The sequence below is a fragment of the Salvelinus alpinus genome, chromosome 13, assembly GCF_045679555.1.
Source record: "Salvelinus alpinus chromosome 13, SLU_Salpinus.1, whole genome shotgun sequence".
In the NCBI taxonomy this organism is placed as follows: domain Eukaryota; kingdom Metazoa; phylum Chordata; class Actinopteri; order Salmoniformes; family Salmonidae; genus Salvelinus; species Salvelinus alpinus.
In genome coordinates this window covers 343674-487852 of record NC_092098.1, presented here as the reverse complement: position 1 = coordinate 487852, position 144179 = coordinate 343674, and the positions used below count along the sequence as shown (strand labels likewise).

Here is a 144179-nt window from a genome sequence, read left to right as displayed (position 1 = left end):
TTAGCAAGTTGGGACAACCCTTCAGTTAACTACCTATCAATTATCCAGTAGTAGTGATTATGGTTCCTAAATATATATTTAACATATTACAACGTAGGTTGTGTTACAACACTACTTTTGGTGTCCCTCTCAGGAATTGATATTGAGAAAATGTCATGTAATTGTCCCTTCCAAAGTTGATATCAGATTTCCGCCCCTGTTTTTGTAGAAATATTGCAACTCCTCTTTTGCTGTGAACATCTTTTTTGGGCTAATTTTCAGGCCTTTGGGCTGGGTTTTGAGTCAAAATTTTTCTGGAAAGTTTAGCTAGACCTGGAAACCCTGGTTCAGGGAACAGAACCGAAACCTGAAAATAACTGAATTTTTCAAGGAACAGAATCAAAACCAGGAACGAAAGTCTTCTATACAGTTCCGGAACAGAAGCATTATTTTAAAAGCAATGGAACTGTTTTTATTGATTTATTTTTATTTAACTAGGCAAATCAGTTAAGAAGAAATTCTTATTTACAATGATGGCCAAACCTTCCCCTAACCCGGACGACGCTGGGCCAATTGTGCGCCGCCCTATGGGACTCCCGATCACGGCCAGTTGTGATACAGCCCGTGATCGAACCCAGGTCTGTAGTGACGCCTCGAGCACTGCGATGCAGTGCCTTAGACCGCTACGCCACTCGGTCCCCAAATAACGGTTAATAACATTATTTTACCTTCCAGCAATTTTTTTCCAGTCCTCCCAAAAAACGCGACAAAAAAGCACTTATGCAAAGCCCTCACTCTGTCACTCAGAAACGTATTCCAGTGTCTTGCTGCCTGCAAGCTGAAAACCTGCCAGTGTGAATGCATGTGTTGGTTACCTGCCCCTCCCCCTCCAAAGCATAGTCTACTGTAGCCTATTGTCAGGTATACTCCCTCTCTATCCTCTAAGTCATCAGGCTGCTGATTATCCCGCACAGCTGTCACCATCGCGCACCTGCGCCTCATGACACTCACCTGGACTCCATCACCTCCTTGATTATCTTCCCTAAATCTGTCACTCCCCTTGGTTCTTTCCTCAGGTGTTATTGACTCTGTTTTCATGTCGGTGCGTTTGTGGTTTGTTGTTTTATGTATTAAAACTCTCACTCCCTGAACTTGCTTCCCAACTCTCAGTGCACTCGTTACACCTATTGATGTTTCAAGCGTGATTCAGAAATTAGGGAGAGAGATTTTTTATTAGAGAAGATTGGATTAGTTAAGGATGCTATAGTTGGAATTATTAATTTAAAAAAGGTAAAGTATGTTTGTTTTTTATTATTTAGAGGTTTAAAAAAGTAACAGAAAAGAACGATATAAACCATAACTTTTCAGAACTTTCTTTTGCTGATCAGAACAATGGAACGGAAAATGGAAAGAAAAAAATAATGGTTGTGTTCAGAGCGAAACGTTTAGGAAATCATTTCGGTTTCAACCCCTACTTAAAATTCCTATCGAGGCGTTGTAAGATCTGGCATGCTTCAGCAATGCCTGGGCAGAGTAATGTGACCACTATCTAAACACGATTGTGTTTACTTTTATCAAGGCAACCAAAGGCACAGTATCTTGCTTTATCAAAGAGAACAGAGTGACGGAAAAGCAGCAAACAAGTGCTCAGCATACACTACCGTTCAAAAGTTTGGGGTCACTTAGAAATGTCCTTGTTTTTTTTAAGAAAAGCAATTTTTTTTGTCCATTAAAATAACATCAAATTGATCAGAAATACAGTGTTGACATTGTTAACGTTGTAAATGACTATTGTAGCTGGAAACGGCAGATTTCTTTTTAATGGAATGTCTATATAGGCGTACAGAGGCCCATTATCAGCATCCATCGCTCCTGTGTTCCAATGGCATGTTGTGTTAGCTAATACAAGTTTATAATTGATCATTAGAAAACCCTTTAGTTGAGTATCTGGAGCATCAGCATTTGTGGGTTCGATTACAGGCTCAAAATGACCAGAAACAAAGTACTTTCTTCTGAAACTCATCAGTCTATTCTTGTTCTAAGAAATGAAGGCAATTCCATGTGAGAAATTGCCAAAAACTGAAGAGGTACAACGCTGTGTACTACTCCCTTCACAGAACAGCACAAACTGGCCCTAACCAGAATAGAAAGAGGAGTGGGAGGCCCTGGTGCACAACTGAGCAAGAGGACAAGTACATTAGAGTGTCTGGTTTGAGAAACAGACGCCTCACAAGTCCTCAACTGGCAGCTTCATTAAATAGTACCCGCAACTCCAGGATGCTGGCCTTCTAGCTTAAAATCTTGCACCCTGCTTTCCTTGTTGCCGGCAATTTTAAGACACGTGATGCCCAACTTCCATTAACACGTCTCCTTCGCAACTAGATGCGATGAAGACCACTGTTACTTTACCCATAAGAAAGCATACAAGGCCCTCCCTCGTCCCCCATTCAGCAAATCAGATCATGACTTCGTACTCCTGCTTCCTGTTTGAGCTTCTGCTTGTAAACAGGAAGTACCCATGACTCGCTCCATTGAGAAATGGTCATCAGAATCAGAGATTATGCTACAGGACTGCTTTGCTAGCACTGATTGGAAAATGTTCAGAGACTCTGCTGATAACATCGACGAGCTAGCCACCTCCGTCACCGGCTTCATTGGGAAATACATAGGCAATGTTGTCCCCACAGGGAAGGTTTGCTGCTTCCACAATCAGTGCTAGCAAAGCAGTCCTGTAGCATAATCTCTGATTCTGATTCTTGGATTAACACAGAGGTTGGCGCTGAACTAAAGGACAGGGCTACCGCAGAGAGGGCTATAACAGACAACCCTGCGGCTACGGCTGAGGACAGGAATAAATACATGAAGTCCCGCTACGGCATAGACATCAAATGAGCAAAAGGACAGTCTAGGAATAAGGTGGAATCATATTACACAGGCTCCGACGCAGGGGCCATAGTCCATTAAGGATTACAAAGGAAGACCCAGCTGTGATCTGGTGAATGATGCCTCTCTGTCAGATTAACTCAATGCATTTTATGCACGCCTCGAAAATAACAACACTGTGCCGTGCGTGAGGGCCCCCACCACCCCGGAGGACTGGGTGATCTCGCTCTCCGAGGTCGACGTGAGTAAGGTCTTTAATCAGGTCAACACTCACAAGACCGGGGGCCAGACGGTATTCCAAGGCACATTCTCAGAGCATGCGCATAACAGCTTGCAGGTATATTCAAGGTCATTTTCAACCTCTCCTTGTCCCAGTCTGTAATCCCCACATGTCTTAAACTGACCGTCATTCCTGTTCCCAAGAACTCTAAGGCTTCATGCCACAATGACTACCGCCCGTTAGCACTCACTTCTGTAATCATGAAGTGCTTTGAAAGCCTGGTTATGGCACATACCAACTCCATCATCTTAGACCCACTCCAATTTGCATACCGCCCCAACAGATCCAATCTCAATTGCACTCCATACTGCCTGCAACCACCTAGAAAAGAGGAATACCTATGTGAGAATAATGTTCATTGACTACAGCTCGGCGTTCAACACCATTGTCCCCTCCAAGCTCGTCACAAAACTTAGGACCCTGGGACTGAACACCTCCCTCTTTAACTGGATCCTGGATTTTCTGACGGGCCGACCCCAGGTGGTGAGGGTAGGCAACATCACCTCTGCCATGCTGACCCTTAACACAGGGGTGTGTGCTTAGTCCCCTCCTGTACTCCCTGTTCACCCATGACTGTGAGGCGACGCACGACTCCAACATCATCATCAAGTTTGCTGACAACACAACAGTGCTAGTCCTGATCACTGACAATGATGAGACAGCCTACAGAGAGGAGGTTAGTGACCTAGCAGTGTGGTGCCAGTACAAAAACCTCTCCCTCAACTCAGTAAGACCAAGGAGCTGATCGTGGACTACAGGAAACAGGGGGCGAGCACACCCCATCCACATTGACGGGATTGCAGTGGAGCGGGTTGAGAGCTTCAAGTTCCTCGGTTTCCAAATCACTAAGGATTTAAAATGGTCCACACACACAAGCACAGTTGTGAAGAAGACGCGACAGTGCCTCTTCTCCCTCAGGAGGTTAAAAAGGTTTGGCATGGGCCCTCAAATCCTCAAAAAGTTCTACAGCTGCACCATTGATAAAATCTTGACTGGTTGCATCACTACTTGGTATGGCAACAGCACCACCCTCGATCGCATTGTGCTACAAAGGGTGGTGCGTACAGCTCAGTACATCACTGGGGCCGAGCTCTCTGCCATCCAGGACCTCTATATCAGGAGGTGTGAAAGGAAGGCCCGGAAAATCGTTAGACTCCAGCCACCCAAGCCATAGACTGTTCTCTCTGCTTCCGCATGGCAAGTGGTACCAGTGCATCAAGTCTGACAGCAACAGGCTACTGAACAGCTTCTATCTACTTATTTTGTTATTCAAATTTTTTTTATGTGTTTTTGTTCTACCTTATTTTTAGTACTACATTTTTATTGATTACTGCATTGTTGGCTGAGAAGCAACCCCACACATGAATGGTCTCAGGATGCTTTACTGTTGGCATGATTTTTATTTCACCTTTATTTAACCAGGTAGGCAAGTTCTCATTTACAATTGATACAGGACTGATGGTAGCGCTCACCTTGTCTTCTCCGGACAAGCTTTTTTCCGGATGCCCCAAACAATCGGAAAGGGGATTCATCAGAGAAAATGACTTTACCCCAGTCCTCAGCAGTCCAACCCCTGTACCCATTGCAGAATATCAGTCTGTTCCTGATGTTTTTCCTGGAGAGAATTGGCTTCTTTGCTGCCCTTCTTGACACCAGGCCATCCTCCAAAAGTCTTCGCCTCACTGTGCATGCAGATGCACTCACACCTGCCTGCTGTCATTCCTGAGCAAGCTCTATACTGGTGGTGCCCCGATCCCGCAGCTGAATCAACTTTAGGAGACGGTCCTGGCGCTTTCTGGACTTTCTTGGGCGCCCTGAAGCCTTCTTCACAACAATTGAACCGCTCTCCTTGAAGTTCTTGATGATCCGATAAATGGTTTATTTAGGTGCAATCTTACTGGCAGCAATATCCTTGCCTGTGAAGCCCTTTTTGTGATGACGGCACGTGTTTCCTCGCAGGTAACCATGTTTGACAGAGGAAGAACAATGATTCCAAGCACCACCCTCCTTTTGAAGCTTCCAGTCTGTTATTCGAACTCGATAACAGAGTGATCTCCAGCCTTGTCCTCGTCAACCCTCACACCTGTGTTAACGAGAGAATCACTGACATGATGTCAGCTGGTCCTTTTGTGGCAGGGCTGAACTGCAGTGGAAATGTTTTTTGGGGATTCAGTTAATTTGCATGGCAAAGAGGGACTTTGCAATTAATTGCAATTCATCTGATCACTCTTCATAGCATTCTGGAGTATATGCAAATTGCCATCATACAAACTGAGGCAGCAGACTTTGTGAAAATTAATATTTGTGTCATTCTCAAAACTTTTGGCCACGACTGTACTTGGGCACGTGATTAAAACTTGAAACTGAAACATAGAACATTTGGCACAGATTCCACTACAGGCTGAAGTTGATTTATTCCAATGATTTATATATTCACTAGATGACTCATCGGGCACTGTTTTGATGCCACCGTGCCTCCCACTTGGCACTCCCCCACCGTTGTAAAAAATATTTTAGAAACTATAGAAATGCATTTGTTAATGTCCACACTTTGTTTTTGCCACATTTATTCCACTACAGACAGCTTAATGCATACGTTTTAATTATATTATGTGAGCTAAACCAAAAAAATTATTAAAACATTTTCCTTTCATTTTTTTATTTCACCTTTATTTTACCAGGGAAGACTTCTGATTTAAATTCAATTTTCACAGAACTGCTTGTTGCAATTTCGATGAGGCTCTCTTTTTCATATATCGGTAAGTTTACTTGAGGCAGGGCATGAAAAGGATAACAAATCCAGTTGTTTGTGTCATCCGTTTTGGAAAAGTACCTGCGTAATTACTCACCCAACTCACTCAGGTGCTTCGCTATATCACATTTGACATTGTCCGTAAGCTTGTGTTAATTTACACACAAAAAATTATACAATGATGGAAAGACCTGTGTGTTGTCCTTGTTAATGCAGACAGAGAAGAGCTCCAACTTCTTAACCTCTCTAGGGTATGTGGGACGGTAGCGTCTCACCTCGTCAACAGCCAGTGAAACTGCAGGGCGCCAAATTCAAAACAACAGAAATCCCATAATTAAAATTCCTCAAACATACATGTATTTTACACCATTTTAAAGATACACTTGTTGTAACTCCAGCCACAGAGTCCGAATTCAAAAAGTCACAGAAAAACACAGCCATTTTTCCAGCCAAAGAGAGGAGTCACAAAAAACAGAATTTAGATAAAATGAATCTGAATCTTCATCAGATGACACTCCTAGGACTTCATGTTACACAATACATGTATGTTTTGTTCGGTAAAGTTCATATTTATATCCAAAAATCGGAGTTTCCATTGGCGCGTTATGTTCAGTAGTTCCAAAACATCCGGTGATTTTGCAGAGAGCCACATCAATTTACAGAAATACTCATCATAAATGTTGATGAAAATACAAGTGTTATACATGGAATTTTAGATCCACTTCTCCTTAATGCAACCGCTGTGTCAGATTTCAAAAAAACTTTACGGAAAAATAAACCATGCAATAATCTGAGTACGGCGCTCAGACGACAAATCAACCCAAAGAGATATCCGCCATGTTGGAGTCAACAGAAGTCAGAAATAGCATTATAAATATTCACTTACCTTTGATGATCTTCATCAGAATGCACTCCCAGGAATCCCAGTTCCACAATAAATGTTTGTTTTGTTCGATAATGTCCATCATTTATGTCCAAATTCCTCCTTGTTGATCGCGCGTTCAGTACACAATCTAAACTCACAACGCGCGGGCAGGTCCAGGCAAAAGTTCAGACGAAAATCATATTACAGTCCGTAGAAACATGTCAAACGAAGTATAGAATCAATCTTTAGGATGTTTTTAACATAAATCTTCAATAATGTTCCAACCGGAGAGTTCCTTTTTCTTCAGAAATGCAATGGAACTCAAGCTAACTCGCACATGAACGCGCATGATCAGCGCATGGTCAGCTCATGGCAGACCTTTCTCAATCCCCTCTTATTCGCCCCCACTTCACAGTAGAAGTATCATACAAGGTTCTAAAGAATGTTGACATCTAGTGGAAGCCTTAGGAAGTGCAACATGACCTCATTTCCACTGTATCTTGGATAAGCAAAGAGTTGAAAAACTAAAAACCTCAGATTTCACACTTCCTGGTTGGATTTTTTCTCACGTTTTTGCCTGCCATATGAGTTCTGTTATACTCACAGCATCATTCAAACAGTTTTAGAAACTTCAGAGTGTTTTCTATCCAAATCTACTCATAATATGCATACCTTAGCTTCTGGGCCTGAGTAGCAGGCAGTTTACACTGGGCACGCTTTTCATCCGGACGTGAAAATACTGCCCCCTACCCCAAAGAAGTTAATCATAGCCTCAATTTTGTCCAGCACATTGAATTGCGGCGAGTCCCTGTAATCCTAGATTCAGATCATTCAGACGAGAAAAAACATCACCCATATAGGCCAGTCGTGTGAGAAACTCGTCATCATGCAAGCAGTCAGACAAGTGAAAATGATGGTCAGTAAAGAAAACTTTTAGCTCGTCTCTCAATTTAAAAATACGTGTCAATAGTTTGCCCCTTGATAACCGGGCGCACTTCTGTATGTTGTAAAAGCGTTACATGGTCACTGCCCATATCATTGCATTGTGCAGAAAATACACGATAGTTCAGGGGCCTTGTTTTGACAAAGTTAACCATTTTCACTGTAGTGTCCAAAACATCTTTCAAGTCAGGCATTCCCTTGGCAGCAAGAGCCTCTCGGTGGATGCTGCAGTGTACCCAAGTGGCGTCGGGAGCAACTGTTTGCATGCACGTTACCACTCCACTATGTCTCCCTGTCATGGTTTTTGCGCCATCAGTACAGATACCAACATGAGCAGCAGCTACGTTTGGCTACATTACGGCCCATTAGTGGAATTCCCACGAGAGAGTAATGGTTAATGTGATTGGATGTTAATTATTTGACTACGCTACCTGTATTTGACATTGTGTTGTTATTTCGCTGAATATTAGATGGTTTAATTTTATTTTTGGCAGTGTAACGAGGCTACTCAGGCGAGAAAAAAACTCATCCAAAATTATAGCCCTGTTGGAAAATGTGAAGAAAAAAATGTGAATCACATTATTATTTGCCGTACCCCCGATGGCATTGCGCGTACCCCAGTTGGGAATACCTGGCTTAGATCATTGGAATGACTGTGCTGACATATTTATAGACCTATCCAAGGCCTTTGATACTGTTGACTATTCCCTTACTCATTCAAAGGTTGTCTGAAATGGGCCTCGACCAGCGGTGTAAAGTACTTAAGTAAAAATACTTTCAAGTACTACTTAAGTAGATTTTTGGGGTATCTGTACTTTACTATTTCTATTTTTGACAACTTTTACTTTTACTCCAATACATTCCTAAAAGATAATGTACTTTTTACTCCATAAGTTTTCCCTGACACGAAAAAAAACTTGGCCGAACTCGCAAGGATATTGCTGCCTATCCAATTCACACACTTATCAAGAGAACATCCCTGGTCATCCCTACTGCCACAAATGCTTTGTTTGTCAATTATGTCATCAATGTGTCCTTGGCTATCCATAAAATAATAAAACAAGAAAATCATGCCGTCTGGTTTGCTTAATATAAGGAATGTTAAATTATTTATACTTTTAACTTTTGATACTTAAGTATATTGTATTTAATCAATTACATTTGTTTTGATACTTAACTATATTTAACACCAAATACTTTTAGACTTTTACTCAAGTAATATTTTACAGGTTGACTAACTTTTATTTTATTCATTTTCTATTAAGGTATCTTTACTTTTACTCAAGTATGACAATTAGGTACTTTTTCCACCACTGGCCTCGACCAGGCATCTTGCAACTGGTTTGGGAACTATCTGTGAGACAGGACACAATGTGTGCTTTCTGATGGTGTCAAGTTACTACAATATTACTAAAAGTGTAGGGGTCAATTTTGGGACCTGTCCTCTTTACTATTTCTATAAGTTATATTGGTCTATCTGCAAAAACCTGTAACATTCATCTGTATGCAGGTGACACTGTTATGTACACTATTGCCCTTATGGCTGACCATGCTATGGTGGAGCTGCAATCAGATTGTGTTGCCTTGCAGAAAGTCCTTGTTGATGTAAAATTGGTACTTAATGCAGGAATAACTAAATGTATGCTATTTTCTAATTCTCTTCGAGCATGTTCCCGCCTATAAATATCGGGGCTTTTGTATTGACAATAGTTTGACATTTAAAAAACATATGGTTGAGCTAGTTAGGAAGCTGATATTTAAAGTAGGCTTATTTTATAGAAATAGATCATGCCTCTCCTTTAACAGCAGGAAGCAGATTGCAAAGTCAATCAACTTTCCTGCCAGTTCTTGACTATGGTGACACCATTTATCGGAATGCAGCAGCCATTACTCTTAAACCTTTGGATGCTGTCTACCATAGCGCCCTTCGCTTTATCAAAGTGACCGTTTTAATATGCATCATTGCATCCTATATTGCCTGGTCCTCATTAATCCCGTAGGTCACTTCATTACTCCCTTTTTGTTTACAAAGCTTTATTACACAAGCTTCTGACCTACCTCACTTCACTGTTAAACATTTTACATATGAGACAACAAACCTCTTCACAGGGATGGTTAACTCTTGAGGTTCCACTAGTACATTCCAATCTAGGTAAATCTGCCTTCTGTTTTAATGCCCCCCATTTTTGGAATAGCCTACAAAACTCCCTACATCTTGAAGTTTAGGACTTTCATGTTGAATGAATTTAATGAGAATTGCAACTGTTTGGATTGAATAATAATTGTATTTGTGGCGTTTGAAGCTGTAGTGTTGATTCTGTCATTTGTAGTTTATTTTAATTTTATTGATCATTTTGATTTTGTTGTATTGTTGTCCTCAGGGCACCATTGTAAATGAGACCCTGGTCATAATGGGTTCCCCTGAATAAATAGAAGTAAAATAATAATAATAATTTGGTCCAAGGGTACCAGTGAAAACAAAGTACCTGTTTTTACTTTTTTATTATCATGATTTATTCAAACAGTAATGTACAATTGACCAAAAATAAACCAACCCCTGTCTATGTGTGTGCAGTGCAGGTAGGGCCTATACACTGAGTATACCCAACATTAGGAACTAATATTGAGTTGAACTAATATTGAAAGCGTTCCACAGGGGTGCTGGCCCATGTTGACTCCAATGCTTCCCACAGTTGTGTCAAGTTGGCTGGATGTCGTTTGGGTGGTGCACCATTCTTGATACACACGGGAAACTGTTGAGTGTGAAAACCCAGCAGCGTTGCAGTTCTTGACACAAACCGGTGCGCCTGGCACCTACTTCCCCTAAAGCCAAAATGATATCACCTAATTAGCCTACTCCTGTCTATACAGAAAGAAATAAACTCATTCAACATAGGCTACTACACCAGAAAGCATGATTTGGCCAATAATAATGATAATGATGATAATTAGCTTATTTAAAAAAAATAAGCTGTGGATTGTTTTAAATCACATTGCCTACAGTCGGAAGGGCCCGCAATTTGGGCAGCATGCACAGAAAATACCACGTCTGGGCTGCCTTAGGCAGTATTACTTATGGCTAGGATGTGGGGATTGAGCTCAGGACGATTCAAGTGTGAATTATCTGGCCCAAATATATTACTTGGGTCTCGGGCCGATTGGGCCTACTCTCTGGCAGATGATTACATGGGCTGCTTTATATAATTACCATTTCATTATTTATATATTTTTCCATATTCCCTTCTCTCATTGTTTCTGTGATCAAAAAATACAACTAGCATTTAAATTAAATTCTCTAAGAGTCCTGTTTAAGTTGTATTTTAGTATTTTTATACTTTGTGCAGGGCAATTGATAGGCATTAAAAACTTTGGATGGAGCCTCCCGAGTGGCGCAGTGGTCTAAAACAGATGCTGGTTCATGACTTGTCCCGGCCGCGACAGGGAGACCCATGAAGCGACACACAATTGGCCAGCGTCGTCCGAGTAATGGGAGGGTTTGGCCGGCCGGGATGTCCTTATCCCATCGCACTGCAGCAATTCTTGTGGCGGGCCAGGCGCATGCACGCTGACACGTTCACCAGGTGTTTCCTTCGACATACATATTTTTTTTGGTGGATGGGTAGAATTTGTATGCATAACATGTATAATAGTAATATTTAAAATGACTAAATCGGGTAATTTTGTATATATTTATTTAAATTTGCATCGGGCCGCTTCTGGGGGGATTCTGGTAAGATGCCGGCAAAGTCGGGTGAATTCCGGTAGACGGAAACGGCCCGATGTACTTGGGCTGATTCTGGGCAGTCATTCATTTTGATTCCGGGCTGAGTCCGACAACCGATTCCTGCCAGATTCAATCAGTTCCGGAACCCCAGAAGAGGGCTGCTTCTGGCCGATTCCTCATTGCTAGCTGGGATGTTTCAATCAAATGGACTTGTTGCAAATAAAAATCAGTGCTGATGATGTAGTGTACACAAAATGTACTTTTTCGCTTAAGTTTTCATGCACCGAATAAAAATCTAAAGTTTGATGTGTTTCCATCGCATTTTCAACTCTATTGATAGTTTTGTCACAGAAACTGTTGTGTTGAATAGCTAATGTGCCTACTCTGGTCTTGGCACCTGCTCTCTAGCCAACAGCTCGCAGATACAGTGCTGGTAGGATGTGCGGGTTGTCGAGTATACAGTACATGAAGAGATTATTATGGATAAGAGAGAGGATATTTTTTTTTGTCAAACTGCAGTCAATCATCGATCATCATGTCACCAGAATAATTTATGGAGGGGGAAATTATATTTTAGATGGTGTCAGCACCATTTTATTTTCATTCATTTTTAAGTAGAAAAGTAACTGACTTTCTCACAGTTATGGTAAAGGGTACAAAAATAAGAATAAAGGGTTTTGACATTTAAACGTAGTTAAAGCAGGGGTTCGGTGGTGACTTTCTGAACTGTTTGAGTTAGACCAACAGTTGAAAGTATGTTATTTATAATCAAGTCAAATGTTATTAGTCACATGCGCCGAATACAACAGTGAAATGCTTACTTACAAGCCCCTAACCAACAATGCAGTTTAAAAAATATGAATAAGAATAAGAAATACAAGTTTCAAGTAAAATAACAATAGTGAGACTATATACAGGGTGCACCGGCACAGATGAGGGATACCCTGTGAAAATCGGACCTCTCTGAAATTTAAATGGGCGGCCCTCCATTCAGTAAAGCATATTTTTAGCCGACCCTCCCTGAACACTTGAAAAAAAACAAGTTACCCTCCCCTATACACAAAATAATAATGAAAACATAAAGTGGATAACAGAGAACATGCCTACCATGCACTCTCACTCCTAGGACAGACCAGAGCAGATTTAGGAACTGTTCTTGGTTTTGTAAGCATTAGATTGCAAAGTAGACAAAAGGTTGTGGATTCGCAGACCACCGTGGCCAAGGGTAGAGGTTAAAAAGATATCCATTATAATAAAGGCACTGCAGGAATCTGTCATCTTATTTGCAGTCCGAGCAAAAATAGCCTTTTATAAATGCATTTCATGCGATTCTACTTTATTTTACATGACTGGAGACAAGCAGAATATGTTTTAATACCACAATAGAGCATAACAACGAATGAGCGCATGCTGCAGCACCGTGTAACGATCGTCCTGGGAAGAATGAGACCAAGGCGCAGCGTTCTTTGAGTTCCACATAATTTTAATCAGGAAGTGAAACTACGACACAAGAAAACAATTAAGATTACGACGACCGACCAGCTACGGCGTGCAACCTAGCGGCACACAAACAAAGAACAAGATCCCACACAGAATGAGGGGAAAGGGCAGCCTAAGTATGGTTCTCAATCAGAGACAACGATAGACAGCTGCCTCTGATTGAGAACCACACCCGGCCAAACACATAGAAATAGACCACATAGAACCAAGACATAGAATGCCCACCCCAACTCACGCCCTGATCAAACCAAAATAGAGACATAAAAAGGATCTCTAAGGTCAGGGTGTGACACACCGGAGATGTTTTGATTTCTATACAGGCTAATGTCACAAAAAGAGGATAGTCTAAGTTTGGAGCAGTGCTTAAGTTGTCTATCTACTGTACAAAAATGTGCGCAACATTACAGAACCAGTTACAGTGGAAGTATCTGATCATCAATTCATTCTAGAAAAAGCCATTTGTTGTTTAACACAGAAGTTGCATATCATCAGATAGGCCTATATGCACTGGTAACTTTTTTGTCATTTGGGAAACTATAATTTCCTAATGTATTCTATTTTATTACATGATATTGTTGTTCCTAAATAGATTTGTGTTGACTGTGATAAGAGCATCTGCTAAGCTATATTAACAAACTAGGCATGCATACTCCACTGCATGATCCTCAAACTAAAGACTGAATTCAGTCACAAGGTGTGAGGATCCAAATAGGTCAGATCAGGTATTCAATGAATAACTTCAACCAGGACTGGTGGGGATTAACAACTCACGCCCTGTTGTAAATCAAGGAGAGAAGATTCAGATCTCCCTCTCCAAATCCACCAAATCCACCAAAGGAATGTACCTTTGTTTCAAGAGACTTTTCCCGCCAAAACTCTAACAGGTTACAATTGGCAAATTCATCCCCCCTCCTCTCCCCTGTAACTATTCCCCAGGTCGTTGCTGTAAATGAGAATGTGTTCTCAGTCAATTTACCTGGTAAAATAAGGGTAAAATAAATGAAATAAAAACGCTCAAAAGCGAATACTGGAACAATATTTTTAGCATAGAACATGGGGAATGGTCAGAGGCGATCTATAGAACACTAATGTAATTTTGTTTGTTATTTTGTGATGTCATTAAGAATGTTGTAAAGGAAATACTGTAACTTGGAAAGTATACCCACTACATGTCTGAAGTGTCCATCCTATGCGTTGTGCATGTAATGTGAAAAATTATGAAAGTGTTTTGTTAAGAGAGGGGTGTGATTTTAGGAGCCATAAGTGATTTTACATATTTGTATTATTAACCCCCTCCTACATAAACTTTGCACAGTGACAAGTCATGCCCCTAAGTGAGGTCAGAGAGCGTGTCAGCCTGATGGAACCACCCTTTCAAACAAACTGCATAAAGAAATTAACATACCAGATCAGAGAAACGTAGAGCTGCAGCTTATGTTTAAAGTGGTCTGAACTCTGAATCTCAACACGAGGTAGAGACGATAAACTCACCACCCGGACAATCACTGGTACAGCTGATTAGCTGTCCTAAGTAAAGTATATTCGAAAGTGAATTTAAGTGGAACCATTCGACTACTCTGTTCAAACCATCGTATTACGCTACTCTCATTACCCCACAAGGAACCATCGACACGGCTGGCTAGCCTATCTTCAAAGAAGCATCTTCCAGAGCGAATGGAAGGAAAATAAACTGTAGTTGTGTTTAGGACTACATGACAAGTCACCGGATACCGGACAACTGCAGAGGAGAACAACAGTAGAAGACTTGTTGAAAACCTTTTGGACAATCAGAGCCTCACAAGCGTGCTGCGAAAAGGCCCAACCCCCTTTCCAAGGCAGCCCGGTTCCGAGGGAAATACACGGTGAACCAAGCCATTTCACATCAATACATTCATGATTTCTTAGTCCAAGCGGGCGACGGTTCATGGGTATAGGATTACTATAAGTGAGAGTAGTTTCTAAATGTACCAACGTTAAGTGACTGTCCCTCTCTCTCTCGCCCTCTCCATCTTTTGTAACAAGCAGCCATATTGTTGTCAGTCCGTTAGGGACCTGTTTTTTAAGTGTGTGTATTTATCCTGTGTTACCATTTAATTAGCTAGTAAATAAATAATAAAACCAATTTGTGTAGTAAGGTTCTGGTTTTTGCAGATACAAGGAGGTTACAATTGTTGATACGAGGTTATGATTAATAAATTGACTGTTTATAGATGTGATAGTCAAAGACCTTTTAGAGTTTAATTCGGGAGATGGTAACTCTTTAAAGAACTGCTCTCATGGTGCCCCAGATCCTAATGAGTTAATTGTTACATGATTAATTTAATCGGGTAACAATTAAACATATTTAGGTAATTAGATAAATAACAGTTTTCAGATGAATGTTAAAGTCAAGATAACATTTTACCTTTATTTAACTAGGCAAGTCAGTTAAGAACAAATTCTTATTTTCAATGACAGACTAGGAACAGTGGGTTAACTGCCTTGTTCAGGGACAGAACGACAGATTTTTACCTTGTCAGCTCGGGGATTCAATCTTGCAACCTTTCAGTTACTAGTCCAATGCTCTAACCACTAGGCTACCTGTCACCCCATTAGGAGGGATCTTAGACCATTCCTCCATACAGAATATTTCCAAGAAACCACATTTGTTTAAGCAAGTCAGCCATATCAGCTATGTTTTTTTAAAGTCAGTAAATGAGGCTGAATGAACTGTTTCGCTGCCAGACAAGGCTCCGCTGATAGCCAGGTGTAGCAGTGGTAAGCTGTTGGGACTGCTGTTGGGACTCTGCTGTTGGGACAGCTTTAAGTAGGTCCTAACAGTTTGTGGGCACGGTTTGTCACAATTATAGTGCAATTAATGTATAGTTTAGTGTTGTGTTGTGTAGTGGCTTTGCTGGCATGTATCCCACTTTACATTTTTTTGGCCCCACCAAGATTTACATGATAAAATTGCCACTGCTCACACTGCCAGAGAGTGAGAGAGGGTATGAGTGAGTGACATAGTGTGAATGAGAGAGAATGAGAGAAAGTGAGTGAGTGAGAGATTGAGTGAGAGTGGAAGTCTCTATCACTCATGTTCACTCACTTATCCACTCACTCTCCCCCTCTCTCTGTCACTCCTTCACATGCACTCTCTCTCACTTTCTTGTTATGACCTGCTGTTCTCTCTCTCTCATCATATGTTTTTATTGCACTGTTTATCAATGATAAAACATAATGCAAGTTCTTAAGTCTACTATAAATACAATATCATTACACTTATTAAAAGTGTACTTTATATTTATAATTTTTCCAGTCTTTTAATATACTATAAATAAACTATCATCAACCTTCAGTATACTTCTTAAAAGTGTACTTTAAATTCATTAAAGTATACTATATGCTCACTATCATTCAACTTAAACACACTCATTAAAACTATACTTCAATTTCAATCGCTTTAATTGTAATTTATTATATTCATTCAAATGACACAGTTTTGTTTTTATGAAACTGCTTGTGAGTGATCAAGTACACTATAAGTATACAGTGCCTTGCAAAGGTATTCATACCCTTTGTATTTCTTCAAATGTTATTGTGTTAAAAAGGGGGGTTAAAATGGATTTAATTGTAATTTGTTGTCAACAATGAACTCAAAGTACTCTGTAATGTCAAAGTAAAAAATTAATAATACAAATTAGATAACTAAAATATAGCCATTGCATACGAATTCAGCCCCTTTGTTACGGCAAACCTAAATTAGTAAAATGTGGCTTAACAAATGACATAATATGCTACATGGACTATGTGGGAAGTAATAGGGGTTGACATGATTTTTTAAATGATTAACACTTCCTCTGTCCCCCATACAACATTTGTAAGGTCCCTCAGTCAAGTATTGATTTTCAAGCACAGATTCAACGACAAAGAGCAGAGAGCCTTTTGAATGCCTCATAAAAGGTGATGGTAACAATATCAAATCAGACATTGAAAATCTCTGTAAGCATGGTCAAGTGAATAATTATGCTGTGGGTTATGTATTACACCACCCAGACATATCAAAGATACAGTCATCCTTCTGAAATGAGCTGCAGGACAGGAATGAAACTGCATAGGGATGTTACCATGAAGCCATTGGTGATTGTAAAACAGTTACAGAGTTAAATGGCTGTGATAGGAGAAAACTGAGGTTGGATCAACAACATTGTAGTGACTCCACATAAATTATTTAAATGACTGAGTGAAAATAATAATACAAAGTTAACATCGTCTGAGAAGATTATTATTACAATAGCTAATGTGGTTAATGAGAAGAAGTGTATTAGTCTTGTAGTGAGGAGACTATAAATACAATTTTAGTATATTTCTAATTTATAACAAATATACATACAATGTATTTCAGGTGTATTCAAAGTATATTTGTTTGCTCTTTGTTTAATATACTAAGAAAATATAAAAGTACAAAAAAAGTTCAAATTCCAATAATTTTAAATGTATTTAATATACTTTAAAATGCCAATAAAATACTAATAAAATGTACGTTAAATATATTTAAATTCTTCAAATTTAGATAATTTTAAATATAATTAAAATATGTTAATGAAGCATGATTTAAGTATATTTAAATATATTTTTTCCTCCCATGGGTTTATACTGCAAAACTTTGTTTATGCATTGTTTAATGTACTAATGGTAAGCAAATTGACTTGTCCCAGTAGTGATGTATTGAGTTGTAGTGACATGTTTTGGGGATTTAGACAAAGATACAGTGGCTGCGTTTCAAACTCAAAATAGACATCCCTCGGCCCTAAACCCTCAGCCTTTGAATGACGTTTTACATCGTCACATCCGAGTGTACCTTAATATGTCCCTTTCCAAGGCGAGGGGGAGTGATGATTGGAGAGGCAATGTCCTGAAGTTGAGCTTAAAAAAATGTGTCTACTAAGTTAACATATCTAGCTAGCACTCCTGTCAGGTAGCTAGCTACAGTTACCCATACATAGCTGGCTAGCTAGTTTTATAGTTTAGTCATTTATTCCAATAAATTTCAGAATTCCCAAAAATATGTTTATGAATCTAGCTATGTTTTATAGGCTTCTCACTATAAGACTAAGCCAATTTGCCAACGCTAAAATCAATGTGTATATATATTTTCTAGCAAGCTAGCTTCATATTTTTTCCTGACATGCCGAAAATGCCGCCTTGTTGATTAAATTTGACACTTCGCGGCCACAGTTTGCATTGAATTGTGTGTCATAACCCTGCAAATGACCAAAGTTGTTCACCCGCTCCCTCAAGCTAAATTGAGGGCCGAGGTGGCAACGTTAGTGAATTGGACTTCTACTTAAGATGGCAATCAAACTGCATCCGGTTTAGACGGGGATTCCCCAGAGGGAAAGTGGCTAGCGCAAGGACTGAGGGGGTAAAAATGACGTGTTTGGACTGCAGCCAGTATCTATTATTTTGAATGCGAGAAAGTGAACAAAAGTATGTAATATATTAGACCAATAAAAACAAAGGCAATTAAAATACCTATTTTTATTTCTCGCTTTGTGACGGACAGGCGCCTGTCCTATCACTAGAAGATGCATATCGTTCATTTTAGCGGAAGAATGCTATACTGACTATCGAATTGAAACTTAAATGAACAGTTATATGAAGCGGAAAAAGTAGCCGGTTTACAGTGAGTCGGCTATTTCACCAATGGCCGGCCCTTATGGAAAACATTGTATATAAAGACCTTTCTTCCAGGTCTTCCATTATGGCAGTAAGGGTCATCCTAGCTTTACAGTGCCTATTACAATTATTCCAAATCAATTATTGGGTTGAATGCACACGCGACAGAAATACTATATTAATATAAAATAAACTTGTATTACACATTCCAGTTTCTCTGTGTGATACATTTATATACAACTTCAGGTGTATTTTATTCATCTGATCCATAGAGTATATTTGTTTATCAAATATATTAGTTGACACATCAGTCTGTTCTAAAGTAGATCCTTCATGATTATGAAAACATTATAGATATCATGTTTATTCCTTTACTCACCAAACCCAAATTGGTCAGAGATATCTATCTCTATTTGATGATTTATATACAGTATAAAACATTCATTCAAACCTCAATAGAACAAAGTAAAACATCATTGCCAATTTAAATAGTACAATTTGAAAAAAGGGGATACTAAACGAGTCAAATTACAAGTGCAGTTATATTACTTGAATCACAATACGTATGATGATCGATACATCATTTAATCATAGGTAATATAATATTATCACAGCTGACGGATGGTGACCGCTGACTCATACCAGACCCAAAAGCCTGGGTAGACAGGCTCAGCAAAGGAGGCCTTGAAGCGGTGTATGAGAGACATGGTGTCCCCTACAGTGTAGAATGAGAGGGTGCCTGCTGAGTGGTCCAGGAAGACCCCTATCCTGGAGGAGTAGGGTGCATTGATTTCCACCTGGTCTTTACCATATCGGGCGGAATAGCTGGAATCGGAGCAGAAGAGGCTCCAGGACTTGCGGTTGTAGCCGATGCGGCTGCTGTCCCCATAGCCTACTCTCTTGATGCCCTTGTAGGTGACGCCCACGGAGGCCCCCTCTCCACTCCACTCCACCTCCCAGTAGTAGGCCCCTCCAGACAGGGGCTCTTTGCAGAGGACCTGGGGCAGGCAGTCGAACCTGGAGGCACTGTCAGCGTAGTCCTGTGGTTCTCTCTTCAGGGCTGCCTTCCTGTTGCCTCTAGACAGGTATAGCTGGCGGTAGGCTGTGTTGGGGTCCAGGGTGAGAACGCAGGCATCTGAGAGAGGAGAGAGAGAAAGCAAGTCATGAGTGATGGCCACTGTGTGAACTGAGTGCTCTTCTTTCCTATGGGCTTGATCATTTAACCCTTATACCCATACAATACTAGAAATTACAAGGTTAGTTATGGAATGTAAAAGGTTGTTTAAAACCAATTTTTATACACAATTATACAAAACAATGGCTGCATTTAGACAGGCAGCCCAATTCTGATATGTTTTTCAGTAACTGGTCTTTTGACCAATCAGATCAGCTCAAAAAAATATTTGATGTGATTGGTCAAAAGACCAATTAGTGAGATTTTTTTAATAGATTTGGGCTGCCTGTCTAAACACAGCCCAAGTCCCAGATTTAAGTACCCTATCGCCTAGCACATCCCCAATCTGAAATGTCAAAAAGGTCAGACGTAGTTAGTTGAATTACCACAAACATAATATTGCAAATGCTACCAGTCATTCAAGTCAGCAAAGTGACCTTGAGTTTCACCAGGCAAACTAAGGGCGAGTAACGTAGCCTGGTCCCAGATCAGTCTGTGCTGTTTTGCCAACTCCTCTGGTAATTATCATGCATTGGCAAGGCTGGACAAACAGATCTGGGACCAGGACACCAGGCTATGATTAATGTGACCCTGCAAGATTGTAGTTGGTCTTATTAGATTTGTCCTGCATGTCCAGAATGGGATTCATGCCTGTCCCAATAACCATTTGGAATTCAGTGAATTCAGACAATATGCTGTTCAGAGAATAAATAAATCAATATTTGGATCATAGACATTGATAAAAGCAATATTCTTTCAATGGATGTAATAAAAGTAATTTTCTTTCAATTATGAATACATTTAAGGAAAGTGATTCTGCCTTCTTGATCTTTGCCTTTACCAAGAATGGTAATTGAGGTTCTTATAAATCATTATGATTACACATTAGTTTTGTTTGGGGCTTTGTACAAGTGGTTCTCTGTTTTATGTGCGTCCTTTTGAACAGGTGTGTTTCTTGGAGCATTGCTATATAAATATGGTTTCTTGCTAGGATACAACACAGCTGGAACATTTGATAGGACTATTAAGGCTTTTCAAATCCCCCCCCCCCCCCCCCCACACACAGCACTGGTCGCTCCCCACCCAGAAGACCCTCTGTAAAACCATTCCCCCTTCCCTGACCCCCCTCCTCCCTAGCCCCCCTCACTATAATTACAGAGTTGTAGCCGCAGCCTTTTATATGGAATCTCTTCAGCAGCATATTTTGTCTTAAGGTATAAAAAAAATAAGTTAACAATTCTGACCATTACAATTAAGTTAGCAGACTTGATGAATAAGGGTGGGTAATGAAGAAAATGGTTTAATGAAAACAAGATATGACATACAGTGCATTCGGAAAGTATTCAGACCCCTTGACTTTTCCCACATTTTGTTACGTTACAGCCTTATTCTAAAATGGATTAAATTGTTTCCCCCCCTCAAGCTACACACAATACCCCATGTTTGCAAATGTATTTAAAATTAATACTGAAATATCACATTAACATAAATATTCAGACCCTTTACTCAGTACTTTGTTGAAGCACCTTTGGCAGCGATTACAGCCTTGAGTCTTCTTGGGTATGGCGCTACAAGCTTGACACACCTGTATTTGGGGAGTTTCTCCCACTCTTCTCTGTAGATCCTCTCAAACTCTGTCAGGTTGGATAGGGAGCGTCGCTGCACAGCTATTTTCAGGTCTCTCAGAGATGTTCAATCAGGTTCAAGTCCAGGCTCTGGCTGGGCCACTCAAGGACATTCAGAGACTTGTCCCGAAGCCACTTCTGCGTTGTCATGACTGTGTGATTAGGGGCGTTGTCCTGTTGGAAGTTGAACCTTTGCCCAAGTCTGAGGTTCTGAGCGCTCGGAAGGAGGGTTTCATCAAGGATCTCTCTGTACTTTGCTGCATTCATCTTTCCATTGATCCTGACTAGTCTCTCAGTTCCTGCTGCTGAAAAACAGCCACAGCATGATGCTCCCAACACCATGCTTCACCGTAGGGATGGTGCCAGGTATCCTCCAGACGTGACACTTGGCATTCAGGCCAAAAAGTTCAATCGTGGTTTGATCAGACCAGAGAATCTTGTTTGTTATCGTCTGAAAGTCCTTTAGGTTCCTTTTGACAAACTCCAAGCGAGCTGTCATGTGCCTTTTACTGAGGAGTGGCTTCCGTCTGGCTACTACCATAAAGGCCTGATTGGTGGAGTGCTGCAGAGATGGTTGTCCTTCTGGAAGGTTCTTCTATCTCCACAGAGGAACTCTGGAGCTCTGTCAGAGTGACCATCGGGTTCTTGGTCCCCTCCCTGAACAAGGCCCTTCTCCCCCGATTGCTCAGTTTGGCCGGGCGTCCAGCTCTAGGAAGAGTCTTGGTGGTTCCAAACTTCTTCCATTTAAGAATGATGGAGGCCACTGTGTTCTTGGGGACCTTCAATGCTGCAGACATTTTTTGGTACCCTTTCCCAGATCTGTGCTTCAACAAAACCCTGTCTCGGAGCTCTACGGACAATTCCTTTGACCTCATGGCTTGGTTTGTGCCTTTCAAAGTCATGTCCAATCAATTGAATTTACCAAAGGTGGACTCCAATCAGGATGTAGAAACATCTCAAGGATGATCAATGGAAACAGGATGCACCTGAGCTCAATTTAGAATCTCATATCAAAGCGTCTGAATACTTATGTAAATAAGGTTTCTTTTTTTTTTTTTTGTAATACATTTGCAAACATTTCTAAAAACCTGTTTTCGCTTTGTTATTGTGGGGTATTGTGTGTAGATAGATGAGGAACAAATTGTATTTAATACATTTTAGAATAAGACTGTAACGTAACAAAATGTGGAAAAAGAGAAGAGGTCTGGACACTTTCTGAATACACTGCATATAAACAACTTTTAGAAAGCTCATGTTCTGAGCTAGCCATTAAAAGTATGGTCCACAGATCTAAGTGAATCTGAACAACCCTTTAACTGGAACAGAGTATGGAAAAATATGACCTTGACATCCCATAATCTGAGCCATCAATTTATACTTTATTTGAACTGTATTTAACACCAAGGAAAGTTATATGATGAAATTGGCCCCATGCCAAACTGTTCACTGTGTCCCCTAAATTAGGTAGGCACAGTCCTTCATATAATGTGGGTGTGAACTGCAGTTAAATGCATCTGGGACAAAGTCACACTTTTTTTTTTTTCAAAGTGCATGATTGTAAATGTTCAATCTGCTATGTTATATTACTTCACGGTGATAGCTCCTTGAATCTCTCAGATGATTACTGCTGGCAGGGGGAAGGCATGGTTTGGGGAGGGTTCTCTGGTCTCTGGGAGGAAATGGGAAGGGAGGGAGGATGTAAAAGCATCCTCAGTTGACAAGGAACCGTGGATGTTTAGGGGAGTGGGCACTGACAACTAACCCGGGTTGCTAGATGGGGTAGAAAACATGATTACATACCAATTGTACTATTACAAAATCCTTTTTGATCAAAATAATTATTTCTGTATATATTTTTTACTTAAAAAAAAAAAGTTGTGGTGCCCATAGGTACATGTTATATAAACTGAATATATGAATTGATATTGTACCTGTAAACCACCCAACCAAAAAATTTACAAAATAAAAACTTGTGACCCTGCAGGACAGGTGTGCACTAGCATGCAGGTAGAGTAGAACAGCCACAGTAGCTCATGTACTATAGACTTGGTTCACCTGGCTGTGCTGCTGTGTGTGCGCCTGCACCCCCTCAGCCAGGTCAGAACTGGTGGTACTCTCTGTAGCCACGGCTAGGACGAGATGACCGACCACTTGGCCCATCTGGTCTGGAAGAACGACCACTTGGCCTATCATCTGGAATACCACCGGAGGCAGAGCCATTTATTTACATGTATAGCTCGGACCACAGTTATTCAAATCTGCTTGTGACCGATGTTTCCCTTTCCGCATGCTCAGTTCGCACTTCTATTCTATATCTTGATTGTCCTATTCAGAGCAGGTTTTAAACTTGCTGAAGCTGTAGTGTCCAATAGTTGTAGTAGTCAAGTAACGTAGCTTAGAAAGATTTGCCAACACAGTGATGTCATTCTGTATAACCCTTTTACAAACCTATACTCCCACTCACCGCAGTAAACCGGTATAAAGTTCATTGAGCATGCCCACTTACACACCTAGTATCTAAGGAATGTGGTAAGACTACTCCCATCACAGCACTAGCCTGTTTCCATGTGGGCTGGGCACCAGGTAGTATTTTACACTAACTCCTGTCTTTATACTGGTTTTGACGCAATTTATGAACAGTAGTTCACACTTAAATGATCAAATAGTATGAATAATTAAATGGCACTAGAATGAGCCCTCAGTCCTATAGTAGTTGATTTGGTAAGTATAGTCTCAGAAGGAGAATCATTAAATAGACATACATTTCAGGAAGTCCTCTCTGTGCTGGGGCTCCTGGCTTGGAGTCTTGTACACGGCAACAACTGCATCGGCTACAAAGAGCAGGAAATGCAAAAATTAAAACATACATACATAACATTGTATTTGGATTGTACAATATAGTCTGATACTGCATGCATGGAAATTTACTTTACAATCTTTGGATTTATTAGTGTTTCGGATATCCCCAGAAAATCCAACTTTAATGAGTGTGTGTTTGTGTAGAATTGCTTGATGCGTGTGTGGCGTTCTAAGAGAGTTAACTTATCAGCCAATGTAAATATTCAGGTCCACTTGAGCCACAACCTGACCAATGAGTGCCCTCTAATAAAGATCAAGGTGCTCAGACCACTTTACTATTCCAACGATACTAGAGGAACCATTTTGTTTTCTTACGCAGAGCCGAGCAATAAGGAAATCATAATCACTCAAGGAGCCAATCGAAATTCAGATTACGCTGCGATCGCCCTGTGAAAATTTTATTATTGGAATTTAGCTACAACACAAGGCAAGCCCATATTTCCTCAGCAACCACCTAACAATGTTGTTTGTGGGTTTGGTGAAGGTCTGGGGGAGTGGTGGGGTCGATATTCCTGTTTTTGAACTAATACCATTCCAAGTATTTTCCAGAATGAGATCAGTGGGGAGTTTCATGTTGATTGACTCACCTTTCACAGTATTTCTCCTTTTGCCTTCATCCAGTTGGCAGAAAGGCATTTTGTTCACTGAAAGAGGAAAAATTCTGGTTGAGTAAATATTCTCCATAAGAATATACTGTCAATTACTGAAGCATTTCCAAGTCTACGGTTTTAAAAAAGGACAAAAGCCTGGGGTTTAATTTAGGTCTCGGCTCTACATCATTCATTCAGCAATGGCAGTAACCAACTGAAGTTACAGTGCATCATCTCACTGCCTCACCAATCGTGGCCACTTTGACCAGCTCCTCATTGCTGATGTCATGGAGATGGACCTTCATCTCAGAGACAGCCTTGGTGACGGGTCCGAAGGAGAAGTAGGGGTTCACCGAGACTGTGGGCAGCTCCTCAGCCTCCGTCTGGGCGATTAGCATGTGGTAGCTCTGCGACAGAGAGGATAAGAGACGGTTAGATGTGTGAATGGATGAGGACAGACATGCCTTCTTTTCAAATGACACATTCATCATTTGAATTGGCTCGTGTCATTTCCTGTCTTCAATTATTATAGACACGTTCGGTTGTTTAACAACAAAACTGACGCGTGCGCAACTATGGGTCAAAACAGACTGGGTTGGCTTAGATTGTTGACATGTAACTATTTAGTCTTCAATGTCCATTTAAAAACAAATGCATTTGCACAATTGTTGTCTCAAATACATCATTGCGGTTGTTGGTTAGCTAGCTAGTGAATTTTTGCCATATTAGCATAGACGTGACGTCAAAACAAGACATGGTATCAAGAATAAAGATTAAACTAGCCAGCTACGAGTCTCCACATTGCAGCTTCTTGTCATTGTTACTTGCCATCTGGCCATCCAGAATCACAACACACGGCCTTCTGCCCCATTGAAGCGGCAGTAGCATTAGGCCAGTAACCGAAAGGTTGCCAGTTCGAATCCTGAGCCAACTAGGTGACAAATCTGTCAATGTGCCCTTAAGCAAGGCACTTAACCCAAATTGTGCAAAGAGTTCTGGTTCTTTTGGGGTGATGAGCTTGGCGGGCCACTCAAATATGAGATATATAGTGTTAGGGGGAAGGCAATGTTTAAAATTGCTTGTGTCATTCCTTGGCTTGAGCCCAAATATTATAGTAGTTGTTTTAGGGTGAGGGGTGTTAGACTTTAAAGCCCGAGAGTACTTAGCACCTCTGAACATCATTTGCGAACTGAGTGCTCACAGATTTTACGGTGGTTCCTAAAACAAAGAGCACTGAACGATCGGAAGACAAACGCTAGATCCACATTCGGTGCGATGTGTGCAAGCCTTTAGTCACCTGGATAAAGTGGATGTGGTCCTCTGTGCGTGACAGCTGTGTGATCTCGTTGTCTCGCTTCTTGAGGTCAGCGATCTCGTGGGTCAGACGCTCTAGGTGACCCTCAGCGTTGTTCAGTGCTGCCCTCTTATTGGAGGAGATGAGCTTGGTCATTTCCTGTTGCATCCTCTCGATGGAACGCATCATGTCACCAAACAACTTCTCACACTCCTGCATAGCCCTCTGGGCTGAGCTCTGGAAAGGAAAGGGGCACACTTAATGGGCATGCTGTTAAAATCTCTAAAGCATTTTGGGTTGTACCAATACACCCAGGAGGTCAGTCATAATGGAACTATTGGTGAAGTATTGATATTTGTGATTATGAAATCTCTTGGTGGGAAATGATCATTTGTCTCTCCAGGACACACATTAGAAATATACACTGTGAGTACATCTACAGTATGTTTAGTATGACTTAACAGTATATTGTAATTGTGTAATTTCACAACCTACTGTATTTTATGTGCTGTGGAGACGTGTACCTTGAGTGAATCCACAGCTTGTTTCAGCTCCTCCATCTGCTTAAGCCTCTCATGGATCCTCTCCTGGATCTCTGCCTGGGTGGCACCCAGACGTTGCTATGGACGGAGGACACAGGACGTCAGTGACATAGCCCCACAAGTCAGACAATCGTTTCCAAAATATTCCAAATAGTGAGCAACCCAAATGCTACCGACAAAAAAATTGTGGCTGAGTGAAGTGGCATCTTTTTCCTCGCCATTCATGTAACTTGAAATGGCCTTCAAAATGCATTATTATAATGTGCATTAGGTTCAGACAATGCAGTAATAAAATCTAGCCAGTAGTAGTTCTTGGAATAGAGGTTAGGTTACAACACCCCAGCCCACACTCATGTGGGTGGGTCTAACTGATTGCCTGAAGTATTTGTTTTAGGGGCTTGGCTGATACTAGCTACTCTACTCCAACAATAAACCTGTCGCCCTCAGTCACACAACTGCAGTCAATTGGCTACAGAAACCTTATGGTTTTGAATAGGCAAACTATTGAAAAGCCTAGAAAAAAGTTGTCGTTTTTTCCCCCCCTGTTACATTAATGGCTTTGTCATTTTAACAGTACAGAAAGGCAACTACTTCAAAGAGATAAATCATCATAATATAAAAGTTTAAAGCCGTTTTACCTGTTCTTCTGACCTCTCCTGTTCGGCAGATACCATGTCGTGACCTTTGTGCTCCTTCACGGTGCACAGAACACAGATACACATCTGGTCCGTCTTGCAGAAGAGCTCCAGACCCTTCTGATGCTGGGGGCAAATCTGTCTGTCCAGATGGCCGATCTCATCCACCAGCTTGTGCCTCTTGAAGCCAGGGTTCTCATAGTGGGGCTTTAGATGCCTCTCACAGTAGGACGCCAGACACATCAGGCATGTCTTGATGGCTTTGTGCTTCTTCCCAATACAGATATCACATCCCACGTCTTGTGGTCCGGCGTAGTTGTAGTCTGGGTCTGGAGGTGGAGGAGGGTAGGTCTCAGACATCCTGGGTTGGGAGTGAGTTGAGTATGAGGAGGAGCGGGAGGTCTGGAGGCGGCGTGGGGTGGGTCTCTTGTTGTAGGTGACCCGACAACGTGGGCAGTTGTAGGAACCGGTGTGGTCAGCGTGGTCCCAGTAGGTCTTCAGGCAGATGGAGCAGAAGATGTGGCCGCACGGGATGGAAACCGGGTCCCTCAGGTCTTCCTTACACAGATGGCAGCTCTCCTGGTCAGTAGACATGGGGATTGACTGATGCACCCTGGTGCTGTTAGGTTCTTGGTAGTAGTAGGCTAAAAATGAAGTGAGACTGTTAAATATTCTGTCTGTCCTGTCCGTCAGGTCTGAGCAAAGTGAGCCACAGGTGCTTCCGCAGCATGTTATATAGAGTAAACAGTCAGGAAGGGAAGGAGGCTAAACTGGTTGAGCAGAAACTAGTAAAACGTGGGTGGGGCCAGGTGAGGACAGAGTGTCAATGGAACCATTCAACAGCCGTCAATCAGGAAGAGGAGTGTGAAAACAGAAAGTGAGAGGAATGATTGAATTGTGTGATCTCAGGATTTAACTTTGTTTTGACAGTACTGCAAATAGATACTGTAGTTACAAATATAAGTAACTGTTGGTTTCCATCATTTCCAACAGGGACTCTACCCCAGACACAGCTCACATTTTGACCCTCGTGTTTGTTTTTATGAAGTGCAATATTTATATTTAACATGTGACATAAAACATGGTTCACTGCACACAGTTAAGATCAATTTCACATTGGATTTCCCTGCACATCTAATAATGTAAGATACGTGTTGCACTGGACTTCACTGCACATCTAATGAAGTACCAACATCAGTTGTACACAAGTGATACGTTTCTTTCATAAGTCACACTACAAAAGGGTAAACTATTGGTCTAACCCACTAAATGACAAGATCATCTCAGGCTATGGGAAGTGGTTTGTCCAATGTTTTAAAATTCAGCCATGTTTCAATACTAAAAACAAAGGACAAAAAAAACTGGTTGGAGTTGCCTTTTTATCAACACCACAGTTACAAAATATTCCATTAGAATCTTTACCATTAAATCACAATACAGTTTGCAGAGGTCACTTGATAATTTTTTGGAAGCAAACTTACAAATAGGGCATCTTTCACACTAGTTCTAAAGTCTGGCCCAAAGCATCCATCAACACCTCGACAATGACAAAACATGTTGGATGCATTGTATACCACCATTCCATCATACAAGTAGATTTGCAGATCAGTCAAGGTCTATCTTCAACGTGACAAACAAACACATGGCCAACAGAATCTCAGGTAAGATGGCTTTCAAGATGGCTGATTCCATTTCCCTCATTACTGCCACTTATTGGTGGACCTCTAACAATGCCCTACCTATTACAATATTTTAAACATGAAACACATTCTTCTAAAAATGCATTCTAATTTTAAATGTACTTTCTGTCAGTTCATGGAAACAAAAAAGATCAATGACCATATATCTCAAATGCCATAGGGAATAAAATATATTTTTTCTCAGGAGGCATACGGAGGGGGCGTGTTTTTGCATGTAAGAATTGTCCATAGCGAGATGAATCTGAATCTGTCAACATCGTCACTGATAAATGTGGCCCCTAGTTCAGGAGTTTGGCTTCAGAGTATAGTTGTTGGTTGATAGCATCCAGCTTGTAGTGAGGGCATGGCTGTGGGGAAGAGTGATATGATGGATGCCCACTCAGGTCCAGATACACACTGACCTTTTGGCACAGAGCGGTAAAGCCTGGCTGCAAATCAAAGAGGGGAGGGTAAAGAAGACATTTTTTGTGGACTTTTCTTTAGAGTGACTAATGACATAACTAATCCCCTCGCCCTTCCGCTATAAATTAAGTTGGCCGGTTGGAATCTGGCTTGAGCAACAGGAAGTGACTTGCAATAGGTGTTCATCACCCTGCTATGCGATTGAGAGCAGTTAATTATCAACTGTTTATTTCCCATTTCTCTTCCACTCATTTCCTCTCAATCCAAATCATGATTCTAATTGGATTTTATTTTTTTCTCCACATTTCTCCTCTTCACATCAGCCTAAACACTCCTCCGTCCGTTCCAAGATGGCTGTCAGCTTGTTAGCTCTGTGGAGTTTCAGGGTTGTTAAAAATGAAGAATGTAAAGTGACCAGGCTAGATTGCCCAGATAACACCAGGGTAAAGAAAACTGCTTTAAAAAAAGTACATTGTGTTAGTCAGAGCATAGTGGCTATATTCTACACACCGAATGTCATTGTTATAGGGTCTGCAAGTCATCCTGAACAAGTACTGTAGCCGACATGCTACTCACAAAATGTCCAGTGTCATGTTTGACGAGATGGTTGCAAGAGATTATTGCACATGAGGTGATCTGGTCAGTTCTTTGTGTTGTAGAATGTAGGTAGAGGTTGAAATCTAGATTTAACCTGAAATTGCCCCAGGGCCAGGGAAATTACAACATGATCAATATTTGCCAAGCAAATCATCTTATTAGTTCTAGATATTTAAAAAACAAAGAAAGCCTTGATATTTCTATAGCTGGCTCACAGCAGTAGTGCTGTTACAATTATCCAGTTTGTAAATCTGTGAATCTTGCACACACAAAACAGAAGACAGCAATGCTTTATTTATTGGTTGGATTGACTCTGTACTTTGTTTGGGTATACCAAACATTAGGAACCCCCCCCCCCACACACACACACACACACCCCTTTGCCCTCAGAACAGTCTCAATTCGTCGGGGCATAGACTCTACTACAAGGTGTCGAAAGCGTTCCACAGGGATGCTGGCCCATGTTGACTCCAATGCTTCCCACAGTTGTGTTAAGTTGGTTGGATGTCCTTTGGGTGGTGGACCATTCTTGATACACACGGGAAACCGTTGAGCGTAAAACAGCAGCATTGCAGTTCTTGACACAAACCGGCGCACTTGGCACCTATTACCATACCCTGTTCAAAGGCATCTTTTGTCTTGCTCATTCACCCTCTGAATGGCACACATACACAATCCATGTCTTAAATTGTCTCAAGGCTTAAAAATCCTTATTTAACCTGTCTCCTCCTCCCCTTCATCTACACTGATGGGAGTGGATTTAACAAGGGACATCAATAAGGGATATAGCTTTCACCTGAATCCACCTGGTCAGTCTATGTCATGGAAAGAGCAGGTGTTCTTAATGTTTTGGATACTCCGTGTAAATGTAGATTCATGATGAGCTTCAGAGGACATACAATTCCATTGCCAATGACAATACAGAGCCAGCTAACAGATAACTGGGCGGCGCACAATTGGCCCGGTGTCGTCCAGGTTTGGCCGGGGTAGGCCGTCATTGTAAATAATAATTTGTTCTTAACTGACTTGCCCAGTTAAATAAAGGTTCAATTAAAAAATGTAAATAAAAGCATAGGGCTACCCAAAATACAAGCCCCTGAATGAAGCTCATGACAGCTCCACATCAGAAGGGCCTGAGTTCAGTTCAGTTGAGGCACATATCCAACAAGACAATCAGGTGTTGTGATTCAATATCATATCACTCCCTTTATAATTGACAGACATCCTGGTAGTCTTTCAAATGAATGTGACTGTGAAGTCAAAGTTAGTTTGTTCAGTTGCCCTTAAAGTGAACCTTCAATAAAGATCTGTTTATAGGGAGGCGGTTATGTTGGCCCTTTTTTCTTCTGAGGTTTATTTCCACATCAGCTACCCACATGTAGCTGTGATGTGCTGTAACTGTAGTGACATAACCAGGATGACTACTAAAATAGTTAGTGATGTATTACAGCAGCATCCTATCTGGCTCACCTGACTCATTCTGGTTGTTGTTCAACATGCTGAGCTGATGATGACAATGGAAACACATGATGAACATCACATGATTTCTTATCTTACAGAGAGTCATGTTAATATGGATTCACTGGTTGCTTTCATACATTTACATGCAGAGCCAATGTTAAATCTACAACCTACATTTGCATAATACATTTCTGTCTCTGTTTTCCAGGTACTTTTCCAAGTGAACTGTCCAAAGTACCACACAAATGTCATAAAAAATATATATTTAATCCTCATCAACAATTGTCCCTTTTTGCCCCCATTTGTTGTGGAGGTCTGTTCTGCAGTGTGCAGCAACAACCTGTTCCCTGTGATCTGGCCCCTGTCCAGACTCCTCCTCTCCAGCCCTGTGTATCTGCCAGCCAGCACTAACAAAGGTAACCATTGTTCCAAGGCAACACTTGTAAATACTTTGTCTCTCTCCATATTCTGACCAATCACACACAGAAACAGCTGCGTCCTTGACTTCTGGGTTGCGTCTCAAATGGCACCCTATTCCCTACATAGTTCACTACTTTTGACCAGCAACGTATGAGCCCTGGTGCATTATATAGGGTATAGGGAGCCATTTAGGAAGTAATCCTACACTCACACAGCCATTTTGTATTTTCTTATTCACTGACTCTCTACAACAACATCCCCTGACTGAAATCTCCTGGTTACCCCTGGTTACCCATCACTACACCTGATGCAAGAGAATGTTTGGTTTAATGAATGTTGACCTTTCACCTTGTAAACCGTAGGGTTTTATGCCTGACTGATCAAAAGACATAACTAGGACATGTTTATGCATTTATGACAACTGAACTGCTTCCTCACCCAATAACTTTGAGTGATGGGCATTTGTCTCTGAGTTTATTAAGTACATTGCAAGACATTGCATCAGGCCTTGTGCATTGCTTTTCATAAAAATGGGAAGTGTCTGTACCTACTCAGATGAGCCTAACTTGTATACCTGTGTGTTGATTTTTTCCCACATAAATCAAGACCATGCATTTGGCAGTGTATGACCCTTCCCATCATAGTCTCTCTCGTTAATCAATAACGAAAACAGAGGGCTGCTTTTACTCTGGATTGGACTGCTTTCCTGGTATCTGATCCACACAAAAAAAAGAGTTAGAGAAACTGGCTTATCAGAAACCTGACCAAATACGGAGAGGCGAAACTCTCTCTAAAGTGCAATGATGTAAGATATGCAATGAGGGAGGAGTTGCGTACACGGCCTTGCGCAACCGGTTGGTAAAAATGTTTCGGTGGCCCTGTAATTTAAATTATTGTAACGTACTGTAAACTTAGTATGCCTATCAACTCTTCTGGAATAAGACAATTCAACCATTTTATCCCTAAGGTCCACTACCTCACACATTACCTTGTGGCTACAGGGTAATGAGTTTCTCATTTAGGCCCTCTTTAGTGAACTAGTGAGAGAGAGAAATGTGCACTACAGTATGGCCACATCCTTGGCCCAAGAGGAAACCAAGGTGTAAATTGAAATGCAAATTAGCTAATTAGTTCATGATGTCAGAATTGATCCAGAATTCTAGGGCGAGAATGGGCCATCCCACTGGGCACAGACGTTAATTCAATGTCTATTCCATGTTGGTTTCATTGAAACAACGTTTATTCAACCAGTGTGTGCCCACTGGGATGGGTCTTTAGAGCAAAACCAGCAATTGAAACATTAACAAAGCATCCTCCCGGTCCCTATTTCCATAAAAAGCTGAGGGATGGGCCTGGAGAAATGTATCACAGAAATGTCAGAAACTCTGGTATGCTCCTATGGTGATTTAAATCAGACACACACAAAAAAGAGACAACGTTTTGATCCGAGTTTGATCTTCGTCAGGTCATAGACAAATGAATAAACAGAGCTATGGATGCAAGGACTGACCATCCATGATATCAAAAATAGTTTTGCCGTGTTTTGAGGCTATATAGTGTTAGTTTACATTTACTTTGTTTACAGACATTGTAGTACAACAAGCTTATATTTGGGGTTCTGATTGGGTATGACAGTTGAAATAAGCTCATGAGGTATTTATAAGTTATATTCTTCAAGTATCAATGGGTACATATAATTCATTTGTAATTCCAAAAATGTATGTAGCAACTGCAGGCTTACTCTTTAAAGCCTTTGTAATATTACTCAATAAGCCTGTCATGGGAGAAAGAGGATAGGATGACACTTGGCAATATAGAAACCAAGGTGTGTTTCTTGAAAGATGGACTCTGCTGGTTTCGCTAATAAAGACACAGGATATGTTTATACTGTACATACCAAATACTAAAGTAACAAGGGGACTTAAGTCGTGGGCTAGATGTGCATTTTTACATGGCACAATATCTTAAAAAATATGTGAAGCATTCAGATCGACATCAGACAGATACACCTGAAAGAGATAGGAATGTTTTGTCAAACATGTTTCTGTGATTGCAATGTTCCCTTTCGGCTGCCTCTAATGAGCATTTTCTCTCTCTCTCTGTTTGACACACACCATATCTACTTTTACTACGCCATGCACCACTGGTGGAGGCTGCTGAGGGGATAGCTGGAACGGAGCGAATAATAGCTGGAACGGAGCGAATGGAATGGCATCCAACACATTGGAACCATGTGCTTGCCGTATTTGAAACCATTATACTCATTCTGCTCCAGCTATTACCACGAGCCCTTCCTCCCCAATTAAGGTGCCACAAACCTCCTGGGATGCATCTGTAAAGGCAGTTAGACCCGTTCAACAGGCTGCAGTTGAAATATATACGATAACTTCTGTCCTGAACTCGAACTGCTCTTTGTCAAAACACCTGTGGCAGGCAGTTCAAACAGTGACAGGTACCGCTGTTTGTTTTGGGTAACAAAAGATAGAAAAAGATTCCCTCTGAAATTCGAAATGTATCCTATCATATCCTGTTTGTGGTGGTAGCAGGTTTATTTGTTCAGTGGGTGGACTCCAGCCCCTTCAAAACCTGATCTTCCACAAAATGTGCATTTGTGTCTATTCAACTGCATCTAATGTAGGGCCTATGACATCTGTTCACTGTTCCAGTTGAGTTTGAGGGTGAAAATGGGAAAACAATGCCGTATCGTAGTCTCTGATCAGCACACAAAACTTCTGAGCTAATAAAATACAATGATTAACTGATCCATCCTGCGGTGTAGTTTGTACACTATCAAGTCAAATACAGTTAAAACATTTTTAATCAAACAACACTGAAACCCCCCAAAAATGCAGGCATATTTAGCAGCAGTTAATGCCTCCCTGTGTGATACAATTCATTCATTCTCCCTGCCTCAGCCTATCCCCTATTTTTTTTAATCTCCTTTCAGCCCGCCCCCTCGCTCTCTCCCCCTCCCTTTAAGTCTCCTACAGCCTTTGCTCAACCTGTTTATCTGAACTGGGCTGAGCTCTACATACTCTCTCTCAGGCAGCACAGGGGTAGAGCCTGCTTTCAATCAATAACCTCTGGAATTCAGAAGTAGGTCCCGTCTCTGGCAGGCTCTGCCACACTCTTGTGGACGGCGGACTCCCTAGTGCACCGGTTAGATCCCTCTGTGTATTCCTCCGTCTGTCTGTCTGCCTTTCTCTCTCCCTACAGTTCTGAGGAGTGTCTGTGTAGTGTAGTGAGTAGCGACGATGGCTGATCCCACGTCTTCGGATTACTTCAGCTGCCCACTGTGTGTGGGGCTGCTGAGGGACCCCGTGGCTATCCCCTGCGGACACAGTTTCTGCATGGACTGCATCAGCGGCTACTGGAACGAGGCAGACTACACAGGGATCTACATCTGCCCCCAGTGTAAGATCACCTTCACCCAGAGGCCTGTGCTCAGGCCCAACACTATGCTCACCAAGGTGGCAGAGAAGATCAAGAAGACTGGTGCCAACCTCAACCTGAACCTCACGCCTCCAGGGAACACCTTTGCTGGGCCTGCCGACGTGCCCTGTGACTACTGCTCTGGTAAGAAGCTCAAGGCTGTTAAGTCCTGCCTGAACTGCCTGGCCTCATACTGTGAGAAGCACCTGAAGCCCCACTATGAGTCAGCCACATTCAAAAGGCACAAGCTGGTGGACGAGCTGGGGAACCTGGACAGAAAGATCTGCCCCCAGCACCAGAAGTCCCTGGAGCTGTTTTGCCGGACCGACCAGATGTGTATCTGTGCCATCTGTACTGTCAGCGAACACAAGGGACATGACATCGTCTCAGCCGAGGCAGAGAGGAGTGAGAAACAGGTAAGGAGAGGAGACATGTTTCTCTCTATCCGAGTGTCAGGCTTAACTGTGAGTTTTATGGGAGTAGCCCAGACCTTGACTTGTAGGTTTACAATTTTTCACAGAATGATTTGTATTTCGAAATCAAAATATGAATAATTTAAACTGAAATCAAAAAGTGTGATGTGAGGATATCTGGATACTTGACATACAATGTAAATAACTTGTTCAGTCGGTCATATGGCAGAAATCAGTACACCCTGAAGGTACAAGGCACAGTCACTTTAAGGGGAGTGTTCTAGAACTAACTCAAAGGTTAACTGACTAATGATTTATTCAGCAACACCTCCGTCCCTCCTTAAGAATCACATTTCTCTCAGTGAGCGAACAGATCTAGGTAGTTAGTCAGAGGGTAAATACGGGACAGGGATGTGAGTGAGTGGCCAGTGGATTGTGGTGGTGCGTGTTGATGATACAGGAATGTGGGGTTAGGCAGACGTGCAGTATTCCCAACCCCCACCCTCACTGCCACCACCTCTGCAACGTTCGTACTTTGACCCAGCTAGCTCACCAACCAAACAGCGTCACCACCCACTCCTGCAGGTCAGGCAAGCACACTAACACATCCAAAACAAGTACAACTCTCTGATTAGCTGCGAGTTTGATCGAGGAATGTGTTCTTGATATGTGGTAAAGGTTTGTGGTGTTCCTGCTGTGCTTGATGACAGTGTTCCCGATCCGATAGCCATGTTCCCGGCTTACAAACAGGGGGTCTCAAGTCCCAGGAAGACCCAAATACACCAAAGGCAGACCCAGGGTTTCTAGCCTGGTGTATTCGGGGCTATATTATTACAGAAACTAGAGACTCCAGTTTCCTGGAGTGAACTTTGAAACCCACCTGTGGGAAGGCGCTGGGTTTAGGCCTGGTAGTGGGAGTGGGGATGGTGGAGGTGGTGATAATGGAATGCAGTTGTACCAGAATGCAGAGACTGAATCGAGGCCTTGTCTAACCGCATGTCCTATTTATGATCAACAAACCATTGACCTGACCATGACCAGCCCAGCCACTGCATCCAAATCAGTCTCCATTCGAATGGACTGCCCGAATTGGCAGTCAAAATGATACAGTTTTTAAAACAGCCACAGTTGGGCCACATCAAATGAATATACAGTATGTTACTTTTACATTATTATCACCAATATCTATGACATGAATGTATATCAAGGACATTTATAATGACATCATCGTAATACTGTGAAGAAAAGCTTTTTACAAAGGCCATAATTCAGCCTTTCTGTTTGCTAAATGGGGAGACTGGTTCCTCTCATCCTCAGATTTACAACCTGACTCTCCTCTCCCATGGCTTCACTCCTTCTCTTTCACACTCCCCTCCCTCTCGTCCCCCAATCCCCTCTCCCCAGATTCCCCACATTCCTTGAGCTTATCTTGAAGAATGGGCTGGTAGGTTTTGAGTAAAGGCTGAATTAGCTCTCCCTCTCCTCTCTATACTGTATGTGTGCACCTTAAAACATATTTTTTTTAGAAGTCAGGCTCAGGCATACAGCAGTAGTTTCACATTCCTGGCATGGTCAGGATTCCATGAGGCTCTTTTTTCCCCCTCCTTCGGAGATAAAGCCGCCCATTCTAAGTAGATCTTTAGAGCTAAGCAGGTTCTGGGAAAAAGGCACTATTACTCTCATAGTATAATCGCATCTTTGTCACATAAGATACGTTTTTTAACTTCATAAAGAGACACAAACAACCTATTAACTAATAACAGTATGAGAAATAAACATTCGATCTTAATTGCAGAGTATAACATAAACCCATGCAATGCCCCTCAAGATAACGCTGTACACTGTCACTGTTAACCACAAATAAACCATTCAGTGACATTACATAATCAAGCCCAAGTTGGAAGGCATAACAAATCTAATGATACTAATCGTGAACTGAATGACATGCAAGGCCCTTAAATATTCCCTCACAGGAGGCTGCTGAATGGAGGATGGCTCATAATGATGCCTGGAATGGAGTAAATGGAATGGTAACAAACGCATGAAAAACGTGTCCGATGTTGTCTATCATTCCATTGATTCCGTTCCAGCCATTACTATGAGCCCGTCCTCCCCAATTAAGGTGCCGCCTGTGACTCACTTGTAAGAGGCTATTGTGTTGATGATTCTGTGGTGTCGCCTCAACAGAAACTCCTGGGAGTTGCTCAAGCTGAGATCAGACAGAAATGTCAGGACAGGGTGAAGGAGCTGGAGGAACTGAGAACAGCAGTGGACTCACTAAAGGTACGGAGAAAATGTCTTGAAAACATTGTCTGATGAAACACTTCTATTTCATACACTAACTCATAACTGCTATGTCATGTTCAATGTTTAAAAAAACATTAGATATCATTTTCTTGTTAAACTTACATTCCTGATTTCCAATTAAAGCAGAGAAATGTAGATCAACTTAAATGTGTGATGACCTTCTGCATGGCAGCCTGTAACTCACAATGTATCAATGATGACTGTGTCTCGTCTAGAAATGTACATCTAGCTTATGTGTGTAGGCCTCTTGACCGGAGATAAATGAATCATTAACTGTGTTGTCCAGAGCTCAGCCCGGAGGGCCATGGCGGAGAGTGAGAAGATGTTTGAGGATATGATCCGCTCCATCGAGAGAATGAGGTCAGAGGTGACAAAGATGATTGGCATCAACGAGAAGGCTGCTTTCAACCAGGCTGAGGGGCTGGTGGAGAGGCTGGAGCAGGAGATAGAGGAGCTGAAGAAGAAGGAGACGGGACTCAAACAGTTGTACAGCACTGAGGACCACATCCACTTCCTACAGGTGAGACGGAGGACTACATACAATTACATACTGTATGCTCTGAATATTCTGTAGTACATTCACTTATAGTGGTCAGTGGATGTCCACTAAATTGTAAAGTGCAAGAAAATTGGATCTGTAAAAGGTTCAATATTTCAATTTATGTTTGGTCCATCCTTTAAAAAGGACTATGATATTAAGCAGCAATCAAAGTCATGGATCTCTACAATATGCTCCTCTGCTGCTCGTTCATTGTTGGTCCTTGAACATGCTTATTTGATGACACTCATGATTATTTTTATACAGAACTTCAACTATCTGTGTACTCCCACGGATGATGGCTTTATCCCCAGAGTGTCGGTGAACCCAGACTTCTCGTTCAGCGCAGCCAGGAAAGCCGTGGCAGAGATCAAGGATCGTCTGGAAGAGCTGGGTAGAGAGGAACTTGTGAAGATCTCCAAGTCAGGTCAAAACAACATGCATAGCCTCCGTTTCCAGTCTTTCACGTGTCATATTTCAGAAGCAATTGTATGACCTGTGAGACTAGAACATATACAACCAGTGTCTAACTGACCACCATGTGTTTTATATCTAAAAACAATACATCCGAAATTCTGTTAACAGTAGCCAAGACACTCAATGTTTTGCTGACTACCTTTTATATTGCCTCTCACAGTGAACGAAGTCCCTGTTTATACGACAGAAAAGAGAGAGAAAAGCAGCAGAGGTGAGTCTTGTGATCAGTGTACTGTATACATGATGTTTGTTCATTGTGTAAAGTTAGATAACACACTAGCAAACTAAAAAATGTAATGGTTTGGGAGGTGAAGGCCTATGAATAAATTCAGTGATGTGGTTTTGAATAGACGTCGAGACATTGTCTTCTATTTTCACATTCTAGTCATAGAAGTCATGACAGTGGACAGCCCTCCTCCACCAGAGCCCAAGACCAGATCAGAGTTTCTGAAATGTAAGTACATATCTGTTCAATTAGCAACTACTCTCAAACCTGGTTCCAGATCTGTTTGTGCTTTCTTACCAACTCCTATAGTCATTGTCGTGCCAAACAATGACCATAGGAGTTGGCAAGATAGTACAAACCCGATCTGAGACCAGGCTTATTATCTCTTCATAAACCTGTTGACTCATAAACCTGTATCACAGAACAACCCATTTCACTTCCATCCCTCCCCCAGACTTCTGCCAGCTGAGACTGGACCCCAGCACAGCCTACAAGGAGCTACACCTGTCGGACAGCAGCAGAAAGGTGATCCGAACCAGGGACCTCCAGCCCTACTCTGACACCCCGGAAAGGTTTGACAGCTTCGCGCAAGTGCTGTGCCGCGAGGCCCTGTCTGGTGGCCGCTTCTACTGGGAGATCGAGTGGAGCGGGGAGTTCTCCATGGGGGTGGCCTATAAGGGAATCAGCCGCAAGGGGAAAGGATCACTGTGTCTGCTGGGCTATAATGATAAGTCCTGGAGCCTGCTGTGTTCTGATACAGGGTACTCAGCCTGGCACAACAGGGCAGATAAATCCATCAATGCGCCCCATTCACCGAGGATAGGAGTCTACCTAGACCACTCGGCAGGGGTCCTGGCCTTCTTCAGTATAGGCAACCACATGACTCTCCTGCACAGGTTCGAAACCATGTTTGTGGAGCCCCTCTATCCCGGCTTTGGAGTTGGAACCTCGGTCAAGATCTGTCAACTCAAATGAACACGAACATGTGCCTCTTGTTCCTTGATGAAAAATATACTCACAGTTTTTTTAAAGAACGTTTCGGTTTATTTTTCACACGGTGCCCCCTATGCATCATTTGTCATTTGTTTTGTTTTTCTTTGAGACTGACTGTGCCACATTGCTCCATCCAAGAGTTCTATTTTATGAATGTTCTAAACATTTGAATGAGCAGAGGTCCTAATAATAACATTGTATGTAAACATATAACCTTTATCTGACAGCAAGTATTCTTTATCTAATGGTATTTTGAAAAACTAGTATCTACATGGTCAACTAAATGTGTTTGTACTGTATGTAACAGTTAGCTTTTTATGACTAGAATAACTATTTTCAATAAAGATGAAATGACCACTCATATATACATATATATACACACACACACGTATGTGGACACCTTTCAAATGTGTGGATTTGGCTATTTCAGCCACACTTGTTACTGACAGGTGTATAAAATTGAGCACACAGCCATGCATTCTCCATAAACAAACATTGGCAGTAGACTAGAACTGAAGTGCTCAGTTACTTTCAACGTGGCACCGTCAAAGGATGCCACCTTTCTAACAAGTCAGTTCGTCAAGTGTATGCCCTGCTAGAGCTGCCCCGGTCAACACTAAGTGCTGCTATTGTGAAGTGGAAACATCTAGGAGCAACAAGGGCTCAGCCGCAAAGTGGTAGGCCACACAAGCTCACAGAATGGGACCGAGTGCTGAAAATCGTCTGTCCTCGGTTGCAACACTCAATTACTGAAGTTCCAAACTGCCTCTGGAAGCAACGTCAGCACAATAACTGTTTGTCGGGAGCTTCATGAAATGGGTTTCCATGGCCAAGCAGCCGCACACAAGCCTAAAATCACGATGCGCAATGCCAAGCATCAGCTGGAGTGGTGTAAAGCTTGCCATTGGACTTTGTAGCAGTGGAAACGCGTTCTCTGGAGTGATGAATCACGCTTCACCATCTGGCAGTCCGACAGACGAATTTGGGTTTGGCGGATGCCAGGAGAACGGTACCTGCCAAGTCATAGTGCCAGCTGTAAAGTTTGGTGGAGGAGGAATAATGGTCTGGGGCTGTTTTTCATGGTTGGGGCTAGGCCCTTTAGTTCCAGTGAAGGGAAATCTTAACGCTACAGCAGACAATGACATTCTAGACAATTCTGTGCTTCCAACTTTGTGGCAACAGTTTGTAGAAGGCCCTTTCCTGTTTCAGGATGACAATCCCCTCCGTGCACAAAGCGAGGTCCATACAGAAATGGTTTGTCGAGATCGGTGTGGAAGAACTTCACTGGCCTGTACAGAGCCCTGACCTCAACCCCATCGAACACCTTTGGGATGAATTGGAACGCAGCAATATTCCAACATCTAGTGGAAAGCCTTCCCAGAAGAGTGGAGGCTGTTAAAGCAGCAATGGGGGGACCAACTACATATTAATGCCCTTGATTTTGGAATGAGATGTTCGACGAGCAGGTGTCCACATACTATTGGTCATGTAGTGTGTGTGTGTGTGTATATATATATATATATATACTGCATGCAGTATATTCCAGTGTCTGACATTGCTCATTCTGATATTTCTTAATTTCTATATTATTTTTCGTGATTATGTGTGTATTGGGTTTAAAAAATGGTATTGATGTGGGTATTACTGCACTGTTAGAGCTAGAAACATTTCGCTGTACCTGCGATAATATCTGTAAATGTGTGTACGTGACCAATAAACTTTGACTTGATATTTGTGTGCCTTTGACCTAATCTGTCTGACATGTAATCAACTTGCAATTTATTGTCAAGGCAAATCCAAGGCTGTGTGTACCCTTATTTTCTTATTTAATAGAATAATTGTATTTTTTTTCCCCCAAAGGGAACTTCAGTTGTGGCTAATTATAGTAAAAAATTGTTTCTATTTTCATCATCATTATTTTACATTAAATGACTGATTAGTTTGTGAGCTGTCAAATCAAATGAGGCATTTTTCTTGAGGAGAATCTGTTTGATGTTAAAGTTACATAAGCTGTTTAAGGAATTAATGCTAACATGGCCTGTTTAAGTCAACTAGGAGATTATTATTTGCTTCATTCCAGTGACTGTTTGATGCTGAATATCAGTGAAGGCAAGCCCCACGGATTTTTACAATGGCCTCAATAGTGTTTAGTATGAGACATGAACAGCCTAAATAATCACAACAATTACTTATTTGGGCCTTGTGCTGTGAACAGTCCTGCATGACAAAACACTGTGATTCTGAGTGAGTGTTGGTGATAGTCACTAATATTAATTATTTAGCCTACCATAATAAAAACATGTTTGAAAGGATTGCCGTTACAGTAGTCTTGCATGTCTTTTTGCTAAATTAATTTATATCCCTGTGTATTTATCAACTCAAACATATGTTTTATCCATATAGACAACATACCCAATGAAGCAGCTTCAAGTTTATTTAACACCACAATGATACAGTATTTCTGTAATTCTACTTCAAGACAAATTTTTGTCTAGTGTTCTCTGCTCATAGGCTTCTTCTTCTTTAAAGTTTTATGGCTGACAACACCTATTTGTGTCTTCTTCTCATCCCCATCCAGCGTGACAACCTCTGACAGACTCCTATTTCTCCTCCTGTCAGTACCTGTTTTAATGGTCCAAAAATATTCCACATAGTTCATTAACACACTAGGCTCACAGAATAGGTTATATTACATACACGTTTTGCTCAAAGCAGCCAACTAAAGTAATGTAGTTAACTTGATCATGGGCACAGTGGACATTTATATCTGTGATGTTCAAATTATTTCTTACCCCGTGTCTTACTTGCTTAAGGACCCAGTCACCCCTGTCTGTACCTGACATTGTTGAAAAACAAGTCAATAATGAATGAAGATCATTCAAACAATAGGCTCCTGGAATAGGTTATATTACATACAAGTGTTACTCAAAGCAGCCAACTAAAGAAATGTAGTTAACGTAAGTTCAATCACAAAATCTGGTTTGAGTGCATCGCCTCAGTTTCATTCAGTAGTACAACACGATTCACATTGCATTTTATCATGGGCACAGTGGAAATGTATATCTGTGATGCTTAAATGTTGTCTTACCCCCAGAGTGAGAGTACCCTCAGATCTCCTTGCTGAGGGTGGAATTGATCACGCACAGCTTCTCATGGGGTGAGCCTGATGTTCTGCATGTCACGCCTCATGTCTAAAACAGGGGAAAAGGACAAAGTCAAAATGTCGATGCATCTACAAATTCAATGTTTTACACAATATTGTATCATATTTGATGAGTTACTGACCTGCCCATCCCCAGGCTGATCTGCTAGTCTCTACAACTGGACGTGTGTGCTCAGATCACACTGGCACAAAATGTCCATGCACCAGATGGCCTGAGGGATGCACTCCTGCTAGACTGAAAAACAAAGAGACATTTAGTCAGTGGTGGGTCTTTTTCAATGCTGTATCAATCTGGACAGAAAATGCCTTATCATAACACAAACCCATCTTGGACAATGTGACAAGTGGTCCCTCAACACTCAACTTTCATTGTCTGTTCTTGTTTTCCCAATCGACAGTCTGGATCTTCCTCTTCCATGGTGCCATGGTGGATAAGCTACGTTTTCTAGTAAATACAGGGCCAGACCCGAGTGTTGTCACTGGGTTTCCGGTCTTCCCATCTGAAAGACAAAAAATATATAATTACCTAAATGGTAACATCTATATTAAAATACCATAACCCACAGACTTGACTATAATAAGGGTAAAATAGACTGGGGTTTTGTCTGTCTGCAGATCTAAAATCCTACTATGTGGATGGGACATTTCTACTGGGATGGAGGAATTATCTGGAATGATCAACTAGATCAGGACAGTCTAGGGTACTATTTGTCTGAAGAGGCAAAGTATTGTGATGAGCTATATGACTGTACTTCTGATTCTAATTCTCAAGTCGAAAATTAAAACCCTCAGCCGTATGGTCATTGAGGAGGATCAACAGTGATGGGGGATCGTCACGCAGGGATGTAATAAGGATTTTGGGCACTGGCCAGCAGACCACGATTTCTACATTCAGGTCCTAATCTGTGGTTTGTAAAGGCAAAATGTCACTGCTGTGTCAGGCTAGTTTGGCACATTGTCTACTAGCAGTCTGAAAAGTGCTTAATTTCCATCCCTGCTGACATTTCTAACTGACTTCACAGGCCATTTGATTAGTCATGTACAACCGTTTCTGTTCTGTAAGGGGAAAACATGAAGTAGTTTTGTAAGCTAGCTAGCCAACTTTAGCTAATGTAGCTAACTAGCCAACCAAGGTTCCTAACTACAAGGCGATATTTAGCCAGGCAGTTAACATTACCTCACTGTTTGTGTAGTCAGACTTTTCTAAGTGGTGACATGCTAGCTAACCAACTATCCTTGCCATGGTGCTGGCCTAATGTTAGCTAGCAAGTCTGACTACACAAACGGTGAGTTATCTAGCTAGCAAAATATAGCTTCCCTGGTGGACTAAAGCTAGCTAGCATGTCACCACGTGAAAAAGGAGCTGGCTAACTCACTAAAGACTAACGTTATTTATAGGCAAATATGTTCACACAAATTAACTTGTCCGAGATAGATTTGCGCGTTTATCAAAACGTCACACTAGGGTAAGTCTACACGAAACACAGACATTATATGGGAAGATATGGCCTATTTCAGTCATGGATCAAATCATTCTGCTGGTGTTTTGTTACTTATTCACAAGTTTAAAGGTGACGTTCTAGAATCCACATCTTCACAAAACGGGAGATGGGTCATAGTAACTGTTAAACTTGACAATGCTATTTTCATCATTTGTAATGTATACGGACATAACTCACATGCTCCTAATAAGACCCATTTTACCAGGAAAGTACAGGATTTAAGCAACAAATACTCAAGAGGCGTTTCTAATTATTTCAGGTGATTTTTAATGAAACACCTGATGCATCTGCTGATCGTTTTCCTCCTAGAACGAGTCAAAGCCCTCAAAATAGCATTAGTATCACTACATGCAAGGATCTCTGTGTTGAGGATGCCTGGCGTTATTTCAATCCGGATGCAAAGGGTTATACCTGGACCAACAAAACTATGTCACGTAAATCTAGAATAGATTTATTCCTAATTTCCCCTTTTTTGTTACAATTTGTTATAGATGTAGCTCATCAGTTGGCTCCCTTTTCTGATCATCACTTGATTTCCTAGAATTTACAAGATACTAAAAAATCAAAAGGTACTCGAGGATATTGGAAATTAAACAACACACTTCTTAAAGATACTACTCTCATTAAAAACATAAAATCGTTAGCTAAAGATATTTTTGCAAGAAAAGACTTGGGTCATGGAAGTAGATGGGAATTTTTCATATATAAAGTCAGAATGGTAGCCATTAAAAGCGCCAAAGAGCTGATGCAATTAAAGAACCTTAGAGAAAAGGAGATGATGAGCAAGCTTGACAGTTTTCTAAATAAAGATAATCTATCTGAAGAAGAGGAGTCTGTATTCAAGTCTTTACAACTAGAATTAGATCAGCTTTACACGGATCTGGCAAAGGGCGCCTTTGTAAGGTCAAGAGCTAAATGGACTGAAGAGGGGGAAAGAAACACTAGTTACTTTTTGCACTTGAAAAGAGAAACTACAAAAGAAAATCTATAACTGCACTCAAAATTAACGATGTTTTATGCAAAGATCCCGTTAAAATATCATAATTTGTCAAATTCTTTTATGAAAACCTTTACAGCTTTCAATTTCAGGAAGATGGTTGTGAAAGCTACATTTGCCACATTCAGAATTATGTCACTGTAATTGAGGATGATTTCCAATCAGTTTGTGATTCACCTGTGTCAATTGAAGAAATTAGAGAGGCTCTGAATTCTATAGACAGTTTTGGGAGTTCTTGCATCTTATCCTACCTCATTTGCACATGCTCTATATAGATTTTTCTACTGTATTATTGATTGTATGTTTGTTTATTCCATGTGTAACTCTGTATTGTTGTATGTGTCGAACTGCTTTGCTTTATCTTGGGCAGGTCGCAGTTGCAAATGAGAACTTGTTCTCAACTAGCCTACCTGGTTAAATAAAGGTCAAATATATTTTTTTAAGTTACTAGAAGACCCGATTTTTTATATGTTTCAAGATTGCATTAAAAGTGGGAAAATTGTCTCCACTATGAAACAGGGCCTTATTTCATTGATTCCGAAGACCGATGAAGACCCTTCTCTCATTGACAATTGGTGACCAATTACTTTATTAAATATTGATTACACATTTATTGCTCTGATTTGTGCCAAAAGATTAAAGAAAGGAATAGATACCATTATAAATGACACTCAAACATGATTTATGAAGGGCCGTCACATAAGCTCAAACATTCGTTTAGTCTTGAACCTTATAGATTATTCAGATGCAATTGACTCAGATGTGGTTGTCTTATTTTTGGACTTCTGTAAAGCCTTTGACACAATTGAACATGAATTTCTCTTCAGGTCTCTTAAAACTTTTTGGATTTGGTGAAAATGTTATCAAAGTAATTAGCATGTTTTACAAAGATATAAATAGTTCTGTCTTAGTAAACCTTAATACTTCCAAAAGATTCAGTATCAACAGAAGTGTACAACAGGGATGCCAAATTTCGCCTTTTTATTCATTTTGGTTGTGGAACTTCTATCTCTAGATATTCTGAATAATGCAAATTTGTATGGCTTAACCATTTTTAAGAAATCAAAATTTCCCAACTGGCTGATGATACTACTCTTTTCTTAAGAGACAAAGACCAGGTCGTCCATGCCCTTAATGCGATAACTGCATTTTCTATTGCATCAGGATTAAAACTGAATGTTTCTAAATGTGAAATCTTATGTTTATTTAACTCTGATGATAAAGAAATAGAACATTTTCCTGTAAAGGACTGTGTTAAATATTTAGATATACATCTTTCAAAAAACCACTTAGTCAGACAACATTAGAATTTCTCTCCTAAAATTAAGAAAACCAAAAATATATTCAATAATTGGCTACAAAGATATCTTTCTATACTTGGGAGAGTACTTCTGTCCAAGGCAGAGGGACTGTCTCGTTTTGTGTACCCCTCATTATCGTTATGTGTAAATCATGCTACTTGTAAAAAGATCAATAAGACCTTTCTTGACTTCATTTGGAAAAATAAGTCTCACAAACTGAAAAAGTCCGTCCTTTCTAACAAAAGAGCAGAAGGAGGTCTAGAAGTGTTGGATTTTGTTGACATAAATAACACTTTCAAGATAAACTGGTTGAAAAGATGTTTGATCAATACTGATTCAATATGGTATTTCATTCCAAATAATGTGTTTAATAAGTTGGGAGGTCTTCAATTTTTACTGAAATGTAATTATATTCCTGAAAGATTACCTGCTAAATTGGCTAGGTTTTACCAACAAGCTTTAATGGCCTGGAAAATATGTTTCCTGCACAATTTTCCCCCACATAAAGCTCTTTTGTGGAATAATTCAGACATAACTGTAAGGAATAAGTTAATGTTCTACCCCAGCTGGCATGAGAGGAATATTGACTTTGTTCTTGATGTTTGACAACAAGGGTAATATTCTCACATATGAACAATTTATAACATTGAAAGAGTTTCCAATACCTTTCAGAGAGTTTATTTCTGTGATCAAAGCCGTTCCCAGTGGTCTAACTACACTAATGAAAACTCATCTTAGCTTTGGTAATGATCACAAAGTTTATCCAGAACTCAGATCGGAAGGCGTAGGCTTACTTGAGAAATCTTGTAATAAATATATAAGACAAATTCTTCATTCACAAAACCAACTTACACCGAGAGGAAAGTTTTTCTGGAACATGCTTATTCATGACATTGTCTGGAAAAATGCATGGTTAAGGCCTTAACAAAGTTAAGGAAGTGCACTTCAAAAGTTTACATAAGATGTAATCCATGTAATTCTATGATATCCAAATTTGTGGCTATTGATGATATCTGCGTTTTCTGTGAAAAAGGTGAGAATCTGTCTCACTTGTTCTTTGAATGTAAATGTATGTCAGAATTTTGGGGAAACCTTGCAAAATACTTATTTACCATTATGAACACTACCTATGTTTTTGATATCAAATCAAAAATCAAATCAAATTTTATTTGTCACATACACACAGTTAGCAGATGTTAATGCGAGTGTAGCGAAATGCTTGTAAGATATAAAAATATATAATATGTTACTATTGCAATGATAACAAGACCATTGAAATTATTGTGAATTTTTTTATTCTTGTTGCCAAATAATTCATACACAAACAAAAATTCCAAAATTCTATACCAAAATTACATTTTTTTTTGATTGAATTTAACTATTTTATTAAAACATTAACCCAATGTTAGAACAATAACAAGAATAACATTTTCCTAAATCATTACAATAAGATTTTTTCAGAGTGATTATAATTGCACTACAATTGTTTATTTCTTTATATTTTTTGTTTGTTCCAGTATTTTCTCGTTAATACCTGTGTTCTGTTTTGTATGATGTAAGAATGTAAATTGTTAATCTGTATTTAGATTTTCTTTTTAAGCGAAAAAAAAACATGAATATGAAGTGGTTCTAAAATAGAATACGTAATTCCCAAACATTCTATTTTCTTCTTTTAAATTGTATTTATTTATTGTTTACTTCAGTTTATTTAGTAAATACTTTCTTAATACTTTTTTTCTTCTTAAAACTGCATTGTTGGTTAATGGCTTGTAAGTAAGCATTTCACTGTAAAGTATACCTGTTGTATTCGGCGCATTAGAAAAATACAATTTGACATGATTCTATGAATTTATGACAATAAAAAAGACCAAGTGCTCACTTGTCAGAAAAATAGAAAAAGAAAAGTAGCATATTATTCCCGGGGGTGTACATGGTCAGATTTTAATCAGATTTCATGTTGCTGAAACGCTGTCAATTCCACTTTAAATCGACATCCATTAATGGAAAATGGTCTGGGGAGTAATAAGGTTGAATGATCTTTTCTCTTGTGGCATAGACAAATTCCTTTAATTTCACGTTAAACTGGCAATAATAATTATTTGATGGAGACGTCGTTACAAATTATGTCGATAATACGTCGCTCGATAACGTTATGGAAAAGGGTTCATTGGATAAATGTGGCATCTACTCTTGCTTCAGAAAAAAAGTGCTAGTTCACAGGATTTGTTTGCTGGTTTTGAGTGGTCGTTGCTCTTATTACATGGCAACCCTGGGGCAACCCTGGGGCCACCCGTCTGCCTTGGAAACCATAGAGATGACGAACATGTTTACACACGTCATCACTAGCTATTTAGCAAGGGATGTTTTACGTTGCGTGTGTTAGCTATATTTTGTGCTAGAACTATAAAGTATTGGAATCAGAATAAAGTTTGCATATTGTTTTAAAAGATAGTTATCTACCTTTTTCATTGTTGAGTAGCTTGCATTTAGCAGCTTGGTACTGATAATTAGCTAACGTTAGCAGATTTGTTCAGTCAGCAACGCCTAGCAGCTAGCTAACGTTAATCTGTACAAGTTATCAACACAAGAGAAGCGGAGATGTTCAAGGCAAAAATACTTTTAATTGGACCAAGTGAGGTAAGACGAAAGAGCTATTTACACATAAGGTATATATTTTGCGGCTGGCTTGAGCTGGCTAGCAATGATGAATTGTTTGGATTCATTGGGTACGATGTAGCATGGGTGCCAGTCTGTTTCTGCTCTCTTTGACTACTTATGGAATTGGCATTCCAAACACTCACTTGACAATTACAGCAATAGAGTTGGCAAGAGTACAGACAGATGTGAGACCAGGCTAGGTTAGATGGGTTGTAAAATGAAAGATATTGCCAGCTATCTCTCCAGTGAAAATTGATGAAACAGATTTTCCATTGTGTTTCAGTCTGGAAAAACAGTTCTAGCCAACTTTCTCTCTGACACCGTGGAGACAGTAGGAGGGGAGTACTGTCCTACTCAAGGTGTCAGGTACATTGAGGACTCATATCTCCCAGTTCCAGCATCAGATTTGTCAATCAGCAAAAGCTTGGTAGCCAATGTTTACAACTCCAAATGATGGCTTGTGCACCATTTAACCATTGTGTTGTTCCAAGGATACTGGAGTTTGAATCTCAGAATGAGGGAAGTGGGGACAAATCCTCAACATGTGAGGTGGAACTTTGGGACTGTGCTGGAGATTTCAAGTAAGGACCAATAGGGCTATTTCAAACCCATTTCACAGCTGAACTGTACACCTAACACAGAAACTCGTTCGACAGAATTAGTCAAATAACCGTTTCAGTCGTATAATTTATCATTCTGTCCATCACTATTCACAGCAAAGAGTACTGCGTTGCAGTTATGTCAATCTAATCAAAGCTACAATTCTACCAACTTGTCACTTCCGATGCAGGTTTGAGTCGTGCTGGCCAGCATTGATGAAAGACTCCAATGGTGTGGTGATCGTGTTCAACCCAGACATGCCACGCCACCTAACAGAAGTAGAGACATGGTACTCCATGTTCATCTCCTCACAGGGGCTACAGGACAGCCAGTGTCTACTGATGGCCCACCACAAGCCTGGCAGTGGAGTAGATAACGGACGACCCAACCTAGGTAGGACTAATTATCAACGAGCTTGTTACATTGTATCTTTCCTTTGAATGACATTTCAATATTTCCAATGCCCCCGATGCTAAAGCAATTGTCATCATGCCACTTAAGGACCAATGTAGCAGTTCTCTATCAAATCATGTATAGGTAACAATTAAGTACCTTACTGTTATTTTCCCCAAATAAAATTGTAAAAGTAGCTTCTTAACAAATGGCTATTTCTCAAGCAAGAAATTTGCTAGGGCTGTGTAGGAGTGGTCTGAGTGAGGGACCTAATTGCATGAGCCTAATGGGAGTGATATGTAACCTGAACTAGCTGTTATTGAGAGGTTTGAAACTCCTATTGGTATATTAACTTATACCACCTGGTGATGTCACCAGGAAGGCCAAAACTCCATCCCACCAAAACATGTGAACATTTCAGGAAGTCTTTTCAAACAGCCCTTATACTAAAACTACATTTTTCAGTTTTTCCAACCCGTGTAGAAAAACAACACAGAATCGCACTGGGCCTTCAGACAGGCCATACATCACTGCTTTTCAATTCATACCAATAATGAGGACAATTATCAGTTGGATTTCTTTGACATGTTTTGTTGTGTGTGTGTGTGTGTGTAGCTTCGCATTTGAACAGGTTACCATTGAGTCACTCTAACCTGGAGGAAGATCCTGAGGATGTGCGGCAGGGGTTCCGCAGGTACTTGGAGAACATTGTGCAAACACTGTCAGAGAGCCGGGAGCGAGAGGAGATGTCTATCATTACTTAATATCATCCCGAACCCAAGCTTCATCTATCGAAGGTTGGATTTAGACTCCACTAGATACTCTGCAGTCAAAGGCTCTGCAACCACTTTGACTTCCACGCACCTCAGTCTCTTTTTACACGCACAGGAATGTCTAACTTTGATCAATCAGCTGCACTTGTGCTTTTCCAAAACATAATTCCACCCTATTTCCAGAGTTGGTGGCAAAAGTAACCAGAAATGAAATCTTTCAACCAACTGCACTTGGATATTTTGTTGTGTGCATACAAATGCTTAAATTGTCTACTTTTATACATTCTGAAAAATAAATGCAACATGTAAAGTGTTGGTCATGTTTCATGAGCTGAAATAAAATATCCCAGAAATGTTCCATATGCACAAAGCTTATTGCTCTCATGCTCAATAACAGGGATATAAACATTTCTCCTTTGCCAAGAAAATCCATCCACCATCCAGGTGGCATATAAAGAAGCTGCCTAAACAGCATGATCATTACATTACACCTGGGCCGGCAGTGTTTAGAGCATTGGGCCAGTAACCAAAAGGTTACTAGATCAAATCCCCAAGCTGACAAGGTAAAACTCTGTTCTGCCCCTGAACAAGGCAGTTAACCCACTGTTCCTAGGCCATCATTGTAAGTAAGAACAAATTCTTAAGACTTGGTTAGTTAAGGTTAAATAAAAAAATAGGTTGCTAGGCCATCATTGTGCTGGGGACAATAAGGCCACTCCAATGTGCAGTTGTCTCAATGCCACAGATGTTGAGGGAGCATGCAAGTGGCATGCTGACTGCAGAAATGTCCATGAGCTGTTGGCAGAGAATTGAATGTTCATTTCCCTGCCATAAGTTGGAGGAAACTCGTTTTAGAATATGGCAGTCCATCCAACCGCAGACGATTGAGCAGTTTGCTGTCAAATTATTAAAAAGTGGCCCGTGGTGGGGCAGGCATAAGTTACGGACAACGAACAGTTGCATTTTATCCATTGGCAACTTGAATACACAAATAACATGACAAGATCTTGAGGCCCATTTTAAGGTATCTGAACAGATGCATACCTGTATTCCCAGTCATGTGAAATCCATAGATTAGGGCCTAACACATTTATTTAAATTAACTGATTTCCTTGAACTGTAACTCAGTAAAATCTTGAGTTGCTATTTTTGTTCTGTATATTTCCCACTAAATTTGTTTCAGAAGAAAGTTGGCAACTTCAATATATTTGATAGCAGTCCTATAGTGTCATGATAGCTGTAAATGTTCCAAGTTACAGTGCTAAAGTTCTTTAAACAATATACATTTATTAATTGGATCTCCACAGTTGAGGTGGAAGTTAAGAGCAGAGCAACAAGACAGTCAGATTTAAACGGCGTATCCAACAATGCCTCCTTTCCCGATGCACTCTCCAATGTAGAACCACATCAACACTTCAGTGCACACCAATCCATTTCTGAATGCATCCTGTAACAAAAGCATATTGAGATGAATGCCACACAAATACCAGCAAGTCACACCTTAAAACATGAATCTATTCAGAGACAATTCCATATTTCCCAAATGGTTACGGTGTAGACCTAATGTCTGCTCTAGTGGATTGTGGCTTACGTCAATCTTAAGAAGCACCTATTTTGTTTATGAAGGGACTACTTGTTAGACTTTGGATAGGTCACAACACCCACAGTCAGAGTCCAATGGGTAAAATAAAGAATTAGCTAGCTACTTATACAGTATTGCATTATTTCAAACAATCTTCCCAGTTTTCACCTTCACTGTGGTCTGTCCAAGGCGCCCACTGTTGACACCGGTGACAATGTTTTTGATTCCAACAATGGCCTGGGGAATCTCGGCAGGGGAAGGGGGCACGAGCTCGACTTTAGCGTAGTGCCAGAAGGTCGCTAGACGGGGCTTGGAGTAGGTAGCAGCGGCTGAAAGCACATAATGTACATGTCATGAAATGTGTCCTCTGCTGAACACTGTTGGGTCAAGCTAGACAAGAAACATAGCTAGCATAAGAGGTTACAGGTGAGATACACAAATTGGTATACACAACCTGAAGCTAATGCCTGCAAAAATTTGTAAATATGCCCTACAAGACAATGTTGGATAAAATAACATGTATACATTTTTTTTTTTTTTTTTAAGTACTCTACTGGTTGTGCGGTTTGTCCTTTAGCTGCTGGACAAAATATCCACAGGAAAGTATCGTTTACCCAACTTTTTAGAGAGCCGGTAGGTATATGGTTCGGTTCTACATGGGTTGGCACAGAGGTAAAGTACGTTTTATTGGACATTTGGTTCTCGTCAACAGTTATTGAACCAAGTATGCCATGACAATTGTATATTCTGAATCAGTGGAGAACAATCCACATTTCAAAAACATTTTAGATTGAGGATTGAAATCAGAATTTAAAAAAGGTAACAAAAAGTGTTGATTGTTCACCATCCTCCCGATTTGGAATACCATTTCATGGCATGCTTTGTTCAATAGCTATTGACAAGATTGACAACCAAATATTAAACTTTACCTCAGTGCCAAACCAAACCATATTTCGAGCTGTTGAAGGACAAACCGCACAGACAACCTGTAGAGTAAGTAATGTAATTTAACATTCTGGCTTGTAAGGAATAGTTGAGAATTTATTTGGGCTACTCATGCAAGGGTTTTATTTAGAATTCCAGGCACTCTAAACCAGCATGGCTACCATGGCATTCTGCAGTGATACGCCATCCCACCTGGTTTGCTCTTAGTGGGACTATCATTTGTTTTTCAACAGGACAATGACCCAACACATCTCCAGGCTGTGTAAGGGCTACTTGACCAAGAAGGAGAGTGATGAGTGCTGCATCTGGTGACCTGGCCTACACAATCACCAGACCTCAACCCAATTGAGATGGTTTGCGATGAGTTGGACCGCAGAGTGAAGGAAATGCAGCCAACAAGTACTCAGCATATGTGGGAACTCCTTCAAGACTGTTGGAAAAGCATTCCAGGTGAAGCTGGTTGAGAGAATGAATATAAAATATATTTTGATTTGTTGTACACTTTTTTGGTTACAACATGAGCCCATGTGTTATGTCAATTGATGTCTTCACTATTATTCTACAAAGTAGAAAATAGTAAAAAAAATAAATTAAAACCCTTGTATAAGTAGGTGTCCAAACTTTTGACTGTTACTATATATTGTCACATACACCATCCAGTAAAATGTGTTCTTTTACAGGGTCAGCCATAGTAGTATGGCGCCCCTGGAGCACATTAGGGTTACGTGCCTTGCTGAAGGGCATAGCAACATATTTTTTACCTTGTCGGTTAGGGTGTTCGAACCGGCGACCTTTCAGATACTGGCCCAACACTAACCTCTTGGCTACCTGCCGTCCATTTACACGAATTTTGCAGGCATTAGCGTCAGGCTGTATATACCAATTAAATTGGGTATTGCAGCATGATTAAATCAGACTACAGTTGAGAGCTAGGTGACTCAGACTGTCAGAACACCTGAGGTTGACATTTAGCTAACTGCCTTCATCAAATATTAAATCTGAGGCTACATCATTAGGTAACTTTATCATTAGGTAAAGTTATTTACTATACCGTTAGCCAGCTCGATAACAAGTTAACTTAGTTAACTACAGTACTAAAATGAGTAACCTCATATAGTTAACGTTCATTTGGAGACACATTTTTATTCATGATTAAGGGGGGGACGGCTTGTTAGTTGTCAATCGTTAGTTAGCTAGTTATCAAGTTTGAGTAGTTAGTTGCAGTCGGAAGAATGTGCTAACGTAGTTAACATTGACAGCAGAACCAGGCCATGCAAGCTTGACTGTCAGTTGGACTGCAATAACATGCATGTTTAAAAGCGTCAAGGTTTAGCTAATGTCCAAACAAAATCATTAGACTTACCTCCGATCAAACTAGGTACTTTGGCCACCAGTTTCTGGACTGCCTGTGCCATGATGCTTTATTTTGAGTAATTTTCACGACTTCTCTTACCGGCTTGTCTGCTGCAACTGCGAATGTCACCTCCACCTAGAAGGACTCTTCAAGTGGGGCTGCCTTATGAATTGCCTGAACAGAAATAGCTGCAGCGCTGTCTCATGTAACGCTGAATGGATATACACTACTGTGTGCTTGTTATTCTTTTCCCCCACGTAATCCTTCTCAAAGGTGAACAATCTGTTTTTCATGGCAACAACAGACTGTAACAAATTGAACCAAATATCGGTAAATCTCCACACTTTCTTTCCACTATATCTGATCTGAAAAAGCACTGGGTAGGTACACACACATCACTATAGCAGTCTTCTGCCATATTGCTTTCACCGATTTAATTTGTTATATCAGAGCAGCTGGGGGAAAGGATGCACCCAGGGCTTGGGGAGCTGTAATATTAATCAATTGTGAGGCATATTGGCCTTATATTATTTGTATGTCCAAATGTAATTTTTTTAATGCTTATTGTTTTTTTGGTTGCATTTATATACAGGCCTTTTCCTTCAGAAAGTATTCATAGACCATGACTTATTCCACATTTTGTTGTTGTAGACTGAATTAAAAATGGATTACATTTTTTTTTTTACACACAATACCCCTTAATGACAAAGTGAACGCATGTTTTTAGAAAAGTTTGCACATTTATTGAAAATGAAATACAGAAATATGTCATTTACATAAGTATTCACACCCCTGTGTCAATACTTACTGGGAAATTGTGAAGGTTAGAATCACCTTTGGCAGCGATTACAGCTGTGAGTCTTTCCGGGTAAGTCTCTAAGAGCTTTGCACACCTGGAATGTACAATATTTGCCCATTGTTCTTTTTTAAAATTCTTCAAGCTCTGTCAAATGTGTTGGTGATCATGGCTAGATAACAATTTTCAAGTCTTGCCATAGATTTTCAAGCAGATTTAAGTCAAAACTGTAACTCTGGTGGAAAGCAGACTGAACCAGGTTTTCCTCTAGGAAAACCGCCTGTGCTTAGCTCCATTCCGTTTATTTTTTATCCTGAAAAACTCCCCAGTCCTTAACGATTACAAGCATAACCATAACATGATGCAGCCACCACTATGCTTGAAAATATGTAGAGTAGTACTCAGTAATGTGTTGTATTTGATTTGCCCCAAACATTACACTTTGTCTTCATGAGAATTTTTTTTTGCAATATTACTTTAGTGCCTTGTTGGAAACGGGATGCATGTTTTGGAATATTTTTATTCTGTAAAGGCTTCCTTATTTTCACTCTCAATTAGGTTAGTATTATAAAAATATAATTCCACTTTGACATTATGGGGAATTGTGTGTAGGCCAGTGACAAAATAAATACATTTAATTCAGGCTGTAACACAACAAAATGTGGAAAAAGTCAAGGGGTGTGAATACTTTCCATTCTTGGTGAGAAATACAAATAATAGCGGGGGATAAAAGCATCACTTCCAATTTTGCAGTCATCATTAATTTGCAGTTTCAAGTAGCATCATATAGAACATTCATGTTCAATGTTTTAAAATACAGAAGTTCCAAGTTGAGGCCAAATTGCATCAACATATTCCAGTTTAAATGCATTCATCAAACAACGATAATCTAATAGGATAACAATCTACCGTCAAACTACATGGATAGAGGTTACAATACGGATGTCTAACACTTTATTTAGGACCTTGTGAAGATGCTGGAGGAAACAGGTACAAAAGTATCTATATCCACAGAATAATGAGTCCTATATCGACATAACCTGAAAGGCCGCTCAGCAAGGAAGAAGCCACTGCTCCAAAACCGCCACAAAAAAGCCAGACTACGGTTTGCAGCTGCACATGGGGACAAAGATCGTACTTTTTGGAGAAATGTCCTCTGGTCTGATGAAACAAAAATAGAACTGTTTGGCCATAAAGACCATCGTTATGTTTGGAGGAAAAAGGGGGACGCTTGCAAGCCGAAGAACACCATCCCAACCGTGAAGCACGGGGGTGGCAGCATCATGTTGTGGGGTTGCTTTGCTGCAGGAGGGACTGGTGCACTTCACAAAATAGATGGCATCATGAGACAGGAAAATTATGTGGATATATTAAAGCAACATCTCAAGACATCAGTCAGGAAGTTAAAGCTTGGTCGCAAATGGGTCTTCCAAATGGACAATGACCCCAAGCATACTTCCAAAGTTGTGGCAAAATGGCTTAAAGACAACAAAGTCAAGGTATTGGAGTGGCCATCACAAAGCCCTGATCTCAATCCTATAAAAAATGTGTTGGCAGGACTGAAAAAGCGTGTGCGAGCAAGGAGGCCTACAAGCCTGACTCAGTTACACCAGCTCTGTAAGGAGGAATGGGCCAAAATTCACCCAACTTATTGTGGGAAGCTTGTGGAAGTCTACCTGAAACGTTTGACCCAAGTTAAACAATTTAAAGGCAATGCTACCAAATACTAATTGAGTGTATGTAAACTTCTGACCCACTGGGAATGTGATGAAAGAAATAAAAGCTGAAATAAATAATTCTCTCTACTATTATTCTGACATTTCACATTCTTAAAATAATGTGGGGATCCTAACTGACCTAAGACTGGGAATTTTTACTTGGATTAAATGTAAAAATTGTGAATTTGTGAAAAACGGAGTTTAAATGTATTTGGCTAAGGTGTATGTAAACTTCCGACTTCAACTGTATATATATATATACAGTATATTATATATATATATATATACACTGCTCAAAAAAATAAAGGGAACACTTAAACAACACAATGTAACTCCAAGTCAATCACACTTCTGTGAAATCAAACTGTCCACTTAGGAAGCAACACTGATTGACAATAAATTTCACATGCTGTTGTGCAAATGGAATAGACAACAGGTGGAAATTATAGGCAATTAGCAAGACACCCCCAATAAAGGAGTGGTTCTGCAGGTGGTGACCACTGACCACTTCTCAGTTCCTATGCTTCCTGGCTGATGTTTAGGTCACTTTTGAATGCTGGCGGTGCTTTCACTCTAATGGTAGCATGAGACGGAGTCTACAACCCACACAAGTGGCTCAGGTAGTGCAGCTCATCCAGGATGGCACATCAATGCGAGCTGTGGCAAGAAGGTTTGCTGTGTCTGTCAGCGTAGTGTCCAGAGCATGGAGGCGCTACCAGGAGACAGGCCAGTACATCAGGAGACGTGGAGGAGGCCGTAGGAGGGCAACAACCCAGCAGCAGGACCGCTACCTCCGCCTTTGAGCAGGAGGAGCACTGCCAGAGCCCTGCAAAATGACCTCCAGCAGGCCACAAATGTGCATGTGTCTGCTCAAACGGTCAGAAACAGACTCCATGAGGGTGGTATGAGGGCCCGACGTCCACAGGTGGGGGTTGTGCTTACAGCCCAACACCGTGCAGGACGTTTGGCATTTGCCAGAGAACACCAAGATTGGCAAATTCGCCACTGGCGCCCTGTGCTCTTCACAGATGAAAGCAGGTTCACACTGAGCACGTGACAGACGTGACAGAGTCTGGAGACGCCGTGGAGAACGTTCTGCTGCCTGCAACATCCTCCAGCATGACCGGTTTGGTGGTGGGTCAGTCATGGTGTGGGGTGGCATTTCTTTGGGGGGCCGCACAGCCCTCCATGTGCTCGCCAGAGGTAGCCTGACTGCCATTAGGTACCGAGATGAGATCCTCAGACCCCTTGTGAGACCATATGCTGGTGCAGTTGGCCCTGGGTTCCTCCTAATGCAAGACAATGCTAGACCTCATGTGGCTGGAGTGTTTCAGCAGTTCCTGCAAGAGGAAGGCATTGATGCTATGGACTGGCCCGCCCGATCCCCAGACCTGAATCCAATTGAGCACATCTGGGACATCATGTCTCGCTCCATCCACCAATGCCACGTTGCACCACAGACTGTCCAGGAGTTGGTGGATGCTTTAGTCCAGGTCTGGGAGGAGATCCCTCAGGAGACCATCCGCCACCTCATCAGGAGCATGCCCAGGCGTTGTAGGGAGGTCATACAGGCACGTGGAGGCCACACACACTACTGAGCCTCATTTTGACTTGTTTTATGGACATTACATCAAAGTTGGATCAGCCTATAGTGTGGTTTTCCACTTTAATTTTGAGTGTGACTCCAAATCCAGACCTCCATGGGTTGATAAATTTGATTTCCATTGATCATTTTTGTGTGATTTTGTTGTCAGCACATTCAACTATGTAAAGAAAAAAGTATTTAATAAGAATATTTCATTCATTCAGATCTAGGATGTGTTATTTTAGTGTTCCCTTTATTTTTTTGAGCAGTGTATATATATACTGTATATATATACTGTATAATCAACTGTGTATATACAGTATATATATATACACACACAAAAATATATAGATATATATAGATATATCTGTGTGTGTATATATACACTCACGCAGTTGTAAATGAGAACTTGTTCTCAACTGGCCTATCTGGTTAAATAAAGGTGAAATAAAATAAATATTGTGTGTGTGTATATATGTACAGTGGGGAGAACAAGTATTTGATACACTGCCGATTTTGCAGGTTTTCCTACTTACAAAGCATGTAGAGGTCTGTCATTTTTATCATAGGTACACTTCAACTGTGAGAGACGGAATCTAAAACAAAAATCCAGAAAATCACATTGTATGATTTTTAAGTAATTAATTTGCATTTTATTGCATGACATAAGTATTTGATCACCTACCAACCAGTAAGAATTCCGGCTCTCACAGACCTGTTAGTTTTTCTTTAAGAAGCCCTCCTGTTCTCCACTCATTACCTGTATTAACTGCACCTGTTTGAACTCGTTACCTGTATAAAAGACACCTGTCCACACACTCAATCAAACAGACTCCAACCTCTCCACAATGGCCAAGACCAGAGAGCTGTGTAAGGACATCAGGGATAAATTGTAGACCTGTACAAGGCTGGGATGGGCTACAGGACAATAGGCAAGCAGCTTGGTGAGAAGGCAACAACTGTTGGCGCAATTATTAGAAAATAGAAGAAAATAGAAGAAGTTCAAGATGATGGTCAATCACACTCGGTCTGGGGCTCCATGCAAGATCTCACCTCGTGGGGCATCAATGATCATGAGGAAGGTGAGGGATCAGCCCAGAACTACACGGCAGGACCTGGTCAATGACCTGAAGAGAGCTGGGACCACAGTCTCAAAGAAAACCATTAGTAACACACTACGCCGTCATGGATTAAAATCCTGCAGCGCACGCAAGGTCCCCCTGCTCAAGCAGGCGCATGTCCAGGCCCGTCTGAAGTTTGCCAATGACCATCTGGATGATCCAGAGGAGGAATGGGAGAAGGTCATGTGGTCTGATGATTCAAAAATAGAGCTTTTTGGTCTAAACTCCACTCGCCGTGTTTGGAGGAAGAAGAAGGATGAGTACAACCCCAAGAACACCATCCCAACCGTGAAGCATGGAGGTGGAAACATCATTCTTTGGGGATGCTTTTCTGCAAAGGGGACAGGACGACTGCACCGTATTGAGGGGAGGATGGATGGGGCCATGTATTGCGAGATCTTAGCCAACAACCTCCTTCCCTCAGTAAGAGCATTGATGATGGGTCGTGGCTGGGTCTTCCAGCATGACAACGACCCGAAACACACAGCCAGGGCAACTAAGGAGTGGCTCCGTAAGAAGTATCTCAAGGTCCTGGAGTGGCCTAGCCAGTCTCCAGACCTGAACCCAATAGAAAATCTTTGGAGGGAGCTGAAAGTCCGTATTGCCCAGCGACAGCCCCGAAACCTGAAGGATCTGGAGAAGGTCTGTATGGAGGAGTGGGCCAAAATCCCTGCTGCAGTGTGTGCAAACCTGGTCAAGAACTACAGGAAACGTATGATCTCTGTAATTGCAAACAAAGGATTCTGTACCAAATATTAAGTTCTGCTTTTCTGATGTATCAAATACTTATGTCATGCAATAAAATGCTAATTAATTACTTAAAAATCATACAATGTGATTTTCGGGATTTTTGTTTTAGATTCCGTCTCTCACAGTTGAAGTGTACCTATGATAAAAATTACAGACCTCTACATGCTTTGTAAGTAGGAAAACCTGCAAAATTGTCAGTGTATCAAATACTTGTTCTCCCCACTGTATATATATACACACACAGATATATCATATATATCTATATATTTTTGTGTGTGTATATATATACATACACTACCGTTCAAAAGTTTGGGGTCACTTTGAAATTAGCTTGTTTTTGAGAGAAAAGCAACATTTTTGTCCATTAAAATAACATCAAACTGATCAAACTGATACAGTGTACACATTGTTAAGGTTGTAAATGACTATTGTAGCTGGAAACGGCTGATATTTAATGGAATATCTACATAGGCGTACCAAGGCTCATCACTCCTGTGTTCCAAGGGCACGTTGTGTTAGCTAATCCAAGTTTATCATTTTAAAAGGCTAATTGATCATCAGAAAACCCTTTTGCAATTATGTTAGCACAGCTGAAAACTGTTGTCTTGATTAAAGAAGCAATAAAACTGGCCTTCGTTATACTAATTGAGTATCTGGAGCATCAGCATTTGTGGGTTCGATTACAGGCTCAAAATGGCCAGAAACAAATAACTTTCTTCTGAAACTCGTCAGTCTATTCTTGTTCTGAGAAATGAAGGCTATTCCATGCGAGAAATTGCCAAGAAACTGAAGATCTCGTACAACGCTGTGTACTACTCCCTTCACAGAACAGCACAAACAAAATTAAATAGTCCCGGCAAAACACCAGTTTCAACATCAACAGTGAGGAGGCAACTCCGGGATGCTGGCCTTCTAGTTAGAGTTGCTCTGTCCAGTCAGTGTCTGTGTTCTTTTGCCCATCTTAATCTTATATTTCTATTGGCCAGTCTGAGATATGGCTTTTTCTTTGCAACTCTGCCTTGAAGGCCAGCATCCCGGAGTCACCTCTTCACTGTTGACGTTGAGACTGTTGTTTTGTGGGTACTATTTAATGAAGCTGCCGGTTGAGGACTTATGAGGCATCTGTTTCTCAAACTTCACACTCTAATGTACTTGTCTTCTTGCTCAGCTGTGCACCGGGGCCTCCCACTCCTCTTTCTATTCTGGTTAGAGCCAGTTTGTGCTGTTCTGTGAAGGGAGTAGTACACAGCATTGTACGCAGTTTCTTATGTTTACATACCCTACATTACTCATCTCATATGTATATACTGTACTCTATACCATCTACTGCATCTTGCCTATGCCGTTCGGCCATCACTCATTCATATATTTTTTTTTGTACATATTCTTATTCCTTTACACTTGTGTGTATAAGGTAGTTGTTGTGAAATTGTTAGGTTAGATTACTCAGGATATTACAATGCAGGATATTACTGCATTGTCGGAACTAGAAGCACAAGCATTTCACTACACTCGCATTAGCATCTGCTAACCATGTGTATGTGACAAATAAAATTTGATTTGATTTGATTTGGATTTGGAGTAGTACACAGCGTTGTAGTACACAGCGTTGTACGAGATATATCTGATATATAAATGTATATATATGTGTGTCTCAACCAGCTTCATGAGGTAGTGTAGTAGTAACATAAGACAGCTGAACATTAAAGTAACGAACCACATGTTCACATTGATCATGAGACTGTGGTAATGGAGATATACTAAGGGACGTTCTGGCCCTCTTATTTTCTCCATTGTGCTGACAGACTGACCAGACACATACCAGAGAAATATGCCTAAGGCAACTGGATGCTAATGGTAGAAGAGACATATAGTCTGACAATTCCAATAAGACACATACCAGAGAAATATGCCTAAGGCAACTGGACACTAATGATAAGAAGAGACATAGAGTCTGCCAATTCCAATAAGGACATACCAGAGAACATGCTGGGGCATTGAGTTAAATATAGGCCTATAGGATAGATGGACATATATTATTTTTAAGACAAGCACGGGTCTGGCCACTATTATAATTTAACTGAAAGCAGATAATGGGCGTTAGTAGGCGTGAACAAGCAGGAAGCCTGAACTAAAAAGATAATGATGGCAGGAAGAATTAGGGGAAGTATGCTTATTTGCATATGGGGTGGACCCATATGCTATTTATGTATAAATGTTGGAACCGGGGTTGGGAAGCGGGGTGTGTTCCGCGGGGTGTGTTCCGCGGGGACATGCCAGTTGGCTGTACAGTTGTAATAAAGAGCATGTTTGAATTTACAAGTTCTGATAAGCGTTGTATTTGAAATGTTTTCCACGACATATTTGGCGAGCATGCCAGGAGGGACAGGGACTGAGGAATGGCGTTCAGGGCTGGAGATAGTTTCTTTGGACAATCTTGCAAACAATGTGGCCACAACTATAAAAAGGTAAGCTTGTTCTTACATAGTTGAAATGTTTGTATGGATTGCTTCAGAGATCCTGTCTCAGCGAGAGGGGCGCCACGTAAGTCTCTCTTTCAAATTTCCTAAAAAGAAACCAGTAAAAACGAAAGAACTTTTGAATTCAAATAAATTTGCATGTATGTGTAATTTGGGGAATTGTATTAAATATAAATGCATGCGCATGTATAGAGAATGAGTGAATAGGCGATGTGAACTTTGCTTGTGTTAGGTGTTTAGCGGAGTGGGCATGCATGCGCTCGTTCTGATCAGACCGTTCGAATGTGTAGCTTAAATGATGCGCTTGTTTGCGCCATCTGGCTGAGATGGCTGGCTATAATGTGGGACAGCCCATACGGTAAAAACAGATAATGTAGGTAGAAAATCCTGTAATACCTCTTCAATAAAATTAGTAGAAGGAATGCTTGGACAGGTTACTTATGAATAACGGCTCTAAAGATAACAGAGAACTGCATAAATAAGTAGTTAGGAAGCCACGATACCGCTCTTTAAAAAAGGAACATTTTTAAAGAGGTCTGATTTGGTGGGATATTCGACAGAAGGGTCTGTTGGTGAATATTTAGAAGGCAGAAAGAACGTTAGCCCGATTGTGCGGCGTTCAACTGCAAAAGTAGCTTATAAATATTAGGTTGTAGGAAAAACGTTTGCCCGATTGTGCGGCGTTCAACTGCAAAAGTAGCTTATACGGTCAAAGCATAAATCAGTAGTTAAATAAATATTTCATGGTTAACGCTCTGAAAGGAGGACTGTACGGATGAATATTTAGGACGTTTGCCCGATTGTGCGGCGTTCAAATGCAAAAGAAATCCTGCGAATAAAAAACCGCTCTGTCTAGCTAACAGGGTTTTGTAATTCAGTAGGTCACGCCACAATACTACTCTAAATAATAGAAGTAAAGATCAGTATTGGGGGGGGTGAATAGAATATGAAGACAAGCTGATCCGATTAGACAGTAGTCTCGTCATATTGTAGAAATCCTAAAAGTCTAGGCTTATGTAGGAGGAAGTGAATTAAGTCAATAAAGAAAGACTAAGTTGTTTTGAGGTAAAAACAAAGGGATTGAATGAACGGATGAAACATAAAAGGATGAATGATAATGTTGTAAGAAATGAGTAGATCTGTGTAGAGATAGAACATTAGGAAGAAAGAAAGGATGGGTTGTGTGTGTGTGTAGGCAGAGCGTCCAGAAGAGGGAGCGCGCAGACCTCCTGTGACAGAGTAGAAAGTTGAGGAAGGGTGCCTCTAACTATTGTATAGAGGGAACGAGATTAAGGAACATCGAAGTAAAATAAGTTATAATCAAGGATAAAAACACTGACGTGATAAAGTAGTAAGCGACCATAGTAAAATTACTAAAAAGGTATCAAAATAAATAATGAATAAAAATAATTAAAGAGGCGTTAACCGAATAGTATAATATGAATAGAACAGTGTGGTAACAAAACAGAAAGTAGAATCGTTGATAAATTGAAATTGTACTATAAAGTTAAAAACGAATCTAGGTTAGTTAAGATAAATAAGTGAAATTCAGGACAGATTAAGGATTCACGAACGGTGTAACAAAGGAAGAGGAAAAAACAGGCCGTCGATCACTCTGTACCCACAGAGACTGCGGTCTAAAAATAGCCTGAAGGACAGAGACCAGAATATGAGAGGTTTGTTGTTTGTTTCACTAAAACCGTGAATCGGAAATTAAACAGTAAAATGGGATAAAAGACAATGAAATAATAAAAATATAGAGAAGAGGTAAGAAAGTATAGACAAAATAAATTAATAAAGGTAAAAGTAAGACGTTAGATAGAGATCTTAATGGAACGGGCAGTGGACCTGTGTGGCTCAGTTGGTAGAGCATGGTGCTTACAAACGCCTGGGTTGAGGGTTCAATTCCCACGGGGGGACCAGGATGAATATGTATGAACTTTCCAATTTGTAAGTCGCTCTGGATAAGAGCTTCTGCTAAATGACTTAAATGTAACGTAAAAGTAATCTTAAAAATTGATTAGAACTGTAACAACAAACCAAATGAATAAATAATGATATCTGTAAAGGGAAAAACACAGTGATATTTGAAGTACTGTACTAGAATAAGACATTAAGTAATCTGTAGTATTCAGAAATAATGTCTGTACTGTATAGAGTAGGCTTCGATAAAAGAAATTAAGTGATGTGACAAATGAATTATTAATTGGAAAGGAGATTGGCTCTACCTCGGAAAAATAGTAAATAAAAGGTGTATAAATACATGGGAGTATTTAGGAAAAATAAATAAATAAATAGTCGCATGGGACCAAAATGTGAAGCTCGATTTGCAGGCGTTCTGATGTCAACATTCTATCATCAGAAGATACATTGCGATGAGGTTGTGTGTGTGTGGTTCCTCTAGTCCTCGCAGACGTGCGGGTGATTAGCAGAACTATTGACAATATCTAAGAACGAATAAGAAAATAGCTCTCTGTTTTGAATATGGGTATGGGGAAAATTAGTGTAATGTGACACTAGAACTTAGTGCGGTAGCAGGAAATGCCACTATACAAGAGTTTATATCCTTGTCAAAATAACAAACAACTAATCGGTTTGAGGTTAGTGAGAATGGAATTTTTTACTTGGCGGTGTGTAGTCTCTGAGCGAACAATGAGTGTTTCATAGAGATTACAGTTTATATGTGGTCAAGGAGAAGTATTAGATCACGTTTGACTTGACATTTAGTAGAGTATCGATGGAATTATAATTGTTAGACATTCTATACCACAATTCTCTGGAACTGTTAAAGACGCTTTAGAATAAAATCTATGGATAAGTAAAATTATTGGTTTGCTGCCTAAAAGGTAACATTGTGAATATTAACGATATGTACACTTTCTTTTCCAGAAAGAAGAATAAAAAAAAAAAAAGTTTTTTTGATCTTCTCTGGTCAAAAATGTCATTGGAGACTGCATTACTGTGGAAAGCAGTTAATTAAAGTCAGCCGCTTTAAAAATAAAAATATCTGGATAAGTCTAAAACATGGAGTTCTGGATGAGTGAGTCCAGTCCCTTTGCGATTATTGGCTTATGTTTCACTAGTAAGTACATCATGTACTGGGAATGAATATGCATTAGTAGATTTATTGGAAGGGTTTTTTCCAATTCAGTTTCAAATTGGGTATGCAAAAGGATGGACATGTTTTTGAAAAATGTATTTAAGTTGTTCCTAAAGAAAGGGGGAGTGGAAACATATTAATGGTGTCAAAATGCCCTGAATCCTATGAATTTCCTGTGAAAGCCTGATCACCTTTTACTAGAAATTGTTGGAACAGGTGGGATTTACTTATAAAATGTTTAAGACACCAGACTCTATTCAAACTGTATAATTACTTTGAAAATCTATTATGTCCCTGGGTAAATTATGAAGAGTTATACCCTTAAATTGAATAAGTTATTCAAATAGGTTTATTTTAATTTTAATTTTTGATATAACATGAGTTCATAGGTAAAATTATCAGTTCCCTGGGGTTATGGTCTTTGGGTAAATACACAAATGTGCTTTGTTCATTCTGCATATAAAAAGTGATGAAAGTTACTCCAAAGGGTTTATTGGAGTGTGGGTTTCTGTGAGGGTTTTGTTGATAAATACATCATCTGTAATTCATCTGAGCGAACACCGGTAGAATAAGGGAATTATCATAAAAGGTGACGTCAGAATGCTTTAAGGCATGGGAGAGAATATCACTACAAGTGGGTGTGGAGCTCAAACCCTCCCTAACCGACTGAACAGTGAGGGACAACTGTGTCTGATGACCTGTGAACTGTATCAAATAATAGACATGTTGAAATGATATGGGCCAGGGTGAATTATGAATTAAAGGAATTGGGGTATTGAACTTTTATTACCAGGCCACTCATGAGAGAAAAACTGAGACAAAAGGGCTATTGGGAAAATAGATAATACTGGTAATAAAAGTGTTTAGTATAAATGTTAATTATTAAAGGGATGATGTGTATTGAATTGATAAGGTCATATTTGAGTTAAAGTAAACACTAAGGATTGTTGTCCTGAATATTGGGTTGGAAAATGTATTAAAAAAAATAAAAAAAATAACTGTTTAGTTATTTAGATATAGCACTGTTTAAATTTAATAGGCCTAGGGCCGCTCTGGAATCTAATCCTGGGACAAGGAGGTTGACAAAACTTCCAGAATATTTGATTAAAGGTTTTTTGTTTCTTTTGTTTTATAATGTCATTGGAATTGTAATGATAAATTGTATTGTTTGATTGAATAAAAAGGTAGTCTGTTGTGCGATGATACCCAAGAATGAAGAAGACAGAGACCAATAATACCATGGGCATAGAATGAAACAGATGGACGTTTTCTCCAGGTTTAATTACATTACAAATAGTGGTAATTTATTGCAAATGTGTAATTATTATAATTTTTTTTTCCTTTTTTTTTTTTTCTTCTCTTTTTCTCGTTTGGTCAATTTATTTTTGTTTTGAGGAACATAAGGTTGTGTATATGTTCCTGAGGTGGGACTGATACTGATATAAATGATATATAAATTGACTTAAGGATGTTTTAAGTATGTATCAAACAATGGCAGTTATGGGTTAGGGGACTCATAAAAGAAGGTAATGGTAGTGAAGGGGTGTTATTTCTAGAAACTATGTATAAAAATAGAGATAATTCACAGAAAAGGAAAGACAGCTGGCTGTGTAAAATATAGGGACAATTCAAAAGTTAATAGAACAATTCACATATCTAAAGATATGGTAAAAAGAATAAGTGGTGGCATTTTGAACATTAGAGCAAAAGTTTAAGAAACTTATGACTTAGTTTTGTTAGGATTGGATATTAATCCAACTGGAAGACGCTTGAATGATTATATGTTATTTTACAGCAGTTGCTGTAGGGACAATCATTTGACTATCATTATGAATATTTCTGTGGCAGGAGGCCAGGTATTTGAGGCAGAATGGTTACATAGGGCTGTTATTAAAAATTAAGATTTAGTGATCTTGCTATAAGAAGGAAGTCTGTTGTCAGGGAATAACCCATGTGTTAGTGTGTATGTTCTCAGGAAGAAAAAAAAACAGACAGAAATGGAAGGGCTTGGGCTGCATTCTGGAGACTGAGTGTACATCAAGATACACCAGGCTGGTGGTATACTTCTTACAACACTGCAGTGGTAAAGTTCTTCATGTTTCTCTTTGGTGGGTACATAAGTCTCACGAGAAGTGAGGTCCAGCTGAATAAAGGGTGAGCTTGAAAACACCATGACAGAGGACGTGGAATCAGAGAGAGAGAGAGAGAGACTAGATTCCACTATAGACATACTGGGTTGAGTTTGGAGATTACTTGTTTCATTTTTTAATACATCATGTGAAAAAGAATAGATGATAGGATATTATACTCTAAACAAACATGTTAAAGGGATTGATATGAAAGCATAAACAGTGTTGAATTAATTCAAGAAGAGATAATGTTAATTGTAGGTTATGCACATGATTATCAGTTGAAATGGAGCAGATGGGAAACTAAGTAAAAATTGACATGATTTGGGAACACCTCTCAGAACCTGGGGCCGAAAGGGGAAGACTGGGTGGAAGCATGAGGAAGCTTTTTATGGCTTTTATTTTTGTGGAGTCCAGCAGAAAAGTATCCTGGAGGCATAGAGTCAGGTAAAGAGAGAGTGGGAATTGTCATGGTCTCAGATTTCAGTTTGCATGAATATATTTATGCATAACACATAACATTGTCAATGCTGTTATGTTTTGTCTGTTGTTTTCCAAGTCTTATGTCTAGGAAAACAGAAGGAGAGGGGTTCGCCAGCTTCAGCTGGAATGTCAGTTTGTTGTGTGATGAGTGATGGAAGTAAGAGGATGTATGGTGCAATCATAGAACAGAGGCCATAAGTCTCTAAGTATGAATGCCTCACAGAAAGTAGGCAGAAACCTGAACCAGGACGAGAGGTTCTGCGTCTGATGATCCAAGGGGACCAGAAGGACCTCTCCCAGTGGTACCAGGAGATCTGGTCTACGTTCGAGTGTTCCGGAGGAAGTGGGATCAACCAAGAAGAGAAGGACCCTATGAGGTGGCCAAAGCAACAAGAACGGCCGTCAAAGTGAAAGGAAGCCAGACCTGGTACCATCTGAACCACTGCAGCTGAGTCCCAACAGAGAGAAGGATACAACCACATAGAGATGAGGACACAGAGGATGCTGATTCACCAGGAGGGAGCCCGGAGGGAGCAGGAGCAGCGGAAACGATTGAGACGCCAGGGAGGAGCCAAGAAAACAGCAAATGAAGTGAAAGCCAAAATACGACAAGTGCACTGACTAATGCACCCATAAGAGGAGGAGAGGCCTCACAAGGCACAGAATGAGAACATCTTTTCCCTAAAAATTGAAACCTTCCAGATGGAAGTTAAGTCCGGCCTGAGGAGGGAGCCTCAGGTGAAGAAAGAGGAGGAAAAGTCCCGCAAGCTGAAGAAAATGGGGATTTCCCCACAATTGACTTTCAAACTTTTGAATGGTCTCCTTTACAGACAATTGAAGTTAGAACAACAAAATAATAATGACATTGACATAACAGAAGTAACAGTGAATGCTAGTATAGAACCAACAGACTAATGCACAATCAAGATGTATGGTGGAAGCAGGAAGAGAAGAAAGGAATCAGTCGAACAATCCAAAAAGACTGACAAGGTTAGAATCTCTGTTCCACCTCAACTTATAACAGAAGCAGGAGAACTGAAGTCTATCTCAATCATAAGGATGAAACCCTTACCGGAGATGGCACTCTGTGGATGGACACATCACCAAACAAAGGGACAAGTTGTTTGGGATCCGAAAGGATGTGACCTGACATTAATCAAAGAAAAAGACGAGAGGGTGCTCATCATGTATCAGATTGAACCAGTTGAAGGTGAAGAATTAATAGTTGAAATAGCAAGAACAACAGTGACCGAAGGGAGTAGCACCACGGTCATTAAGATTGATCCTACCCCTGCACCTGAACAGGAAGAACCTGTGACAACAACAAGGGTGGCGGCTGCTGTGACGACCACAGTAGCTACCACTAAGATGACATCGACCTCCCTTACCAAGCAGTTCACTGTACCCACAAAGCAACCTGAGACATCAGAGTCAGGAGAGTTTTTTACTGACATTTGGAACTTTCTGATAAACTCTAATGATCTACCTCAAGATAAGAACATTGAAAAAGCGACAGAATTAGATATATTAGAACCACTCAAGGACAGCACACGAGAAGAAGTAGTGAAGAACGAGTGGTACAAATGGGCTAAGTATATGGCAAACAAACACAGAATGGACAATTGTATTTTGTGTAGAAAATCACATTTGTCTGATCTTTTAATAGTTTCTGAACTGTCATCATTTAAAAACTGTGTAAGTTGGAAAAAGGACCATTGTACCAATAGAAAGTATTCTATTCCCTTGTGTGACATAGAATATAGGATTGCTCTGGGTAAGCACTAGGGGTAAAACTATGTTGAATAAGACCATGTTGGGAGACAATGATTGTGATGCCTATAACATTAGGACTGAATTAACTGTACCTCAATTAGACAGAGGTACCGTGATTGAAGGAAAATATGAATGTTTTTACAGACACCACACCGAAGGAATTGATGTAGGAAACACCACAGTAGAAGTGATACTATTTGGGTGTTAGAGAATGTGGGAGTTCGTAAAAGTAATGATAAAGGGTTGATTATGAATAGAAAAGGGTTGTGTGGTCACATAACTCAGGTTGCACCGTCTCTCACTATGCTAAAGAATCAAGACAGAGGTATTGCGGATAATTTCTGGATGTGTGGAAAAAACAAATTGTTGAATGTATTGCCTAATGAATGGATTGGTCTTTGTGTCTTAGTAAGAGCAATTCAACAGGTTACCATTATTAAATCACCCCACGATGACTATGTTAATTCTAGAGTTAAAAGGAAGTATGAGGAAGACCCTGAGGTATACCTTGATGCAATTGGCCAGCCTAGAGGTGTACCTCGAGAGTTCAAGGCAAGAGATGAAGTTAAATCAGGATTTGAATCTATGTTTTTGTGGATAACACCAAATAAAAATTTAGAGTGGATTAATTATATATATTATAACCAACAGATGTTCATTAACTATACTGATTCGGCTCTAACGGCGTTGGGGGAACAGGTACAGGCTACCAGTAAAATTACTTGGCAAAATAGACAGGCTCTCAATTGGCTCTTAGCGGAGATGGGTGGAGTTTGTGTCATGTTTGGGGATGACTGTTGCACCTTTATTCCCAATATTGCTATGGACAAACTCAAAGGATTATGAGCAGAAGTAAAGGCTAATGCTGGTTTAGACTCCCATGTATGGGATTGGTTAGACCTAGCGTTAGGAAAGTGGGGAGCCATGTTTGCTAGGATGGCCATCGTGTTGGAAGGAGGGTTATTGACTCTGGGTATTGCAGTTTGTTGTGTTATACCCCTGGTAAAGTTAATTGTGGTTCAGACAACAGTTAAACAGATGTCTGTAATGAGAGATGACTCTCCTGTGGTGATTGATCTTGTACCAGGAAGCCCAGGCAATTATACCAATAAGTATGGAAAGCCTTGCAATGCGGTTGGAGGACCTCTTGACTGCCCCTTTGGTAACCCTAACTGTCTCTATGAAGTGATTGGGGGGTTGGTCATGCGTGTCACGATTTTCGTAAGGATGATTTCCATGTATATGTTCAATTACCCAGTTCAGATATATGTTTACTTATACATGTCCACAAAAAGTGTCATTTGCGTCACTATTGCAAGTGGTGTACAAAAATTCATGAGGATGGTCATAACCATCACCCAGAACCTTTTTTCTGTGCCAAGTGTTAAAGAGGAGCTTGTCTTATTTGTAAGGATGAGGACTGTGCTCCTAGATAATGGGGTTTTAGCATTTTTATTTGGCCTAATGCTTTGTGTTCTTTGTATGTTTCTTTGAATTTTTATATATATATCGATGAACATATATATTTTCTTTTAATTAAAGTTAGTTTTGCCTTCTAAAAATAGGATCATTTTACAAAAACATGTTAGGTGACAGAGGGTATTCCGGTTACAAGTGTCTATGGACCATGTATTAAATCATCTAACAAAGGTTGGTAGGTGTCTGCACGGGGGGATAATGTTGAAATGTTTTGTCTAGTTAGGTTTTCTTTCATGTTTCTAATTAGATCTTTTACTCTTATGAAAATTGGAGATGTTTGGTCTAGTTAGGTTTTCTTTAATGTTTCTGATTGGATCTTTTACTCCTATTTCACATTGGAGATGTTTGGTCTAGTTAGTTTATATGCTTTACTTTGTTTTAATTTTTTGTATTTTCTTGTTTATCATAGGTATTTTCATTTACTATCCCAAAGTCTTATTTGTATCATTTATGTGGCTTAATAGCCCCAGAGGGGGGATTGTAGTAGTAACATAAGACAGCTGAACATTAAAGTAACGAACCACATGTTCACATTGATCATGAGACTGTGGTAATGGAGATATACTAAGGGACGTTCTGGCCCTCTTATTTTCTCCATTGTGCTGACAGACTGACCAGACACATACCAGAGAAATATGCCTAAGGCAACTGGATGCTAATGGTAGAAGAGACATATAGTCTGACAATTCCAATAAGACACATACCAGAGAAATATGCCTAAGGCAACTGGACACTAATGATAAGAAGAGACATAGAGTCTGCCAATTCCAATAAGGACATACCAGAGAACATGCTGGGGCATTGAGTTAAATATAGGCCTATAGGATAGATGGACATATATTATTTTTAAGACAAGCACGGGTCTGGCCACTATTATAATTTAACTGAAAGCAGATAATGGGCGTTAGTAGGCGTGAACAAGCAGGAAGCCTGAACTAAAAAGATAATGATGGCAGGAAGAATTAGGGGAAGTATGCTTATTTGCATATGGGGTGGACCCATATGCTATTTATGTATAAATGTTGGAACCGGGGTTGGGAAGCGGGGTGTGTTCCGCGGGGTGTGTTCCGCGGGGACATGCCAGTTGGCTGTACAGTTGTAATAAAGAGCATGTTTGAATTTACAAGTTCTGATAAGCGTTGTATTTGAAATGTTTTCCACGACAGTAGTCACCTGGAATGCATTTCAGAGAGTGAGTGAGTGAGTGAAGGAAAAGCAGCCAACAAGTGCTCAGCATATGTGGGAACTCCTTCAAGACTGTTGGAGAGGCATTCCAGATGAAGCTGGTTGAGAGAATGCCAAGAGTGTGCAAAGCTGTCATCAAGGCAAAGGGTGGCTATTTGAAGAATCGTAAATATAAAATATATTTTGATTTGTTTAACACTTTTTTTGTTCCTACATAATTCCATATGTGTTATTTCATCATTTTGATATTTTCACTATTATTATACAATGTATAAAATTGTAAAAATAAAGAAATAGCCTTGAATGAGTAGGTATTCTAAAACTTTTGACCGGTAGAGTAAATATATATATATATCAGTGCTTTCGGAAAGTATTCAGACCCCTTGACGTTTTGCACACTTTACAGCCTTATTCTAAAGTGGATGGAATTATTTTTGCCAACCTCATCAATCTACACACAATACCCCATAATGACAAAGCAAAAACAGGTTTTTAGAAATTTTAGACCCTTTACTCAGTACTTTTTTGAAGCACCTTTGGCAGCGATTACAGCCTCAGGTCTTCTCGGATATGACTCTACAAGCTTGACACACCTTTATTTGGGGAGTTTCTCCCATTCTTCTCTGCAGAGCCACTCAAGCTCAGTCAGGTTGGATAGGGAGCGTTGAAGCACAGCTATTTTCAGGTCTCTACAGAGAGGTTCAATCGGGTTCAAGTCCGGGCCACTCAAGGACATTCAGAGACTTGTCCCGAAGCCACTCCTGTGTTGTCTTGGCTGTGTGCTTAGGGTTGTTGTCCTGTTGGAAGGTGAACCTTCTCCCCAGTCTGAGGTCCTGAGCGCTATGGAGCAGGTTTTCATCAAGGATCTCTTTGTACCTGACTAGTCTCCCAGTCCCTGCCACTTACAAACATCCCCACAGCATGATGGCAGATTTCCTCCAGACATGACGCTTGGCTTTCAGGCCAAAGAGTTCAATCTTGATTTCATCAGACCAGATAATCTTGTTTCTCATGGTATGAGAGTCTTGAGGTGCATCTTGGCAAAGTGGGCTGTCATGTGCCTTTTACTGAGTGTGGCTTCCGTCTGTTCACTTTACTATAAAGGCCTGATTGGTGGAGTGCTGCAGAGATGGTTGTCCTTCTGGAAGGTTTTCCCATCTCCACAGAGGAACTCTAGAGCTCTGTCAGAGTGACCATAAGGTTCTTTGTCACCTCCCTGACCAAGACCTTTCTCCCCCGATTGCTCAGTTTGGCTGGACGGCCAGCTCTAGGAAGAGTCTTGGTGGTTCCAAACTTCTTCCATTTAAGAATGATGGAGGCCAATGTGTTCTTGGGGACCTACAATGCTGCAGAATTCTTTTTGTTCTCATCCCAAGGTCTGTGTCTCGACACAATCCTGTCTCGGAGCTCTATGGACAATTCCTTCGACCTCATGGTTTGTTTTTTTCTCTGACATGCACTGTCAACTTTGGGACCTCATACAGACAGGTGTGTGCCTTTCAAAATCATGTTCAATCAATTGAATTTACCACAGGTGGACTCCAATCAAGTTGTAGAAACATCTCAAGGATGATCAATGGAAACAGGATGCACCTGAGCTCAATTTCGAGTCTCATAGCAAAGGGTCTGAATACTTATGTAAATAAGGTATTTTATTTTTCAAACATTTCTAAAACCATTTTTTGCTTTGTCATTATGGGGTACTGAATGCAGATTGCTGAGGAATTGTTTTTATTTAATACATTTTAGAAAAAGGCTGTAACGTAACAAAATTTGGAAAAAGTCAAGCGGTCTGAATACATTCCGAAGGCACTAAATGGGAAGCACGCAAATGCCTTTCACTGAGCTGTGTATAGACAGACTGACAGGGGTTAGACAATACATTTTAATTTATCTTAATGTTCTTTTTGTTGTTGTTTGCAGGTGCACTATCCTTCTTACCCTATGCAGCCAGGTCCTATCTACTTTTTAACTCATCGCAAGTGTGGCTTGTTTGGTGTCTGCTGTGAAGGATTACCACAAGAAGTCAACTACTTGATTGATGAAGGCATGTCATCCAGCAAAGTCAGCAGCGCAGTCATCATCTAAATGCACCAGCACTTCAGTTTAATATAATTTTCATTGCATTGTATTCGGTTATTCTTCTTATCTAAACTTGGGAGGTCAATTGATGTTATGCAAGGTTTTAATGTCTTCAATTTTTTTTTTGTTATTTCCTGTTCTACAGCTTCGATGCTCTGGAGCCTGGTGTTGTTGTCGCCAAGGAGCATTCAGACTCAGTCTGGACCAGGTTTCAGCTGCTGAGCAACGCTAACATCCTTCCACCCATTGATGGTCTGCCTGTACAAGCACCACCTGGACTGGACACAGCTAGACAAACGTATCTTTTTGAGAAGATCAGGGAGTTTTGTGACAAAGATGCTGTGGACATCACATGCCCTGCACCAAAGTCAAGGGCAGGAGAGAAACAGGCTCTCCGAATATAGATTCCCTTGTTCATGCGTGGTTCGGACGGAGCAGTCATCAGCACTATCTGCAGTGCCTCTATTCACATTAGTCTCTCCCAACACATACGTTGCTGCTACTATTTTTTTTATCCTGCTGTTCAGCCACTTTACCCCTGATTGTATGCGTATAACTATCTCATCTAGAGCCTCCCGGGTGGCGCAGTGGTCTAGGGCACTGCATCGCAGCGCTAGCTGTGCCACCAGAGACTCTGGGTTCGCGCCCAGGCTCTGTTGCAGCCGGCCGCGACCGGGAGGTTTGTGGGGCGACGCACAATTGGCCTAGCGTTGTCCGGGTTAGGGAGGGTTTGGCCGGTAGGGATATCCTTGTCTCATCGTGCACCAGCGAATTCTGTGGCGGGCCAGGTGCAGTTCACGCTAACCAAGGTCGCCAGGTGCATGGTGTTTTCTCACATTGGTGCGGCTGGCTTCCGGGTTGGATGCGCGCTGTGTTAAGAAGCAGTGCGGCTAGGTTGGGTTGTTTCCGAGGACACATGGCTTTCGACCTTCGTCTCTCCCGAGCCCGTACGGGAGTTGTAGCGATGAGACAAGATACGAACTACTAACAATTGGATACCACGAAATTGGGGAGAAAAAGGGGGTAAAATTTAAAATAAAATAAAAATACTATCTCATCTACCACCAGTATCACAGATATGGTTATTGTTATTGTACATACTGTATATTATTTGTTTCTTTTTCTACTGGCATTGACACTTGTTCTTTGTTCTTTATATTGACACTATCTATTTTTGATATTGCTACGATGCAAGTAAACCTTTTGCTGTACCATTTATACCTTCTGTAAAGACCCATCCACTTAGCAAGATATGGCTGGGTGTTATAGCATTTCTTTCACATGACCCATCAATTTAGACAAGTGTGTCTGGGTAAGCGTCATCTAATATTTATGAAATATTTTTATCTGGACACTTTGTTTACCTGGAATTTTTCCTTATTGTAGGCTACTACTTTTACCACTTTTAGTCTTAACCTTTACAACAGTACTCACTGTTTAGCACATGACCTCATGTGAATCCTTGAAGAGATGGGTGGGGCTGGTTTAAGAGGTTGTGAACAATGCTGAGTAGGTATTGACAAATAGGAGCTCTCCAGTAGGTGTACCAAAACATTCAAGGGCCATTTTCTCAAAAGTGGTGTTACAAGTTTATCAACTTTCAAAGCAGAATTGCTTTCCCATTGTTCCTCTGCTTTTATCCAATGTAAAAAAAAAAACACAATTTCAAATTTTGCTACATGAGACCGAATCAAGGCGGTCAATCACAATTTGTCTCTCGACCTGTGCATCTACATTATAAACGTTCATTTGTAGGCTAGGTTGTAGTTGTATTTATTATGGATCCCCATTACTGTTCCTGGGGTCCGGCAAAATTAAGGCAATTATACAATTTTAAAAACATTACAATACATTCATAACAGATTTCACAACACACTAAATGTGTGACCTCGGGCCCTTACTTCAGTACCACATATCTACAACACAAAATCCATGTGTATGTGTGTGTATAGTGCGTGTGTGTATGCATGTGTCTGTGCCTATGTTTGTGTTGCTTCACAGTCCCCGCTGTTCCATAAAGTGTACATTTATCTTTTAAAATTTTTTTTAATCTACTGCTTACATCAGTTACCTGATGTGGAATAGAGTTCCATGTAGTCATGTCTCTATGTAGTACTCTGTGCCTCCCATAGTCTGTTCTGGACTTGGGGACTGTGAAGAGACCTCTGGTGGCATGTCTTGTGGGGTATGCATGGGTGTCTGAGCTGTGTGTTAGTCATTTAAACAGACAGCTCTGTGCTTTCAACATGGCAATACCTCTCACAAATACAAGTAGTGATGAAGTCAATCTCTCCTCCACTTTGAGCCATTGACATGCATATCATTAATGTTTGCTCTCTGTGTACATCCAAGGGACAGCCATGCTGCCCTGTTCTGAGCCAATTGGAATTTTCCTAAGTCCATCTTTGTGGCACCTGACCACACAACAGAACAGTAGTCCAGGTGTGACAAAACTAGAGCCTGTAGGACCTGCCTTGTTGATAGTGCTGTTAAGAAGGTAGAGCAGCACTTTATTATGGACAGACTTCTCCCCATCTTAGCTACTGTTGTATCAATATGTTTGGACCATGTCAGTTTACAATCTACAGTAGGGTTAAACCAAGTAGTTTAGTTTCCTCAATTTGCTCAATTTCCAAATGATTTATTACACGATTTAGTTGAGGTTCAGGGTTTGGTGAATGATTTGTCCCAAATACAATGCTTTTAGTTTTTGAAATATTTGGGACTAACTTATTCCTTGTCACCCATTCTGAAACTAACTGCAGCTCTTTGTTAAGTGTTGCAGTCATTTCAGTTGTTGTAGTAGCTGACGTGTATAGTGTTGAGTCATCCGCATACATAGACACACTGGCTTTACGCATTTCGTTAGTAAAGATTGAAAAAAAGTAAGGGGCCTAGACAGCTGCCCTGGGAAATTCCTGATTCTACCTGGATTATGTTAGACAGGTAACTCTTTATCCACAATATAGCAGGGGATAGCCAGCAGCAGATTATGATCGATAATGTCAAAAGCCGCACTGAGGTCTAACAAAACATCCCCCACAATATTTTTGTCATCAGTTTCTCTCAGCCAGTCATCAGTCATTTGTGTAAGTGCTGTGCTTGTAGAATGTCCTTCCCTATAAGTGTGCTGAATGTCTGTTGTTAATTGGTTTACTGTGAAATAGCATTGTATCTGGTCAAACACAATTTAATTTTTTTTACTTAGGGTCGGTAGCAATCTGATTGGACTGCTTTTTAAACCAGTAAAGGGAGCTTTGCTATTCTTGGGTAGCGGAATTACCTTTGCTTCCCTCTAGGCCTGATGGCACATGCACTTTCCTGTAGGCTTAGATTGAAGAGATGGCAAATAGAAGTCGCAATATAGTTTGCTACCATCCACATTTTCCATCCAAATTGTCAGTACCAGGTGGTTTGTCATTATTGATAGACAAATATATTTTTTTAAACTCTTCCACATAGGGCTGTGGCGGTCACGAAACTGGTGATTGTCAAGCAAATAACTGTCAGTCTCACGGTAAATGACCGTTAATTAACATAAACACATTTAGCATCTCCTGTCTTCCACGCATAGCCTACAAGCCACTGGTGCAGACCTTTGGAACATCTACATTTTTAAAAAAGTGTAAAAAATCCATGTAATGTAGCCTACACCTTCACAAGACATCCATTATTTATTTTAGACAGGTCTAAAGAAACATGATATGAAGAAAATGTAGTCTATTTCAGAAGAATAGAATAACATAATCTAAGTTGTCTTATGTCAGGTCCTGATCTGGCTATGCCATATGGCTGTGGGCTACACTAGTTAATTTAGCAGACAAAATTTGGTTAGAATTCCGTGGCATTATTTTGTATTATTTGATAGTAGGAAGAATACAATTGAACAAAGCTGAATAAAATAGAAAGGATTTTCTCCAAATAATTTGAGGGAGTGCGCACATGCGGCTATTCTGTGTTGAGCGGTTAACAAAGAAATAGGTACACCTATACGCTTAATTTGAGTTATTAATGGAACTTTAGTTGTTCTACCAACGTCGGGCTATATGTTTTGATTTTTAATATATTGTAAGGCTGCATGATGTGACTAATGATGATTTGAAAAAAGTTGCTTGAAAGGCATGAGCTCTGCTTTGTTTTTTGCGAAGGCTGTACACACTTCATCAGCCTCTCATTCACAATTTGACAAGCACTTGATAATGCCTCGAATTTCCTGGTGGCATCCCCTTTGTGTGGCTGTAATACACCCTAAAAAATACATGCCTTTTGTGTCCAGTGGCCGTTGTTCCCTTTCCCTGAGTGCTGCATGCTCCGAAGCACCTCCTCACTACATGGCTCTCCATCGCGTGATTGGGTCTTCTCATAGGCTACAAGTGAAGACACTTCGGGGATGAAACTGCTCGAGTCCTTATCCAATTCCGAGGTGCATATTTAAGATATTGGAAAAACTGTCCACATTTACTTTTCTTCAGACAACAAGATGAGTAGGCCTAACGAACAGCAAAATCACTAGCCTATGTCAATCTACTATCCCCCATAGTACAAAAGTTGACCTATTCTGTGTGAGAAAAATGTTTTCCAAACATAGTCTGGGACAGTTGTGGGATGCGATAGATCCCAAATGAATACAACCACTAGCATCAAAAAACTTTTTTACGCAATGAGGCTGACGCAACAGATCAGAACGTTTAGCTTAAAATGTGATAAACTATTAGGCTATTTCTTCACATTATAAGAGCAGCAATGTGCACACGGCAGTAGGCTATAAACGCAAATGTTCCATTAACGGGAAAACACCATTATCAAAATTGACCGCAATTGTGATTATGTATATAATGCTTTTAATTTTTATGGTAAAAATGAACTTCCCCAAACTTGAAACTCACGCACTGCTTGTTAGGCTCTACACCCCTTGTAAAGCAGATTAATATGCTTAATTTTAAGAAGTTATTAGGCCCCTTTAGTTGTGATACAAACCTTATCAAAACATGTAGGCCCATGGGCTAGGCTACATGAGGTATGTGACTACGCTGGGCATCATTCACAAGTGATAATGTATAATTCACAAGTGATAGGCTAATATTGTCACCCATCAGACTATTTTTGATTCAATATTGTCTTTACATATACTAAATAATATGTGTAAAATTTGTTTTGAGTTAGAATGGACCATTTTTATGCACCTGTCTCGAAACGGGGGGGGGGGGGGGGATACAGGTCGTCTATGCACTTCAATAACAAATGGAGGATGCTTTTCCCGTGGTTCATTTTCATGCAAGCCAGGTAGGCTATACTCCTGTTGTAAAGATAAGCTGAAGATAAGTTGAGAAATAAATATAGTAAGCCTAGCCTATAGAAAGCTGATGGGATCCTCCTCTTTTTAATAGAGGCCATCACTGTTTTCTCTCGCAATTGCATAGCCTATAGAACTGTTCCGCAACAAGAGCTCATGAGTTCTCATTAAGTGTTTGATTAGATTTTCGATTACATTTGCATTGATGTCAGAGTGATTAGAGGGAAAAAGTACTGAGTACCAGGCAGTTAGCAAGTTTTGTGGGCTACTAATAAAAATCAGCAGCATCAGAACTTGGAGAAGCCTAATTACCGTGCCTTCATGACTCGTGACCGCCGGTGTGGTGGTAATACAGTCACCACAACAGCCCTACTTCCACACTCAATTTTAGAATTCAAAATTACATTGCTTGTCTTTCATTATTTGGTCAGTTATGCAAGGATATGAAGGTTCAGCGTTTGTTTTTGGCATGTCATGCTTAAGTTTTTCTAATATTGTAAATGAAAAACTATTTAAAGTAGTTGGCAAAATCAGAGGGTTTTGTGATGATTGAGCCATCTGATCTCAATGAAGGATGGAGCTGAGGTTGCCTTTTTGCCCAAAATTTCATTCAAGGTACTCCAAAGCTTTTTACTATCATCCTTTATATCATGTATCTTTGTTTTGTAGCAGAGTTTCTTCTTCTTTTTGTTTAGTCACAAGGTTTCTCAATTTACAGTGTATTTGCTAATCGGCTGTGCGGCTAAACCTATTTGTCATTCCTTTTGCCTCTTCCCTCTCAACCATATAGTTTTCAATTACTCATTAATCCACGTGGACTTTCTTAATTGGTGCATGCTTATCAGTAACTGGAAGAAGCAATTTCATAAATGTGTCAAGTACGGCATCTGGTTGCTCCTCCTTACACACAACAGACCAGCAAATATCATTTACATCTTCAACATAGGAATCACTGCAAAACCTCTTGTATGATCTCTTATACATTATTTTAGGCCCAGCCTTTGGAACTTTGGTTTTTCTGTATATGGTCACTATATTATAATCACTACATCCGATGGGTGTGGATACTGCTTTAGAGCAGAATTCTGCAGCATTAGTAAAGATGTGATCAACACACGTGGATGTGCTGTTTGTAAATACCCTGGTAGGTTAACTGATAACCTGAACCAGATTGCAGGCACTGGTTACAGTTTTAAGCTTTTTCTTGAGTGGACAACTTGATGAAAACCAGTCAATATTTAGGTCACCCAAAAAATATACCTCTCTGTTGATATCACATAGACTTTCAAGATTTTCACACATAGAATCCTGTTAGCACTCGGTGGTCTATAGCAACTACCCACAAGGTAGGTGAACATGTAGCCATATTACTTCAACAGCATTTGACATGTTCTCCTCTCGAAGCTACAGGAATATGATTCTGAATACACACAGCAACACCTCCCCCATTGGCATTCCTATCTCTTCTATATATATTATAACCATGTATTGCTACCACTGTGTCATCAAAGGAATTATCGAAGTGAGTTTCAAAGATAGCCAGTATATCAATGTTCTCTGACGTTAGCAAGTTATCAATTGCATGAACCTTGTTTCTCAGGCTACATATGTGAATGTAAGCCATTTTTAGCCCTTTTCTGGGTTGCGTGTTTGTTTTTGGTGCTTTCCTGGGAAGCTTATCAGAGGTCTCCATGAGATTGATATTTACATTTGAGCTACTAGTACAGGGTGATCTGCCCACAGTGGGCTTAGTAGTAGGGCAAACAGTCTCAGTGCTAACAGTGCAATTCAGGTCCATAGGCACAGGGTTAGCGCTGACAATAGCCACCGAATTAACGGAGGTATTCAGGAGAGAGATTAGGTTAATTACATTGGCCGCACTATCATTTCTACGGGAGGTGATATGCTTTCCATGTCCTCTGTTGCTGATTATGACAGGGAGGACTGAAGCAGTCTCTAAAACAGTTTGCAATGATGCTGGAGATAATCAAAGCATGTTTGAGGAGTCAGTGGTGCGCTACACTGTATTAGAACAATGCAAACAAAAAACTTCTGCACTTCAGCCCATGTTTTCATTCAAATCAGTGGTTTGTTCCATCAATTAGATACAGTTGAAGTTTACATATGTAACAGTTGTTAAAGTACTGTGTGAATTTCACCAGGTTCATATATTAATATGCCATGTTGATTTGTTATTATGCATGCCTGCATCCTAGGAGTAGGGGAGTGTGTACTTACGTTATGCCCTGCGTGCTCGTGCTCAAATTATTTTGATGCACTATGAGAGGTAGGCCCGCGTTTTCTGTCGTCTTCAGAAAAGTTAGATTATTTTAAGCACGAAGTCATACACACAGTGTTTTGTTCATGAATAATGTTGTATATTTAGAGGTTACTCATAAGTGGATGGTATTGTTAAGATGCACTTGTAATTGTACTACTGGCACCCCAATGGTGGAACAAACTCCCTCACGACGCCAGGTCAGCGGAGTCAATCACCACCTTCCGGAGACACCTGAAACCCCACCTCTTTAAGGAATACCTAGGATAGGATAAAGTAATCCTTCTAACCCCCCCCCCCCCTTAAAAGAGTTAGATGCACTATTGTAAAGTGGTTGTTCCACTGGATATCATAAGGTGAATGCACCAATTTGTAAGTCGCTCTGGATAAGAGCGTCTGCTAAATGACTTAAATGTAAATGTAAAATGTACTTTTTAGGATGATATCAACATTCTGAATTCAACATGTGGTTAATAGCTAGCTAAGGTATTAGCAGGCTATTGTATGTGTGAACGATGGCTAGCTCCTCAAATGATTCCAGTCCCTTGTATTGTGCATCTGTTGTAGAAAGAGGCGACGATTCGTAGAACATATGTGCTCTACAAGTGTTTTATTTTCTTTTGGATGCAGGTATGTACTTTTATCTATGTAAAATATGTTATGTATAATAAGGAGAGGCTGTACTAATTTTTGTATTCAAAAATCATTTTGATGCACTATGAGAGAAAGAGGCGACGATTCGCAGACCATATGTGCTCTACAAATGTTTTATTTTATTTTGGATGCAGATGCAGGATGCAGAGAGTGAATTCTGCTTGATTTAAAACTATCTAATCTCCAAAGTCCACGTCTATAGTCTCAATCAACCACACACAACGCAGAGTTACAGCGGTGCAGTACAGCACCGGTTACACATACACCTTAGCCAAATACATTTAAACTCAGTTTTTAACAATTCCTGACATTTAATCCCAGTAAGAATTCCCTGTCTTAGGTCAGTTAGGATCACCACATTATTTTAAGAATGTGAAATGTCATAATAATAGTAGAGAGAATTATTTATTTCAGCTTTTATTTCTTTCATCACATTCCCAGTGGGTCAGAAGTTTGCATACACTCAATTAGTATTTGGTAGCATTGCCTTTAAATTGTTTAACTTGGGTCAAACATTTCGGGTAGCCTTCCACATGCTTCCCACAATAAGTTGGATGAATTTTGGCTCATTCCTCCTTACAGAGCTGGTGTAACTGAGTCAGGTTTTGTAGGCCTCCTTGCTCGCACACGCTTTTTCAGTTCTGCCCACACATTTTCTATAGGATTGAGGTCAGGGCTTTGTGATGGCCACTCCAATACCTTGACTTTGTTGTCCTTAAGCCATTTTGCCACAACTTTGGAAGTATGCTTGGGGTCATTGTCCAGTTGGAAGCTTTAACTTCCTGACTGATGTCTTGAGATGTTGCTTCAATATATCCACAATTTTCCTGCCTCATGATGCCATCAATTTTGTGAAGTGCACCAGTCCCTCCTGCAGCAAAGCACCCCCACAACATGATGCTGCCACCCCCATGCTTCACGGTTGGTATGGTGTTCTTCGGCTTGCAAGCCTTCCCCTTTTTCCTCCAAACATAACGATGGTCATTATGGCCAAACAGTTCTATTTTTGTTTCATCAGACCAGAGGACATTTCTCCAAAAAGTACAACCTTTGTCCCCATGTGCAGCTGCAAACCGTAGTCTGGCGTTTTTATGGCGGTTTTGGAGCAGTGGCTTCTTCCTTGCTGAGCGGCCTTTCAGGTTATGTCGATATAGGACTCGTTTTACTGTGGATATAAATACTTTTGTACCTGTTTCCTCCAGCATTTTCACAAGGTCCTTTGCTGTTGTTCTGGGATTGATTTGCACTTTTCGTACCAAAGTACGTTCATCTCTAGGAGACAGAATGCGTCTCCTTCCTGAGCGGTGTGATGGCTGCGTGCTCCCATGGTGTTTATACTTGCATACTATTGTTTGTACAGATGAACGTGGTACCTTCAGGCGTTTGGAAATTGCTCCCAAGGATGAACCCGACTTGTGGAGGTCTACAATTATTTTTCTGAGGTTGGCTGATTTCTTTTGATTTTCCCATGATGTCAAGCAAAGAGGCACTGAGTTCGAAGGGAGGCCTTGAAATACATCCACAGGTCCATCTCCAATTGACTCAAATGATGTCAATTAGCCTAACAGAAGCTTCTAAAGCCATGACATCATTTTATGGAATTTTCCAAGCTATTTAAAAGGCACAGTCAACTTAGTGTATGTAAACTTCTGACCCACTGGAATTGTAACACAGTGAAATAATATGTCAGTAAACAATTGTTGGAAAAATTACGTGTGTCATGCACCAAGTAGATGTCCTAACCGACTTGCCAAAACTGTAGTTTGTTAACAAGAAATTTGTGGAGTGGTTGAAAAACGAGTTTTAATGACTCCAACCTAAGTGTATGTAAACTTCGGACTTCAACTGTATATAGGCTAGTGTTCCATCAACAGCTGTTGATCAGAGACAGGGTTGTTGCTTGAAGTAAAGTTCCGGTGACAGCAGGGGGCGCCCTTACCAACAAACTGCTGTCGTCTGCTGCTGAGGATGATGACATCAGCAGTTCAAAGAAACATACCTGTATCTGCCAAAATAAAGGAAACACTTGAGTACATTAAGGATACAAAGTATACTGAAGCAGGTGCTTCCACACAGGTGTGGTTCCAGAGTTAATTAAGCAATTAACATCCCATCATGCTTAGGGTCATGTATAGAAAGGCCCAGTTGCCCATTATTTTGGCTACCATGGATAGAATAAGAGATCTCAGTCACTTTGAAAGAAGGGTCTCAAAGGGACATAGGGTGTTTGACGGTGTGTGTGTGTCAGTCACAAGATCTCAACCCGATTGGGAGATTCTGGCGCGGTGCCTCAGATAGCGTTTTCTACCACCATCAACAAAATAGCAAATTATGGAATTTCTTGTGGAAGAACGGTGTCGCATATTCTTTAATATATTAGATCGGACATTTATGTATATTCTCTAATAAAAAAAAACATCTCACCAAAACATTAATATTCAAACAAATCTTATCTTGGAACAGGTTATAAATAATTGTCTTTATTGTAATCTTCTGAACTGCGTTCAGTACACAGAGCTTGCATTGTTGAAGTTGATAAGAACAATTACATCAACAGAATGATAAACAAACCAAATAAACACAACAAGATAAGACATTATAGTAAGACAACAAAAAAAGTATGGTGGTGTAAAACAGTCTGTTATTCCACTATAAATAATCAATATCCAGCAGCATCATTGCCCTTCATACCAGTGCAACACTCGGAAGGATAATCAATGATCATCATTAGCCATGCCTGAATACAGTGCAAAATTCTGCACTGACTGGCATTTCCCAAAACGTGTCATATGCCGAGCTTAACACAATGCAAACATAACATGATAGATTTTCTGGCTGAGCCACAGTGGCACGTCACATTCTTCTCGCCCTAAAATCAGTCTACAAAGAGGTAAAATGCCCTCGGATGGGTATTGCACACATAGCATGGATAGGCTACAAAAAAAATAAAAATAATTCTCTATCATTTGCAGAACATATTTTGGGGGGGGGGGGGGGGTATCCAGCTCTTGTACAAAGACGTTGGATGTGCATCTTTTCCAATACAAAAAAAACAACTAAGCAGGTCAGAGACATAACATGAGCACTGTAGAAATATCTGAGGGGGAGAAATTAGGTAAAACTGACAAAGCAGAGAGACTATTGCTATTTGTAAGAGATTCAAGACAATCTGTTCTGTTGTCTTCCTTTATTAAGAGACTAAGACTAAGCCACAGGAACAGAGACTAAATATACATTATCATTCTAATCCTGCTTTAAGGCTGAATTCAGATACAGCTCCCCAACCACACTTGTAGCCTGGTCCCATACTGTATGGGAGGTAGCCAACTCTATCTTGTCATGCCAAACAGAATGTATCGTCGCATGGCAATGATAGAAGAGTTGGTTACAGCACATACATTTCTACTCAACTGGCTCTCCCTCTATAATAGAATATTGCACAATGGACTTGAAACTAGGTATAATAACATCCTGGTATTTTGTTTTTAACAGAAATTACAATATCGGTAAGTACTTTTCAGACAGCCTCAGACTTCTGTGTCTGCTGTCTAGTTCACATCTTTGTATCCCTGCTTTAGAATGTACACCATCACTGTCAAGGAATCATGGGTATCCAGAGTAAATGTCAAAAAGAAAGAACAAGTAAAACTCTGGTACCAACTTGGGTAAATATTTGGGGAGAGAATAAGATAATACTTTAGTGGGTCACCATTCCTCTATATAATGTTTCAAATGTTATAGTTCATTATTTCCTTCCACAAATCATCATGCAACATCTAGTTGCTGACCCCTTCAAGCAGCACTTTTCACATGGATATATATAAAAAAAATATAAAAAATACACAAAAAAAGAAGCTATAAACATACATCAAAAAGTGCATATGTACATTTTCTTTACAGCATAACATACTCACTGTACAATCATTTGATTATATACTGACATTATTATTATAAGTTCTGAACACACAGGACATGGTGGTGTTATAAATCCATTGTGCCAATTATAATGAGGATTACTACGTAGCATAGTTTGAGTCAGAAATCTTTCCATAGCAATATAGTCTATTGGAGAAAAAAAAGATTTGCATTGCCTTGTGACACAAAGAAGCTTGGCTAAACATAGCTGTGTGTATGGTTGTGTGTGTGTGTGCGTGTGTGTATCTATGTCTGTGTATGAGTGTTAGCATATGATCTATGTGCAAATAATGTGAGAGCTCAGACCGTTCCAGTGCAGAGGCACAAAAACTGCCCAGACAGTATCTCAAGTACCTAGCAACAATGTTTTTCACAACACACATGTGCCTGTCAGACTGCCAGAATGCAGAACATAGAATAGAACAGTAATTGAATTTCTCTAGAAGAGAAGGAGTCGACATTCTTTTAACAAGCAAAAACAAGCAGTTTACGCTTTTTTGTCTTGGGTCCAAATGGTGACGCCATTTGATTTGCAGGAAAGCACACATTGTCTACCACAGAGTTGGCTATTGCAATTACACAAACAAACAAAAAATAAGTCACTCCATAAGTTCAGCCATCAAGTCCCCTTCATTGTCAAGAAAAACACTGTGTTATCTTCTGTTGAGGCTAGTCCAGTGAAATTTCTGTGAAGATCCACTATGTTTTTAGAGTCCAGTTCTGGAATGTTCCCCCAATCAACTACAACACAGCATGGTTACAATAGAAGCATAATGTCGAGTGTCAATGTTTGGGAAGTAGACCCACACCCTCTCTCACTCTCCTCATCTGAAATGCATTCTGATTATGGGGCTGCGTCCAGATTCTCAACACTTCTCCAAAATGTGTACCCTGTCGGGGGAGTTCACATTCTCAAGTCCACTTATGTCCATCCATCTTTTGATTCAATTGACTAATTGAAACCTGCCATATTCTGTGGTCCACATCCAGAATAGTCACAAGACCCAAAAGATCCTGGGAAGACTATGACATCACAGGAAGTGGAGACAAACGACGACATATTGTTATGGATCCTCTGGCTGTCTTTCTGCCATGTCTGGTGTGTGCTCTTTTAGAGAGAACACTGTCCAGTGATTTGAAATCCCTGGGACTCTGTTCCGAGACCAATTCTGTGCTCCAGTGGGCCTCAGTTCCAGTTCCATTGCAAACAGCCAAAGGAGAGGGAGGGATATTTTCAGAGAATTTTCTTTCGTCCAGACCTCCCCCAGCCCTGAAGAGTCCTCTTCTCATGTTCACCACATGTCCATATTTCAACCTTTTTGTCCGGGCACAGTGTTTGTGCAATTGTCCTTTGGGATGTCTTTGGGTTTCAGTGGGAATGTATAAGGACAGGAGATGTGTAAGTCAAGTGTAGCCTTGCGGGTGGAAACAAACTGACACAGTCCTGTCCCATCTTGGACCAAGAGGTTTGTGTATCCTGAACCTTCGTAAATAGGACAGGAGTTGAGCTCTTGGATGTAGTGCAGTGTGGGCTGTTTGGATTGTCCCCCACCAGCTACTGTACATCTCCTCTTCATTCCATAGAGACACATGCTTTATACTGTAGTTACTATATTGGGTATCTGTTTGTTTGTGTATAGTTCTTTTACACAGTATTTGTTGGATAATAAAGGTTAAATACTGTAAACAAATTGGATTACCGTAAGGACATTTTAAACTAAAATGACTTATAGTAAGGGAGGGGAAACTATAATTTGTGGACTTAAGTTATTGTCCTTTTTGAATAAAAAGATAAAACCTTGCAAAAAAATATTAAATGTACTCTTCGTTTTATCGCTCTGCAATGACTTTGTATTTGAGCACCAGGTATGTAGCCAGTCTGAGGACCAGGAAGAACACACCCAGAACCAGGAAGTCCACATAGAGCTTAGCATCCTCCACGTCCAGTAGCTGTAGAACCTCCTCAGGCTTCTGGAACTTACACACCACCCCAGGACACTCCAGCTCCGAACGATTCATCCCATAGATGGACAGGATCACCCCCTCAAAGCCATACCTGGTAGGAGAAGTGGAGAAGGAGAAGTTGAATGAGTGACACAAACACTTACACCTTGCACAGAGTAACATAATGAGCAGGTTTGCCAGATAGTTGGAGAGCATTCCACATAACCCGAGCTGGAAGACACAGCATAATATCCTCTCATCACGTCATGATATTCTCTAATTGGTTAATTGAACGTCCTGCACTTGAGCACGAAGGTAGCAAAGGAAAGGATTTTATAGCCCCAACAGAACAGACCCACCTGACATAGGACACATAGGAGCTCCATTGCAGGTACTTGGGGATGGTGTCAAAGTTGACAAAGAATCCAGAGAACAGGAGCACTGGGATGGCTGTGACTGGGCCCACGAAGGTCGCCACCTGGAGAGAGGGAAGTTCAGTTATTCACAAAACAACACCACAACTCCTCTGAAGAGTGGGAAAGTGAGTGAGTCAGTGTGCAGGAGCAGACTGCTATATCCGTTTGAAATGACAAAACAGGAATATCTGCCGTGCGGCGCAGGCCGATTGGCCGACCGACAGTTGTGCGTGGTAGTGCCGGTCTGTAAACGGCTGGCCCATGTGATGTACGGTACCTGTAAGGAGGTGGAGGCGGCCCCAATGAGGAGGCCTAGGGACTGGGCTACCAGGGCTGTAGAGGTGGACAAGGCCATGAAGAGCAGGTACCGCACTGCCTCAGGAGGCTGCTCTGTCATCCAGTATACTATACTGCAGTACATGATGGGACAGATCACCTGGGGGGGAGGGAGAGGGGAGACATAAAGACAAATGGAGGGAGGGGAGAGTGGTAAAGAGAGTGAGGGAGCAAGAGAGAAACACATAGAGATAGATTGAATGTAGTTGTGTCATGCCCTAAGGAAGAGACCATATGGTATTCTTTTCTCTTGCTGTTTTGTAAAGAAAAATAAATCAAAGTCAACTTAGCCACAAAGCTCACCTGGAAGGGTATGTCCGCCATGGTTTTGGCCAGGAAGTAGGCCTTCAGGCTGTACCAGTAGTTGAGATGTTCCCTCAGAAACACTGACATCTCCAGAGGAACTGTGAAACACATAAACCGCGTATGAGTACAATACATTTCTTGTTAATAGTACAACAACTAGTGTGGTCTCAGATCTGTTTGTGCTGTCTTACCAATGCCCACCAATTACCAACTCATATGGACACGTCATAAAGTAGACCACAGGACCATTAGGCAAGACAGCACAAACAGATCTGAGACCAGATTGCAAAGAACATGTTCACGAGGTAACATTGTTTCCGCCCTCCCCGTGTCCTCGCTGTCTCTTACAGGTGAGGACGGTGGGCATCAGGGCAGCGAACATGAGGAAGAGCATGGAGAAGAAGAGGAAGCCAGTGTTGTTGAAGACCTTGCTGGCATCATTGCCAATGTTGAGATAGAGCAGACCGATCAGAATTCCTATACATATGTGGGACATCACTCTGAGGTGGGTTAACACCTGCGAACGCACACAGAAAAACATGCCTCAATTTAGTACGCAACATAACAAACAGTACTTGCAGTTCACTCACCCACACAATGTATTGATTCACTCAATCATTTTCTTTTTTAAGTTTACTAATTCATTTCAGACACACACAACGCAAGTCAATATTAAGATTAATGCTATTATTATTATTATGTGAATTGTTTACCGTATCCCTGCATATCGTTAATAGTGTTCTTCTGAACAGAACGCAGAACTGTGACCAGGTACTGGTGGCAAAGCTGTGTTTCTCCATCGTTCCTGTGTACTGAGTATCCTGTGGACAGACAGACATAGAGAGGGCAGGACATGGGACACAATTAGATCCCTTACACAGTTGAAGTTGAAAAGACATGCAATGAGTGAATAGGTGAAGACGTGTGGGTATGGACTGAGTGAGTGACTCCTGAGGGATCTGATCACGCCGCGTGACTGTGTGCCGCAGGTCAGTGGTGTGGGACTGTGACGGCGAGTGATTCCTGTCGGTCAGTGTGCCAACACTCACGCTGTGACTGTTAGAGTGGCCAGATGAGGCTGGGTCACTCTTGTCACTGGAGTTCTTCTTGCCCTCTTCTGAGCAGAGTCCTCCCTGCACAGCCTCAAACAGCACCGAGTTCAGGTCCCCATACTCCCCAGAGGCCACCTCAATAACTAGAGACAGGGGACACAGAGGAAAAACAGAGAACAAAGGACAAGAGTGAGTTAGTGAACTAAGAAGAAGAACCTTGGTCCACTGAAAAGGACCTTGAAAAATGTTTGCATTGCCACACTCATGCACGCACGCAAGAATGCCCGCACGCACACAGGCTCTTATGCTGACTCACTGAAGTCTGCAGGGTTGTGGTAGGTGGGACAGTGAAGGCCCAGGTTCTTCAGGTAAGGGATGAGGTAAGGAACAGTGCCATGGTATATACACTGGCCCTGACTGAGGATGTAAAGCTGAAGAAGGAAACAGAGACATTCGCAGTATTATTTACATATCTTTGCCTGATGTAATATCAGTCTCTGAATTATGCATGGGCTAATGCCTTTATGTATTTATGTATGCTAATGCGTTGACGTAACAACTGAGCTCGAAAGATGGTCTAGAGCCTTCAAACTCAAGTCTGGACCTTGAAGCCAGTTCCACTGCTTTTTTTCCATTGTTCCCCTCTAATCAGAGACTGATTTAGACCTGGACACCTGGACACCAGGTGTGTGCAATTAATTATCAGGCAGAACAGAAAACCAGCAGGCTCCGGACATCATACACAACAGTATAGACCTCACTTTCATTACGACAGTTAAAATAATGATTAGGCTAATGACAAAGCATATGGCAGTCAGTCCTAGATACTGTACAATACCATACGCCAACCTCTTTTGTGTGATGGCACAAAAGCTCGAATTTAGTTACCTTATCAAACATCTCAAAGAGCTTGGCGCTGGGCTGGTGGATGGTGCAGATGATTGTCCTTCCTCCCTGAGCCAAGGACTTCATGAGAGAGACCACCTGGAAACAGGATGCGCTGTCCAGACCACTGAGAGAGAGAGATGACAAACGTTAGCTTGTGCTTGGTGACTGTTGTTATGCAGTATTTCCTCTGTGTCAGTGTGTAGGAGGTGTGTCAGTATACCAGGTGTGTACCTACCTGGTAGGCTCATCAAAGAACATGACAGGGGGATTGTTGACCAGCTCCTGGGCGATGGCCAGTCTCTTGCACTGCCCACCAGACAGAGAGATGGTGCGGGTCTGGGCACACTCCTGCAGTCCCAGGGCCGTCAGGATCTCATCTACCTGGTGGTCAGACACAGAGAGACACATAAACATACACTACTATAAACATTTGAACGTTAAGATTTCCAGGCAATGTCTTTCTAGTCGATATGGTGTTGCCCTGTAAACCTGGGATGTTATATGTACAGTATATACAGTATTGTAGAGCAGCCCGGACCCCGAGGTGACTCTTCTTATCAACTGTATGCAAGACATTCCTCTGTGTTGTCATTATCTCTCCGACCCCCATTGTCTTACCTCTGAGAAGCAGGAGTTGCATCCTGTAGGTCTGATATCTGATTGGAGTTTAAAGTAATAGTATTGGTCAACAACTCAGTTCATTGTCTGTCTCTCCTATTTGTTCCTGACCAACTGTGGTGACACACACACTCTCTCTTTCTATGTCTCTTCCATGAGCTATGGGCCATGGCATTATTTCTCCCTCACTCTGATCATGCCTAGAATAATGTTATAATTCCTTTTACAAAGTAATTAAGTACACTGTAATTATACACACTGTATACACACACAATATTACCCCACTACAGTAAATGGTGACATGTGTGTGGACACCTGCTCGTCAAACTTCTCATTCCAAAATCATGGGCTGATATAAGCCTCCACTCTTCTGGAAAGGCTTTCCACTAGATGTTGGAACATTGCCGCGGGGACTTGCTTCTATTCAGCCACAAGAGCATTCATGAGGTCGGGCACTGATGTTGAGCGATTAGGCCTGGCTCGCGGTCGGCGTTCCAATTCATCCCAAAGTTGTTCGATGAGGTTGGCGTCTGTGCAGGCCTGTCAAGTTCTTCCACGCCGATCTCGAGAAACCATTTCTTTATGGACCTCGCTTTGTGCACAGGGGCATTGTCCTGCTGAAACAGGAAAGGGCCTTCCCCAAACTGTTACCACAAAGTTGGAAGCACAGAATCGTCTAGAATGTCATTGTATGCCGTAGTGTTAAGATTTCCCTGGGTTCCAGGGGCCTACCCCGAACCATGAAAAACATGCAATATATTGGCATAAATAAGAACAAATCTAAGATGTTAATTCTAGAGCTTGTTGAATTTTTACTCGAGAAAACGGCAAACTATGATACCACTGAAGTCCCAGAGGACATAAGAGCTCAAAATGGAGCACTTGCAATCAGAACTCCAGGCATGTAATTTCTACTTGACATGCAGAGAGATTCATTATAACAGAGCACAAATAGGCACCAAAGTGATTTGTCTGTTTCGGATACAGTCCAACCGACGGGTGTGGTGTGTGCATCCATGCTCCTCTCTGGTGTACGAGTGGACCAAGCTACCGAAATATTTTCCATTGCAGTAACTGGGACAGGTACAGAGGTTAAACCCAAACAGCCCACAAAGTTTTATTGTGATTTCTGTAAAAGGGAAGGGCATATGGTCAGGGGCTGTTGGAACGTAGGCAGAGGAAATCCTCCTGCACATTTTAGACAGCCTGCGTGCCCTCAGAGTAGTACCAACTAGGGAAAGGGAAAGGGGGATACCTAGTCAGTTGTCCAACAATGTACTCCACTGAAATGTGTCTGAATCAGAGGTGCGGGGGGCCGCCTTAATCAACATCCACGTCTTTGACGCCCGGGGAACAGGGGGTTAACTGCCTTGCTCAGGGACAGAACGACATATTTTTACCTTGTCAGCTCGGGGATTCGTTCAAGCATAATTTCGGTTACTGGCCCAACGCTCTGTTAGGTTTTGTAACTCTTGTCACAGAAGTAGTAATACGATGCAGAAATGTTGGGATTTGGTAGACCGTCTAGATTCTACTTTCAGCATAGGTTAGATTTGGAGCTTTCTCCTAAAACGTTGGATGTTGATTATTTGACGATGATGTGTTAATAATTTCTTCCTTTGCAACTCAATAATTTCTATATCCATTTGTGATGGCTATATAGGTTACTTTTGTGAATCTGCTTTCTTTGATGTATACAGAGTGATAGACTAAATGTAATGGCTACTGTTAAGACCCAAAGAATAGTTTGTTTTCCTATGCGTTATGTATAGATGTGAGTGTGCTATGAAAAGTCATTGCTTTGTTTCTCACAAAATGGCCTTAGAACTTTCACCATTGGTATGCTAATGTTGAGTGCCATAAACTGAGATGCTAACACATATCATTTTCAAATGTGACTCTAAATGTGAAACTAGGCGCATGTCGCGTGTCACTACTTCACAGGAGCGCCATTTGAACGTAAATGGTTTTTTTGGCAGAAATGCCTTCTGGAACATGTGAACTTTCACGTGCCTTAAAAACAAACTTATATAACATCTGTAAATACGAATAAAATTGTTAAATTACGAGCCTAGTTGGTTTAGCCATGGAAAAAGTCAGCAACCTTCCTGCTAGCCATGATTGGCTGAGATAATGAGTGGGCTGAAAATGCCCCCAGATGAGTCTGCCATGTAGCAGACTTCTGTGTATAATATGAGCTGGTCAGTACGTGTAGGTAATCCTTTCTAACACTGCTTTAAAAAAAAAAAGATATTATGTAGTAGAACTGCGTAAGTGTTGCTCTCCACTTTCTGGAGATCTGAGTTTTGAAGTCAGTGGAATTAGAGTATGATAGCTAAGGAGATGGAGAAAACTCTGCCGTTTGATTGCAAATATGCAGACAGAGTTGAAAAGAGAACACACAGAAGGCTCCGGATTATATCTTCAAACTAAGGGCAACCACGGCATCCGTGACAGAGAGGGAGAAGTGTCCATCCATGTATACAGGTAAGAGAGTCTAGCTAGCTACATTTTCAGATATTACCCTTTTCTAATTTTGTCAGAAATTCGTTTTCATTTCAAGCTAATGTGTACTGTTAGCTAGCAAGCTTACATTAGCTGGCTGGTTAGCTAACGTTACGTTTTTGATCTGTGTAGTAATATTATTCATATCTCAGAGCCATTTGCATTGCTAGTTATAGCCTAATGTTAGCTAGCTAACATTGAATCTGGTTGGTTCGCTACCTGCAGATCCATGCAGGGTAGTAACGTAATGAGTTGGGATTATGGTTCATTGTTTAGCAAGCAGGCTACATGTCTAAACAAAAGACTTCTCTATGCAAGTAACTATTTCAATAGAATGTTTATGATGTCACTGTGACAACTGTTGATAGACATAGCTGGTAAATTCGCTCTGGCTATCTACTCTGATTTCAGAGCACTCTCGTCTGTGTGCCAGAGCACAGAATAACTGAAGAATTTACAAAGACTTAACACCCGTTGAATATGGCCGCTGTGTCTGTAAACGTTGGCAAAAAAAGCTTAATTAAATTGTTGCCAGCAGCACAGTTGCAGTCACCAACACCCTGAATAACATAATAACAGCCTAACCAGCTCTGCTTGCGCGAGTGAAATGGTCAGTGTGAGCTGTTCTCTCATTTGTAGTTAGCAAGCTAGCCAACGTTAGCCATTTAGCTTGGGTACTTGACTGCTGTTAGGTCAGATCGCTCGGATCAACCCTACTTTTCGGCCAGAGCATTCAGTGTGCTCCCCGAGAGCGAAACGCTCTGAATTTACTAACGGCAATATGACAATGCTCTGAGTTTACAAAAGCCCAGAGCGCACACTGGCACTCCAGATTCAATTTACTCGTAGTATAAACCAGCCTTTAGTCTTGAAATCTTTGTTTCAAGACTAAAGCTTAAAAGGGTGTGAACAATGCTGAATGGGTGTAGACAAAGAAGAACTCTCCAGTCGGTACCAAAACATTCAAAGGCCATTTTCTCAAAAGTGAGGTTACAAGTTGATCAACTTTTAAAGCAGAATTATTTCCCCATTGTTCCTCAACTGTAGTGTATGATATAACATTTTCTAGCTCTGAGTCTCTACTTTTATCCAATGTAAACACAATTCAAATTTTGCTACATAAGACCAAATCGAGCCAGTCGGTCACAAATTGTTTGTGAAACCAATTGCTTGACAGTTGTTTTGATTTAACTTCAATAATTGTTCTTGATTATTTGAAAATGATGGTTCTATTGTTTATTTTCTCATTTTCAAGGTGAATCTATTTTCTCGCAAAGGGAGGAGAATTTGTGTGTTTTAATTTAAAATACTGTATTTTATGATACAGTGATCTTTGATATATTTTATATTCATCTGACTGATTTGATAAAAATACATCTGAATTTTCTATTGACCAATCCAAACAGATAAACATACTATTTTATGTTAATTGTAATGTGGATTAATCTGTGATGTACCTTCATTTCTGTGTTTTGATCTTACGAAGAAGAACACTTTCTAGCTTGCTTGCAGGAAAGGTGTTACCTAACTACATTTACATGTCTAAAAAAGACAATTCTACCCACCAAAAGGACACTCCTGACGTGATGCTGCTCGGACCATGAACTGCTGGTCCGAAGATTGTCTAGTGACTGTCCGGTTTTGAACTCTTCTGTCTGATGCAGAATGAGATGTGTTCAAGAGAGGATTATGTAGGGCAGCCCAGCCCCCGTAGTTGCTCTTCTTATCAACTGTAGGCAAGAATTTCCTCTGTGTTGTCTTAGGAGTGCCTCGTTATCTCTCCAACCCCTATTGTCTCATCTCTGAGAAGCAGAGGTTGCATCCTGTAGGTCTGATATCTGATTGGAGTTTAACTTTACAGTAATACAATTGGTCAAAAAACTAAATTTTTGAATCCAAACAACGCAGATGCTTATAGAATATTTTAGATTCATTGTCTGTCTTATTTGTTCCTGACCAGCTGTGGTGAATTTCTCTCTCTCTCGGCAATGGCACAAGCCATGGTTTCTTTGTTTATTTCTCCCTCCCTCTCTGATCATGCCTAGAATAATGCCTTGTAATGCTTGTTAAGGCTTTGTGACTTAATCTTATGCTTTGTATAATGTTATCATTCCTTTTACAAAGTAATTAAATACATTTCTTGACCTTTCTATTACTGCAACTCAGCTATTGTCTCTTGCGTATTGTTAAATAATCTTTATGGAGTCAGATAAACATTTTAATAGGACAATTGCACAGTCTTATCATGAGTCACATGATGAAATCACCAACAAGCTATCATGGTCCAAACACACCAAGACGGTCGTAAAAAGATTTGGCATGGGTCCCCAGATCCTCAAAAGGTTGTACAGCTGCACCATCGATAGCATCGGTTGCATCACCGTCTGGTATGGCAACTGCTCAGCATCCGACCGTAAGGCACTACAGAGGGTAGTGCGTATGGCCCAGTACATCACTGGGGCCAAGCTTCCTGCCATCCAGGACCTATGTACTAGGAAGGCCCCAAAAAACTTCACCAGAGCGCCTAGTCTAGGTCCAAAAGGCTCTTTAACAGCCATAGGACTCCTGAACAATTAATCAAATGGCCACCCAGATTATTTACATTGACCCCCCCTTTGTTTTTACACTGCTGCTACTCACTGTTTATTATCTATCCATAGTCACTTTACCCCTACCTAAATTACCTCGACTAACCTGTACCCCCGCACATTGGCTCAGTACCGGTACCCCCTGTATATAGCCTTGGTATTGTTATCTTATTGTATTACTTTTTATTTTATACTTTAGTTTATTTAAGTCAATATTTTCTTAACTCTATTTCTTGAACTGCATTGTTGGTTAAGGGCTTAAGCAAGCATTTCACGGTAAGATCTGCACCTGTTGTATTCGCGCATGTGACAACATTTTATTTGATGTGAGGTATTTATAATATTATGTATCAAATATTACCCCACTACAGGATATTAAGTCAAACTCACCAATTCCTTTTTCACTTCCATGCTCTCTTTCATCTTCAGATTGGCAGCCACCTAATATAAGAGAGACATAACATGAGAAAATGGACCCTAGAAGGGTGAGGTCCATGCCAACCACCTTATCCAACAACATTATCTATTCATCTAACAGTGACCTCACCATCATGGTCTCCATGGAAGTAATAAGGTTACCTCACCATCATGGCCTCCCGCGTGGTGTGGCATGGCAGCAGCATGTTTAACTGTGATCTCATCATCATAGCCTACATATCTGAGGTGACCTCACCATCATGGCCTCCCGCGTCGTGGTGTGGCATGGCAGCAGCATGTTTAACTGTGATCTCATCATCATAGCCTACATATCTGAGGTGACCTCACCATCATGGCCTCCCGCGTCGTGGTGTGGCATGGCAGCAGCATGTTTAACTGTGATCTCATCATCATAGCCTACATATCTGAGGTGACCTCACCATCATGGCCTACATGTCTAACAGAAGGGCGAGCTCACCATCATGGCCTCCTGTGTGGTGAGGTGTGGCAGCAGTATAACTAACTGACCTCCCCATCATCCCTGTGGTGATCTCACCATCAACATGTCTAACAAGCAAGGTGACCTCACCATCATGGCCTCCCGCGTGGTGAGGTTTGGCAGCAGCATGTCGTCCTGCATGATGTAACAAGACATCTTCCTGAAGCTACGCAAATCCCTCGGCCGCCCGTTCACCAGGATCTGACCCTTCATCCCAGTCTCTCTGTTACACAAACATAGAAGCAGACAGTAAATGACCGACACTTGCATTTTTATTCAGTATAGTCTTCCTGCATCTTGGCCACTTTCTCAGATCAGAGAAAGTGCATGGTTTCCTATCTCAATACAGTAGTGTAAGACTGCTACGTAACAGTTCCCCCCCCCCCCCCACCACATGTCTCACCTGGACCAAGCCCATTCTGACCCGTCTCACCTGTACCCAGCCAGGATGTTCATCAGAGTGGACTTGCCAGCCCCTGACGGCCCCATGATGCCGATGAGCTCCCTGCTACAGAACCTCCCTGACAGACACTTTAACAGGGCCTTGTAACCTGGGACGGGAAACACAGCAGTCAGTAAACAACAACAGGCTCCAAACACTTGAGCAGGGCTTTGCAACCTGAGGGACAAGAAACAAAGCAACACCATGCAACACTCACAATCCATACCGACTCTACACCGCAGGTCTGGGAGGATCCACACGTTCGCAGGCTGTCAGGATTGGAAACTCACAGGACAGAGCTCTGTTTACAACTATCCTCCTCATGTGTCTGTGTTGAGGGATCGAAGTTGTACTGTGAGTGTGTTAAGCATCAATCAGAGTCCAAATTGTGTACGCGTACGCACATCAATGTTCTAGAATATTTGGACCATTGGCTTTCGTACTTTCGAATTCTCAGCGTTGCTCAACCTATTTCTTCAACCGTCAACACATTCAAATGAATAGAGGACGCGCACACGGAACCGCGTTGGTCGGGAAATTTGCGAAGGTGCGTGCGCGTTTGGGCTGTGCTTCCCAAACTATTCCGTCTCAGCGTCTGTGGACTGTGATTTATGCTTTAGGGAACGTTCATACACACCTGAGGGCATGGGGTTTAATAAAAGAGAGATGATCAGATGGTAAACAAGTGAAAGGTTGAGAGGGAGAGGGAGGGGAGGGATGGAAACAGTGAGATGTAAAAGGGATAAGGGGATAGAAAAGGAGGGGAGTGAGACAGAGAGTGATTAAACCAATAAGGGGGTATGGGAGGAGACATCAGGATTAAGACTGGAACAGACAGGGAGATTGAAAGGGGGGATAGAGAGATGGATCAATGAAGAGCGAGGAATATTACATCCCCAGAGCTTTGGCCAACGGGCCACAGAGTGCATTAAAGCAGGTATAAGGCTGTCTGTCAGTTTCACTGTCTATACAGTGTTCTGGAGCTCTCTCACTAGCAACATACATTCAGAGAGCATTACATTCATTCAGAGAGCAACAGTACACAAGGTATGTCTGTCTGATAACAATCCACAGTCTATACAGCATTGTGGAGCCCTCTCCCACTCAGCATCTAACAAAAACACAACAAAATACAATATATAGTGTCACATATTGTTGGTTACTGTTACAGGCTTTGGTTTTTCCATTTATATTTAGAGGTTGAACGTTAGCACATGGGGAGCACCGATTGGTTTCACCTTGTTAGTCAGTACGTGTTACACCGGCGCTCGTTTGTCATCTCATTAGTGGGAAGGTGTTTTACCTGTGCTTTCCCAGGGCTCCTGTTGTCTTGAGAGATGTGGAGGTTTAACACCTTTAGTTTGCTCTCCCTATTTGATTTGTAGACAAACAATCCTTTATCTGATCTTCCCTGTTTCTGTTTTGCTCCACTTTTTGGTTTGCTTCCTGTCTTGAGTTTGGTGTGGGTTTCTCTTTTGTTTGCCTCTTCTTGGTCAAATTTAGTGGGCGCTAATGGTGGGTGTCTTTCTGGTCCCAGTTGTTGTTGCTAGTCAACTGTCAGTGGACACCCCTGTGAGTGTCTTTTAGAACCCCTCCTAAAACCCCACCTGTTTTGGTTGTTTTCAGTGACTCTGTTAGTACCCCTTTCTGTTTGAGCGACAATTCGTTTTTTTCTTGCTGGGGAACAGTTACATATCAGCACATAACATTTGGCATAGATGCAATGTGCATTCCTTGCTCTGATGGAAAAGTAGTGATCAGACCCTGACCCAAGTAGCTTAAGAACACCTGCTCTTTCCATGACAGACTGACCAAATGAATCTAGGTGAAAGCTACCATCGCTTATTATTGTCATTTATTCAATATACCGTGCCTTGCAAAAGTATTCACCCCCCTTGGCGCTTTTCCGATTTTGTTGCATTACAACCTGTAATTTAAATAGATTCTTATTTGGATTCCATGTAATGAACATACACAAAATAGTCCAAATTTGTGAAGTGAAATGAAATAAAAATACTTGTTTCACAAAATACAAAAAACACTGAAAAGTGGTGCATGCATATATATTCACCCCTTTGCTATGAAGCCCCTAAATAAGATCTGGTACAACCAATTACCTTCAGAGGTCACATAGTTAAATAAAGTCCACCGGTGTGCAATCTAAGTGTCACATGATCTGTCACATGATCTCAGTATATACAGTGGGGAGAACAAGTATTTGATAACCTGCAAAATCGGCAGGTTTTCCTACTTACAAAGCATGTAGAGGTCTGTAATTTTTATCATAGGTACACTTCAACTGTGAGAGACGGAATCTAAAACAAAAATCCAGAAAATCACATTGTATGATTTTTAAGTAATTAATTTACCTGTATTAACTGCACCTGTTTGAACTCGTTACCTGTATAAAAGACACCTGTCCACACACTCAATCAAACAGACTCCAACCTCTCCACAATGGCCAAGACCAGAGAGCTGTGTAAGGACATCAGGGATAAAATGGTAGACCTGCACAAGGCTGGGATGGGCTACAGGACAATAGGCAAGCAGCTTGGTGAGAAGGCAACAACTGTTGGCGCAATTATTAGAAAATGGAAGAAGTTCAAGATGACGGTCAATCACCCTCGGTCTGGGGCTCCATGCAAGATCTCACCTCGTGGGGCATCAATGATCATGAGGTAGGTGAGGGATCAGCCCAGAACTACACGACAGGACCTGGTCAATGACCTGAAGAGATCTGGGACCACAGTCTCAAAGAAAACCATTAGTAACACACTACGCCGTCATGGATTAAAATCCTGCAGCGCACGCAAGGTCCCCCTGCTCAAGCCAGCGCATGTCCAGGCCCGTCTGAAGTTTGCCAATGACCATCTGGATGATCCAGAGGTCCAAGGTCACGTGGTCTGATGAGACAAAAATAGAGCTTTTTGGTCTAAACTCCACTCGCCGTGTTTGGAGGAAGAAGGATGAGTACAACCCCAAGAACACCATCCTAACTGTGAAGAATGGAGGTGGAAACATCATTCTTTGGGGATGCTTTTCTGCAAAGAGGACAGGATGACTGCACCGTATTGAGGGGAGGATGGATGGGGCCATGTATCGCGAGATCTTGGCCAACAACCTCCTTCCCTCAGTAAGAGCATTGAAGATGTGTCGTGGCTGGGTCTTCCAGCATGACAACGACCCGAAACACACAGCCAGGGCAACTAAGGAGTAAAAAGCATCTCAAGGTCCTGGAGTGGCCTAGCCAGTCTCCAGACCTGAACCCAATAGAACATCTTTGGAGGGAGCTGAAAGTCCGTATTGCCCAGCGACAGCCCCGAAACCTGAAAGATCTGGAGAAGGTCTGTAGAAGGTCTGTATGGAGGAGTGGGCCAAAATCCCTGCTGCAGTGTGTGCAAACCTGGTCAAGAACTACAGGAAACGTATGATCTCTGTAATTGCAAACAAAGGATTCTGTACCAAATATTAAGTTCTGCTTTTCTGATGTATCAAATACTTATGTCATGCAATAAAATGCAAATTAATTACTTAAAAATCATACAATGTGATTTTCTGGATTTTTGTTTTAGATTCCGTCTCTCACAGTTGAAGTGTACCTATGATAAAAATGACAGCCCTCTACATGCTTTGTAAGTAGGAAAACCTGCAAAATCGGCAGTGTATCAAATACTTGTTCTCCCCACTGTAAACACCTGTTCTGAAAGGTCCCAGAGTCTGCAACACCACTAAGCAAGGGGCACCACCAAGCAAGCGGAACCATGAAGACCAAGGAGCTCTACAAACAGATCAGGGACAAAGTTGTGGAGAAGTACAGATCAGGGTTGGGTTATAAAAAAAATCAGAAACTTTGAACATCCCAGAGAGCACCATTACATCCATTATTTAAAAAATTGAAAGAATATGGCACCACAACAAACCTGCCAAGAGAGGGCCACCCACCAAAACTCACGGACCAGGCAAGGAGGGCATTAAAACCTGTCTGGGAACGGGGGGTTCCCCTCGCCAACAGCCAATGAAATTGCAGGGCGCCAAATTCAATCAACAGAAATCTCCTAATTCAAATTTCTCAAGCATTAGACACCATTTTAAAGATAAACTTCTCGTTAATCCAACCACAGTGTACGATTTCAAAAAGGCTTTTCGGCGAAAGCAGAACATATCATTATGTTAGGTCAGCAACTAGTCACAGAAAGCACACATCCATTTTCCAACCAAAGAGAGTCACAAAAAGCAGAAATAGAGAAAATTAATGACTAACCTTTGATATTCTTCATCAGATGACACTCCCAGGACAACATGTTACACAATACATGTATGTTTTGTTCGATCAAGTTCATATTTATATCCAAAAACCTTTACATTTGGCTTTGCCTCCAAAACATCCCGTGAATTTGCACAGAGCCACATCAATTTACAGAAATACTCATAATAAACATTGATAAAAGATACAAGTGTTATTCACAGAATTAAAGATATACTTCTCCTTAATGCAACCGCTGTGTCAGATTTCAAAAAACTTTACGGAAAAAGCAAACCATGCAATAATCTGAATACGGCGCTCAGACAACAAATCAAGCCAAACAGATATCCGCCATGTTGGAGTCAACAGAAGTCAGAAATAGCATTATAAATATTCAATTACCTTTGATGATCTTCATCAGAATGCACTCCCAGGAATCCCAGTTCCACAATAAATGTTTGATTTGTTTGATAAAGTTCATCTTTATGTCCAAATACCTCCCGATTGCTCAGTTTGGCTGGGCGGCAAGCTTTAGGAAGAGTCTTGTTGGTTCCAAACTTCTTCAATTTAAGAATGATGGAGGCCACTGTGTTCTTGGGAACCTTCAATGCTGCAGAAATGTTTTGGTACCCTTCCCCAGATCTGTGCCTCGACACAATTCTGTCTTGACCTCATGACTTGGTTTTTGCTCTGACATGCACTGTCAACTGTGGGACCTTATATAGAGAGGTGTGTGCCTTTCCAAATCATGTCCAATCAACTGAATTTACCACAGGTGGACTCCAATCAAGTTGCAGAAACATCTCAAGGATGACCAATAGAAACAGGATGCACCTGAGCTCAATTTGTTGTCCCATAGCAAAGGGTCTGAATGCTTATGTAAATAAGGTATTTCTGTTTTCTATTTTTTATAAATGTGGTAACATTTATAAAAACTGTTTTTGCCTTTTCATTATGGGGTATTTTGTGTAGATTGACGAGGGGAAAAAATGCATTTAATTGTCACATCTTCTCCGGCACTCAGCGTCACCGGTCTCCTAACCACCGGTCCTGGCAACCCATCTTTACGCACACCTGCGTCACACCTGGACTTCATTACTCCCTGATTACTTACCCTTTATATAGTTCTCTTTTGTTATCAGTTTTGGTTAGGCAGTATTGGTTATGTTTTCTTGTCGGACGTTTGTCTTGTATCGTTCTATGTTCGTTAATATTAAACTCACTAACTGCACCTGATTCCTGACTCCCTGCGTCAACATTACAGAATACTGCCTCACCAAATGGAAGCAGCAGTTAATGACGACATCTCCCAGATGGTCAGCGAACAGGGACACCTACTTTGCCAACACCATGACCAGCTGGCACAACTGGATGAGGTCCTCCGCGTTCTTCAACGTCTCAACATTTCACTAGGGGCGTCACCTCAAACAAGCGGAGGACAAGTCGACCCAGTGAGCCAGCACCCCAGCCCATCCAACAGTCCGACCAGGTCAGCGATGCCCGTTTGTCCCTTCCCTCTATTTTACTCATCAGATGGGAGCCTCCACCATGGAGAGGTCCAAGGTTGCCACGATTATTTTCCTGCTGACCGGACAGACATTGGAGTGGGCTATGGCCATCTGGGAGAGAGGAGGAGCTGGGTTCCTAAGAGGGGTTCATGGCTCTGTTCACGGGGGTCTTCGACCATCCACTGGAGGGCAGAGAGGATGGGGAGTGCCTAAGCTAACTACAGCAGGATGGCCACAGCGGAGTACGCGCTCACCTTTCGGACAGTGGCAGCATGCAGCGCATGGAATGAGCCGGCACTCTGCACCCTATTCAGAAGAGGATTGCGTGAAGAGGTCCAGACAGAGTTGGCGTGCTAAGACGACAAACGAACCTTCTTCGCGAGCGTTGGCACCCCATCGCCTCTCTCCCTCCTTCGTTGACTGAGTCAGAGCCTGAACCCATGTAGGTAGGGGCCACATGCCTCCCCGCAGCTGAGCGACGCCGTCATAGACAGTTAGGGCTATGTCCTTATTGTGGCCAGGAGGGGCACCAGCTTCTACGGTGTCCGGTACGTCTCAACCCGGAATCCACGAGAGCAGAGGGACGGCCCTGTGATCATCCGTTTCCTGGGTTAGGCATGAGTACTCCATCACTTTGCACCAAACCTTTTTTTGTATCGATTTCACTAGCTGGCTGTCCTCATCTATTGTTTCTATTGTTCACCTATTGTTTCTATGAATTTCATTGACCAGGCCCTTGCCTCCTCCCTGCACATCACCTCATACCCGGTCTCCTCTCCATTTCCAGTCCAAGCGTTGGACATGCGACCATTGGGACCCAACGCTATTACGCACATCACTGCTTCACTCACCCTCACCGTGGGACCCAAGCACCAGGACAGCCTTTCCTTCCTCATCACCTCCGCACCTGTGCACAAAGTCATCCTTCGCCTTCCGTGGATCTAACTCCATAATCTCACCATTTCCTGGTCAGAGAGGAGGATTACCGCCTGGGGACCAGGATGCCGGAGGACCTGCTTTTCTGCACCCTGTGGTTCAACGTCAGTGGAGGGCCCTGTGAGTGTCTGCCAGCCCATCAATCGGTCCTCCCGTATCAATGGCCACGTGTTTTGGGACGTGGATGTGGACATCCGCCAGGCTCTGGAGAGGGAACCCACTCCTGCCACCTGCCTTCCGGAGCGCATCTACGCCCCCGTGGGGGTCAGAGATCGGTTGCTCACCTTGGCACACATATCCCTCACCATTCAACACCCAGGTATCACCAGCACCACTCAATCCCTTTCTAAGAAATACTGGGGGCCCACTTTGGTGCAGGACGATGCTGTGTCAACTCATGTCAACACTATGTCAACTCATGTTCAGTGTGAACACAATTTAAATCTCCTCGGCACGCTCCAGCAGGTAAACTCTTTCACCTTCCCGTGCCTCAGCATCCCTGGTCTCATCTTTCCATTGATTTTGTCATTGATCTCCCCTCCTCTGATGGGTTCACCATCATTTTGGTGGTTAAAATCATGCCGTTTTATCCCTCTCTCTGGTCACCCTACCGCTCTCTAGGTCGCTGAGGCACTGTTCCAGCAGGTCTTCCAGCACTATGGCCTTCCGGGGGATATCGCCTTTGATCGTGGCCCCCAATTCACATCACATGTATGGAGTACTTTCATGGAGAAGCTGGGGGTCACGGTCAGCCTCACTTCCGGGTACCGGCCTCAATCTAATGGGCAGGTGGAGCGGATGAACCAGGAGCTGGGGAGGTTCCTGATGAGTCACTGCCAGGACCGGCAGTAGGAGTGGGCCCGATTCCTTCCTTGGAATGAATATGCCCAGAATTCATTGCAACATTCCTCCACCGGGCTGACTCCCTTCCAGTGTGTTCGGTGTTATCAGCCAGCCCTGGCTCCGTGGACTCCGAGCCAGACCTAAGCTCCTGCGGTGGACGAGGGGTTATGGCACGCAGAAGAGGTATGGAACAATGCCAACGTGAGACAGCGCGCCGTCCTCCATCAGAAAGAGCAAGGGATCACCACCACAGTGAGGCTCCCGTGTTCCATCCTGGTGATCGCTTCTGGCTCTCCACCAAATAAAATACAATTTTATTGGTCACATACACATGGTTATCAGATGTTAATGCGAGTGTAGCGAAATGCTTGTGCTTCTAGTTCCAACAGTGCAGTAATATCTAACAAATAATCTAACAATTCCCAACAACTATCTAATACACACAAATCTAACAAGTAATCTAACAATTCCCCAACAACTACCTAATACACACAAATCTAAAGGGGTGAATGAGAATATGTACATATAAGTATATAGATGAGCGATGGTTGAGCGGCATAGGCAAGGTGCAGTAGATGGTATAAAATACAGTATATACATTTGATATGAGTAATGTAAGATATGAAGACATTATTAAAGTGTCCAGTGATTGGGTCTCCATGTGGGCAGCAGCCTCTCTGAGTTAGTGATTGCTGTTTAGCAGTTTGAGTGCCTTGAGATAGAAGCTGTTTCTCTGTCTCTCAGTCCCAGCTTTGATGCACCTGTACTGACCTTGCCTTCTGGATGATAGCGGTGTGACCAGGCAGTGGCTCGGGTGGTTGTTGTCCAGGAACCTCCCGCTCCGCCTGTCCTGTAAGAAGCTGAGTCCCCGGGGCCGTTCAAGGTCCACTGGAGGGTCAACGAGGTAACTTACAGATTACAACTCGCCACTAACTACCGGATCTCACCATCTTTTCATGTTTCCCTCCTCAGGCCAGTGGTTCCTGGTGTCCTGGCTGATGCCGTCCCCCATGACACCCCTCCACTTCCCTTGGACATCGAGGGGAGCCCTGCCTCTACTGTCAGATCACTCCTGGACTCCCGACGTCGTGGGAGGGGTACAGTCCAGAGGAGCGGTGCTGAGTTCCGGTGGACGACATTCTAGATCCCAAAATCATCCGAGAATTCCACCTTCGCCGTCATCCTGCGGCTGGAGCCGCGCGTCGGGGGCAGGTATTGTCACGTCTACTCCTGCTCCTGCTCTACCTCTCCGGCGCTCAACGTCGCCGGTCTACTAACCACCGGTCCTGGCCACCCATCTTTACGCACACCTGCGTCTCATCATCAGTCACACCTGGACTTCATTACTCCCTCATTACTTACCCTTTAGATAGCACTCGTTTGTTATCAGTTATCAGGCAGTATTGGTTGTTTCCCTGTCAGATGTTTCTCTTGTTTTGTATCGTTCTATGTTCGTTAATACTAAACTCACTAACTGCACCTGCTTCCTGACTCCCTGCGTCGACGTTACATTAATCCATTTTAGAATAAGGCTGTAACAAAACAAAATGTGGAAAAAGTGAAGGGGTCTGAATACTTTCCAAATGCACTGTATACAGCCATACATACAGGTAGAAAAAGTTCATAATCAACGATTCATCTGTACACTATATACAGTACACATCAGTACACTCTGTCAACTACAATATCAACTGAATGCCAGCCTGCTGGTCCTACTAGTGTCTTTTAATACAGTATTGTATAGTATTGTATCCCAGTATTGTATGGAGAAGCTGTGTCTCTCATATAGAAGCTGAATAGGTTATTCAGTTCCACAGAGATTATTTAGAGTCTGACTGTGACTGAAATCCTCTGGCAATATTACAGGTCACCTTCACCACATACACACACACACACCCTTCTTCATCCCCAGCACATTACTCCTGATGTCTAATGGCTGCCACCCCCATCCTCACCCCTCCTCCCCCTACCCTGCAGTGTATTACATCCATTGGATACACCACAGACAGACAGGGGAGCAGCCCCCTGTCAGAGAAATAGCTCTTCCTCTGCGTGTGGCGCATACTAATGATCTAACCTACTGCTGCGGGTGGAGTCTAACTCTGTGTTGCTGATGTCGCATACTGATGTGGTTATTCACCCTCACATTGTCTGCTGTGTCATAGACAGAGGTGAGATGACTTCCTCCATATTGTTTATGTCACATACGGTAAGACTCACGCAGAGAGACAGAGACACAGACACACGCACAAACACAGACACATGCGTGGGCACAGACGCACATACGCACCCACGCACCCTTCTTCAGCCTCCCTTACACTGCTCTCATGTGGCTATGGGCTCAGGGTAGTCTGGAACTTTCAGTCTCTCTGTGGGACAGCACAGGAGATCAGAGTGCATCACTCCCTATACTGTAAACAGGATTATTAGGGAAATCGTTCTCGTTGCAAAGCATTTAAATGTTTGAAACAAACTATTATATTAATCTGACTATCCAAAATAATAGTATTATTGTGTGCATGTAACCATACTCAATATGTCTAGATGATTTAGTGCCAGTAGTTACCTACAAGCTGAAATTCCACAGGCCTTGTGACTGAAGCAGAGCCGTTGTGGGACGTGAGGAGTGTAGAAATGACCAGGTGTGTGTTTGTATGCGTTTATGGACCAGATAACAGTAAATAACAGAAGGCAGCGCTCCAGACATCTGCAGGGGGAGGGGAGAGGGAGGGGGGGGGGGGGCTGCATGACAGAACCCACTCTAGGCTCTTCTGTTCAGAACACCATCCACCCCCTCTCCTCAGCTTCAAATGACACACACACACACTACATGCCTGGACTGACGTTACGTCATCCGTAATCTCCCGTTGGAGGTATATGCCATCCACATGAAACACCTTCTGTGGAGTAACCTTATTTATCCTCATCCATCCTCCCAGGCATAAATGGGCATCCCAGGGATGGCGACTATAAAAATGAATGAGAAGGGGTGGCTGCAATGCCCCACCTGACCCTCACATCTCTGGGTCTTTACTCCACTCAAGAGCCGACCAAACAAAGTAATGGCGCTCTCACTGATTGACTCTCCTCAGGCATCCAGTTCCACATCACGTGAACCACAAAAATCCTCAGATATGACGGCTCCTTTTCAACCTTCGTGCTCCGAGTTCTGAATCTCAGAAGTCATCCGTTATTACAGCTCCCTCTTCACCCTAACGCGTTGTGTTTCTCTCTCTGAGAATCACACAGACTCCTGAGATATTACGGCCCTCTCCCTGGGCCCCTCTCCACATCCTCCCCCCCCCCCCCCACCTTCTGCTGAGATCTTCATAATAACTCTCGGGTGCAAAAGCATACCCTGGAGCACCATGCTCAGCTCCGCACCATCACATTACGTCTGCTCATTATACAGGTTTAATTTTACACTGCAGAGGGATCTCACTCTCTAGCTGCTCATTTTGATGAAGGAAAAACTGTTTTAGGTGGCTCAAAAAGGAAGAACAAAAAATATTACTCAGTCTAATGACTAAGCCTATTAGAATATAAATGACATTTGAACCAAATGATGAGTAACAGGTAGTGGAGCCTTCTAGGGATGCAGTGAGTCTGTGAGAGAGATACGAGGCAGTGAAGGGTTAAATAGGGCTAATGCCATGATTGTTTCAGTCACAGTCAGACTCAAAATAGTCTCTGTGTGAACTGAATAACGTACAGTATTCAGCTTCTATATGAGAGACTCAGCTTCTCCATACAACACTGTACAATCCTATATTAAAAAAACACTAGTAGAACCAGTTGGCTGGCCTTCAGTTGATATTGTAGTTGATGGCATGTACTGATGTGTATAGTGTATATCATTTACAGACGAATCATTGATCGCTCATGAACTGCACTTTTTCAACCTGCATGTATTGCCTGTATATATCCTTGTCTATGCTTGATTGTGCTTTTATTATGTGTGCACACCCTCCTGTATTTCCCCTCAGGGACAACACAGTCATTATCTTATCTTAGGCATCCCCCTATGCATATCTATGTTACTGAAGGGGTATTAGTCAAACTCTATATAGTCTCTCAATGAACGGAATAACCTATGCAGCCTCTATGGGAGACAGACACCACTTCTTCATACAATACTGGGATAGGCTACAATACATGTAGCTACACATATAAATAAGGGCACAGACCACAGACCTTCACATGTGTATATGGATAACAGGGGAAGGCTAGGAGAGGTTAGCTACATGCAGAGTTAAACAACAAAACAGTGGGTAAAAACCACTGATTGAATGGAGAATGCCGACGTGACAACGTTACAATTCAATGCATGAACAAAGGGGTTCGTTATCGATCAGACCAGCCTTCAGTCAGGAATCTCTCGCTCTACCCCGTTTCCCATTTGGACCCAGACACGCAGGCGCATACACGCGCATTCGCATGCAGGCACTATACATACGTACGCACGCACACGCACCGTCTCCCAGTCTGACCATGTGATTGCAGTACTGTCTGCCCCTTTTTGTCTCTACTATCATTACTGCTAGACATGAAGGTACTGGACCACTTCCGCCACACTGTCACTAATGGACATCAATAACATAAGGCCAACAACAACAGTAGTGATGGAATGTAGATCTGACTTACTGCAACACCATGCTTCATGTTATGGTGATTGCGGTTGTGTTATCTACTAGTTGAATGCACCGAGCCCCTCTACAAACACAGTGGAATACACATCTACCCAACACCCATAATGGACATCAATGCAACCTCAGATAAACAACAGTAGAAAGAGAGGATGTATGATAAGATCAGACATACTGTATTAATATGCGCCATGTAGCCTATAAACAAAGAACCTGTGGAGGACACAAAGACATGACGTAGGGGTTGGTCTAAGGAGGACGTTGTCCTGACAGAGAGGTATGGCCAACCAGAACCATTTTGCGTCATTCTGGAGACTCCAAGGCTCTGAAGTTGCTCATTAATCAGGCCGGTGGGTTTAAATGCCATTAATATTTAATGAGCAGATCAATCGTATATTGGCCCTGTGTCTGCCTGGTGAAGCCCATAACCTGGGCGTATCGTACATCGTGAGATGGGTTGGAGGGTAGGGGGGGGCAGGCTGCTAGTGTGAATTATTTATTGTGTCTAAACTCTGCTGAACACAGCACAAATATACAGCAGCCACACAGCCTGGTAGAACAGACGTGTGTGTGTGTGTGTGTGTGTGTATTGCATACAGATCATTGGTCCTTCGAGCTGGATACTCCAGACACACAGAGAGAATAAGAAGAGTACAAGGAGTAAGACAATCGACCAAGATAGGTCTGCCAGTGTTTGAACACCAGTTACAGTAATGTGTGTATGGGTATAGCTTGAGTCTACATACAGTTTGAAGTCGGAAGTTAACATGCACTTAGGTTGGACTCATTAAAACTCGTTTTTCAACCACTCCACGAATTTCTTGTTAACAAACTAGTTTTGGCAAGTCAGTTAGGACATCTACTTTGTGCATGACACAAATTATTTATCCAACAATTGTTTACAGACAGATTATTTCACTTATTATTCACTGTATCACAATTCCAGTGGGTCAGAAGTTTACATACTTTAAGTTGACGGTGCCTTTAAACAGCTTGGAAAATTCCAGAAAATGATGTCATGGCAGGTGCAGGAGAGCAGAGATTTGTGAACAGGCGCACACTTTATTTAGGTAAAAGTGAAAAACGAGCAAAACAGTTACAAGAATTATGTTTAACAATAAACATCTTCGTGAAAAATAACAGGGAAAAACAAGCCAGTCCGGCGCGTCAACAATACACACGTAACACAAACAATCTTACACAAAGACATGATGGGGAACAGAGGAATAAATACATAGATTGATTGGAGAATGAAAACCAGGTGTGCAGGGAACAAGACAAAACAAATGGATACATGAAAAATGGAGCGGGGATGGCTAGAAAGACGGTGACGTCAACCGCCGAACGAACAAGGCGGACTTCGTGACAATGGAAGTCGTGACACATTCGTAGAATAAAGTAGTGATCCTAACTGACCTAAAATAGATTTTTTACTAGGATTAAATGTGAGGAATTGTGAAAAACTGAGTTTAAATGTATTTGGCTAAAGTGTATGTAAATTTCAGACTTCAACTGTAGATACATAAATTCATCTATATGATATATATAGCCATCACCCAATAAAGATTCTCATTACTTGGCCATTATGCTCTGTGATGTTATCAGGGTCGTTTTCATTAGGGATCAAATGAAAGAAAACTGACTGACTATCTGAACTTCTCCAATACGACTCTGGAAGACATTTTGCTACAGTGCACCCTAACAAATATGACCCTGTTGTATTGTTTTTGTAGGGGTGGTGTATGGGTGGATATATATCTCAGCTACCTATCTATCTTTAGTATGTGTGGTGTAGGGGTGGTGCATAATGTCTGGGTGGTGTGTGAGCTGCAGTACCTCTCCTCCTCCAGCAGGGGCCCTCTCTGATGGTGTACGACAGCTCAGTGAACTCTATGTCCACAGCAGAGCGCCGAGGCAGGTGGGAGAACCGCTGGGCATCCGTAATGTGGTTCTCCACTTTCTTTAGGTGGGTGAGCAGCGGGGCCTCCGTGGGCACACCCCCACCCCCAGGGAGTTTGGTCTCCTCCATAGGGATGCTGACAGAGACAGACGTCTCCAACGTCCTCTCAGCCATACTAACAGACTGGAAAAGAGGGGGGAAACGGTCAGTTATTATAATACTACAGATGTCATGTTATTATTACGCATGTTATTATTGTGATGAGTGGGTATATGAGATGAGATTCTACAAGTAGGTTACCCAGCAAACTGGGAACATTCCCAGAACATTGCCTAAAATTCCCATGAAGTTCTAGTTAGAGTTTTATCTAACATTAGGAAATATCCTTGGAATATTCTCCTAACATTCACTAAAATGTTGTGCACAACATCTGTAACAATCACCACAGAACATTCTCCAAAAGCTATTAGGTTTCCAGAAAATATAATAACAGTAATGTTTTCCCAGCAAACCAAAACTGGTTCTGTGAAAGTTCCCAGAACATTTGTGAGGTTGCGGAAAATGTTCTCTTCAACCAAAAACTATCCAGTCATGCTGATGATTATACAACGTTTGTATAAAACATTCACCTGATGTTGCAAGAACATTCCCAGAATGGAGATCCCAAAAGATATGTTCCCAAAACACAAAAGACAGATGAAATGTGTTCTAGGAATGTTCTTGCAACATCAGGTGACTGTTTTTTACACTATAGAAGAAACCATGTAGAATCATCCACACAACTGGACAGTATTTGTGTTTTGGGAACATACCTTTAATGATGTCCCCACAATGTTCTCACCAGACTGTTCCAACAACCCAATGAAACATTCTGGTAACCTTTAAAGAATAGATTAAATGGGTTCTAGGAAAGTTCTTGCAACACCAGACAAATGTTTTATACAAATATTCTATAGTCATCAGCGTGACAGGACAGTATTTGTGTTATGAGAACATTTGCCGCGACCTACCAAATGTTCTGGGAACTTTCACAGAAAAATTTTGGTTTGCTGGATATTCTGTTAAATCCCAAAGCAAATGTGGTAAGAATAGATCCATATTATGTTATCATACCATGGGATATAGATAAACCCAATTCTCTGCCATGGGCTTGGAGGTTTGAGTATTGAAATGTAATAAAAAAGTGGTAGATTATCAAGCAATTGAGTGAATGATGACGTGACGAGCTGACATTGATTGACTGTGAAAAACAAACTCTGCCAGGCCTACTCCATAAGGACATGACCTGGACAATCAGTTTGTAATGTAGGGATGGTGTGGCTCTATATAAAGCTGTGAACAGTGATGATGAGACAGTGGAAACAGTGTTGTAGTGATTGCAGACATGCTAGACAAGCTCTTAGAGGTCCGACGGTTTTGGCGGTGCTAATGTGATTAGGGCTATAGACGTCCCAAGTCACACCCTATTCCCTATATAGTGCACTACTTTTTCATTTTTTTTTTTACCAGAGGCCTATAGGGAATAGGGGGCCATTTGGGACACAGGTTTGGTCTAGTTGTACAGTGAGGGAAAAAAGTATTTGATCCCCTGCTGATTTTGTACGTTTGCCCATTGACAAAGAAATGATCAGTCTATAATTTTAATGGTAGGTTTATTTGAACAGTGAGAGACAGAATAACAACAAAAAAATCCAGAAAAACGCTTGTCAAAAATGTTATAAATTGATTTGCATTTTAATGAGGGAAATAAGTATTTGACCCCCGCTCAATCAGAAAGATTTCTGACTCCCAGGTGTCTTTTATACAGATGACGAGCTGAGATTAGGAGCACACTCTTAAAGGGAGTGCTCCTAATCTCAGTTTGTTACCTGTATAAAAGACACCTGTCCACAGAAGCAATCAATCAATCAGATTCCAAACTCTCCACCATGGCCAAGACCAAAGAGCTCTCCAAGGATGTCAGGGACAAGATTGTAGACCTACACAAGGCTGGAATGGGCTACAAGACCATCGCCAAGCAGCTTGGTGAGAAGGTGACAACAGTTGGTGCGATTATTCGCAAATGGAAGAAACACAAAAGAACTGTCAATCTCCCTCGGCCTGGGGCTACATGCAAGATCTCACCTCGTGGAGTTGCAATGATCATGAGAACGGTGAGGAATCAGCCCAGAACTACACGGGAGGATCTTGCCAATGATCTCAAGGCAGCTGGGACCATAGTCACCAAGAAAACAATTGGTAACACACTACGCCGTGAAGGACTGAAATCCTGCAGCGCCCGCAAGGTCCCCCTGCTCAAGAAAGCACATATACATGCCCGTCTGAAGTTTGCCAATGAACATCTGAATGATTCAGAGGACAACTGGGTGAAAGTGTTGTGGTCAAATGAGACCAAAATGGAGCTCTTTGGCATCAACTCAACTCGCCATGTTTGGAGGAGGAGGAATGCTGCCTAAGAACACCATCTCCACCATCAAACATGGAGGTGGAAACATTATGCTTTGGGGGTGTTTTTCTGCTAAGGGGACAGGACAACTTCACCGCATCAAAGGGACGCTGGACGGGGCCATGTACCGTCAAATCTTGGGTGAGAACCTCCTTCCCTCAGCCAGGGCATTGAAAATGGGTCGTGGATGGGTATTCCAGCATGACAATGACCCAAAACACACGGCCAAGGCAACAAAAGGGGTGGCTCAAGAAGAAGCACATTAAGGTCCTGGAGTGGCCTAGCCAGTCTCCAGACCTTAATCCCATAGAAAATCTGTGGAGGGAGCTGAAGGTTCGAGTTGCCAAACGTCAGCCTCGAAACCTTAACGACTTGGAGAAGATCTGCAAAGAGGAGTGGGACAAAATCCCTCCTGAGATGTGTGCAAACCTGGTGGCCAACTACAAGAAACGTCTGACCTCTGTGATTGCCAACAAGGGTTTTGCCACCAAGTACTAAGTCATGTTTTGCAGAGGGGTCAAATACTTATTTCCCTCATTAAAATGCAAATCAATTTATAACATTTTTGACATGCGTTTTTCTGGATTTTTGTTGTTGTTATTCTGTCTCTCACTGTTCAAATAAATCTACCATTAAAATTATAGACTGATCATTTCTTTGTCAGTGGGCAAACGTACAAAATCAGCAGGGGATCAAATACTTTTTCCCCTCACTGTATAATGTTGTAAGAGGTTTTATTAGGTCTACGGTATAGACAGGCTGGATGTGGGGGGATCTGATTCCCGGCCGGTACGAGGAGTGGAGGATTTGGTTACAGACTAGCAGAGCCTTATAGTGCTGAAACGGCTAATTCTCGTGAAACCTCCTGGCCTACACGGAGTATCCCCCCTCCCCCACTGCTCCACTCCTGACTCCCCACTCTCTCTGGCCTGGGCAACGTGGAGGATACACGTCGCACCACACAAGCCAATTAAGAGGAAATACACCAATATTTCACATTAGCTTTCACACACACACACACACACTTTATACTACCTGTACAGCTACGCTTACCACACCACAAAAAAATACTTTTCTGGGGTACAAAAGCTGAGTCCTTCCTATCGACGGTTGGTTGGAACACGACACCGGTCTGTTTTGTTCTGGTTCCCTTGTTTTGCAACTCGCATATCAAACCTGCTCTATTGATTCTAGCTCCTATGAATTATTCTAGGGGGGGACTTGGTTTCCCTACTACAGCATGAAAGGCATGCAGGCAGAGCAACACCAACACTATTTATGGGTTGCACGTTGTCACAATATTGTTGTGAATGTTTTTTTGGAAGACTGACTCCCGACTGAATGTTCTACTCAAGCTGTCTGAAGCTCATAGCTAGGCAGTCATAATGTACAGTACACTACAGTGCATTCGGAAAGTACTCAGACCCCTTGACTGTTTCAACTATTTATGTTACAGGCTTATTCTATTAAATACATTTTCCCCCCCTCATCAATCTACACACAATACCCCATAATGACGACACAAAAACAGGCTTTTCGAAATGTTTAAACTGTATTACTAATAAAAATGGAAATATCACATTTACATAAGTATTCAGACCCTTTACTTAGTACTTTTTTGAAGCACCTTTGGCAGCGATTACAGCCTTGTGTCTTCTTGGGTATGAAACTACAAGCTTGTATTTGGGGAGTTTCTCCCAACCTTCTCTGCAGATCCTCTCAAAATCTGTCAGGTTGGATGGGGAGTGTCGCTGCACGGCTATTTTCAAGTCTCTCCAGAGATGTTCGATCGAGTTCAAGTCCAGGCTCTGGCTGGGCCACTCGAGGACATTGAGACTTGTCCCGAAGCCACTCCTGCGTTGCCTTGGCCGTGTGCTTAGGGTCATTGTCCTGTTGGAAGGTGAACCTTCACCCCAGTCTGAGGTCCTGAGCTCTCTGGTGAACGTTTTCATAAAGGATCTCTCTGTACTTTGCTCCATTCATCTTTCCCTCGATCCTGACTAGTCTCCCAATCCCTGCCGCTGAAAAAAATCCCCACAACATGATGCTGCCACCACCATGCTTCACCGTAGGGATGGTGCCAGGTTTCCTCCAGATGTGACACTTGGCATTCAAGCCAAAGAGTTCAATTTTGGTTTCATCAAACCAGAGAATCTTGTTTCTCATGGTCCGACAGTCCTTTCGGTGCCTTTTGGCAAATTCCAAGCCGGCTGTCATGTGCCTTTTACTGAGGAGTGGCTTCCATCTGGTCACTCTGCCATAAAGGTCTGATTGGTGGAGTGCTGCAGAGATGGTTGTCCTTGTGGAAGTTTCTCCCATCTCCACAGAGGAGCTCTGGAGCTCTGTCAGAGTGACCATTGGGTTCTTGGTCAACTCCCTGACCTAGGCCCTTCTTCCACGATTGCAAAGTTCGGCCGGGCAGCCAGCTCTAGGAAGAGTATTGGTGGTTCCAAACTTCTTCCATTTAAGAATGATGGAGGCCACTGTGTTCTTGGGGATATTCAATGCTGCAGAAATGTTTTGGTACCCTTCCCCAGATCTGTGCCTTGACAATCCTGTCTCGGAGAGCTATGGACAATTCCTGCGACCTCATGGCTTGGTTTTTGCTCTGACATGCACAGTCAATCGTGGGACCTTATATCGACAGGTGTGTGCCTTTCCAAATCATGTCCAATCAATTGAATTTACCACAGGTGGACTCCAATCACGTTGTAGAAAAATGTCAAAGATGATCAAAGGAAACAGGATGCACCTCATAGCCAAGTGTCTGAATAGTTATGTAAATAAGGTTCCTGTTTTTTATTTTTAATACATTTGCAAAAAAAAAATCTAAAAATACATTTTCGCTTTGTCATTATGGGGTATTGTGTGTTGATTGATGAGGGGTAAAAAATATTTTATTCATTTTAGAATAAGGCTGTAACACAACAAAAGGTGGAAAAAGTCAAGGAGTCGGAATACTTTCCGAATACAGACATGGGGCTTTACCTGTAAAGTACCGTCTTTTTGCAGGTTTAGGTTTCTGTCTCAATGGGGTAGGAGGTAGAAATGCAGCAATTTATTTGCTCAACACCTAGTCCTGTTACAATATGTAAAGGCTCAGTCAGTGAGTCATCGGAGTATACTGTAGGTGCGGCTGGCTGCTGCCCCTTATGACTGCCTAGCCTCAGACAGCTTGATTTATCCACAAAGATCTTTATAATAAGTTGCAGTGGGAGAAAGCACACTTACAAGCAATGGACGTATACTTGACAAGATATTAGAGGTAGTTTGAAGTGTGTTATTGTGTATCAAGTCAATAGGAAGTCGCATAGGCCTAAGCTGCCACATACAGTTGAAGTCTGCAGATACTTTTGTACCTGTTTCCTCCAGCATCTTCACAAGGTCCTTTGCTGTTGTTCTGGGATTGATTTACACTTTTCGCACCAAAGTACGTTCATCTCTAGGAGACAGAACACGTCTCCTTCCTGAGCGGTATGTCGACTGCGTGGTCCCATGGTGTTTATACTTGCGTACTATTGTTTGTACAGATGAATGTGGTACCTTCAGGCGTTTGGAAATTGCTCCCAAGAATGAACAAGACTTGTGGAGGTCTACAATTTTTTTTCTGAGGTCTTTGCTGATTTCTTTTGATTTTCCCATGATGTCAAGCAAAGAGGCACTGAGTTCGAAGGTAGGGCTTGAAAATTCATCCACAGGTCCACCTCCAATTGACTCAAATTATGTCAATTAGCCTATCAGAAGCTTCTAAAGCCATGACATCCTTTTCTGTAATTTTCCAAGCTATTTAAAGGCACAGTCAACTTAGTGTATGTAAACTTCTGACTCACTGGAATTGTGATACAGTGATATATAAGTGAAATAATCTGTCTGTAAACAATTGTTGGAAAAATTACTTGTGTCATGCACAAAGTAGATGTCCTAACCGACTTGCCAAAACTATAGTTTGTTAACAAGAAATTTGTGGAGTGGTTGAAAAACGAGTTTTAATGACTCCAACCTAAGTGTATGTAAACTTCCGACTTCAACTGCAGTTGAAATGATACACAGCAGTGCAGCAGTGTGCAATGATACAATGTAGCATCAGCTACATAGACCAAGTCTAACTAAAGCTAACATATCTCACAGCAAAACTGCAAGGAGCCAACACTGTATCACATCAGTTTCTTCCCTGGAGGTAGAGTTGCCCTTAAAACAGATGTAATAAATAAAACTCCAATCTGCATTGTGTGGTGCTGTTATAGGCCTACTGTAAAGTGTCAATTCTGTTTAGCATGGCTCAAACCTTAACTCCTAGATTGAGGAAAAGGAGAAAACGACCTGACCATGGCCTCTATTGATTGACATTCCATTAGTGAACTTCAATTAGCACGCTGCTTTAAGCACTATAACCCGTCCGACCACTAGAGCACTGCTTTAAGCCCTAGAACCCGACTGACCATTAACACGCTGCTTTAAGCCCTAGAACCCAACCGACCACTAGAACACTGCTTTATGCCCTAGAACCCGACCGACCACTAGAACACTGCTTTAAGCCCTAGAACCCAACCGACCACTAGAACACTGCTTTATGCCCTAGAACCCGACCGACCACTAGAACACTGCTTTATGCCCTAGAACCCGACCGACCACTAGAACACGGCTTTATGCCCTAGAACCCGACCGACCATTAGAACACTGCTTCATGCCCTAGAACCCGACCGACCATTAGAACACTGCTTCAGGCCCTAGAACCCGACCGACCACTAGAACACTGCTTCAGGCCCTAGAACCCGACCGACCATTAGAACACTGCTTTATGCCCTAGAACCCGACCGACCATTAGAACACTGCTTCAGGACCTAGAACCCGACCGACCACTAGAACACTGCTTCAGGCCCTAGAACCCGACCGACCACTAGAACACTGCTTTATGCCCTAGAACCCGACCGACCACTAGAACACTGCTTTATGCCCTAGAACCCGACCGACCATTAGAACACTGCTTCAGGCCCTGGAACCCGACCGACCACTAGAACACTGCTTTATGCCCTAGAACCCGACCGACCACTAGAACACTGCTTTATGCCCTAGAACCCGACCGACCATTAGAACACTGCTTCAGGCCCTAGAAGCCGACGGACCACCAGCACACTGCTTTAAGACCTCTACAGAACCCTGACAAACCAATGGACTCAGCATTTTTACAAAACATTTGTATCCAAAATGGCACCATGTTTCCTTTATAGTGTACTACTTTTTAAAAATCAGAACCCTATCATCACACTATGCTCTGCAGAACCCTAACGAACCATAATGGGTTCATCTCAACAGAACCTGTGTATCCCAAATGGCACCCTTTCCCAAGTAGTGCACTATAAAAGGAATAGGGTGCCATTGTGGACGCGGGCTGACAGACCATAATGGGGTTCTCTCTCTGTGAGATCAAGGCTGCCCTGTTCTTTCCTCTCTCATGCATTGCCCTGCCGCCTGGCCACGTGATGGAATGGGGGGGTAATAAGGTGGCACATCTAAAGGCATATGGTTCATGTCTTTCGTCTGTAGCCTTAGCTGATACATTGCTGGCAGTAAGGAATCCAGTGCTTGTCTGTCCTAATGAGTAATTACTTGGTAATAGCCTGGAGAAGTGGCACGGGTTCTCTCTTTCAGAGGCACCTGTTACTACGTTCCCTGTGATGATGTAAACATCAAACCATCTCTTGAATCTGTGTTCTTTGAGCTCTCTACCAGAACAAAGGCTAAACCTAATTATGGTTGTACTGCACATGGGCTGATATGAACATAGAACTGAGGTGTTTGGAAGGAGGGTGGATGGAGTGAAAGAAGAGAGGTTGTTCCATGCTGTTCCATGCATTACATCACTAATACATGCATGATCTGAAATAGACTGCTATTCCACGAACACACACAGGCCTACATGCAAGCATAAACGCAATGCACACAAATATAAACAGCTAATTTTCAATCCTTCACATTATGAAACATTTACCAATGATGCATTAATTAATCCAACATACTTTTTCTTGAGTGTTGACTTGACCAACAATAGAGCACTCCGTTCCCATTTATGAAGAGCACTGGTCAGTTCATCCCTTTACAATGAAACAGCAGACCCAGCAACAAGAGATGGTGCCCAACGAGTCAGTCCCGTGCCAGGCAAAGATCGTCACTGTGTTCCAGGCTCCATGAAGGTTCGGTTCGGTTACGGCGCGATGGAGAAGGATGAGGAAACGGTGTTTTTCCTCCCCAAAAAAAGATCACTCGGTGCTTGCTATGCTACATAACGTCCTGCACACAATATCTACCGCAATTATTGTCGAAATGATAAAATCCCCCTTCTGGCCGGAATAAGTGTGGTATGATGATTGTCAGTGATTAATAATTCAACAAATGCTGCATCTTTAGTCAATCAATCAGGAGTGCGTTCGATTTCTGACAGATTATAGGCTAAATCAGACGTGTTATACTTATTTCATTCCCATATCCAGAGCACCTATCAGACTACTCACAAACGTCCTTGCCGCGGTGTTGATGATATTTTCTTTCCTACGTCTAGTCTCCACGTCTTCTTCTGGCTTGCTGCAGTAGCTCAATAGCACGCAGTACCGTTATCTTGCCGGTCAGTGCCTCTCTGGCACGCCCGTCGGTCTGGGTTTCAGGGCGTTACTGGCAGGTTTTGCGAGGAGATAGTCCACAGGAAGCCCAGGCTGAATGCTTTTAGAGCTATGATGATGTGATTATTGTGTTTTATGTATAGGACACATATGAATCGGGATTATGGGTTTTCATCTGAATTAATTCAAAACAGAAATTGACGGACCTATAGGCTACCGACCCCACACAAAGTTGTATTTTGGGGTGCCAACAGTAGTTTAGAAATGCGATTAACATATAACACAGCAGAATAATACTTGAATATTTGTGCAATTACAAACATTTATCGCACTATTTTTTGCTATTCCTTATTGGGCAAAACGATTTGGAATGATTTGGCACATAGCCTATAAGCATTGACGACCATGTCGTAGCCTATGCGTGTTGCCCATAGCTACAAAAAAAATCCGATTGAAAAGTCGATACACCAATCCATTGTTTGTTTATTTCATCTTAGTGATGTAAGCAATACAAACGTAGGTTGTAGGCTATCGAATGCACCCACCGATGTGAATTTATCCGCGCGCGGTCTCTTTAAAGACCGCACCTGCGCATCTGTCTGGTGCTGATGCTGCAGTGCCCGGGTTATTTTCGGTGAAACAGTCGGGGTTACTCCCGTTCAAATAACGCCCTAAAATCACTCCGTGGGAAGAAACCAAAACATATTTGGCCTGAGTGTTTTTTTTCGCCAGCCAACGTTGAATATTAGCCAACCTCATAAGGTACCATAAATAAGCAATTATGTCATGCTCGTCATGAGCGGGGATAGAGTACCTTACACGTGTGGATGATTGCAAAGATACTGTCTTATTCGTCGTTAAATGGTTATCCTATCTGTTTAAAAAGATAGTGGACTATCACAACTATCATTGTGTAACTAAGTCCAATGATAAGAGTAATGGCTGCAATTGCAGGTATTCCGTACAATAGCCCTATAATTAAATAATTAAATATAAATACAATGAATAACTATTCTAGACATTTCTGTTTAAGAAAATACTAGGCCTACTCCCCTCTTCTGATGTAATTTGCTGTGACTTTGTGCATCATAGATAAAGCCAGTAATTGATCTAAGGTGAGTATATGCATATGGAACAGCTGACCCATAAAGATGCACTCCTTACATTTGCATAGGAACGATTTCATATTACAGTTTTTTTATAGCGTTGGTGCAATTTTCACAAGCATGTGGTACATTGTCAAAACTCTTAGTACAAAACTTAAAACAGATTATCAAAAAGGCAATTGTTTTGAAACTAAGGACAATATGAATTGACTAAGGACATTACACTAAATCAGTCACTTTTTCACCAAACTTAATCAGTGTTTCATCTAGAACTACATGTTTGACATTGCAATACATGTTAATATAAAGTAATTGCCTTTCACAACGCAATGCTCATATTACTTTTGATATGATTCTCTTTTGTTAAGAGATTTCACCATTACTTAATCTGACTGCTCTTAATTGATGATCACTTAAACTTTTGTTTCTACAGATTGAGAACTAAATCATGAAAATGTCTGAAATAGAAACATGAAAAATATGATATATACACACACACACACAACTATGATTATGAATTTACTCCACAGTAAATAAAAAAAAACTGATAGACAAGAACAGATATACTGTATGTAACAAATCAAATCAAAGTTTATTGGTTGCGTACACAGATTAGCTGATGTTACAGCAGTTGCAGTGAACTGCTTCTGTTTCTAGCTCCTACAATGCAGTAATAAAATATAAAAATATTCCAGAAAGTCCAAAACAAATAATAAATGCATTCCCTATACACAGTGTTCAAAAGACAGTGCTCTTTCTATGACTGATCAGGTAAAAGCTATGATCTCTTATTGATGTCACCTAAATCCACTTCAATCAGTGTAGATGAAGGGGAGGAGACCGGTTAAAAAATGATTTTTAAACCTGGAGACAATTGAGACATGGATTGCATGTGCGCTACTCAGAGGTTGAATGGGCAAGACAAAACACTTACAGTGCCTTCGGAAAGTATTCAAACCCCTTGACTTTTTCCATATTTTGTTAAGTTACAGCCTTGTTCTAAAATGTATGAAATAGTATTTTTTCCCCTCAATCTACACACAATATCCCATAATGACAAAGGAAAAACAGGATTCAAATTTTTAGCCAATTTATAAAAAATGAAACGTAAATATCACATTTACATAAGTATTCAGACCCTTTATTCAGTACTTTGTTGAAGCAACTTTTCCAGCGATTACAACCTTGAGTCTTCTTGGGTATGACACTACAAGCTTGGCACACCTGTATTTGGGGGAGTTTCTCCCAGTCTTCTCTGCAGATCCTCTCAAGCTCAGTCAGGTTGGATGGGGAGCGTTGAAGCACAGCTATTTTCAGGTCTCTACAGAGATGTTCGATCGGGTTCAAGTCCGGGCTCTGGTTGGGCCACTCAAGAACATTCAGAGACTTGTCCCGAAGCCACTCCTGCGTTGTCTTGGCTGTGTGCTTAGCGTCGTTGTCCTGTTGGAAGGTGAACCTTCACCCCAGTCTGAGCTCTTTGGAGCAGGTTTTCATCAAGGATCGCTCTGTACTTTGCTCCATTCATCTTTTCTTCGATCCTGACTAGTCTCCCAGTCCCTAAAAAACCGCCATGCTTCACCGTAGGGATGGTGCCAGGTTTCCTCCAGATGTGACGCTTGGTATTCAGGCCAAAGAGTTCAATCTTGGTTTCATCAGACTAGAGAATCTTGTTTCTCACGATCTGAGAGTCTAGGTGCCTTTTGGCAAACTCCAAGCGGTTTGTCACGTGCCTTTTACTGAGGAGTGGTTTCCGTCTGGCCACTCTACCATAAAGACCTGATTGGTGGAGTGCTGCAGAGATGGTTGTCCTCCCTGACCAAGGCCCTTCTCCCCCAATTGCTCAGTTTGGCTGGGCAGCCAGCTCTAGGAAGACTTTTGGTGGTTCCAAACTTCTTCCATTTAAGAATGATGGAGGCCACTGTTCTTGGGGACATTCAATACTACAGAAATGTTTTGGTACCCTTCCCCAGATAAGTGCCTCGACACAATCCTTTTTTGGGAGTCCCACAGACAATTCCATCTACCCCATGGCTTGGTTTTTGCTCTGACATGCACAGTCAATCGTGGGACCTTATATAGACAGGTGTGTGCCTTTCCAAATCATGTCCAATCAATTGAATTTACCACAGGTGGACTCCAATCAAGCTGTAGAAACATCAAGGATGATCAATAGAAACAGGATGCACCTGAGCTCAATTCAGTCTCATAGCAAAGGGTCTGAATACTTAAGGTATTTCCATTTTTTAATATTTTATAAATTAGCAAAAATGTCTAAAAAACTGTTTTCACTTAGTCATAATGGGGTCTTGTGTTGCTGAGGATAAAAAAAAAAAAATACATTTTAGAATAAGGCTGTAACTTAAGAAAATGTGGAAAAATTCAATGGGTCTGAATACTTTCCGAAGTGCCTTTGAACGGGGTATGGTATTACGTGCCAGGCGCACTGGTTTGGAGTATGTCAAAAACTGCAACGCAGCTAGGATTCACGCTCAACAGTTTCCTGTGTGTATCAAGAGGATTCACGCTCAACAGTTTCCTGTGTGTATCAAGAATGGCCCATCACCCAAAGGACATGCAGCCAACTTGACAACTGTGGAAAGGATTGGAGTCAACATGGGCCGGCATCCCTGTGGAACGCTTGACACCTTGTAGAGTCCATGCCCAAAGGATGGAAGCTGTTCTGAAGGCAAAAGGGGGTGCAACTCAATATTAGGTAGGTTTCATGTATTCAAAATTAAGCTGCTGAGGTATTTTTAATTTGGGGGGGGGTTCATACCGCTTTACTAAAATTGCATTGGCCAATACAGTACTCTAATACCATGATACAGTATATCCCATTTACGCAACAGACACTTTTATCCAAAGTAACAACACTCCACATTTTGGTATGTGACCCCATTGGGAATCGAAGTCACAACTCTGGTGTTGCTAGTGCCATGCTCTTATGAACTGAGCCATGTAAAGGACCACTACAGTACATAAGTACCATACAATAATGTAAAATACAATATAGATGGAAGATGTATGACTGCCATCCCCATAAGCATACTACTCTCCTTCAGGCCATGGATGAGGCATGCGACGATTTTGATCCAGACCTATGTGAGGCTTGGATTCGCCACGCCAAAAGCTTTTTCCCCCAGGTGCATGAAAAATGAGGATGCTCAAGACAGGTTTGATGCAAACTAGCACTAAACACTAATTCATTTGATTACATTGTGAAAGATGTCTTCAGTGATCACACATGGGATAGAAATGATGGAAATGTGATGTTCAGTCAATTTTAAAACAGGTAGTGCAAGCATATTGCCTAATGTAAAAACAGTGTAACGCACTGTAATTTACAGTACTGTTTCATACTACATATATTCAAAGGTATCTTACATTTTTTGCTATTACATTAACTGGTTGTTAAAATAATTAGTCATTATGTCGTGTTTTGGTGATTAAACCAATGTACTCATTGTATTTTTGTATTTCACAGTAGGATTATATTGTGGCTCAATGGTTGTGTGGTATGTCTCCTCCCCCCCAAAAAAATGGAACGCACAATGAAAGTTTTTGAACATAAGACTGGCTGCGTTACAAATGTTATAAGTTTGTAGTTTTGAAAATTCCCCACATAATACTTGTGAAAATAGTACCAAAGTGATAAAAAAAATATTTAAGAAACTGTGTTGCACCAGTTTCCAAGCCTTTGATGTTGGGACTGCAGCAACACCATGTGGTTATTATAGATATTAACACAGTCATGGGTTCTTTTGAGATTGTTGACATCGAGCACAACACAGCAATGCTAGGAAAAGCTTTAACAATAATAGATCATGTTTTGGCCCGTATTGAAACTCTGGATTTTGGAAAACTGCAGAAAAACATGTTTCAACAATACAATTATTGCAAAGCCTTCAGAAATCAACTGCTAATTTGATCAAGGAAATGAATGCATTAGAATAGAGCATAAAGCTCCCCGAGGTTATATCTGAGGAAGGATTAAGTCCACTTCGTGTCCACTGTCTCCAGGCTCTTTACCTTTATATTGTATTCACCTCATATTCCACCTGAGGGAACACAGGGTCAGAGGGCGAAGGTAGATCATTACTCAACATCAATGCAAATTTCCGCTTTATTATATCGATGGTTAGGGTTAGCACATCACTTTTTATTCACAACATGCTTGAAGAATGGCCTTGTGAAAAGACCTTAAATGGAGCAAAAGGGAACATTTGAAAGAAAAGCCATTTTCTTACGCGCAGTCTCGATTTGTCATTACGCGTGAGCTCTTAAAGAGCGTGCTGACCTTAAGCCACAATGCCTTTTGCTGAATGGATAAATAAGACACATAAACCATGACAACGTGGGGATGGAATGTGCTCAAACTGGGATCACTGGGGTCAGGTACAGTAGAAGAAGTGCTCTTGTGCGTGTGACAAAGCAAGAGACATCTGGATTGAGACGCAGGTAGAATCATCATAATGGCACCAAGACTTACGACTCTCCTCTCTGTGGCTCTTCTGCAGCTGTTGATACTGGGGACACTCGCACAGGGAGGTGAGTTCCAATGATATTTATTGGGTGCTCTGACATATTATAGTGGCCACATTCACATCTATATATTGTGTTGATATAGGTCGTGTCCTGCAAACAGTATCGCTCATGTCTGTTGATTGAATATGAAAGTAAATGTCTGCGTACACATTAAACTGTCACTAATACTACATAATGCTATTACTTGTCTTTAAGTTATGGTTATCATCGTTTCACATTGAACACTAAAGAGAGTACATACCCACTTGAAAGGTCATAATAAGCTTTCATTATCTTGGGTTCTTGTTGCATCTTGTAGGTCCAGTGAGGGTGGCAGTGCCTATCAGGCTGTCTGTGTGAGAGTGAGATGTCCAATGGAGAATTGGTTGGTCAGGTCTACTCCAGCTCTGTGGTGGAAGGGGGAGTACTATTGGGGCCCATGAGGAGACTGGAGGACACAGACCACGACTTTAAGTAAGGAACATTGGTCAGTATTAGCATCATTATTAACACTAATCACACATTTAAATACATTTTATTAGACAGAGGAGTCTATGTAATCTCTTGTATAAATCATACATTTTCAGGCTTAATTCTTATAAACTTTACAATTACATACTTCCAGAAATCAAAGTCAATTTCTCTTATCAAAAATGTGGTACGGTATGGTCAGTCATCATAGCCTATCCTGCCTTGTTGTGCACGATGAACTTACACTTGTTGCTCTCCATTTAATAGGTTCACAGGGAAAGAGTTACCCAGACTTCGGGCTGCCCCTGGAGCGTGTGAATTGAGTGGCTGGAAATGAGGCCAATCGGACCTCCCGGGAGCTACTGTCAAGAGTCCTCTGGGGTTCAGACCAGGATGGACGCAGGTTTGTGTGGGTCTAAAACAGTGCTTGTGAATCAGCTCTTATTCTTCCGTTCTCCCAGTATATACAACGCTTTTGTATTGTATTACATTCCATTCTGTGTGTAATAAGCGGTTGTTAGCGTAGCATTACTAAGACAAAATCCATGTTCGACTTGGTCATGTTCATTTCATTGCAGGAGTTGGCTGCTACAAACCCAAAGAAAAACAAACATATCCTGAGGCTCAGCTCTCGATCTAAACCACATCATTAAATAGAATGGATTCAAAATAGAATGAATCTAGATCCCTATGGTCTAAACACAAGAGTTGGATTTATAAGACAATGACAAATGATCAACAATTAACATTGTTAGTGAGGAAGTACCTTTGACTTTGGACAACCATCTACATCTTATAAGCAATACAGACAGTCCAACCAATGGCTGTAACATAAGGAGAAATGAAGATATACAATATTAACAAAGTGTATCCCCATCCATTTAGAAATACACATGGCATATCATGTATTCCAAGCTATCTCCACATGCAGTATAGTAAACATGCTGTTCGATAGTTAACCTGGTCCTCCTCTCTGACTTCCACCGACACCTCTGCTCTCCTCTGGGCTGCGGTGGGTAACAAGATTAAGGTCTCAGCTCAACAACGAGCTCATTCTAAGGTTCCAGGACGGATTGAATGAGCAGGTTTAGCTAAAGGACAACTCGTTAATCCCAAACAGAACCTCTACACTCGGAGAGGTCTCCCCCTCCATCGTCAAAACTGTTCATATACGCTGTACGATGAGTCCTTCACGTAGTCAGTGTCTTTGCCTCCACTGTGTTCTGTACGTTAACCCCATGAGGTTGTTGAGGTTAGGACCGCGGTCTCTCGCGACAGACTGTCATTAGTTCCACAGAGATGTCTCTCTAGGTTTCCCCTTTGATCCTCCTTCTGACGGCAGATGAAGCAGCAATAGGCCGATGAGGATTCGAGCATTGCGATTGAGATTCCAATGAGGATCTGGGATGTTAGGCTGTTCACTGATATTCCTTGTGATGGTTTTGAAATGCATATTCTAGTCACTCAATAGTGGAATTTGTCCGTCTTTTAACCTAAAGATGCTTAAAGATAAAACACATTGTGGGGAAGTGTTTTTTGTGTGGGACAAAGATTTTAGAACGTGTGAAATATGAATGGGTTACCTTAAGTTGGGATATAATACTTAATAAACACGGTGTGAACAAATGTAATGTAACAAGCTATTAACCACACTCATTTTAACCAGTACACATTTTAAGAACTCAAACCCATTCATTCATTCTTTGAAACCAACTAATCTGGTTTAACTTCATTGCCTGCTAGTTGACACGGCCAGTTATTTAGCTATCATCAGTCAATGGACTGTACCACTCAAGGGCGCGAAAGTTTACTACTTACCACAGGCGATGTGGCAATCACACAGGCACGTGTCACAGCGGGTGAACCAGCGCTTCCAGTCAGGATTCATCTTCCTGCAGTTGTCGATGCCGTAGCAGCCCTGCTTCAGAGGCCCCATGTAGGACTTCAGGGGACAGGTGGAGGAGCAGGTAGCCGTTTCTAGCTCCTTCTCCGTGATCTCCACACGGCCCTGACGACACACCCCTGGCCCAGGGAGAGAGGGAGGACAGGGGTAGAGGGGGTGGGGTGTGGAGGAGCAGAGACATGAGGTGGAGGTGAGAGAAGGAAAGAAAGGTAAAGGACTTGTACTAAAATGTGTGTTCCCTGGTGTTAAGGCAAAATTAATGGTGATCAATAAGCCTGCATGAACAAACAGGCTAGTCACTGAGACTGTGAATGTAGCCAGCTCACAGTAATGACATCGAACGCTACTTCTTCACACCTACAGGGAGTAGTGACGTGTAGTGGAGGCAAATCAGTGGGGTCTTTGATCACTATTGAACAAAACGGGAAACTCACTGAGACAGGAGGGTTTGGGGGTCCAGCCTCCATTGGATTGGCAGGCTCGGGCAGGGTCCCCTACCAATAGGAAGCCAGAGCGACAGGCGTACCGGACAACTGAGCCCACCCACCAGTCGTTCCCGTACACCATCCCGTTATAGTCCACGTCAGGCCTCCCACAGTTCACTGAACCACACAGGACAGAACAAACACCATAGAACAAGAGCAAACAGGACAAACATAGAGCATGTGCAAAGTAGAGAATAATCCACATGACTAATATACTGTATGAGAAGATAAAGGTAGTACAATGTATTTCCAATTTTAGTTTGATACATTTCAGTATACTGACAAATTCATTAATTTCCTGCTGTTAAGGAAAATACCATTTGATGGAATTGTTATGTAATTATTGTGAATGTGCTACACTACAGCAGGGTACGGCAGATACAGGTTACACGTGTGAGTGGTACCTCTGCAGAGGGATTTATAGCCAAACCAGCAGCAGTCAGAGTCCCCGCAGCGATCCTTCTTCAGTTCCTGGTGTCTCCCCTTACAACCTCCCATACAGATGGGGGCTGTGCCTGACCAGTAGGTGTCATCCACAGGTTCTGGCTCTGGAGTCGCCTCTGTCACACCTGAATCAGATCAGTTCCATCAGATAATATACACTAAGTTACCTGTCAAATCTGAATGAATCATTTCAATTTCATCAGATTACATACATTCTGGAGCTGACTAAAGTCACTTTGGATAAGACAAATCGCTAAATGACTAAAACGTATGTACTGAACCAAGGGTAAACCCCACGAAAGTTAGGCACTTTCATTCAATAACCATCGCGAGTAATACTGTTCTAGTAAAATATCTTACCGCTACCTTCCTCCTCCATTAACTCAGGCAGCTGTGTGAATACCCCGTGTGAGGACCCCAGGAGCAGTAGCAGCAGTGAGTACATTCTCATGGCTGCCTGTCTTCGGTCCCTCGGCAGCAGTCTCTACAAGCAGGAGAGGTAAACACCTCTCACAGCTCAGTTCTGAACCAAAGAAAAAGCATGGCGTGGATGTTAACGATTTTATCTTCAAACTTCCATTTAAATCGCCATTAAAAAAGGCACAGAAGCACGCTTAGTAGTCTTCAGGTGTTCTGCACGATCTTTCTCCATCTGCAGAAGGGTCCAGAGATAGCGACAGAGTACAGAAGCAGAGCACAGTGAGTGCTGCTTACACTAAGCTCCTAGGCCTGGTTAATCTTTTAAAACGCAGCCAACAACAACCCATCCACTACTACTCCCACACATATAATACTGCGTGCTGTGCTTACACAGAATCATAGCACGGGTTGCAGATATATTCATGTACATTATACAGTTTTGTATGGACGTGCAAGTGTCGTGTATAAGAAAAGGGAGGCGAGAAATAACAAGATATTGTTATAAGAATGGCTTTTCTTGAGTGCATTGCAATAGCTGCACGGACGGCTGTAAACTTACTAGAGCAAAAAGTATTGATTCCATCTCTGTTGAATAGAGTGGCAACAATCAAGAGCGTCTGAACATCCTATTTCAGTCCTGTACATAGCCTCTCTGTGTCTGCCAGTCTTGTCCATCATTGGAGGACGTGTCTGACGGGCAACAAGCCGGATGTAAGAGCACCACTAAGTGGATTAGATTCTAGGCCAGAGAACGCTCTCTCTTTCACACCACGCACACGCAGTAAATCTATTTCTGTAGGATAATTAAGCGCAAAATATTGATAAGTATTACACACCACGTTCTGCTTCACTTGATAGAGAATCATCAGTTCACATCTACACGCAATGTTCTGAAATGTGCATACAAACTAAATATACAAGCTCTAAAAAAGGTGAGTGACAGCAATGCAAAATACGATACAAGCCAATAAAAAGCACAATCTGTTTATTGCGCAGAACAAAAAACTAAAATGTCAAATCAAACAGCTGAGGGGTATAATAGAAAGCAGGATCAATGAGTTAGCCAGCCAACTTAGATAAACAACCAGCAATAACTATAGGATTTTCTGGTTCAACACTTTTTTTTTATAAACTTGAATCAATTGTGTTCCCAACACATTTTTGTTGTAGCCCTGGACAAGCACACCCGATTCAACTAATCATCAAACCCTCAATGAGTTGAATTAGATGAAATTCCCCAGAGCAACAACAAAATTGTGTGTTGGTGGGTGTATTCGAGGACTGGAGTTGGAAAACACTGAATTAAGGCGTCCGCATGCTTCCCAGCCAAAACAATTTGGCAGAGTTTGCGCATATATTAAGATTACATTTTGTGACGTTTTTGTTCGTTTGTCCAGTCACAAAAACTATTCTGGAGGCAAGCCGAAGTTCACACCCCTTTGTCTGCGATTGGTCAACAGTATGGATTCTTGAATAGTCTTTGTTGTCATTCAACGAGAGACGACTCATTTTCATGCACATTTTTTCCTTTGAAAAAAATACTGCAAACATCTTAGTTAGATGTAAAATTGCACGACTAAGATCTCTTCGTCAAACACATCCAAGATTAATGACAGATTTCCTGAGTCATCTTAGATTCATTCTGAATAGACAAACAGTACCATTGTCACTTTTTTCCCTCATCTTTCAAGCAACGGTCGTTTAAGGGAGTATGCGAGCACACTCATTCGGTTAGCTAAGTTTGGCCAGGTGCCAGCCGAACTGAAGCATGCTGACGCCTTTAGACCAACCCATTTCAACCCCCCCCCCCCCCCCCCCACCAAAAAATATATAACAAGTTATATAAGACTACTTAGTCAGCTGGCTAACTCATTGATCCTGCTTTATAGTATATCACTATGAAGTACATTCAGCTCAAAGTTGTTCATAATGCAAAACATAGCAACTGTCTCGGTCGCCAACAACGGCAGATCAGACGTTGGAAAACAGCCCAAGAAATCACATCCACAATATCACCTCCATATCTTCTGACAAAGTGCTATGAGGAGTGTGGGCCCCTGCAGTGAGGGCAGGTAAGGCCAGTCCTGCTGGTTAAATCCCAATATTTAGGAGCCACTGTTCACTTCAATCCATATCATGTGAATCCTTGAAGAGTTCCCCCCTCCTCGTACTCAGTAGACAGGTGTGCTCAAAAACCGGTAAAGCTCTCCCGTCTTTCCCTTAGTCCTGGTGCCTCTGTGCTGTGTCACTGCTCAGAATCTCAGAGGAACAAGCCATTAGATGAGCAGCGTGTCCATGTGAGGAGTTGTAGTGGTCACGCTACCTGCATGCCCAGCTGCTGAGCAGTGTCCTGTAGCTGCAGGATCACAGTGTCCTCCCCCGCCTGAGACGAGTCCCCCCCAGTCAAATCATAGAACACACCCTCTCCCTGCTCCCCCTCCAACAGCACCCCTCTCAGCTCCACCTGGACCTCCGTGGAGTGTGCTACTACCCTGGCATCCTCCCCAGGCCCCAGGATATCTGTCCGGGCAGCGTCCTCCCCCTCCCCCTCGTGGCCCTCCGGTCTCTCTCTCATCAGTTGCTCAGTCAGCTCCACGCTCTCATAGCGGATCAGCTGCAGACGCATGAAGCCGTCCTCGTGCTCTCTATACCTGGGAGAGAAGACAGACGGAGGTGTTAGCCACAAGACCAAAATGATGCCCGAACGATGCTCGAGACTTTCTCATTCAACTAGTAATGATTCTGGAGTCAAACTACTTACAATGAACGAGGCCTTGTTAATACAGACCGTCTCCACATAAACATGCTGTTCGATGCAATCTCAACCACATGCACTTTAGAATTGGTTGTCCTAGTATGCTGGCTATAAATGTTACGCTTGCTATGTCGGTACCTGAATCGGGGGTGCCCAGGGGGCCATTTGAACTGGTGCTTCTTGCGGAGGTGGGCAGTGAGGTTGTTTCCCCTAGTGAAGCACTGCTCACAGACATGACACTTGTAGCGAGCCACAAAATCTCCCTGAGTGGTCAACACAAAAAGCAAACATCTTAGAAAATAGGTCACGCACAGTTTTGGAATTGATCACAATATAGTTGTTTTTTCATGCCTAACTTACCATATAGAGCTGACACAAACCGTACTGGGCTGGCTTCATATTGTCCTTCTCAGCACATTTCCACCAACTATGATGGACGCATAACCAGGCCAGTGCAGTACAGCAGTGTAAAAACGGTAAACATTTGTAAATCTCCCCAACTCACCTCGTGTACTTTCTTGTAGTGGTTCTTGATGGAGTGCAGTGAGCGTGTGGTGTAGTCACAGTTGCTGAAGTCACAGCGGTAGGCCGGCTCAGTGCTGTGGGTGTCCAGGTGTTTACGAAGGTCGATCAGGTTCTTACAGCTGAGGAAAGAAACACACACACCACAGGAAAGACTGGTTAGGACGGGTTCTGCCTATACTATCGTTAACACTTGCACACACTAAACAGCTACTCCTTCAATATAATTCACTTTCATAATATGGCGTTGGCTTATATTACTGACCGGGAGTCCTGGGCATTACCTAAGTATTTGCCTCATTTACGAACCTACCTGTACTCGCAGTATTCACAGCTGTAAGGCTTCTCGTTGCTATGGCGGAACTTGATGTGGTTCCGCAGCGATGAGGGGGATGGGCAGGTCATGTCACACAATGGACACTTGTAGTGATTTACTAACAGCAGAGAAGGAGAGAGAAGAAGAAAATATACAGATCGGAGCACAGTTCTAGTGGGCATCAAACGACAGCAACGTGTAATAGAAATACAAAAGGGAGTTCCAAGGGACTGACCATGATTCCTCATGTGGTCCCGCAGTAGTCTCTCTGTTGCAAAGCGCTTAGAGCAGTGGGAGCACTGGAACCTCTGACCTAGGAGAGACAAGGGACCACAGACACACAGTTATCGTCAGTCATTAAGTAAATGTGTTATTGGGTTATACTCCACAATGTTAGCAAAGCCATTCATCCAATCCACCCCTGACCTTCCCCCCTCTCACCCTCGATGGTGGTCTGCCGCCTGATGTGGTCAAAGAACTTGGTGTTGTTGGCAAACATCCCTCCACAGATTGGGCAGGCCACCACCTTCTCCCCAGTGTGGCTCCGCAGGTGCTCCCGCAGCTTAAAACGCCCTTTAAACGTGGCCTCGCAGTCTGGAGAAAAGTCAGGGGGAAAACAAGTACAGGTGATTCCCTCAGTAGCAGTTACACTCTGATTGCAGGTCACAGGTCACATGACATCGGTAATAGCCTGCGTTTACCTATTTTATCCACCCTCAATTCCAAAGGAATCAAAAACCCCACATCCTTCAATTGAAACATACAGACACCTCGGTTTCTCCTGAAAAGTTGCAAACTAGCCCGTGTTAATCACTGCTGCCATTTTTACAGGGGTCAGTGGACTCACCCTTCCAGCCACAGTGCACCAGGAGCTCCTTATCAGCAGAGGGTACATCCATACACATACTGTGCATCTCCACATGGCGGTAGAACCACTCTGGGTTGGCAAGGGAAGGTTGCTGCAAACACATACACACAAAAACACGTCGCTCTCATCGTAATGAACATATTAAGACCGACAAATGTGTGAAAAATTCACCACTTAAACTGATATGCTTAAAATCGGTCCACATGAATAGATTTGAGCCCATCTAAATGATAGATTTGTGTGTGTGTGTTTCGTGCTTGGCTGTTCACGTCCCTGGTCTATGCCCGGCTTAATGGCCAAGGCTTTCGACTCTGTCAATCACCATATTCTTATCGGCAGACTCAGTAGCCTCGGTTTTTCTAATGACTGCCTTGCCTGGTTCACCAACTACTTTGCAGACAGAGTTCTGTGTGTCAAATCGGAGGGCATGTTGTCCGGTCCTCTGGCAGTCTCTATGGGGGTACCACAGGGTTCAATTCTCGGGCCGACTCTTTTCTCTGTATACATCAATGATGTTGCTCTTGCTGCGGGCGATTCCCTGATCCACCTCTACGCAGACGACACCATTCTATATACTTCCGGCCCTTCCTTGGACACTGTACTATCTAACCTCCAAACGAGCTTCAATGCCATACAACACTCCTTCCGTGGCCTCCAACTGCTCTTAAACGCTAGTAAAACCAAATGCATGCTTTTCAACCGTTCGCTGCCTGCACCCGCACGCCCGACTAGCATCACCACCCTGGACGGTTCCGACCTAGAATATGTGGACATCTATAAGTACCTAGGTGTCTGGCTAGACTGCAAACTCTCCTTCCAGACTCATATCAAACATCTCCAATCCAAAATCAAAGCAAGAATCGGCTTTCTATTCCGCAACAAAGCCTCCTTCACTCACGCCGCCAAACTTACCCTAGTAAAACTGACTATCCTACCGATCCTCGACTTCGGCGATGTCATCTACAAAATAGCTTCCAATACTCTACTCAGCAAACTGGATGCAGTTTATCACAGTGCCATTCGTTTTGTTACTAAAGCACCTTATACGACCCACCACTGCGACCTGTATGCCCTAGTCGGCTGGCCCTCGCTACATGTTCGTCGTCAGACCCACTGGCTCCAGGTCATCTACAAGGCTATGCTAGGTAAAGTGCCGCCTTATCTCAGTTCACTGGTCACGATGGCTACACCCACCCGCAACACGCGCTCCAGCAGGTGTATCTCACTGATCATCCCTAAAGCCAAAACCTCATTTGGACGCCTTTCCTTCCAGTTCTCTGCTGCCTGCGACTGGAACGAATTGCAAAAATCTCTGAAGTTGGAGACTTTTATCTCCCTCAACAACTTTAAAAATCTGCTATCCGAGCAGCTAACCGATCGCTGCAGCTGTACATAGTCCATCTGTAAACTACCCACCCAATTTACCTACCTCACCCCCCATACTGCTTTTATTTATTTACTTTTTTGCTCTTTTGCACACCAGTATCTCTTCTTGCACATGATCATCTGATGATTTATCACTCCAGTGTTAATCTGCTAAATTGTAATTATTCGATTTATTGCCTACCTCATGCCTTTTGCACACATTGTATATAGATTCTCTTTTTTTTTTTCTACCATGTTATTGACTTGTTTATTGTTTACTCCATGTGTAACTCTGTGTTGTCTGTTCACACTGCTATGCTTTATCTTGGCCAGGTCGCAGTTGCAAATGAGAACTTGTTCTCAACTAGCCTACCTGGTTAAATAAAGGTGAAATAAATAAAATAAAAAAATAAAAATGCTATGTCGGTCTGTCCACAAGCTTCACATCTAAACTTAGATATAACGCACAACAACAGTGTCTCACCTCACATTGCTCCCACTGGCAGATAAAGTTGTCTGTGATGTCAGGCACGATGTTGCGGTTGTGGAGGCCAATGGTGCAGGTGCCGATGCTGGGCTGGGCCTTGAGTACCCCCTGGCCCCACTGCTTCAGCTTGGTGTGGTAACAGTGGAAATAGACGTGGCGCTTAAACTCCTCAGCACTCTCCACAGAGCAGAACCCACACTCTTTCCATAGACAGCTGTGTTCCTCTAGTGACATAAAACGGACAAGATACATGCATATGGCATTGTACAACATGAGTGTCTTCCACAATAGCCTTTGCTAACTACTTTATCTCAAATAAAATGAAGGTTTGACTTCTCTTTCTCCTGGCTTTTCCTCTCTTATGTATTGTATCTCTCACACAGAGCGTCACTCCACGTCGGAGGTACAGTGGCTGTGAAAAGAGAGTAATCCATGCTCCCCTTGCCCGCTCACCAAATGAGTAATTTCCCCCGTCCTCTATGTCCAGCGCCTTGAGGTGACCCTCCACATGCTCGCAGAACTCCTGCATCCGATCGAACGACTCTTGACAGGACCCCCACTCACACGCCAACTCCAGCGGCGAGTCCTCTTTTCTCGCCCGTTTGCTTGCAGGAGGCATCGAATCTCACACTATACGTTCACATGAACGGTCGTGTCTAACGCAAAAAGCTAACCTTATATGAAAACGAAAATGTCCTTGCTAACAAACGGTAGCTAAGCTAGGAATTAGCAAATTAGCTAACTAACGGCAGTAGTATCCACGTGTGACAACGTTATGATATCGTGTTGAAAAGTAATGTAGCTAGCAAGAAACGATTTTAATGAAAAATCGAAAACACAATTGCTCAATTATTTAGACTAGAAAGAATAACCAAATATACAATTGAACTAGCTAACCTGGATGTTGTTAGACAAATTTTTCGCGATGAGTTACTGAGCTCCTATAACAAATCTTCACCTTCTTCTTCGTTGGAATTGGGTTGGCGGGTCGCATTCTACTTTCAAGGTGCATACATCGCCAGCTACTGTACTGGAATGTAAGGCCAGTCAAGACCTAACTACATTAAATTCTCTTCATTAGTCCTGTTCCACTACACCACTTCCTTCCCGTTTCCTCCCCCCACTCAGTGGCGACCCATCATTCAGGGCAGGTGGGGAGTTTTGAGGCCCACATTTTCAGCAAAAAATACAACAATAAAAATTGGCATTAAGACATGTCACATATCAGTTTGCAAACCATGTAAAAAATAATATATCATTGAGTTAATAAAACCATTTTTGTTTTCTTGAGTAAGGCAGCTCCAAAATGCAGGTGTTTCAGCCAAGCTCAGTGCTTTCTGTGGTGGTGGGGCAAGCCAGCAGAAAATACGGAGCATTGCGCCATGATTGGCTCAGTGCTCTGTCACTCATGGGGACACTACGTCAGCTCGAAAGTCTAAGGGTAAACTATGGAAATTCTAGCCCTTTGGGTGCTGCCATAGAGTTACATTAGAAGTGCTCATCCAAGAAGGCTCACTGTTGTTATATGATAAAATTAAGTCAAATCACGTTATATGTACAGTAGCTTTGATTGGACTGAACATGTCAACATCATACTTTTAAAATCTTAGCTTGTAGTCATCATGAATCAAGTCGACAATCTACTGGCAAATCCTTTTCAGTCCTTGTCGTATGAATATAATTAATGAAGAGAAATTACAGATAAAATGTATTGGTGCTCATCGGCCATTGGACATAAACATTACACAACAAGTTGAAAATCGCAAATTCAACAATGCGTGGTTTAGAAGGAAGTGAGCACAGCACAACAAGGTGAGTACAAAAATGTATTGCATGCTGCTGCATATATGATATAATATGCCAGGTATATATGTACAGTTGAAGTCGGAATTTTACATACACTTAGGTTGGAGAAATTAAAACTCGATTTACAACCACTCCACAAATTTCTTGTTAACAAACTATAGTTTTGGCAAGTCGGTTAGGACATCTACTTGGTGCATGACACAAGTAATTTTCCCAACAATTGTTTACAGACTAATTATTTCACTTATTTCACTGTATCACAATTCCAGTAGGTCAGAAGTTTACATACACTAAGTTGATTGTGCCTTTAAACAGCTTGGAAAATTCCAGAAAATGACGTCATGGCTTTAGAAGTTTCTGATATGCTAATTGACATAATTTGAGTCAATTGGAGGTGTACTTGTGGATGTATTTCAAGGCCTACCTTCAAACTCAGTGTCTCTTTGCTTGACATCATGGGAAAATCTCAGAAGACCTCCACAAGTCTGGTTCATGTCTTGGGAGCAATTTCCAAACACCTGAAGGTACCACGTTCATCTGTACAAACAATAGTACACAAGTATAAACACCATGGGACCACGCAGCGATCATACCGCTCAGGAAGGAGATGCATTCTGTCTCCTAAAGATGAGTGCAAATCAATCCCAGAACAGCAAAAGACCTTGTAAAGATGCTGGAGGAAACAGGTACAAAAGTATCTATATCCACAGTAAAACGAGTCCTATATCCACATAACCTGAAAGGCCGCTCAGCAAGGAAGAAGCCACTGCTCCAAAACCGCCATAAAAAAGCCTGACTATGGTTAGCAACTGCACATGGGGACAAAGATTGTACTTTTTTGAGAAATGTCCTCTGGTCTGATGAAACAAAAATAGAACTGTTTGGCCATAATGACCATCGTTATGTTTGGAGGAAAAAGGGGGAGTCTTGCAAGCCGAAGAACACCATCCCAACTGTACGTAGCATTAGAAATAAGGTTAATGAAATCCTTCATATATTTGCCATTTCTTAGACTCACTTAGATAATTTATTTGATGATACAGCAGTAGCAACACATTCCTGTCTCTTCTGTAGACGAGACAGAAATGCTTATGGGGGAGGTGTTGCTGTATATATTCAGAGCCATATCCCTGTATTGCTTAGAGAAGATCTTATGGCAAGTGTTATTGAAGTCTTGTGCTTTCAGGTTCACCTGGCACATCTAAAGCCTTTTCTTTTGTGGTGTTGCTATAGGCCACCAAGTGCTAACAGTCAGTATCTAAATAATATGTGTGAAATGTTTGATAGTGTATGTGATGCAAACAGGGAGGTCTACTTTCTTGGGGACCTGAATATCGACTGGTTTTCATCAAGCTGTCCACTCAAGAGGAAGCTTCTCACTGTAACCAGTGCCTGTAATCTGGTTCAGGTTATTAATCAACCTAACCAGGATGTTTACAACACTACAGGAACAAGATCATCCACATGTATTGATCACATTTTTACTAATACTGTAGAACTTTATTCTGAAGCTGTATCCATACAAATTGAATGTAGTGATCACAATATAGTGGCTACATCCAGGAAGGTAATTTGGCTACCCAACAAAAGTGTTAAAGCGGCCTTTACTGTGTCTAACGGTAGACATATCAGCTTGATGCCAGCGCTTAGCAAAATGTTCAAAAAAATTGTGTTTGACCAAATACAATGCTATTTCTCTGTAAACAAATTAACAACAGACTTTCAGCATGCTTATAGAGAAGGGCACTCAACATGTACTGCAATGACACAAATGACTGATGATTGGTTGAAAAATTTGATTTGATAAGCTGTACTGTTAGATCGTGGATTCAGAGCTATCTAATAGAACTCAGATAGTTTTCTTTAATGGAAGCTTCTCTAATGTCAAACATGTAAAGTGCTGTGTACCGCAGAGCAGCTCTCTAGGCCATCTACTCTTTTCAATTTTTTTTGCCAATGACCTGCCACTGGCATTAAACAAAGCATGTGTGTTCATGTATGCCGATGACTCAACCATATACGCATCAGCAACCACAACTAATGAAGTCATTTAAACCCTTAACAAAGAGTTGCAAGATGTTTTGGAATGGGTGGCCAGTAATAAACTGGTCCTGAACATCTCTAAAACTAAGAGCAAATCATTCCCCAAGTTCTAGACTTCAGCTGAGTCTGGTAATGAATGGTGTGGCTGTTGAACAAGTTGAGGAGACTCAATTACTTGGTTTTACCTTAGATTGTAAACCGTCATGGTCAAAACATATACTGTCGATTCAATGATTGTAAAGATGGGGAGAGGTCTGTCCGTAATAAAGAGAGCTCTGCTTTTTTGACACCACACTCCGCAATGCAAGCCCTGCAGACTCTCGTTTTATATTTTATCAGACATGCAACCAGGGGTCTTTTCACAGTCCCCAGGTTCAGAACAAATTCAAGGAAACGTACAGTATTATAAAGAGTCATGAGTGCATGGAACTCCCTTCCATCTTATATAGCGCAAGTGAACAGAAAACCTGGTTTCAAAAAAACAAATAAAGCAACACCTCACGGCACAACTCCTCTCCCGCATGTGACCTACTTGTTGTTTGTATGTAAATATGTAAATTGTAAAGTATTTTGTCTGTAATGTATTTCTCGTTACGTGTCGGACCCCAGTAAGACTAGCTGTCGCCATTGGCGTCGGCTAATGGGGATTATAATACGTCAAATCAAAATCACATAGATTCTAATTCTAAATGTAATTTCACCAACCATGCTGTTGGTGGCGGTGACGCACCATCCTCTCTGGCACAATTCGACCTGTCTGAGCTCATGTCTCACAGCGTCTGTGGCATGAGACGGTATCTGCTGGAGACAGACCCTAATGGGACCGCCTGCCTGTCTGCCTTTCGGACAACGACTCCCAATGTCCCAAAGCCCAGACTACGTTAGGGCGGAGTCAAAACCATCTCGTCATTATATACAGTATTTCCAAAGACAGTACCAAAGATTTTTTATAACTAACCCAAGATGGACCACATCCTGTCGTTTCAAATGGGAACAAATTATTCATATTGGGCAGAACAATCAAGGAGGGGGGCAGAGCCAACCACGAGCTAGCGAGATCCAATTGGCGGTTCTAGCATGTATTTTCTTATTTTCGTTAGGGAACGCCTACTCTGTGAAGTGAGCATGTGCAATAACTAAATTCGCCCTTGCATTCATAAACA

At 41.7% G+C, this 144179-nt stretch overlaps 7 protein-coding genes and 1 long non-coding RNA gene across 10 annotated transcripts; 2 read left to right on the top strand and 6 right to left on the bottom strand.

Moving 5' to 3' along the window:
* Nucleotides 1-18792: 18792 nt before the first annotated feature.
* Nucleotides 18793-29001, bottom strand: ftr83 (finTRIM family, member 83). The gene is made up of 8 exons (XM_071337383.1): nucleotides 28781-29001; nucleotides 27303-27943; nucleotides 26647-26742; nucleotides 26126-26359; nucleotides 25076-25235; nucleotides 24826-24882; nucleotides 24142-24210; nucleotides 18793-19715 (listed from the first exon to the last, which is right to left on the bottom strand). Exons 2-8 carry the CDS (start codon nucleotides 27891-27893, stop codon nucleotides 19189-19191), a joined length of 1734 nt encoding a protein of 577 aa, XP_071193484.1. The 5' UTR covers nucleotides 27894-27943; nucleotides 28781-29001; the 3' UTR covers nucleotides 18793-19188.
* A 5895-nt stretch (nucleotides 29002-34896) lies between these two features.
* ftr82 (finTRIM family, member 82) lies at nucleotides 34897-40626 on the top strand. The gene is made up of 7 exons (XM_071337381.1): nucleotides 34897-35727; nucleotides 37912-38007; nucleotides 38318-38551; nucleotides 38837-38996; nucleotides 39207-39257; nucleotides 39432-39500; nucleotides 39727-40626. The coding sequence occupies exons 1-7, from the start codon at nucleotides 35134-35136 to the stop codon at nucleotides 40245-40247; spliced, it is 1725 nt and encodes a 574-aa protein (XP_071193482.1). The 5' UTR covers nucleotides 34897-35133; the 3' UTR covers nucleotides 40248-40626.
* A 2051-nt stretch (nucleotides 40627-42677) lies between these two features.
* Nucleotides 42678-45231, bottom strand: LOC139536772 (uncharacterized). The gene is made up of 6 exons (XR_011667390.1): nucleotides 45108-45231; nucleotides 43793-43928; nucleotides 43551-43663; nucleotides 43354-43456; nucleotides 43058-43101; nucleotides 42678-42887 (listed from the first exon to the last, which is right to left on the bottom strand). It is a non-coding gene; the product is annotated as an uncharacterized lncRNA (long non-coding RNA).
* A 3997-nt stretch (nucleotides 45232-49228) lies between these two features.
* ift22 (intraflagellar transport 22 homolog (Chlamydomonas)) lies at nucleotides 49229-54786 on the top strand. 2 transcript variants are annotated; one of them, XM_071337378.1, is made up of 6 exons: nucleotides 49607-49865; nucleotides 50170-50252; nucleotides 50378-50467; nucleotides 50677-50879; nucleotides 51495-51573; nucleotides 54413-54786. In XM_071337378.1, the coding sequence occupies exons 1-6, from the start codon at nucleotides 49827-49829 to the stop codon at nucleotides 54489-54491; spliced, it is 573 nt and encodes a 190-aa protein (XP_071193479.1). In that variant the 5' UTR covers nucleotides 49607-49826; the 3' UTR covers nucleotides 54492-54786. The 2 variants fall into 2 exon arrangements, with proteins under 2 accessions (XP_071193480.1, XP_071193479.1); XM_071337379.1 differs by lacking the exon at nucleotides 54413-54786 and having other exon boundaries at nucleotides 49229-49865; nucleotides 51495-52010.
* Nucleotides 52920-55951, bottom strand: atp5l (ATP synthase, H+ transporting, mitochondrial F0 complex, subunit g). The gene is made up of 3 exons (XM_071337380.1): nucleotides 55543-55951; nucleotides 53403-53563; nucleotides 52920-53099 (listed from the first exon to the last, which is right to left on the bottom strand). The coding sequence occupies exons 1-3, from the start codon at nucleotides 55592-55594 to the stop codon at nucleotides 53001-53003; spliced, it is 312 nt and encodes a 103-aa protein (XP_071193481.1). The 5' UTR covers nucleotides 55595-55951; the 3' UTR covers nucleotides 52920-53000.
* Nucleotides 55952-86903: 30952 nt separating this feature from the next.
* abcg4a (ATP-binding cassette, sub-family G (WHITE), member 4a) lies at nucleotides 86904-123647 on the bottom strand. Of its 2 annotated transcripts, none has more exons than XM_071337377.1 (15): nucleotides 123397-123647; nucleotides 114378-114624; nucleotides 100357-100474; nucleotides 100014-100146; nucleotides 99398-99448; nucleotides 93532-93677; nucleotides 93297-93420; nucleotides 92725-92839; nucleotides 92406-92551; nucleotides 92070-92177; nucleotides 91705-91873; nucleotides 91354-91454; nucleotides 90992-91150; nucleotides 90658-90776; nucleotides 86904-90410 (listed from the first exon to the last, which is right to left on the bottom strand). In XM_071337377.1, the coding sequence occupies exons 2-15, from the start codon at nucleotides 114613-114615 to the stop codon at nucleotides 90185-90187; spliced, it is 1953 nt and encodes a 650-aa protein (XP_071193478.1). In that variant the 5' UTR covers nucleotides 114616-114624; nucleotides 123397-123647; the 3' UTR covers nucleotides 86904-90184. The 2 variants fall into 2 exon arrangements, with proteins under 2 accessions (XP_071193478.1, XP_071193477.1); XM_071337376.1 differs by having other exon boundaries at nucleotides 122905-123646.
* A 5509-nt stretch (nucleotides 123648-129156) lies between these two features.
* On the bottom strand, nucleotides 129157-133355 carry LOC139536767 (uncharacterized). The gene is made up of 5 exons (XM_071337375.1): nucleotides 132795-133355; nucleotides 132395-132559; nucleotides 131940-132107; nucleotides 131421-131624; nucleotides 129157-131104 (listed from the first exon to the last, which is right to left on the bottom strand). Exons 1-5 carry the CDS (start codon nucleotides 132883-132885, stop codon nucleotides 131091-131093), a joined length of 642 nt encoding a protein of 213 aa, XP_071193476.1. The 5' UTR covers nucleotides 132886-133355; the 3' UTR covers nucleotides 129157-131090.
* A 467-nt stretch (nucleotides 133356-133822) lies between these two features.
* On the bottom strand, nucleotides 133823-140308 carry hinfp (histone H4 transcription factor). The gene is made up of 9 exons (XM_071337373.1): nucleotides 139621-140308; nucleotides 139165-139391; nucleotides 137295-137406; nucleotides 136889-137041; nucleotides 136683-136760; nucleotides 136445-136565; nucleotides 136115-136253; nucleotides 135748-135872; nucleotides 133823-135505 (listed from the first exon to the last, which is right to left on the bottom strand). The coding sequence occupies exons 1-9, from the start codon at nucleotides 139784-139786 to the stop codon at nucleotides 135169-135171; spliced, it is 1458 nt and encodes a 485-aa protein (XP_071193474.1). The 5' UTR covers nucleotides 139787-140308; the 3' UTR covers nucleotides 133823-135168.
* Between the last annotated feature and the right edge of the window lie 3871 nt (nucleotides 140309-144179).

Bases quoted from the DNA above. Each gene is read 5' to 3' on its own strand.
- hinfp (XM_071337373.1), bottom strand. From the start codon at position 139,786: ATGCCTCCTGCAAGCAAACGGGCGAGAAAAGAGGACTCGCCGCTGGAG. The intron at 136,254-136,444 runs GTAGGTTCGTAA...TTCTTTCCTCAG, and splicing joins TGTGAATACTGCGAGTACAG to CTGTAAGAACCTGATCGACC. The intron at 135,873-136,114 runs GTGAGTTGGGGA...TTGACCACTCAG, and splicing joins ACTACAAGAAAGTACACGAG to GGAGATTTTGTGGCTCGCTA.
- LOC139536767 (XM_071337375.1), bottom strand. From the start codon at position 132,885: ATGAGAATGTACTCACTGCTGCTACTGCTCCTGGGGTCCTCACACGGG. The intron at 132,560-132,794 runs GTAAGATATTTT...GATCTGATTCAG, and splicing joins AATGGAGGAGGAAGGTAGCG to GTGTGACAGAGGCGACTCCA. The intron at 132,108-132,394 runs GTACCACTCACA...TGTGTGGTTCAG, and splicing joins CTATAAATCCCTCTGCAGAG to TGAACTGTGGGAGGCCTGAC.
- ftr83 (XM_071337383.1), bottom strand. From the start codon at position 27,893: ATGTCTACTGACCAGGAGAGCTGCCATCTGTGTAAGGAAGACCTGAGG. The intron at 26,360-26,646 runs GTACACGTCTCC...TTTCCTTTCCAG, and splicing joins AAGCTGTGGATTCACTCAAG to AGCTCAGCCCAGAGGGCTAT. The intron at 25,236-26,125 runs GTGACTAAAGGC...TCTCTGTCGCAG, and splicing joins ACCACATCCACTTTATCCAG to AGCTACCACATGCTAATCGC.
- atp5l (XM_071337380.1), bottom strand. From the start codon at position 55,594: ATGGCACAGGCAGTCCAGAAACTGGTGGCCAAAGTACCTAGTTTGATC. The intron at 53,564-55,542 runs GTAAGTCTAATG...ATGTGCTTTCAG, and splicing joins AGTACCTAGTTTGATCGGAG to CCGCTGCTACCTACTCCAAG. The intron at 53,100-53,402 runs GTGAAAACTGGG...CTTTTGTTACAG, and splicing joins TTGGACAGACCACAGTGAAG to GATGCATTCAGAAATGGATT.
- abcg4a (XM_071337376.1), bottom strand. From the start codon at position 122,952: ATGGGAACGGAGTGCTCTATTGTTGGTCAAGTCAACACTCAAGAAAAA. The intron at 100,147-100,356 runs GTGAGACGGGTC...TTTGTGTAACAG, and splicing joins AACATCCTGGCTGGGTACAG to AGAGACTGGGATGAAGGGTC. The intron at 92,178-92,405 runs GTGAGTGTTGGC...GTCTGTCCACAG, and splicing joins GCCACTCTAACAGTCACAGC to GATACTCAGTACACAGGAAC.
- ftr82 (XM_071337381.1), top strand. From the start codon at position 35,134: ATGGCTGATCCCACGTCTTCGGATTACTTCAGCTGCCCACTGTGTGTG. The intron at 38,008-38,317 runs GTACGGAGAAAA...TGTGTTGTCCAG, and splicing joins CAGCAGTGGACTCACTAAAG to AGCTCAGCCCGGAGGGCCAT. The intron at 39,501-39,726 runs GTAAGTACATAT...TCCCTCCCCCAG, and splicing joins CAGATCAGAGTTTCTGAAAT to ACTTCTGCCAGCTGAGACTG.
- ift22 (XM_071337378.1), top strand. From the start codon at position 49,827: ATGTTCAAGGCAAAAATACTTTTAATTGGACCAAGTGAG. The intron at 50,880-51,494 runs GTAGGACTAATT...GTGTGTGTGTAG, and splicing joins TAACGGACGACCCAACCTAG to CTTCGCATTTGAACAGGTTA. The intron at 51,574-54,412 runs GTACTTGGAGAA...GTTTTTCAACAG, and splicing joins GTGCGGCAGGGGTTCCGCAG to GACAATGACCCAACACATCT.